General features: G+C 43.4%; 3 protein-coding genes and 1 long non-coding RNA gene across 10 annotated transcripts; 1 reads left to right on the forward strand and 3 right to left on the reverse strand.

The window, feature by feature from the left end:
* Window positions 1–4,159: 4,159 nt before the first annotated feature.
* LYZ (lysozyme) lies at window positions 4,160–14,193 on the reverse strand. Of its 2 annotated transcripts, XM_084635373.1 has the most exons (5): window positions 13,659–14,193; window positions 10,079–10,272; window positions 9,100–9,264; window positions 6,471–6,549; window positions 4,160–4,612 (listed from the first exon to the last, which is right to left on the reverse strand). In XM_084635373.1, the coding sequence occupies exons 2-5, from the start codon at window positions 10,212–10,214 to the stop codon at window positions 4,546–4,548; spliced, it is 447 nt and encodes a 148-aa protein (XP_084491499.1). In that variant the 5' UTR covers window positions 10,215–10,272; window positions 13,659–14,193; the 3' UTR covers window positions 4,160–4,545. The 2 variants fall into 2 exon arrangements, with proteins under 2 accessions (XP_084491499.1, XP_084491498.1); XM_084635372.1 differs by lacking the exon at window positions 13,659–14,193 and having other exon boundaries at window positions 10,079–11,754.
* A 15,844-nt stretch (window positions 14,194–30,037) lies between these two features.
* LOC311524360 (lysozyme C, intestinal isozyme-like) lies at window positions 30,038–38,667 on the reverse strand. The gene is made up of 5 exons (XM_084635395.1): window positions 38,091–38,667; window positions 34,535–34,640; window positions 33,978–34,081; window positions 32,858–33,022; window positions 30,038–31,776 (listed from the first exon to the last, which is right to left on the reverse strand). Exons 1-5 carry the CDS (start codon window positions 38,272–38,274, stop codon window positions 31,670–31,672), a joined length of 666 nt encoding a protein of 221 aa, XP_084491521.1. The 5' UTR covers window positions 38,275–38,667; the 3' UTR covers window positions 30,038–31,669.
* Window positions 38,668–54,699: 16,032 nt separating this feature from the next.
* On the reverse strand, window positions 54,700–119,106 carry CPSF6 (cleavage and polyadenylation specific factor 6; the record flags this gene model as incomplete). Of its 6 annotated transcripts, none has more annotated exons than XM_084616725.1 (11): window positions 118,949–119,106; window positions 96,180–96,389; window positions 89,836–89,939; window positions 88,355–88,500; window positions 86,561–86,734; window positions 78,107–78,611; window positions 76,774–76,866; window positions 75,621–75,736; window positions 75,101–75,254; window positions 68,885–69,079; window positions 54,700–59,939 (listed from the first exon to the last, which is right to left on the reverse strand). In XM_084616725.1, the coding sequence occupies exons 1-10, from the start codon at window positions 119,006–119,008 to the stop codon at window positions 68,890–68,892; spliced, it is 1,752 nt and encodes a 583-aa protein (XP_084472851.1). In that variant the 5' UTR covers window positions 119,009–119,106. The 6 variants fall into 6 exon arrangements, with proteins under 6 accessions (XP_084472851.1, XP_084472853.1, XP_084472854.1 ...); XM_084616727.1 differs by having other exon boundaries at window positions 54,701–59,939; window positions 68,885–69,076; XM_084616726.1 differs by lacking the exon at window positions 54,700–59,939 and adding an exon at window positions 68,512–68,740.
* A 2,197-nt stretch (window positions 119,107–121,303) lies between these two features.
* On the forward strand, window positions 121,304–126,193 carry LOC311532301. The gene is made up of 3 exons (XR_014714363.1): window positions 121,304–121,474; window positions 123,522–123,674; window positions 125,564–126,193. It is a non-coding gene; the product is annotated as an uncharacterized lncRNA (long non-coding RNA).
* The last annotated feature ends 17,986 nt before the right edge of the window (window positions 126,194–144,179 follow it).

A 144,179-nucleotide genomic window follows, 5' to 3' on the forward strand; every position in this document is an offset into this window, starting at 1 on the left:
CCGCTCCCTGCAGTTAAAGCAGCCGCCCCTCTCTGCCGCTCCCAGCTTTGAACGATAAACTGCAAATCCTTTGGTAGGTGGGTTAAAAGATTGTCTAGTTCACTGTGGCAGCTGTAAGTTCTGCTAGGTCTTTGAGGATGCAGTGTGCCCTAGTGGACAGAGCGCTGGACTGGGATCCAGCAGACCTACATTGTAGTGCAAGCTTTTCCACTGGGCTGCAGGGTGATCTTGGACAAGTCACGTCACCTCCACTTCGGTGTCCCCATATGCAGAACGGGAATAAAGATACCTCTCTTGTGGTCTATATGCTCTGTATAACTGCTAGGTATTATTATTCTGATCTAGTAGTATTTTGTAACTTACACTAATAACTCTCAATAATGACTGGCTTTCTACACCCTAAGACGGGGGTGGGCAAACTTTTTGGCCCAAGGGCCACATCGGGGTGCGAAACCGTATGGGGGCTGGGTAGGGAAGGCTGTGTCCCCCAAACAGCCTGGACCCCGCACCCTATCCACCCCCACCCACTTCCCGGCCCCTGACTGCCCCCCTCAGAACTCCCAACCCATCCAACCCCGCTCCTTGTCCCATGACCGCCCCCTCCCAGCACCCTCCACCCTTAACTGCCCCCCTGGGACCCCACCCCCATCGAACCCCCCCTGCTCCCTGTCCCTTGACTGCCCCGACCCCTATTCACACCCCTGCCCACTGACAGGCCCCCTGAACCTCTGCCCCATCCAACCACCCCCTGCTCCCTGTCCCCTGATTGCCCCCCCCCACGACCCCCTACCCAACCTCAACCCCCGCCACCCCCTTACCATGCCGCTCAGAGCGGCAGGAGCTCACAGCCCCGCTGCCCGGATGGAGCCAGCCACACTGCCAGCATGCTGGCATGGCTGCGGGGGTGGGGGGACAGCAGGGAAGGGGCTGCTTTCATTTCCTCATTCATCGGTCTACAGTTTGATTTAAACAGAGCATTGCAGAAGTTTGCCAAGCTTGTGTGTATTAATGTATGTGACCAGTGCCGTTTGTGCCAGTGTAATACCAGATCCAGCACTGTCTCCAATATAAATCACAGGTTTTTCTTTGATGAGGAGAGGAGGGAATCGTTCAAGCCATTTGTGAAGCCACAAGATCTTCCCTACTTTCCCATTTTCTTTTCTATCTACTATTCCAAAGACTTGGGAGTCCTAGGCCCAGATCCTATAAAGTATTAATCATAGAATCTCAGGGTTGGAAGGAACCTCAGGAGGTCATCTAGTCCAACCCCTTGCTGAAAGCAGGACCAATCCCCAATCTTTGCCCCCAGATCCCTAAATTGCCCCCTCAAGGATTGAACTCACAACCTTGGGTTTAGCCGGCCAATGCTCAAACCACTGAGCTATCCCTAAGGCACCTTACTCCCGTTGAAATCTATGGGGCTGGAGGAGGCTCTCACCAGAGGTGCAGGAGGTTGTGGCTGTCCCTCCCCATCAGACTTGGAGGGAGGCCAGGCCCCTAGCTCTGCATTTCTGGAAGGACCGGCTCAAAAAGGGATTAGCAGTCTCCATGATCCTTGTTGCCTAGGCCAGGGCCAGACAGCAAGTAGTCCAGGGCTCAGGCCCTGAAGCAGGGCAGAACAGCAAGCAGGCTAATGCCTCATGTCCTGTATCAGGGACACGGCAAACAAGCGCAAGCCTCTTGGCCTAAGGTGGGAAGGTTGCCCCTCAGAGATGGGGTTGGCAGCAAAGGATAGGGGGACCTTAGAATCATAGAATATCAGGGTTGGAAGGGACCTCAGGAGGTCATCTAGTCCAACCCCCTGCTCAAAGCAGGACCAATCCCCAACTAAATCATCCCAGCCAGGGCTTTGTCAAGCCGGACCTTGAAAACCTCTAAGGAAGGAGATTCCATCACCTCCCTAGGTAACCCATTCCAGTACTTCAGCACCCTCCTAGTGAAAAAGATTTTCCTAACATCCAACCTAAATCTCCTCCACTGCAACTTGAGACCATTACTCCTTGTTCTGTCATCTGTTACCACTGAGAACAGTCTAGATCCATCCTCTTTGGAACCCCCCTTCAGGTAGTTGAAAGCAGCTATCAAATTCCCCTTCATTCTTCTCTTCTGCAAATGAAACAATCCCAGTTCCCACAGCCTCTCCTCATAAGTCATGTGCTCCAGCCCCCTAATCATTTTTGTTGCCCTCCGCTGGACTCTTTCCAATTTTTCCACATCCTTGTACTGTGGGGCCCAAAACTGGACACAGTACTCCAGATGAGGCCTCACCAATATTGAATAGAGGGGAATGATCATGTCCCTTGATCTGCTGGCAGTGTCTCTACTTATACAGCCCAAAATGTTGTTAGCCTTCTTGGCAACAAGGGCACACTGTTGACTCATATCCAGCTTCTCGTCCACTGTAACCCCCAGGTCCTTTTCTGCTGCCTAGCCATTCGATCCCTAGGCTGTAGCAGTACATGGGATTCTTCTGTCCTAAGTGCAGGACTCTGAAACTCATCAGATTTCTTTTGGCCCAATCCTCTAATTTGTCTAGGTCCCTCTGTATCCTATCCCTACCCTCCAGTGTATCTACCTCTCCTCCCAGTTTAGTGTCATCTGCAAACTTGCTGAGGGCTCAATCCATGCCATCCTCCAGATCAGTGTTTCCCAAACTTGGGACGCTGCTTGGCCAGGGAAAGCCCCTGGCTGGCCAGGCCAGTTTGTTTACCTGCCGAGTCCGCAGGTTCGGCTGATTGCGGCTCCCACTGGCCGCGGTTCACTACTCCAGGCCAATGGGGGCTGTGGGAAGCGGCGGCTGGTATGTCCCTCGGCCCACGCCGCTTCCCGCAGCCCCCATTGGCCTGCAGCGGCGAACCGCGGCCAGTGGGAGCCGCGATCGGCCGAACCTGCGGACGCGGCAGGTAAACAAACTGGCCCGGCCCGCCAGGGGCTTTCCCTGAATAAGCGGTGTCCCAAGTTTGGGAAACACTGCTCCAGATCATTTATGAAGATACTGAACAAATCTGGCCCAAGGACCGACCCTTGGGGCACTCTGCTTGATACCGGCTGCCAACTAGACATTGAGCCATTGATTGCTACCCGTTGAGCCGACAATCTAGCCAGCTTTCTATCCACCTTATAGTCCATTCATCCAGCCCATACTTCTTTAACTTGCTGGCAAGAATACTGTGGGAGACCGTGTTAAGAGCTTTGCTAAAGTCAAGGAATAACACATCCACTGCTTTCCCCTCATCCACAAAGCCAGTTATCTCGTCATAGAAGGCAATTAGGTTAGTCAGGCATGACTTGCCCTTGGTGAATCCATGCATGACCTTGGCTTCACTCTACTCCTCCCAGTCCCAGCCCAGGGGTTCTACTACGTGGTCAGTGGGGATCCCACCACAACACGCTGACCAGAATTCTGGCAACACAATTGGACTACTGTCTGGTACCCTGGGCTCCTTCCTATGATCAGCTTGCTGTGAAGCTGCACCTCTGTCTTGGGCACACCGCTAGCTGCAATCCCAATAGTTCCTCAGTGCCCTTGTCAGCTCTCTGATTTCTCTTGCCTGGTATGCTCCAATGGAGAGCTAACTCTGCCAGTTGGTAACAGTCTCCAAAGGAGCATCTGCTAGCTGGGGTTTGCCGGAGTGCTGGAAGTACCTCTCCTCTCCCTCTGACCTGACAGTGGATGATTCGTGCTTCAATACCTTATTGAACGGGGACCAGCGTGTGTGTTTGTCATGTTGACAATGTAAGAGGACCAGTGTTCTTAACTATTAATTTCTTTGCTTTTAAGTGCTTGGGTTGTGTAAATGATGTGATGAGTGGCATCAGTGTAGTTGCTACAATCTTAACATATTTTTTAAGCCCAAATTCATGTTTTTGGAACATAATTATATATAACAGATTACAATTCCGCACCATGTTTTTAGAAACTATGATAGTCAATATAAAACATGTAGGTCTCCCTGATTATGTTCTTCTCCCACAATCTTTATCTCATAGTACCAGGCCCTGTTCTTTAAAGGTATTTAGGCTCTTATTTTCCATTGAATGAACATCAATGGAAGTTAAGAGCCTAAATATGTTTGAAGACTTGGGCCCAAGTTCATAATCTCTTATTCAGTTTCTTTTGTATATTAACCAAGAATCACAAAAATGATGCGCAAAGTAAGTAATTTTATTGAGTGTAATGAATGTGAGCTCGAAAGCAAGATGACATAATATTACTAATTAGCAGAACAAAGTAGTAGCAGGATCTCACAGGAAAAACAGATCTGGCTTATTCTAATGTGTATACATAATATAGAGCTAATAGGAGCTCTTTAAAACTGTGTAGAACACAAAATAAGTTACTGCAGCTGGTCACATGGAACGATCCACAGCAAGGAGTAAAATATTTGCATTTTACCAGTCAGTTGCCCTGCAAACCTTTCTCCTGAATTTTTTTTATTCTGAACATGATTAATTGTAAAAGGGAAGCAAGCAAAGAGAATATTTTGCTCTATGTGAAAAGCTCCTTATTTATAAGGGAACCAAGATGCGATAAACCCCATCACTTTATAGCCCACAGCCACGGATCCACAGGGAGACATCTCGTCCTTTGCAGTTCTTTCTCCATGCCACCCTGTTGAGTTAAAAATCACATTAGTTGATTATGGCCATCTCATCAATTAGTGCAAAGCCACCCAAGAAAAAACCAACCAATTACATTTTTGTATGATTAACTTTTCTGCAGAGATCCGAGCTAATATAACAAATAATTTGCTACTGGTCCAATCCCAGCAGAGCACCTGCCTAGTCTGAATGGCCCAGCTGAGTCCTGGAGCTATGCATGCCTGAATAAATCCTGAGTCTGCCAACACTTCCTAAAAGGTTGTCAAATGGTTGTCAAAAGGCCCACTTACCAGCTGCTATTCCTGCCACATAAATTTGGTGTGTTTGTGACGCTGCTCAGAGGCAACAACTCCATGGGAGCTCCAGGGCTGGAGCACCCTTGGAAAAAAATTAGCATGTGCTTAGCACCCACTGACAGCCAAGCTTCCCCCTCCCCGCCCAGCGCCTCCCGTCCGCCAGCGGCCCCGATGGATCAGCTGTTTCGTGCCGTGCAGGAGATGCTGGGAGGGAGGCGGAGGAGTGGGGACAGGGCATGCTCTGGGGGGAGGGCAGAAAGAGGCGGGAAGAGGGTGGAGCAGGGACAGGAAGAGGTGGGTGGGGTAGGCCTTGGAGAACGGGGTGGAATGGGGGTGGGGCCAAGGTGCGCCAGGAGCAGAAAGAGGCTGGGTGGGGGTGGGGGCTACAAGGAAGGGGTGGAGCGAGGGTAGGGCCTGGGGCTAAGCAGGGTTTGAGCACCCCTGGGGAAAATTGGAAGATGGCCTGTGTGAATTGCTCTCTACTGGATGGAATCAAATTTGTTCAGTGTTGTGCCATAAGCACTATCCTGCTAAATAAAATTAATGAACATTTCCTTTTATCTCCAGCTGGAGGGCACTAAACTTCTGGAGAAAGGTGATTTAAGTTCCATCCCCACTGCCATATGAAAGATCAAGTGGCCCTGTTGTGCAGCATAGATGTAATCTTGAAGTCCCTGGTGGTTCTGGATTTGTTACTTTGGTGTTTGAATTCCTGGGAACCACAGATGCTCACCAAATACATTTCTCTAAGTAGAAGAGTGTGTGTGCTTCTGATGTGGTGGACAAGCAGGGCGAACCTGGGCAGGAAGGGGTTAATTGTCTGTCCTGAAGACAGCAGCTGAAGCCGGTCCCATTTCACCTGCCAGAAGTAACAAGTCTAGAGGGAATTAAAATGGAGGAAAAAGGCTTCAGAGCCAGTCACCTAACAGAGGGATCTTGGGTCTGAGGCCGAGAGGACCTAAGGGGTGGGCTGAGCAATCCTGAGCTAGGAACTGTCAGGTCAGCCAAGTCTGCGGAGGAGGTTTAGACTGGACTTTGTGCTGTTTTATTGGTCATTAGAAAAGTCAAACCCCAGAAGTAGGTGAGTTGTGAACCTAGAGAGGGCACTTGGACTGTTGTTTAGAGCAAATGGGATAGACTGCCATTCACAGTGCCAGTGCTCTATACTGGATGAAATCCAAACTGGTCAACTCTATGTCATAGACCGTACACCTTTAATAATGAATAGAGAGTTGTTTTCAGTCCAAGTGTAGGAGTTTTTCGAGGAGGAAGATCTGAGAGCTATCTCCACTGCTGCTGTAAAGGTCCAAGTCGCCTTCATGTGTATCAGAGCTACAACTGAGATGCCTCAATGTCCATAAATATATTGTGCTGTGAATCCTTAGTATACAAGTTCTGAGTTCAAATCTGTTAATAATTAAGCATGCAAATATTAGCAACCTGCTTGTTGCTTCTATACAAGCTTGTTTATCTGAAAGAAGATTGTAGTCTCTCTCTTTTAACTAGCCTCCCCCCTAACTGTACACACAAATATGTCACTGTTATTAGTTCTTGTAAGAGTTTTAGACGTACCATGCACCCATGCCATTAGGATCCTGAACAACTCTCTTTGCACAATTTACACTCGCTGTAATGTCTGCTGCCAGTAACTCTAAAAAAGAAATACAGTGGTAAGCGGAGGAAGAAAAAAACATTTTCCTCTTCATTTTTTTAAAATCAGTCATCTTAAAATGGATGCTGAAATAATATTTTATGTATTATTGTTTATTAATCAAGTTGATTACAGTAGCATCTAAGGACCAACCAAGAACAGGACCCTGTGGTGATAGGCACTGTACAAACATAGAATCGTAGATGTTCGTGTTCTGAAGATCTTAGAATCTAAATAGAAAGATAGACCCAGGGTAGGGAAAAGGGATATAACACACAAACAGAGTAAGCAATTTTCTGGTGTCAAGCATCATGTTAGTTCCACAATTTGATCTTAGCTTTAGAATGCTGTAAGTCTGTGGGCTAGTTATAGCATAACCAACTACTGTAAGTTGTCTTGTATCTTCCTCTGGCACATGTGATAATGGTCACTGCTATTATACACTCCTGGGGGAATTCTATGTCACTGTGTGCATGCATAATTGATGTGCTATGCATATTTTTAGGGTTTTTTCCCCCAGAAAATAGCTTCTGCCAGAAAGGTGCTACAGTTCCACCTTTTACCCACCAAAGGGTGCTGTGGCGCTCCCGGCCAACTAGGGAAGAGAAAGAGCCTGCAATGCCTTCTTCACAGCGCCTGTCGGGCCAGGTCAGGAGACAGGGGACATGGGGAGACAGACATCATGGGGCTGCTGCGGGATCACAGACAGGGGCTCATAAGGGCTAGTTGGGGAGGACAAGCTGGGGGAGGGCCTGAATGGGAGTGGAAGTGCTGGGCCACAGTGGGGAGGGAGTTGCAGGGCCACATGAAGATGGGGAGGGGGTTTAGGGCTGCATGAGGATGGGGGGAGGTGGCTGGCTGAGGGGGTTCAGGGACACATGGGTACAGGGGGAGGAGGTGCAGGGACACATTGGTATGGGGCCTGGCTAAGTGGGGGTGGAGGGACACATGTGGACAGGGGCATATGTGCCTGACTGAATGGGAGAGGCTAGGGGTCAGCCAGGGTCTGCATGGGGGAAGCTCCCTAACAATCCTTCCCCACCTCCCAAAAACACCTGTTCCATACTTTTCCCACCCATACCCAACAACCTTCTAAGTTCACACCCAGGCTCCTTCCCAGCAATTACTTCCCTCTCCCTCAGATCCTCTGTTACCCCTGACTCCCCCAAGTCTTTGCACTGCTTCTGAGGGGAGCAGGAAATATGGTTCTGTACTATAGTTTAAATGAGTTATTACTCAGAGTCCTGTATTAATATGCCTAGTAAGGAATCTATTTGTCAGAAAACATTTCCTGAATCTTTTTTGTTGTCTGTATTGTTACAGACATACTTGCTGACACGTATTTCAAAATAAATTACCAAAATGATTGAAACAGATGTGATTATATTGTGTTCTTTTGACAAATAAAATATGAAGAATTTTGCAGAATTTTAAAATATTGTGTACAGAATTTTTAATTTTTGGCATAGAATTCCCCCAGGAGTAAAGAGGCTATTGGAGACATTGTATTGAACTAGAAAGACCACTGGTTAGATCCAGTATGGCAATTGCTCTGTTTCTCTCTTTGAAGTTTCTATCTGTTTCTATTAGACTTTGCTGAATTCTATTTAATGGTTTTATTTCAGAACAAATGTCTTCTAGTACTATAAAGGGATACCACACCATCTGCTTCAATATAACACACTTGTCTGAAAATTTTAAACCAACTATTACCACAAGTAGCACCTAAAAGTCACCAGAAATTGAAAGAAATGAGAGAAAAATATTGTTTGGTATTTTTTCCATCTTCTTTCCTTGGTGCCCTTGATAGCTTTTGGGTGTAATATGTCTTAGGTGAGACCATAAATTCTGTGCTAACCCTCTCCAAAAGGGTTGGTTTTACTCTTTCTGAATAGCTATTTTGCTGGTTTTGTGTATAGTCAGACAGACAGTTTTCTATGTTGTTTGTGTGGGTCTCTCACACAGCAACAGAGGAGACAAGTCCAAAAAAAAAAAGAGGGATTGTAAAAATACAAAAACTGTCAGGGGACGGGAAGGTATATTGTAGTACTTGAAACTATTTTTAATTCTTTCTTAAAATGGACTAGATTTCAAGTTGATTGTGTCTCTTTAAATTAGAAACTTTAAATGTTTTTTTTTATAATGAAGCAAGGGCAGGAACCGGCATTTGTGCTGGCCTTCTGCACAGTGGTGAACTTCATCCTCTGAGAACAAAGTTACATGTACTCAAATCAACATAACCGGTAAGTAGTAAATGCTTCTCGAAAAGGGAATTGTTTTTACTAAAGAAACATAAAACAGAAAGTCAGAAAAGAAGGAACACAATTCCTTTTTAAAAAATCCTTTGGGAATTCCCCTTTTATAGCACACATGCATCCCCACACATTGCAACCTCGCCCTTCTGTCTGTAGAATAAGGGGTTGGTTTTTTAATGTAGGGCTACTAGGAGCAAAATATGGCCTCAGTTATAACTTTGCAATGCTATAGGCTCACACAAACAGGCAGAATTTGCCCTTCATAGTGTTACCTGTAGGAACATATTGCACCTACCATGACACTGGATTTTACATGCGTTCTTGGCTCTTGGAGTCTTGCCATCATTACACCACCAGTGGCTGTTGATCTGTAAAATCCCATAGTCAGTGCTTTGGTCACCAGGGTTATAGTTCGTGGCTCCTGTGTTAAAGTTGCTCTCGTATCTTGCTGCGCACACCCCTGTGAAGGTTCCATTTAAAAAAAATAACCACACACAGACTGATGTATTTTCTCTGGTGATACAAACTCCTCATAGCTTGATACTTTACAGAAATATGAATCTAAATGCCCCTATATCACTGGTTTGTAGATGATGTAAATGATTATGTAATACAAAATACACACAGGCAGTTTTGCTTCCCATTAAATTGATCAGATTCACAATCCTTATTTAATATGAAGAGTAAGAAAAAAACATTCTACATGGAAAACTTTTGATTGTCATGTGAACACCACATGGGGCCAATATCTTTGAAGGAAACACCAGTGAGTGTTTTGGGGTGTAGAGTTGCCAACTTTCTAATTGCTGAAAATCAAACTCCTGAGCCCCTGCCACAGCCCCACCTCTTCCCCCAAAGCCCTGCCCCCACTCACTCTTCTCTCGCCCTCCCCCTATTGCTCCATGCTCTCCCCGCTCCCTGTTGCTGGATTGTCTCATCCTCCCTCCCTCACCAGCTGGGCTCCCTCTGCTCCGGGGCCTGGACAGGAGCTGCAGTCAGACTCAGAGCCTACCGCACGCACGGTTGTCTGCAGATAGAAGGCGACCCTAGTTGAGCAGGGGCTGTCAAAGGTTGATGACCCAGTACCTCCCCTCCCACTCCCACCCTCTCTGGTAAACGGACTTTTGGTCTCCAGTCAGTACATCTGACTGGACACTGCTGGGTCCCCTTTTTGACTGGACTTTCCAAAGGAAAATGGGCACCTGTCAACTTATCCCCATTCCCTCCCCGCCCCCTGAATCACATAGACATCTCCTCCAAGGCAGCAGTCTTACAATGTCCCAAGCTGTAGCCGTGGTATCCATCCAGCCCAAGCCTTTTCATTGCTCTTGCCAGCTCACACCTTTCATAGGTCTTCCCACGAGCAGCCAGGGGCAGGAGGAGAAGCCCCAGGATTAGCAAAGCCTTCATGCTGGTGGTGTAGCAAGCCCAGGCTCCTATCACTGAGACTAGAGACGATGTGTGCCTGCTAATAGTGGGGAGGAACAACAGGGAACAGCTCAAATCACGCTCCGCCCGGAAAGCAGTGGCCCTTCCCTTAGCTCTCAGCTGTCCCTCCTGCCACACTGGGCAGCTAAAGCAGCAGCCCCTCCCTGCAGCTCCCAGCTTTGAATGATAAACTGCAAATACTTTGGTAGGTGGGTTAAAAGGTTGTCTAGTTCTCTGTGGCATCTGTAAGTTCTGCTATGTCTTTGGAAATGCAGTGTGCCTAGTGGACTGGGCACTGGACTGGGATCCAACAGACCTACATTGTAGTGCAAGCTTTGCCTCTGGTCTGCCGGGTGACCTTGAACAAGTCACTTTACCTCTGCCTCAGTTTCCCCATATGCAGAAAGGGGATAATGATACCTCTCTTGTGGCCTATATGCTCTGTCTAGGTATTGCTAGGTATTCTTATGCTGAGCAAGTGCTATTTTAAACTTACACTAATAAGTCTCAGTAATGACTGGCTTTCTACACCCTAAGAGAACAGTTTATACTATATCTTTTTCTCCAGGGGTGGGAGAACACCTTTATTACAGGGATGTGTGCTAAATTAGGGCCCTGGCGCTGTCTACCAACTACTGATACCAACAGGGCCTGCTCAGCAGACCTAAATTCGCAATAGCACTTTGCAGACATTGACTTTGATGTGTAAATTTAAAAAAATTAATATGAATGTGAATTTTGTTTTTGTAAAAACTACAAGGTCAGATGCTAAGATTTCTGTTTCTGTAACACTGCAGAATGACAATAGTGACTCTGTAGTTAATGTTGTGACTGAGTTTCCCATTACAAGCCTGATTTGGGCTACTCCATCTAAAATGCCCAACCAGAGGAGTGTCAGCTTCGAAACCGGTAGGAGAGGCCTGAGGGAGAGGGAAGACTTTACTAAAAAGCTGAAATGAATTGGACACCCTAAGCGCAGAAGTTCAGAAACAAACATTCTTCTTTTGGGTGGGGGGGAGGCTGGGGAAGGAGGAGGGGTTAGTGTATATATATTTGTCCCTCTGTAGTAAAATAAAGTGAGGAGAGATCACATTAAGGTTACTGAGTACATCTGTGTGCTAGCCTGTTGGCCCAGAGTTGAATCTAGTTTGTGCTTCTTAATGATGACTTTCCAAACTTTCCAGTGTGTGAGTTTCCCTGAATTTCCTAGGTTTACGCAGGCCCGCCGATGGGGGAGCGAGGGAGTAATGGGGCAATTGCCCAGGGGCCCAGGTGGTTTAAAAGGGCCCGTGGGGGCCCCGGCCGCTGCCACCGGCAGCGCAGCAGAGGTAAGGCAGGCTTCCTGCCTGCCCTCACTCCACACTGTTCCCGGAAGTGGCTAGAATGGCTCTACGGCCCTGGAGGGGACAGGGGGTCTCCGCACACTGCCCCCCGCACCCATCACTGGGGGTGGTGTCTGTGGGAAGTGGCACACGGAGACTCCCTAGACCCCCCCGGCTAGGAGCCGCTGCCAGGGTGTGCCGGTCACTTTCAGGAGCCACCTGAGGTAAGTGCCAACCCCCTCCTGCACCCCAACCCCCTTCCCCATCCTAAAGCCTGCACTGTGCACCCCAACTCCTGCCCAGAGCCTGACCCCTCTCCCTCACCCAAACTCCCTCCCAGAGCCCACACCCTGTTCTTTATTATTATGAAAGCAAGGATGGCCCAGTGGTTAGGGCAGTGGCTTGGGGACACAGTTCCCTCTTCTGCCACAGATTTCCTCTATTGTTTGGTCTCTGTGTGTCTTCGCTCCCTACATTATGGAGGTGGCATGCAGTGCTCACATACTTTGATGGTGGGAGCCATTTAAATGCCATAGATGGACTCTATGTGCTATGGGCCTCTGTTTTTCCATAACAAATACAGCTAAAATGCTCCATTCTTGGGCCCCAGGCCTAGATTGTTACCTTACTGCACATGCAATTTATATATGTTAAGGAAAACCCCACACACCAGAACAGTACTGTATTGATTTTTATCTTAATTAGGAGAATTGTGCAAATACAGGCAGAGAAGAGAACAGCACTATGAAGAAAGCCCTTTTGGGAAATACCGAATTAGTATTTTTAACTACTTCTTAAGAAATGTGTGGTTTTCTGTTACTCAAAGAAAAACATACATTGTTTCGTTTCCTCATTCATCTGTCAACCATTAGATTTTAACAAAGCACTGCAGAAGTTTACAAAATGAGAGGTGTAAATATATATCTCTAGTCCCATTTGTGCCAGTGTAATTCCAGGTCCAGCACTGTCTCCATTAAAAATCACAGGTTCTTCCTTGATGGGGAGAGAAGCCATTTTTGGAGCCACAAGATTTTTCCTACTTTCACATTTTCTTCTCAACCTGCTATCCAAAAGACATTGGAGTCCTAGGCCCAGATGCTCAAAGGTATTTAAGTGCCTAACTCCCATTGAAATCTATGCTGGGCTGAAGGTTGCTCTCCCCAGAAGCCATCAGCACCAGTGCAGCCAGAAGCATTGCTGGTACAAGATGCTTTTCCCTTTCCTCAAGTCTCCGTCATCAGGGCCTAAGTGCATGTTCTGCACAGCAATGCTATCGAGTGCAATTTTTCCCAGGCTGGCCCAAAAGCAGAAGAGCAAGGGCCAGACTCTCAGCTGGAACAAATCCATGACTTCAATGGAGCTACACCAATTTACATCTGCTGAGGATCTGGACCAAAGTTGGAGAGTTCTTTTCCATACAATGTATGGCCAGACAGGAGAGCCCTAAACGATGTTGTTCAGGATTTCCTAACTTCAGAAAGTATAAAAAATGTCAACTGTGGCAATTTAGTGAAGATAACACCCCAACTCTGTCATTTTAAATGTTGATTTTGGGGGTATTTTTAGTATGATCTTTCAGTCTTTGTGTGTGATAGACATTTATATAGTGTTTTTCTCCAAAAAAGCCAAAGCACCAGACTAGCTATAAAACTGTGTAATCAGAGAACACTCCACCCGCCCCTGAATGCAGCTACCTCTGACACTGAAAACCTTTAAACAGTACAAAGCAGCATGACATTGAAGAATTCTGTGTCCATTGTGAGTTCTAGCTGAACATAGATAGCCAGAATGGAATCACCCCATTGGAATCTGACTCGAGTTTAAACTATGACTGCTAACTCTTCTTAGGTCTTTAGAAGCAGGGCTGTACTGCCAATATTTTAACAATGGGCTCCCTCAAAAGTGTGCCATTCCCAGGGTAAAATACTCCCCCTTACCCTCCTCGTGCCCCCAATATAAAAAAATTCAATTCTACACCCTTTCCCTCAACAAACAGCCCTAGCTGACACAACACTACCCTTTTCCTGGCCCAGTACTTCTTGCGTCACCACGTTTTCACCCAAACCACCCTCTCATAGAAGGCTCCTTGAGGTGGGTCCCTTACATGACAGCTCTTCCTCACAGAAATAGCAATGATGTCAGGTGCCTGCCTGTGGCTTCTTCAGGCAGCAGTTGTGGTAGGTTGGGGTGATGTCCCTTCTGTGTTGATCGTTGGTTGGGTATTGAGTCCCCTTTGTTTCTTAATGTTGATGGCTCTTCTCTATGTGACATGGGAGGTTAGGAGTTAGAGTGGGTTTCCAGTGGCTGTATTACCCGAGAATTGAGAGGTGTGTTATTCCAGAATTTGATTATGCTAATTACAGCCATATTATGTGTATTCAGCCACCATGAATTAATAAAACAGAACACCACATAGTAAAGGGTTAATTTGCACCAGCAGGGCTTGTGGAGAATACAGGCTCCAAGCTTACAGTTTCTATTTATCGTGATGGGAGGAGGGGAGAAAAGCATCAACAAATTATGAGACTGAAAGAAAATAAGTGGATGCAGACCTTGAGCTTGGGCGCTTTTGATATAGAAGCTTATTATGGCTAAGATTGTTAGGAATGTTTTGTTAATAAGTAGTTGTTTGAAGTTAGGAGAAGTGATGACCCACTAGGGGTCACAATGAGCTATGACTTTTGTAAAAATTAATTATAAAAAAACTAGATAATGGAGTATACTTTGGAGCAGTTCTCTGAAGCTATCCTGAGAGACTTTTTCCCAACACCATATTCTCTGGCAGGGAAGCGCCTGGCCATTGCTGATCTGCTGCTAATCACTCAATACCATCTCAGAGTTTAGGTAATTATTTGGAATGTTCTAAACCTATTGCTTATGTCTGTGTGTGCTTAAATCTAATAAATAGTAGTTTTAGGTAAGAGCCCACTTACTTATATCAATCTTTCATCAGCTGGAAGCGCTGTATTCCCATTGATTTATTCCTGACACTGCCTGGAATGAAACAGTTAAGTTACTACTGGTTTGGGTTCTGAAAACCCTGGGTAATGGATCTGGTGAGCCAGTTGCCAGGAGTGATGGAGAGGAGGGGACAATTGATACAAGTAGTTTTTGTTTGCAGTAAGGGAAGGGAATGGTGGAACAGGATCGCAAGCTGTAATTTTCCATGTTGTAGCCCATGAGTTGATTTATGGTTACATTCTGCTTCTGATTCAGGGCTCAGGCTGACAGCCTGATCGGGTAAGAAGACATGTTAGAAGGAAAGGGAACATCTGGAAAGAAAGAAAAGTTGGAAATGATCTTGGGAAATAGCTTGAATGATTTTGTACAGGAGCATGGTATTGGTCTCTGGAAGCCTGGGAGCTTCCTGTGGCTCTGTAAGCGGATGGTAGTGATGATAGTAGGTACAGAGATAGATCAGTTAATGACAGAAATAGAGGAGTTAAAGAAAGATAAAGTTGAGAAAGACAAAGAGATATCCAGCCTGAAGGCTGAATCATATACCCTTTTACCTTTCAAGGGAAACAGTTGTGTCTTGCCACAGTCCTCATGGGCTGGAACAATGCCCCTATTATTTGTCAAGATGCCCCTGTAGTCAAGATGTGGGATGGTATGCCTGAAGGAGACAGTGTGATTTCTTATGTGGATGACAACCTGGTTTTCACTCAGACCCCAAGGAAGAGAATTTGGAAGTATTGGACAGGGTGTTACAAAAGATTCAGGAAGCTGGGTTTAAAATAAATCCAAAGAAAGACCCAATCGTGGTCCCAACAAGTAGACTATTTTGGAGTGATTTTGAGATTTCCCCTGATCAACAGAATGCGGAACTGATACTTAAACTACCAATTCCCACAGATGCCACAGCTCTTAGATCCTTTCTGGGAATGGTTAATTTCTCCCGAGATGTTATTGAGGGAGTTTTAGAGAGGGCATCACGTGAAAGGTCTGGCAGGCGAGACGAACCACCCTGAGCTCCTTCACATTGATATGGAGCAACTGTTCTGCTCCGGACCATAACCCCTGCGTCATGAGGTCCCCCAGGTGAGCCCCCCATCCGGGGTGTGACGCGTCCGTCACCAGCATCCGGTCCAGTTGTGGGGCCGCAAAGGGGATGCCTTCGCAAACCGCAGGCTGGGACTGCCACCACAGCAGGGAGTCCAGCACGTCCCTTGGGGCTGTCACTACCAAGTCCAGGGGGTCCCTGCCTGGGCGGTACACCCAAGCGAGCCACGCCTGCAGAGTCCTGAGTCTCAGTCTGGCATGCCTGACCACGTGCGTGCATGCTGCCCTGTGGCCCAGCAGTCGCAGGCAGCACCTGGCTGTTGTCATTGGAAACTGGCGCAAGGAGGCCACCGGTTGCTGGTTAACCTAGAATTGGGATACCGGAAGGCTTGCTCTGGCCTGCACCGCATCCAGGACTGCCCCTATGAATTCCACTTTCTGCGTGGGTACAAGCGTGGACTTGGGGACGTTGACCAGGAGCCCCAGCTCGCGGAACAATCTCAGGGCCACCTCCACATGGCCCCGCACCTCCGCCTCGGATGGGCCCACCTGGAGCCGGGATGTGAGTCCATGCGACGGCACCGGGATCGGTGCCGGTCTCTCCGGTTTATCCTGGGGAGATGCTGGAGGCCTGGATACTGTAGTCTCCTGCACCGTCTGGCATCTGTGCAGGGACCGGGACCGCTGCATTGAGTAACTTGCCCTGGACGGAGCCCCTTGGTGCTCCTGATAGGCCCAGGGGGTCCAGAAGACCCAATGGCCTGGCGGCCCCCATTGGAGTTGCCAGCCCACCTGAGGGTCCCTGCTGTCTGGGGCCCGGTGCGAGTAACTATAGCTGCCGGAGTTGGCTCAGGACTGCAGTGACGCCGATCGCGAAGGCTACGACAGTGCCAACAATCTGTGCTGGCGGGAGAACGAGCGGCAGCAGGACCATCGGCGGGAGTCCTCTGGTGAGGGCCTTCTTGACTCCTCCCAGTGCCAGTCTCTGGGTGGTGCCGGAGACTGGCCTTCTGGGCCGCTGGCAACTGTGAGTCCGCGGAGTTGGAGCTAGACTGTGACCAACTCCAGGAGCGGTGCCGGGACGGTGTCCTCGAGCGGCACACCATTGCTGGCTTATCCCTCGATGGCACCCGAGGCATGGGGTGCTGGATGATTCTCCCCATTTGGGAGGGGGCTCGCTGCCGACAGCTCGATGAGGTCCTTTGCAGCCTCAAAGGTGCCAGGCGTGGAGGGCTGATCCGTTATGCCCTCGAGCCCATTGTCCACACTGAGCTCACTTAGGTCTGGGCTCGGTGGGGCTTGTGCTGCCGGAACCGCGGCCTTCCCGCTCTTATCGGCACTCGGGGCCTTGGGAGGCGCCGGCCTCCTGTGCAGGGAATGACAGCGCCTTCCTGTCAGCTGCGCCGGGGGCCGCCCCGGGGAGGATGAGTGGTGCCGGGGCCTAGTCTGGTGCTCTGGGGCCGACAGTTTACAGGGCTTAGCCAGTGCCGGGTCTCTCGACGGCTCTGGGACACCATGCACCGAGGAAGCCTGAGCCGGCATTGGGCGCTCCGGGTGGCAGATTATTGCTTAAAATATTTCTTTTACAAATACCCTGGCTGATTGCAGGCAAAACAGGAATTGCCCCCACATTTTCCTGTTTTTGTTCTATAGGCAGGCCAGGTTTCAATGGCTTTTATCTTTTAAGGATTATGGGGAAATTATCCCACTGTTTAGTCATTAAATCCCTGAGGTGGGGTACCTCAGTTTTCCTCCTTATACAGCAGATCAAGTTTATAATGTTTTTCCTGCTGTGTTAAGCTTTAAGTTTATTTACAGGTAATAGCTGAGAAGCATCATTACCATACGACCTTAAAGGGTTTTTCCAAAAATCATACACACTATACATTGTTACAGGGGTACTGATTATCATTAAATTTATTAAAATTATCTTGTTATCCCATGCCTTTTATTTAGACAATTTGTTTGCTGACCAGGTGTGTCCTTTATCTGCTGTTCCTTGGTGCTGCTAGTTCTTTCCTTCCTTTATCAGTTAGGTAATTTGCATTTTCACAGACGCTTCCTGCTTTTGGATTTAAAGCCATCAGCAGCTCAGAGACTCTATCTTAAAAGGGACACAATCAACTTTCACCAGAGTTTTGATTACTTTTAACTTCTGCTTCCAAAACACACAGCAATCTGAAAAAGAAAACCCAACCTATTGTGGCTCCCTTTGGAGCCCTAATAGCATTTTAATTAAGTAGCATGGTATGTTTGCATTTCTTTTGCCCCTTCTACAATATACCTTGCACATGTTCTGGGGCAAATGCACATTCCTTCCATCGTTTAACTTTTATAACATCCATATCAATTTTTACATATGGTGTAACTATTTCTTTTTTTGCTTAGAGTTTTCATGTATCTTTATCAAAGTGACAGTCTGATTACTCAGAGCCATTTTAAGACTCAGTGTTTCTAACATTGCTTCTTTTTGTTTCAGAGTAACAGCCGTGTTAGTCTGTATTCGCAAAAAGAAAAGGAGTACTTGTGGCACCTTAGAGACTAATCAATTTATTTGAGCATGAGCTTTTGAGCTGTAGCTCACGAAAGCTCATGCTCAAATAAATTAGTTAGTCTCTAAGGTGCCACAAGTACTCCTTTTCTTTTTGTTTTGTGCACCTCACCCCTGCTGTTGCTTCAGAGGGGCACTGTCTTTTTTAAATTTCGTATTTATTTATTTTTTTACTATAGCTCTCATCTGCTATTTTGTTACAAAAACAAACAAACAAAAACCAACCAAACAAACAAAAAGAATCCAATTTTTTTTTCTTCTGATTTTGACTGCCCTGCTGTAGCCACAACTTAATAACATTTTAAATTTTGTAAAGCATTGAGTTACCTTTTAAAGGTTAAATGCCAAATCCCAAAGCCAAACAACACTAATTACCTGTGTCTAGCAAAAAGGTCTGTCAGTTTTGCAACTTTGAATTAAAGAGTCAAATGGATTTTTAGTGGCATTATTTAAAACAAAAACAAAACCAGTTGGTCCTCAGAACTTTACATATTTACACACACACAGATAGATACATACACATTTTCTTTTCCTTAACATCCCTTCCACACTGCTCTGGTTTTGTTTTGTTTTTTTACATCTTACATTCCCCTTTTACATTTGAGGCAGTTAAGTTCCAATAGAACCCTCTTATGTTCTTTTAGCAAATTTGACTAAATTGTCCAGTCAAATGATTTTAATCAGATAGTTTATTTTTGCCTGGCTAATTTACAGACATTCCTTTGGAAAAGGGCCCATTTTTCTTTCAGAATGGCTGCAAAGAAACCAAGAATGCTCTTTCTCTAACACTTTTCCTTTTTAACATTTTCACAAAGTTTAGCTGCTTAATTCCTTCCAGACTCTGCAGAGTTAACCTTTTTACTCTGTTTTCTCTTTGTAATTATGCCTGGGGGTGCTGTACATAGGACCTTCTCCCCCTTTACCTGCGTCCCTCCAGCCTCTGCAGAGTTAACTTTTTCACTCTCTTTTTGCATTCTTGGAGTGCCTCTTTCACTATTTTCAGCTGGCTTTGGGTATTTGTAGCCAGCACTTTCCAATTGTCTGCTCCCTTTTCCGTTTGTGCCTTTTCCTCTTTACATGAAGACAAGTGGAGGGAAGAATCCTTACATGCCTCCCACAACAACCAAATTGCTGCTGCATCTCTTTTGGCAGCACTAGAAGGTTTGTATATGAGGATATACTGAGCCAGTCTATCCTCTAGGTCCAAAATAGTGCAGACATCGGCTAGGGCTTGTTTAGTCCAAGGACTGTGCCCAAATTTTTGAAGGATTTGTTTAAAAGGTGTAATTTCTTTAACAAAAGGTGAGGTTGGAGTTCCTTCTGACTCCATTCCTCCCTCTGGTACTGGCTTACCCTGTTTTCTTTTTAACATGGATATTTCAATCTCTTTGTCACTGCTGGTATTACTTAGCAAGTGACACAGCCTAGATTCTGAAATCATAGCTTAATCTATGCGTTTTTCCCCTGCTACCTTCCCAGAGGCCAGCAGGTCCGGTTAACCTATTTCTCCTTGCTACCTTCTCGGAGGCGAGCAGGTCTGGTTAACCTGTTCTTCCCTGCTACCTTCTCGGAGGCCAGCAGGTCCCCTTGCTACCTTCCCGGAGGCCAGCAGGTCTGGTTAACCTAATAGAAATGCCTAGCTCAATAGAGCTGGCGGTGCGCACACCAATATTTACAATAACTGAGGTTTTTTACCAATATTCCCCCTTTCGCAATTCTCCACCAAAATGTTGTACCAATAAATTAAAATCCAGCAGGATCTTATTAAAGGCAAAAAGGCAAAATACACCATTTATTGTGAATACAGAAAGAATCATAGTAAGCAGTTAGTTATAGCTATAACATTCCATTCAATCTCATATTTATTCACACATTCATTCATACAAACACACACACACACACACACAGAGGTTCTGCAAGGTTGTTATCATAGTTACCAGCCTTAGCCCTGGTCTACACTAGGACTTTAGGTCGAATTTAGCAGCGTTAAATCGATGTAAACCTGCACCCGTCCACACGATGAAGCCCTTTATTTCGACTTAAAGGGCTCTTAAAATCGATTTCCATACTCCACCCCTGACAAGTGGATTAGCGCTTAAATCGGCCTTGCCGGCTCAAATTTGGGGTACTGTAGACACAATTCGATGGTATTGGCCTCTGGGAGCTATCCCAGAGTGCTCCATTGTGACTGCTCTGGACAGCACTCTCAACTCAGATGCACTGGCCAGGTAGACAGGAAAAGAACTGTGAACTTTTGAATCTCATTTCCCGTTTGGCCAGCGTGGCAAGCTGCAGGTGACCATGCAGAGCTCATCAGCAGAGGTGACCATGATGGAGTCCCAGAATCGCAAAAGAGCTCCAGCATGGACTGAACGGGCGGTACGGAATCTGATTGCTGTATGGGGAGAGGAATCCGTGCTATCAGAAGTCCGTTCCAGTTTTCGAAATGCCAAAACCTTTGTCAAAATCTCCCAGGCCATGAAGGACAGAGGCCATAACAGGGACCCGAAGCAGTGCCGAATGAAACTGAAGGAGCTGAGGCAAGACTACCAGAAAACCAGAGAGGCGAACGGCCGCTCCGGGTCAGAGCCCCAAACATGCCGCTTCTATGATGAGCTGCATGCCATTTTAGGGGGTTCAGCCACCACTACCCCAGCCGTGTTGTTTGACTCCTTCAATGGAGATGGAGGCAACACGGAAGCAGGTTTTGGGGACGAAGAAGATGATGATGATGATTGATGAGGTTGTAGATAGCTCACAGCAAGCAAGCGGAGAAACCGGTTTTCCCGACAGCCAGGAACTGTTTCTCACCCTGGACCTGGAGCCAGTACCCCCCGAACCCACCCAAGGCTGCCTCCTGGACCCGGCAGGTGGAGAAGGGACCTCCGGTGAGTGTACCTTTTAAAATACTATACATGGTTTAAAAGCAAGCATGTGAAAGGATTAATTTGCCCTGGCATTCGCGGCTCTCCTGGATGTACTCCCAAAGCCTTTGCAAAAGGTTTCTTGTGGCAGTTCAATACAAGACAGGACACGGCTTTAGGCAAGCAAGCAGGCTGGTCTGCTGATGGGATTTTCCCTGTCAGCTTTTCCACCTCTTTTATTTCTCTCCCCCCTGCGCATCACATACCCCAACCGACCGCAAAAGGCATCAACAAAGGAAATTGTGGCGGTTCAGTGATGAGACAGAACACAGCTTTATGCAAGCAAACAGGCTGTTCTCCCCCCGCCTTCCACCTTCTCCTTTTATTATATTTCTCCCCCTAAGCATTACACACTTTTACACAAAGGAATGTATGACGTTGATTCATATACTTAGTTACCATCCTTTATCTACTACAATCCTGGTTCTCAGGCCTTGAGCCCAGGCTAAGAAAGCCTCCCACAGTTGCTGTCCAAACAATCAAGTTCTCATGGTTCATATCTAGCCCTTGTCCTTGGATAGAGCAATGTGTGCATTGCTTCTATGAAACAGTCAGGGTGTGCCCCGCCTGCTTCCAGGTGGAATAGCTAAACATTAACCCTTCAGGAAATAATATGACTTTGATTAATATTCCTATTTACTACCTCTATCTACTACAATCTTTATTCTCAGGCCTTGAGTTTCGGCCGAGGAAGCTTCCCACGGCTGCTGTCCTTATTTTGACTTCCCAGATGGTCCATGTTTTCATGGTCCATGTCCTTGGATAGAACAGAGCAATGTGCGCATTGCTCCTACACAACAGTCAGGGTGTGCCCTGACTGTTTCCAGGTGCATGAACGCTACATGAACCCTTCAGTTTCTGGGGAGGGCAGCCTTATTGCGTCCTTCATGGTAGGACACTTTACCACTCCAGGCCAGTAACACGTACTCGGGAATCATTGTACAACAAAGCATTGCAGTGTATTTTTGCTGGCGTTCAAACAACATCCGTTCTTTATCTCTCTGTGTTATCCTCAGGAGAGTGAGATATCATTCATGGTCTCCTAGTTGAAATAAGGTGCTTTTCTTCAGGGGACACTCAGAGGAGCCCATTCCTGCTGGGCTGTTTGCCTGTGGCTGAACAGAAATGTTCCCTGCTGCTAGCCACGGGGAGGGTTGAGGGGGTAGCCACGCAGTGGGGGGAGGGGGAGGCAAAATGTGACCTTGTAACGAAAGCACATATGCTATGTATGTAATGTTAACAGCAAGGGTTACCCTGAAAGAGTGTAGCCACTGTTTTATAAAATGTGTCTTTTTAAATACCACTGTCCCTTTTTTTTTCTCCACCAGCTGCATGTGTTTCAATGATCACAGGATCTTCTCCTTCCCAGAGGCTAGTGAAGATTAGAAAGAAAAAAAATGCACTCGTGATGAAACGTTCTCTGAGCTCATGCTGTCCTCCTGCACTGACAGAGCACAGACGAATGCTTGGAGGCAAATAATGTCAGAGTGCAGGAAAGCACAAAATGACCGGGAGGAGAGGTGGCGGACTGAAAAGAGTAAGTGGCGGGCTGAAGACAGGGCTGAAGCTCAAATGTGGCGGCAGCGTGATGAGAGGAGGCAGGATTCAATGCTGAGGCTGCTGGAGGACCAAACCAGTATGCTCCAGTGTATGGTTGAGCTGCAGCAAAGGCAGCTGGAGCACAGACTGCCACTACAGCCCCTGTGTAACCAACCGCCCTCCTCCCCAAGTTCCAAAGCCTCCTCACCCAGACACCCAAGAACGCGGTGGGGGGGCCACCAGCCAACCAGAGACTCCGCCACAGAGGATTTCCCCAAAAAAAGAAGGCTGGCATTCAATAAATTTTAAAGTTGTAAACTTTTAAAGTGCTATATGGCATTTTCCTTCCCTCCTCCACCACCCCTCCTGGGCTACCTTGGTAGTCATCCCCCTATTTGTGTGATGAATGAATAAAGAATGCATGAATGTGAAGCAACAATGACTTTATTGCCTCTGCAAGCGGTGATCGAAGGGAGGAGGGGAGGGTGGTTAGCTTACAGGGAAGTAGAGTGAACCAAGGGGCGGGGGGTTTCATCAAGGAGAAACAAACAGAACTTTCACACCATAGCCTGGCCAGTCATGAAACTGGTTTTCAAAGCTTCTCTGATGCGTACCATACCCTCCTGTGCTCTTCTAACCACCCTGGTGTCTGGCTGCACGTAACCAGCAGCCAGGCGATTTGCCTCAACCTCCCACCCCGCCATAAACGTCTCCTCCTTACTCTCACAGATATTGTGGAGCACACAGCAAGCAGTAATAACAGTGGGAATATTGGTTTCGCTGAGGTCTAAGCGAGTCAGTAAACTGCGCCAGCGCGCCTTTAAACATCCAAATGCACATTCTACCACCATTCTGCACTTGCTCAGCCTGTAGTTGAACAGCTCCTGACTACTGTCCAGGCTGCCTGTGTACGGCTTCATAAACCATGGCATTAAGGAGTAGGCTGGGTCCCCAAGAATACATATAGGCATTTCAATGTCCCCAACAGTTATTTTCTGGTCTGGGAATAAAGTCCCTTCCTGCAGCTTTTGAAACAGACCAGAGTTCCTGAAGATGCGAGCGTCATGTTCCTTTCCCGGCCATCCCATGTTGATGTTGGTGAAACGTCCCTGTGATCCACCAGAGCTTGCAGCACTATTGAAAAGTACCCCTGGCGGTTTATGTACTCGCCGGGTTGGTGCTCCGGTGCCAAGATAGGGATATGGGTTCTGTCTATGGCCCCACCACAGTTAGGGAATCCCATTGCAGCAAAGCCATCCACTATGACCTGCACATTTCCCAAGGTCACTACCCTTGATATCAGCAGATCTTTGATTGCGTGGGCTACTTGCATTACAGCAGCCCCAACAGTAGATTTGCCCACTCCAAATTGATTCCCAACTGACCGGTAGCTGTCTGGCGTTGCAAGCTTCCACAGGGCTATCGCCACTCGCTTCTCAACTGTGAGGGCTGCTCTCCTCTTGGTATTCATGCGCTTCAGGGCAGGGGAAAGCAAGTCACAAAGTTCCATGAAAGTGCCCTTATGCATGCGAAAGTTTTGCAGCCACTGGGAATCGTCCCAGACCTGCAACACTATGCGGTCCCACCAGTCTGTGCTTGTTTCCCGAGCCCAGAATCGGCATTCCACATGAACCTGCCCCATTAGCACCATGATGCATGCATTGGCAGGGCCCAGGCTTTCGTGAGTGATCAGGACATGGACACAGATTTCTCTGAAAGCACTGCTGCCACATTTGAGCTTCAGCCCTGTCTTCAGCCTGCCACTTACTCTCTTCAGCCCGCCACCTCTCCTTCCGGTCATTTTGTGCTTTCCTGCACTCTGACATTATTTGCCTCCACGCATTCGTCTGTGCTCTGTCAGTGCGGGAGGACAGCATGAGCTCGGAGAACATTTCATCTCGAGTGTGTTTTTTTTTCTTTCTAATCTTCACTAGCCTCTGGGAAAGAGAAGATCCTGTGATCACTGAAACACATGCAGCTGGTGGAGAAAAAAAAAGGGACAGCGGTATTTAAAAAGACACATTTTATAAAACAGTGGCTACACTCTTTCAGGGTAACCCTTGCTGTTAACATTACATACATAGTACATGTGCTTTCATTACAAGGTCACATTTTGCTTCCCCCCACCGCGTGGCTACCCCCTCTACCCTCCCCCCTCCCCGTGGCTAACAGCGGGGAACATTTCTGTTTAGCCACAGGCAAACAGCCCAGCAGGAATGGGCTCCTCTGAGTGTCCCCTGAAGAAAAGCACTCTATTTCAACCAGGTGACCATGAATGATATCTCACTCTCCTGAGGATAACACAGAGAGATAAAAAACGGATGTTGTTTGAATGCCAGTAAACATACACTGCAATGCTTTGTTGTAGAATGAAAAGGAGTACTTGTGGCACCTTAGAGACTAACCAATTTATTTGAGCATAAGCTTTCGTGAGCTACAGCTCACTTCATCGGATGCATACTGTGGAAACTGCAGCAGACTTTATATATACACACTTACAGACTTATATACAGACTTTATATATACAGGAGAGTGCTGGCAGGACAGTGGGGTGGGAGGAGGTATTGTTTCATATTCTCTGTGTATATATAAAGTCTGCTGCAGTTTCTACGGTATGCATCCGATGAAGTGAGCTGTAGCTCACGAAAGCTTATGCTCAAATAAATTGGTTAGTCTCTAAGGTGCCACAAGTACTCCTTTTCTTTTTGCGAATACAGACTAACATGGCTGTTACTCTGAAACTTGTTGTAGAATGATTCCCGAATACGTGCTACTGGCCTGGTGTGGTAAAGTGTCCTACCATGGAGGACGCAATAAGGCTGCCCTCCCCAGAAACCTTTTGCAAAGGCTTTGGGAGTACATCCAGGAGAGCCGCGAATGCCAGGGCAAATTAATCCTTTCACATGCTTGCTTTTAAACCATGTATAGTATTTTAAAAGGTACACCCACTGGAGGTCCCTTCTCTGCCTGCTGGGTGCAGGAAGCAGCCTTGGGTGGGTTCGGGGGGTACTGGCTCCAGGTCCAGGGTGAGAAACACTTCCTGGCTGTCAGGAAAACCGGTTTCTCCGCTTGCTTGCTGTGAGCTATCTACAACCTCATCATCATCATCATCATCTTCTTCGTCCCCAAAACCTGCTTCCGTGTTGCCTCCATCTCCATTGAAGGAGTCAAACAACACGGCTGGGGTAGTGGTGGCTGAACCCCCGAAAATGGCATGCAGCTCATCATAGAAGCGGCATGTTTGGGGCTCTGACCCGGAGCGGCCGTTCGCCTCTCTGGTTTTCTGGTAGGCTTGCCTCAGCTCCTTAAGTTTCACGTGGCACTGCTTCGGGTCCCTGTTATGTCCTCTGTCCTTCATGCCCTGGGAGATTTTGAAAAAGGTTTTGGCATTTCGAAAACTGGAACGGAGTTCTGATAGCACGGATTCCTCTCCCCAAACAGCGATCAGATCCCATACCTCCCGTTTGGTCCATGCTGGAGCTCTTTTGCGATTCTGGGACTCCATCATGGTCACCTCTGCTGATGAGCTCTGCATGGTCACCTGCAGCTTGCCACGCTGGCCAAACAGGAAATGAGATTCAAAAGTTCGCAGTTCTTTTCCCGTCTACCTGGCCAGTGCATCTGAGTTGAGAGTGCTGTCCACAGCGTTCACAATGGAGCACTCTGGGATAGCTCCCGGAGGCCAATACCGTCGAATTGTGTCCACACTACACCAAATTTGAGCCGGCAAGGCCGATTTAAGCACTAATCCACTTGTCAGGGGTGGAGTACGGAAATCGATTTTAAGAGCCCTTTAAGTCGAAATAAAGGGCTTCATCGTGTGGACGGGTGCAGGTTTACATCGATTTAACGCTGCTAAATTCGACCTAAAGTCCTAGTGTAGACCAGGGCATAGAGGGAAAGAAACAGTACCAAAAACCAAGAGACGTCTTAATTAGTAATACCCTGGAATTTAAACTATGGGGAATCAAACTCGTTTGTGATTTTAATTCAGAACTTCTTTAATATGATCCAACATTCTGTTAAAAGGACCAACAGTGAACTAAGAATATTATAAAGACAAGGAATCATGGATACATAAAAACTGTTAAAGTGGGTGTTGGAGAGCAAGCAACAGTGGGTCATCCAACATCAGCTGCCAGAGGAGCAGATGCTGCAGCAGATTACAGTCCAGCAGAAGCAAGAACAGCAGCAGTTGCAGATATGAGAACTGGCAGTCCAGCTCCAAGCACAACAGAAGCATCTGGTCCTACAGCTGGCAGCACTAATAAAGCCCATAGGGCATCTAATACCACAGCGCTTGGGCCAGGCAGAGACAACTTCCCTGCAGGACTATCCATAAGGCTTATGAAGGTGGGCCCTGGGAATGACCCTTAGGCCTTCCTGGTTACCTTTGAGTGGGTAGCCAATGTGGCATGCTGATCAACAGAGCACTGGGCTACCTGGATGGCCCTATACTTGACTGGCTCCATGCAAGCAGCATACCGAAGCCTGGACCCCATGGACATGCTAGCCTACGCCAGAGTGAAGGAGGTCATAGTCAACCAACTGGGAATCAACTCCAAGACATACAGACAGAAGTTTCGAAAGGAGGAGTACCCTCCCAGACCCTGGCCATGAGTGGTGACCCAACATCTATGCGACCATTGCTGGTGCTGGCTGAACCCAGAGAAAGAGATGGAGGTTCAAGTGGCAGAGATGATAATGATAGAACAATTCACCCAGATTCTCACGACCAGGGGAAGAGAGTGAGTGAAATGCCATCAGCTATTGACACTGTTGGACGTGGTGACACTCATGGAAGATTACCTGGCCCAGCACTTACATGTAAGACCTGACAACTCGAGTGCTGAGATCCAGAAACCCTGGGAGTAAGCCCCCAAATCCTGGAGGCAGCTGGGCTAGGAAAGAAGACGGGACCACTAGTCAGGCCGACTCCGAAGGAAATACCCCTGGCCAGAGGGAGGAACCTGAGCCCTGACGCATCATGAAGGAGAGTCCAAGAGCTGCAGGGAGAGGGGTATGTGCCAACTGGAGGTCCCATGACTACAGAAAAGAACCCGCCAGCAGGGACCCCGAAAGGCCCATGCTTTGAATGTGGACAAGAAGGGCATTTCAGGTGAGAGTGCCTTTTTATGGATTGTAGCTATGGACTGCAAGCCCCCAAGCTTGGAAGAGAGGTCTGGGCAATCTTCTGCTCCCAGTGAGGCTCAATGGTACCCAGGCAATGGGCCTGGTGGACTCCAGGTTCAGTCAGGCTATTATCTGGACCAGTCTCATAGAATCCCCCGACAAGGCAGGGATACCCATCTACCTCCAGTGTATCCACAGGGATGTGTGACCCTACCTGGCAACCAAGGTATGCCTCGAAGTGAAGGGCTATATGGTGACATGCCCAGTCGGCCTAGTGGACACCTTGGCCCAGTGTTTCTCAAATGCTGCCACTGTGCGGCATGCAGCAACCAGGGGCTTTTCTTGCTGCCACAGCCTCCTGGGCTGTGGAGGCGGGGCGGGGGGGAGGGAAGTGGCAAAGTAGTGGCCCCTCCCTGTTGCTTCTGGATGCATTACCTTGGTGTTGGTTACTGGGGCTGCTCACAGGGGTTAGGCCCGCTCTGGAGACATCTGGGGCACAGTGCTGGAGGAGCTAAGGAGTTCCCCACCTTCCCAGGGGTGATGGGGCTCAGGCTTTGGGCTTCAGCCCAGGGGTGGTGGGGCAGCAGGCTCTTACCACAAGACTTCAGGCTCCAGCCCTGGGCTCCAGCTGTGCAACAGCCGACCCTAGGCTCCAGCCACCCGGCTTCGGACTCCATCCCGGGCCCCATCCCCCAGCTGTGGGATGTTGGGATCTGGACACAGGGCTTCGGGTTCCAACTCCCTGCTGCCTCCCCCAGCCCCCTACCCACTCACCCCATCACCCCGAACCCCCACTGCCTCCCCCAATCCCCCACAGGCTTAATTTGTCCCCAGGCTTGCTAGGGCTGAGTAAGTCTGCTGTGAAAAGTGATATTAACAAACATACAGGTATCACTTTTCACAACAGACTTACTAGCTAGCAATAAATAAATTACAATGATTTGGATGTGTATATGTCCATATTTAGTTGGTTTTCCTAAAGCTAATCAAGTATTAGACCGCACTCTAAGGCCACCAAAAAATTTGTCCTGAGAACCCTGGTAGCCCTGGGATGGGACTGGAGGTGATTTGGGGAGATCCTGAAGTGATGGAGCAGCAAACACCATGTGGAGACCAACCCACGCCCAAAAGTGAGGAGGCTTATGGATCAAGATGAGACAAAGGAACCAGATGAGGGCCCCTCAAACCTGGCAGAGGTGCCGGTGATCCAACGTGCGACTACGGAGGCTTTGAACAAGACGGGCAATAACTGATTGATGGAAGATGGGGACTTTGTGTGGGAGCAATGGGAAGACCAGACCCTGAGCCATGCTTGGGAACAAATAGTCACCCCTGAAGGAGAAAGGAAAGGAGGCCCATGGACACCACAAGGGCCTCACTTTGAAGTCCAGAACAAGCAGCTGTACTGGATAGTGAGAGACCCCCCCCACCCCTGCAAACGCAGGAAACACTGCGTCAGCTACTTGTGCCTAAGAGATTTCTACGGGAGATACTGTGCCTGACCCACTCAGTGCTGCACTGGACACCTGGGGCACGAGAACACTACAATGGATGGCCCTCATATTTTTTTGGGTCATGCATCCACCAAGAAATGTGTGAGTTTTGTGCCTCATTCCCTGAGTGTCAACTCACAGGACTCAAAGTGGTGCTGACGGCCCACATCCTGATCCCTGCAGTGGGAGTACTGTTTGAACGGATAGGGATGGATCTGGTGGGACCCCTGGAGAAAAGTTCATCCAGGTTCTAGTACATACTGGTGATTGTAGACTACATCATCTGGTATCCTGAGGCCATCCCACTGGGTATGATGAAAGTGCCCACCATAGCAGGTGAGCTCATGAAGGTCTTTGCCAGGGTTGGGATCCCAAAAGAAATTCTGTTGGACAGGGGGTCCAATTTCTCATTCAAGCTGATAAAAGAGCTGTGTGAATTACTTAAGATCCTGGCCCACAAGATGTCTGTATACAATGTTAATACTTTAAATGTCATCTTAAGGCTTCAGAATTAACATCCCATTGAGAACAATGGAGACGTTCACACCTCTCAGAGCTATTGTTTCTGGTTGTGTGCAGATTCTGGAAGGCACCACTGAACTGATTCCCACTGTGCATACTTTTAAGGCATTTTTACTGCCATGAAAGCTAGAAAGGGGGTGGTGGTGGTTGTTTGTTTTTGTTTTTCTTAGGCATTTCTCTAATTATGGAGCAAGATCAGGATCTAGTATTTTCAACACATCCTTCCCTGTGATTTATTATGATCTGTGGTTGCCCTTTCAGTTTAGAGCAGAACAAAATGAAACAAACAAAAGATTTTCTATGAAATAATTTACCAGTTCAGAAAACCCAGTTCAGAATAATAATTTACCAGTTCAGAAAACCCAGAAATGTTTTAGTTTATCAGCATAGGATATTCTTGGAGCAGAAAGTGCATTTTACCAATGGATATTAACACAAACTTGTATCGTGTCATCAAACCAGGCTTTTAAAAAGTGTATTAGTGACATCTATTGGCATGAAAATTTTGTCATTGCATATTTGCATGTACCAGCTAGAGATATGGATACATTAATATATGATTATTCTAATGATAATCCTTGTGTAAAATTGTAATAAAAATGATCAATACTGCAAATGTTATGGGGAAAATCTGCACCCATTAGGATGGGGCTGAGCAGCGATAATAATATGGCATTTTGGCATCAGCAGCAGCATAGGAAGTTTTGAAGTAACATTTTAAGTTCCCCTCCGTAGTAAAGCTTGTAGGGTAAAGGCCCAGATATTCCCCGTCAAGCTGAAATATCCTTTTCAAACTGAAAGGTCTTGTAGTAACAGCCTATTCAGCCTATTTATACAATTTCAGAACGACTTCAAAAGTGTGTGGAATAGAACTAAAGAATTCAGAGAGATGTTGATGAATTTGACTGTGCCATTTAAGAACACTTTTTTTTAAAAAAAAGGCGAAGGCAGGGAAGGTATTCCGGGCCAGATTTTCTGGTGCATCAGAACTGAACTTGTCACAGCAGAGAAGAGGAGGGAGCCATCAGACAGCTCATTACAGACATCAGATTACAGCTCCCTGATTTCTCTTGTCTGTTGTGCCCCAACTCCAGTGGAGAGCTAACTCTGCCAGCTGGTAACAGTCTCTGAGGGAGCATCTGCTCGCTGGGGTTTGCAGGAGTGCTGGGTGTCCCTCATGAGTGGAGGACTCATGTGCTTCCATACCTTGTTAAACTGGGACCAGCGTGTGTGTTTGTGATGTGGCCAGTGTAAGAGGTCCAGTGTTCTTAACTATTCACTGCTTTGCTATTAAGTGCTTGGGTTATGTAAACCATATGATGAGTGACACGAGTGTATTTGCTTAACAACCTTAACAGATTTTTTTAAAATCCATGTGTGTGTTTTTGGAATATAATTATATATAACACATTACAATTCCCCACCATATTTTTACAAACTATGATACTCAAGAGATAAACCATGTAGGTCTCCCTAACGACATGATTCTCTCACATTCTTTCTTTCATCATGCCAGGGCCAGTTCTTCAAGGGCCCAATCTCATATTCAGTTTCTCTTGTATATTAACCAATAATCACAACAACTATGTGCAAAGTAAGTAATTGTATTGAGTGTAATGAATGTGAGCTCTCCAGCAAGATGACATAATACTACTAATTAGCACAATAAAATAGTAGCAGGATCTCAGAGGAAAAACAGATCTGACTTACCTTGATGTGTCTATATAATATATATAATCATACATCTTTTGAACTTTGTATAACACAAAATAAGTTACCATAGCTCGTTACACAGAAAGATCCACAGTCTTACCAGCAAGGAGTAAAATATTTGCATTTCACTAGTCAGTTCCCCTGCAAACCTCTCTCCTGAGTTTGTTTTCTTTTGAACATGATTAATTGTAAAAGGGAAGCAAGCAGAGGGAACGTTTTGCTCTATGTGAAAAGCTGCTTATTTGCAAGGGAACCAAGCCGGTATAAATCCCAACATTTTACAGCTTGCAGCCCTTGATCCACCAGGAGACATCTCGTCCTCTGCAGTACTTTTTCCACACCACCCTGTGTGAGTTAAAAATCATGTTAATTGATTATGGCAAGTTCATCCATTAGTGCAGAGCCCCTTCGCCCCCCAGAAAAAACAACACTTTAAATTTATGTACTTTTAACTTTTCTGCAGCGAGCCAAGCTAATATACAAGTAATTTGCTACTGGCCCAATCCTGGCACAGCGCCTGACTACTTTGCATGGCCCCACTGGGTCCTGGAGCTATGCATGCCTTATTCAATCCTGAGTCTGCCAACACTTCCTAAAAGGTTGCCACATGGTTGTCAAAGGCCCATTTAGGAGCTGCTATTCCTGCCGCAGAAGATTGGTGTATTTGTACCACTGCTCTCTACTGGATGGAATCAAATTTACTCTGTTTTGTGCCATAAGCTCTATCCTGCTAAATAGAACTAACACACATTCCCTTTTAGCTCCAGCTGGAGGAGGCTCAGATGATGTACATTCTCTCCCCACTGCTGCATCACAGAGACATAATCTTGAGGCTCTTGGTAGTTATGGATTTGTTCCCTTGGTGTTTGAACTGGGATTTGAACACCTGGGAACCTCACATGTTCAAGAAATACATTGCTCTAAGTAGTCTCCCCCTAAGTTTACACATAGACCCATACAAGTATGTCACTATTATTAGTTCTTGTAATAGTTTTAAACACACCATGCACTCATGCCATTGGAAGCGCAAACAATTCACTTTGTACAGTTTACACGTGCTGTAATGTCTGCTGCCAGTAAGGCTAAAAAAGAAATATAGTGGTAAAAACAGTGGGAGAAAAAAAAAACATTTTCCTCTTCATTTTTTTGAATCAGTCATCTTAAAACTGATACAGAAATTAGTTTTTATTATTATTATTATTATTATTATTTATTAATCAATCAACTTCATTGCTGTGGCATCTAAGGACCAACCAAGAATGGGGCCTGTGGCGTTAGGCACTGTGCAAGCACAGATGAGCAGATGGTCCTTTTTTTGAAGAGCTTCCAATACAAAAGAGAGACAGACCCATGGTGGGAGAAAGGGATATAACACACACACAGAGTGAACAATGTGACTGTGTCAAGCACATTACTTTGCACCTACCATGACACTGGATTCCACAGCCGTTCTTGGCTCTTGGAGTCTTGCCATCATTACACCACCAGTGGCTGTTGATTTGAAAAATCCCATAGTCCATGCTTCTGGAAGGTTTGTTAGAATGCGTGGCACGTGTGTTAAGGCTGCTCTCGTATCTTGCTGCGCACACCCCTGTGAAGGTTCCGTTAAAAAAAAAAAATAAATAACCACACACAGATTGATGTAGTCTATCCGCCGATAAAAACTCCTCATAGCTTGATATTTTACAGAAATATGGATCTGAACACCCCATATCACTGGTTTGTAGATGATGCAAATGATTATTTTATACAAAGTACACACAGCCAGTTGTTATTCCTTTTATACTGATGAGATTCACATCCTTATTAAATTTGATGAGTAAGAAAAACCATTCTACATTCTACCATTGATTGTCATCTGAACACTGCATGGGGCCTATATTTTTGAAGGAAACACCAGTGATTTGGGGTAAAATGCTATAGAGATAGAAACATCTTTCTAAAGAAAATATTATTAACATGCAAATCAAAACCAACAAATATTACTAAGGAAAGACATGGGGAAATGTCAACTTTTCTCTGGCAGGGAATGGCTCTGCATGTAATGAATAAAGGTTGCCTTTTGCCTTAACGCTCATAAAATGCAGTTAAGTGAGTTGGAACATTTCTTTCCCGCTGTTTCCAACAGGGGGAGGATCAATGGTGAAAGACCAACTGCAGAGAGGGCTCCAAGTGGCCATTAGCATATTAATACTGTGTTGGCCAGTCCTGCTGAAAATAGGTCTAAACCACAGCACCGGCTGAAGTTTTATCTACACTAGTGCCCTCACCTTTGTTTCCAGGGGTGGTACTGCATAAATATTAGCAATGATGGTAAACTTTAACCAAAGCACCCTTATTCTTTCCTCATTTACAGTAAGTGGATCTGAATTAGTCAGGTTAGAAAGAAGGATTCTTTGATTTGAGATATTCAGGGATGCATAAACATCATGTGTGTTTAACTCTCTGGATTGTGGCTCAGAACACAGGTAAACAAACCTTAAAAACAAACTGGTTGAATAATCATTGATTAGCAAGGATGATACGAAATTAAGAACGGCCCTCACCCTTCTCTCTCCCGTTTGAATTGGGGTTTTGAGATGCTGCTGGTGATCCTCCCACCCTGGCCTTGTGCTGTGGTCTGCATCCCAAGTCCTGTTTCCCTGCTCTGCTGCAGTGAGGATCAAAGAGCAGAGCGTGAGAAGGGTGCAGACATCAAACGTGGGATTGTACAAAGGCTATAACTAGGAATAATGCAACGGAATGGGGGGAAGGGTCTCTCAGACTGGTGTCAGAAAAGGTTCCTGACAGTGCAATCTGTTAAACTGTGGGAGGGTTTCAGGGAAGAAGTGGTATTCCCATTGCTTGGGACATTTTAAATAAGACTGAGCACAGCTGTAGGCGATACACTGCAGGGAACCAGCCTGTGCTGAGAAGGACAGACTAGATAACCTAGGAGGGTTTTCCATCTCTAATGTCTAGGATCAATTCAATGGGTAAATCACCTGCCCACCCTCTGAACCACATGGACATCTCCTCCAAGGCAGCAGACTGACTGTGTCCCAGGCTGTAGCCCTGGTACCCATCCAGCCCAAGCCTTTTCATTGCTCTTGCCAGCTCGCACCTTTTGCAGATCTTCCCACGAGCAGCCAGGGGCAGGAGGAAAAGCCCCAGGATTAGTAAAACCTTCATGCTGGCAGCGTAGCAAACCCAGGCTCCTACCACTGAGACTAAAAGGAAAGAGAGATGCTGGTGAGACTGTAATCTCCTCTCCGCCACACTTGAACTCTCTATTTCCTGAGTGATGTGGAAACAGGCCATGAGCAGCCTGGACGTTTCTCAATACTCTTGGGCTCACTGCCCAGAAGTTAAAATCGCTTAGCTATGGGGAACGGGCTAGCTCACTCACCTGGTGTTTTATTGCTAGATCCCTGCTACAATTCTGACTCAGGACCTACAGGCCAAACGTGGTTACCATTTGATGGCTGTTACAGTGGCTTATAAAGAGTTAATGATCAGAGACCAGTTCCTGTTGGTTAACTCTGACTGGCTTTTGTAATTCAGGATTAGCGTATGGAGTTCATGGAAGAACGAACAAGCAAGAGCCAATATAAATCTGCATGTTTCTAAAAATCCTGTTACCTTCAAAATGTTTTGTTTCAGCAGCTTTGCATGACAAACTACAAATACTTTGATAGCTGGGTTAAAAGATTATCTCATCATTTACTGTGGCATTTGCAAATTCTGCTATGTATTTCGATCTGCAGTGTGGTCTAGTGGACAGAGGACTGGGCTGAGATCCAGGAGATCTACAGTCTAGTTCAAACTCTGCCATTGGGCTGCAGGCAAGTTACTTCACCCCGCCTCAGTTTCCCCATACACAGAAAGGGCATATTTATACTTACCTCTTTTGTGAACTACAGATGATATGCTCTGTATAATTGTTAGGTATTACTATTCTGATCAAGAGCTATTTTGTGACTTACAATAATAAGTCTCACTAATGACTGGCTTTCTATACCCTAAAGGAACAGTTTATAATATACAATTTTTTCCAGTGGTGGGAGACCACCTTTATTACAGGGATGTGTGCTAAATTAGGGCACTAACATTCTTTACACTGATACCAACAGGGCCTGCATAGCACATCTAAAATCCCTCTAGTACTTTGGAGACTCTGATCTGTAAATTTAAAAAAAACATGCATGAATGGGAATTTTGTCTGTATACATACTACAGTCTCAGTCCCTGAGATTTCTGTTTCTGTAACACTGTAGAACGCCAGTAGCCACGCTATAGTTAATGTTGTCACTCTATTTCCATCACAAGCCTGATTTGGGCCACTCCAGCTAGTGTGCCCCACCCCAGGAATGTCAGCTTCGAAACTGATAAAATAGGCCCGAGAGGGAAGACTTTATTTAAAAAAACCTGAAATGAATTGGACATCTTAAACGCAGAAGCTCAGAAACAAACATTATTCGGGGGAGGGTGTATATATATTTGTCACTCTGAAGTAAAAAAAAATTTGGAGATCACATTTAGGTGACTGAGTACATCGTGTGCTAGCCAGAGTTGAATCTAGTTTGGGCACCTCAACTATGATTTTCCACACTTCCCAGTGTATGAATTTCCCTGAATTTCACGAGTTTATCTATTTCTTTTGGCTAGTGATAAGGTGCTTGTAGGGATTTATTGCACTGGAGTTGCTGAAATGTACCGTCAGCATTAACTTCACCTGAACATATTTTTCCCTAGAATAATCCTTTCAAATGAGGGGATTATGAATTCTGATCAGATGTTGTAACATCCCAACATCTAAAGCTAAAAACTATATTCAAATGGACTAGAGACTCCTTCACTTAGGGTTTGTTCTTTATTATTATGAAAGCAAGGATGGCCCAGTGGTTGGGGCATTGGCTTGGGGAGACGGGGTTCAATTCCCCATTCTGCCACAGATTTCCTTTGTCGTTTGGTCTCTGTGTGCTTTCGCTCCCTATCTTGTGGGGGTGGCATGCAGTGCTCACATACTTCGATGATGAGAGCCATTTAAATGCCATAGATGGATTATATGTGCTACAGTTTCCACATAAACACAGCTAAAATGCTCCATTCTTAGCCTCCAGGCCTAGATTTGTACCTTACTAAATTTATACATAATAGGAAAACAAAACCCACCCCAGAACACTACTGTATTGTTTTTCATCTTAATCAGGAGAATTGTGCAAATATGGGCAGGGAAGAGAACAACACTATGAAGAAAGCCCTGTTCGGAAATCCTAAATCGGTATTTCTAACTCCTTTTACAGTAAGAAAGAAAAACATACATTGTTTCATTTCCTCATTCATCTGTCAACAGTTTGATTTTAACAGAGCACTGTGAAGTTTGTCAAGCTGGGTGTAAAAATATATGTCTGTAGTCCCATTTGTGCCAGTGTAATATCAGGTCCAATACTGTCTTCAGTATGACAGGTTTCAGAGTAGTAGCCGTGTTAGTCTGAATCCGCAAAAAGACAAGGAGTACTTGTGGCACCTTATTCTCTAAGGTGCCACAAGTACTCCTTGTCTTCAGTATAAATCACAGGTTATTCCTGGATGGGGAGAGGACAGGATCCTTCAAGCCATTTTTGGACCAACAAGATCTTTCCTTTCACATTTTTTCTTCTACCTACTATTCTAAAGACTTGGGAGCCCTAGGCCCAGATCCTGTATGGTATTTAAGTGCTTAACTCCCATTGATAGCTATGGGGCTCTCCCCAGAGGCCATCAATACCAGTGCAACCAAAGGGATTACTGGTTCAAGATGCTTCCCCTTTCCTTAAGTCCCTGGCAGTGGGGGCTAAGCACATGTTCTGCACAGCATTGCTATGCAGTGCTATTCCTTTCCCAGGCTGGCTGAAACACTGAAGACCAAGGGCCAGATGCTGAGCTGGAACAAATCCGTGACTTCAATGGTGCTACACCAATTTACATCTGCTGATGATCTGGCCTGAAGTTGGAGAGTTCTTTTCCATACAAAGTATGGCCAGCCAGGAGAGCCCTAAACAATGTTGTTCAGGAATTCCTAACTTCATGAAGTATGAAACATGTCAACCATGGCAATTTAGTGAAGATAATACCCCAACGCTGTCATTTTAAATGTTGATTTGGGGGGTATTTATAGTCTGACCTTTGAGTCTTTGTATGTGATAGACATTTATATTGTGTTTTTCTCCAAAAAGCCAAAGCACCAGACTAGTTACAAAACTGTAATCAGAGAACATTGCATTCACTGTTGAATGCAACCTTTAAACACTGTACAGCAGCACGACAGTGAAGAATTCTGTGTTCGTTGCAAGTTCTCGCTGAACGTAGACAGCCAGAATGGAATCACCCGACTGGAATCTGACTGGAGTTTAAACCATTCTTGCTAACTCTTCTTAAGTCTTCAGAAGCAGGGCTGTGCTGCCATTTTTAACAGTGGGCTCCCTCAAAAGTGTGCCATTCCCAGGGTAAAATACTCCCCCTTACCCTCCCCATGCCCTCAAACATAAAACTTCATATCTACACCCTTTCCCCCAACAAATAATCCTCAACGACAGAAAACGCCACCACCACCCTTTTCCTGGCCCATCACCTCTTGACTCACTACGTTTTCCCCAACCCGCCATCTCATAGAAGGCTCCTTGAGGTGGTTCCCCTACCTGGCAGCTCTTCCTGACAGAAGTAGCAATGATGGCAGGTGGTTGTCCTGTGGCCTCTGATGGCAGCAATTCTGGTAGGTAGGGGTGATGTCCTGCAGCCTGGGAGTTGTCCCTTCTGTGTTGATGGTTGGTTGGGAATTGAGTCCCCTTTGTTTCTTAAAAGTAGATGGCTCTTCTCTGACATGAGGGGGAGGTGTGGGAGTGGGTCTCCGGTGGCTGTTTGGGGTCAGGAAGGGGGTATCTCCTGCCTGTGATGGGAGTCAGATTAGAGAGTGGATGTTCTTTGTGTGGTGATGGAGGGGAGTAGGGCTCCAAGCCCTTCCCATACCAGCTCTTCCTATTCGGGCGTTAGGGGGAAAGGGGAGGGTTTCTAGACGCCCATGCTGTGCAGCTGCACTACTCTGGTGTACCAGTTTACCTCCCACCCTAGCACAGTGGCCAGCAAGGATTGTGGGATGCGAGGACTTAGCAAAATGCTAGAGGATGCAGGGGGGGAATTCCCCTGAACAGCGCTCACACCAGGCATTTGGGTGTGGCTAGCACAGGATAAAGAATGGATTTTTTGGTTTGTTGCCAATTTTGAAAAATGGAAAAAAAAGTTGGTTTTGGGTCAGACAGAAAATGAAAATTTCCAGCAAATGAAAAAGTAAAACAAAATTCATTTCTGACCAAACAAAATGTTTTGTTTTGATTTTAACTCTTTTAAAATGTTCTTGAATTTTTTAGCTAAAATTAAAGGAATTTTTGAAACAAAAATGAAACATTTAAGAGTCTTTTCGATTTTTTGTTTGTTTTTATTCAAAATGAACAATTTGGTGAAATCCACACGAATTCGCAAAACACTTTGGTGTCACTGAATCCGCATTTTTCCCTGAAAAAAGTTTTGGCTGAAGAATGTCACCCAACTTCAGGTGCAGGAGCTTCCTGAGTGAGCATCATCAATCAGCTGGCTGGCTCCTAGCTTCAAAGGGGGCTAAACATTTTAACAAGCAGCTGTATCATTCTGGAGGACCAGTGAAATAAATGCCCTCCCGGGTCACTGAGTTATCTTCATTATGAGCACACCAGCAGGGATGATGTAAGGATTTTGGGAAGAATTAGTAAGATGACTATTCAGGTACACCCCATCCATCCACCCACTTATACTTTATTTATTCATTTTATGTCAGTAAAGTGTGTGTATGGGGGACAGGAGAGGATCTTTAGAGATGAACCAAGCTGTTTATTCCTTTCTACCCTAGCAATTACTGTACATCAATTTATAGTCTCCAGGTTATTTGTGCAATTAGAAGGCCTAAAGACTCACTTTTTATTTTAAACAAAAGCCAAAATTCTCCCTCCTGGACCTGCAAAGCCACCTGCTTTTAACAAAGGGCTCCCACAAGCCCCTGCAGATCCCCTCCTGCTCATCACAACTGCATTGTAGAAGTTATCAAGAGGGAAACAGGAGCTTCGGGCAGGAGAAAACTGGAGGGATAGGCAGCTGGGTGCTTTTTGCAGCTTGGGCAGTAACACGTTGGAAATGTGGGGTAAGGAAATAGGCTGGAGGTTTCTATTAAAATGATCCTCATTAAAATAATTTACAATGTTAATGCTTCAAACGTCATCTTAAGGCTTCAGAATTAACGTAATATTAAGAACAATGGAGCTGTTCACACCCCTCTGAGCTACTGTTTCTGGTTGTGTGCAGATTCCGGAAGGCACCACTGAATTGATTCCCACTGTGCATACTTTTAAGGTATTTTTACTGCTGTGAAAGCTGGAAAGGGGGTGGTTGTTGGTTGTTTTCTGAAAGGTCAGGATTTTGACGCATGGTTCTGCAGCAAGGTGTGGATTAGAAATAATAAATATGGTTATAGCCGAGCAGACAAAAAAGCATAAATGACCCCTGAGAAAACAGACTAATCTCCACCTGTCACCTTGAGTTTTCTGTAGAGTTGTACCAAATATCGAACTCAAAAATTAATAATACCCGAAACATCTTTTTTTCAAGCTAAACTGAAGCTTCTGTATACATGAAACGTGTTAATGTCAAAGTTGAGCATGTGAATTTCTTGAAGTGTTTGCTAGCAACAAACATTTCAAGGCACTTTTTCTTTTCCTTAAGTGGATTGTTTGGCAATAGTTAGATGGTATTTCTTCAGCTACCCTTTGATCAGAGCCATTTCAATTCACATTTCTCTGGAAGGAGAGTGCATTTCATTTCTCTCTCTCTCTGAAATAGTCAGAAAATAATTAGTGCCTATTAGTCTCCCATGTTTTGAGATTCTAGATTGTAATTTCATGGCCTGGGAGCAGCTTTTTCCTCCCCAGCAGTTGAGAGTCTAAAGAAGCCTCATATTATAGGCATAGTCACTCTCCGTATGGCCCTGAGGCTACTGCTCTGTAGAATTTTCATACTACTTCTACTACTATTGGTGACTCACACTGATCACTGTGTCCCCTGGGGGGGGAGAGGGGAGAGAGAGACGACCTCCTGAAAAGGTCTCTCTTGATCAGATGTGGCATGAGAAACAGTCCTCATAACATGAAGAAAGTGAAGAGCAGCAAGGACAATTCTGCATTCCCAAAAGAAGAATGTGCCTCTGTCTGAGCACTATCACCAAAGGACCATAGCCAGAAGGCTTGGCCTAGGGGGCTACAGGATAAATGCCTCAGTATTGGCTCCCTTCCAGCGTGGCCATTCCACATCCAAACCTCAGAATGTGGCTGCCCACAGACATAGGTGTAATTTACCAAACATAATAGGAAGACCAAGCATCTGGGAGGCTCTCCGAACCAGAAGGTGGGGCTGGTGGTGCACGTAAAAGATGCTGCTTTCTTTCAGACTGGGAAAGAAGGATTCTTCTGACACGTTAATTCATCTACACATAAACAAGCTCCTCCCTCCCCCATGGCTATCATGATAGACCGGCGCACACCGATGAGGAGTGGCAGCCAAACATTAGTACCCGTGAAAAGACTACAGGTGGACACTACGCCATGCTCCAGGACAAAAGCTGCATTAGTGCAAGTAAGGCTATTGCTCTGATGGCCCAACAGGAGCAGCAGCATCACACCAACATGCTGCTGCAGCTGTGGTTCCATTCCCCCCTATTATTTTCACTGATACCGGAGTCTGCCGCACAGAGCATTTACTGTGAAGTTACTGCTCTTTGCTCTGGCTTGCCTAGTCTAAATAACATCATGCTCACCCCACCTCCCTGTTGCTTCGTGCCAAAAATGTTGCCACTCAGCTACCGGGTGATCTCATTTATTGACTAAAAGAAGGATGTGAGAAAGATCAATTCATCTCACAATGGCCACATGAACCAGCTGTCACACCATTAAGCATCTCTATGGGAGCTAACCCAGTTTGGTCAGCTTTGTGGAGGCCGGTCAGCCCCAGGGGGAACTGCAGCAGCATTCAGTAGAATGGCTTAATGTGCATGTGCAATTTCAGAATAACCACAGTAGCAGATAAAATCTGTTGCATAAGCTGAGTGGTAGGTAAATTCCTCAGCCACCCCGGATCCACAGACTATCCTTGAACCATGGGGTCAAGGTGGTGCATTACAGCAGGTTTGTCCATAGACCCTGTTTTGCAGACTCCGGGACAATCCCAGCTTCTCTGGCAATGGAGGGATCCTCCAGCAGCAGAACTGATGCAGTTCAACTGCATGGGAAGGAAGAGGATTTGAGAGGTGCACTTCATGCCCAGCGCAAAGCCCTGCTCTGCAGGGATAGGACCACAGCATCCACTGATGTGCATCACAGGATCCTCCCCACAACAGGGACAAGGAGAATATAAAGGCGGGGAGGCTCTTCCAGCCATTGAGCTGCAGTAACTGCCACTGAGTAGCAGAGAGGGGAGAATTTCTCCCCACAATTGCCTGTGCATGGCCTGGCTATTTAAGACTTCGGTTAAAAAGTGCACCGCTTCTCCTTCTAGTTCCTTATGCTCAGCTGTGAGCGAAGGGGGGTTCACGCATGCTTCAGTGCACGGAACAGTCATTTCTCCAAACCTTTGCAAAATAAGTATTAAATTCAGTGGTGGCAGATGACAGAACAAGGAGCAATGGTCTCAAGTTGCAGTGGGGGAGGTCTAGGTTGGATATTAGGAAACACTATTTCACTAGGAGGGTGGTGAAGCACTGGAATGGGTTACCTAGGGAGGTGGTGGAATCTCCTTCCTTAGAGGTTTTTAAGGCCCGGCTTGAAAATGCCCTGGCTGGGATGATTTAGTTGGGGATTGGTCCTGCTTTGAGCAGGGGGTTGGACTAGATGACCTCCTGAGGTCTCTTCCAACCGAGATTCTTTGGTTCTATGCAATTCAGGGAAGCTCAGCTTCTCCTTTGGCCCCACAGTAAAGTGATCACGTTCCTCCCCTTCTACCATCAGCACGCTACCTTAGACAGAAAAGCCAGGTCACAGCCGTATTATCGCATTGCTGTGGGATGAGGGCATCGGGAGAAGATTGGTGAGAGAGACTCAATTTTTTTTTTTTAAACTACTCAAAAAACTTTGATAATTAAGAGATACAATGCATGAAATGGATGTATTGGTAGGTTTGAATGCTACCGCCAGCATGAAAGCTCCTCGTAAAAGCTACTGAAATGTAGTATTTGAACCACACCTTGTTCAGTGCGGACTGGGATTAAAAATGGCAAGATCACATGAAAAATGACAGACCGCTCAGCAATAAGTGTCAGGAACTGATGGAGATACTAGCATTGGGCTGATGAAAAGAGAGAGGAAAAAAAGGACTCTGTAGAGAAACAAGGCCTTAATTAAACGGAACTTCTGCACAATGAGACTGAAAAGTGCTGCTGGCCGGTGCACGTTGCAGCAGGATGTGATTCTGTAACCGCTACGGACCAGACTGTGTCTCATATGCACAGCTCCATGGTGGGAGGTGGGACAGAGCAGCACTGCATCAGGGAGAATAGCAGGTGGTGCTTGGGCCTCTCGGGTTGCCAGCCCTCCAGGAAAGTCCTAGAGTCTCCAGGAATTAAAGATTAAACTTGAATTAAAGACAAAATCGTGATGAAACCTCCAGGAATTCATCCAACCAAAGTTGGCAATCCTATTGGCCTCCCTGGCATGGAGGGGGAATATATGCCCCACTCCACAGGCAGGATTAGCATACTCTTGCTGCAGCTGGGCAGATTAGTTTATCAGCAGGCAGGGGGAAGGGCAGGAGAAAACAGGCCAATGGACTTGAGCCCCTTTTGGGCTGCTGCACATGATCTCCCACCCTTGTACAGCAGTTAGGCACTCTCCAGCCCCTAGCAGCTGATTTAGAAAAACTCTAAGATCTGCAAATAGTTTGAGTGAAATCATCCATCTACATTTACTTGTAAAAAACCAAGGCCCTCAGCCCCCCAGGCTTGATTTTAATGATCCAGTAGGCCTTTCTGTGTATAAAGCAAATATGAGGTACTGTGACAGACCCAGACCAGTGGGGTCAGGAGTCTGGTCGAAGGCAGATATACTGGCCACCGGATGAATAGTTTTCTGATCCCTGAGTGACCAAGCAGGGGCTGCACTAGAGCAATCAGGCACCTGCTAGAATCAATTATGGCAGGCAGACTAAGTAGGACACCTGGTTTAAAAAGGACCTCCCATCAGTTAGGTGGGGCATAATGCAAGGAATAAGAAGGCGTGCTGCTGGAGGATTGAGGATTACAAGCATGATCAGGCCTCAGGAGGAAGATCCTGCGGTGAGGATAAAGAAGGTGCTGGGGGGAGGCCAGGGGGAAAGTAGCCCAGGGAGTTGGAGTTGTAGCTGTCACGCAGCTGATACAGAAGATGTAGACAACTGCTATCCACAGGGCCCTGGGCTGGAACCCGGTGTAGAGGGCGGGCCAGGGTTCTCCCCATGCCCCCAACTCCTGATCGACACAAGAGCGGTTGACCAGGTCTGTGAGCAACACCAGAAGGGAAGGTCTAATTTGGAAAGGGATCTGGCCTGTCCCCGACCCACTAGGTTGGACAACAGAGACTGTGGAGATTGTTCTCCATTTCCCCCATACTGGCCGGTGATGAGGTTAGCTGAGTGAACAGCAGGTTTGAGCCTGTAGCAGAAGCAGCCAAACTGAGGGCTGCCGTGAACATCTGAGGTGAGCAAACCTGCCAAAAAGCGCAGGACCCACCAATGCAGAGGAAGAACTTTGTCACAGGTACAAACTGGCAAGTGGCTTGGTATTTTGTGTTTGATTTAAAGGCATAGTGTAAATAATATGCCCAATGACTCCCGGGGAGAGCAGTAGAGATACATGGAACAAGAAGCACACAGGTCTCCGTTATACAGTGCAGTTAAACCGTGTTCAGCAGCAATTCAGCTGCTCAGTTACTGATACTAGGCATCACAATGGGCAATTCTCCTGGACAAGGCTAGTCTGTTCGGTGTACAAGTAGGAACGTGTGGGTGGCTCTGTTCATTTGTTGTCCAGTACGCTCTTTGTTTGCTGTGACCCAGCGTAATCATGAAACACACAACTCCTACCCTGAGACAGGGACTGTAGTGGCGAAAGAAGGATAATTTTAAAGCTCTGTACTCTTAAAGGGAATTTTGAATATGAAAGACTTATTTCTAGGGAAAAGTAAATATTAAGAGGTCAGTCATGCACTAGGATGATACAATCCAGAGAGGGATGGTGAACTACAGATTGATTATTAAAAGCTACTGCATCGTGTTGTTTGACTGAATGCTTGTTTGTGTCATAGCATTACCCTTAAGAGCTAGAACAATAGTTTCTTGCTCTGGCAGTCCTCTTTGTGTTTAGGAGCTCCCTGTAACAGAGATGCAGACAGAGGCTGAAAAGTTCTACACCTAAGAAGGCAATATCAACCCTAACCCTACACTTGTTGGGTTCTGACGTTCAGGAGTTGGCCTATCATTTTGTTGTATCTTCGCTTATAAATAGGAAAACTGAAGACAGTGGGTTTCAGAATTATTTTTACATTAACTTAAGTGTACTTGCTTAATGAGAGGTAATTGGAGTTGGTTTTTCTTAAATAAAGGAGGAAGATTTTAATTCATTTGTGTGTGGGGGATTATGAATAATTTCCCAGATGTTGGTCTTGCATGATGAGCTCCATGTGGGTAGACCCCAGCATAGCTCACTGCAGGATCAGGGCCACAGAAAGAGAACCAATCGGAACAGGTGCAGAGCCCTCTCAAAGCAAGGCTTATGCACAGTTAGAGATACCACAAGTATGGCTCCGGTACTGAACTTCAGGCTGCCAGCTTTTCTGATAGGCTGTGATACACTTCAGCAGATTATTACTTAGGGATGGGAGGGCTTTTTGTTTTGGTGCCATGCCAATGGTCTCTCTTTAAATAAAGCGATTTTAACTAAGCCTTGCCTGGCTCTTCAATGAGGTATCAGAGCTGCTCACAAATACTAAGCCAAACTTGTTAATATTATGACCATAAATGCTGAATTAAAACAACAACCTGGCTGTAATTAAGTTTTATTTCCAGATTCATTTGGAATAAAAAGCATAATTAGTTTTTCAAGTAACTTCATTAAATGGGGCCAGTAGTTAAAAAGTAGGGGCTCATATTGGGGATCAGTCATACACAATATGATTTTCTCTGGTCTCCAAAATACAGTACAATTACTGCCAATCCATGGAAGCAATGCTTCCAGCTCCAGAAGGAGAAGACAGAACTTTGTTCATAGAGAAAATTGGTGTAGATGGGAGATTCCATTTATTTTAATGCCAGTAATAAGACATTCTTTCATGCAAGAATAAGCACTTCCAAGCACTTTTAAAAACATTAGTTCACATGTTATTTCCAAAAGTTTATTCTAAGACACTAAGTTGGCTGTTTTGTCTTGATCACCCTTTTCTGTTACCCATTCGTTTCAAAAGCATGTACTGTAGAGGTAGCTGTCAACTCCTGTGTTGTAAAGATTCCAGGAAGACCAATTCACAAAGGTGAGACTGCAGTTTTAATCACGTACAGGCACCAATTAGCCTTTTGAGGTGGGAGTCTGAGACTTGTACAGCTTGACCCATAAATGGTCCCTGTTTTATCCCCCTTTCTGCAGGGTGAAGAGCTGTAACACATCCAGGTAAAGCCACACATTTCAGTGAAGCACAATCTGAAATTTGTAAAAGGTGATGGTGGCTACTTCTGTTTCTGTCACTAGTGAGCAGATGGTAAACCAAAAAAGGGGATGCCTCAGTGTTCTAAGCATCAGGTTTGAAACATATAGACTCTCAAACCACAAGTATGTATCCCTAGAGGGCCAACTCTTTCAAACTGTCTCCTCTACACACGTCTACTGATCCCATGTCATCTTCTGTAAAAGTGTTTGCCACAGTAGCCTTAGCCAAAAACTTCATTTCCTGCTGTCTATGCAGTTCTGTACCTTGGAAAGCATAATTCAGGGGCAAAGTGATGCTTGTTTGTATCTAGTTTGCACATCATTTCAGCATGAAAGATACTATAAACATACTCTGAAACATTATGCAGATAAACCTGAATGAACCTAGTGCTCAAAAGGTGACAGCTGCTTTTTACAAGGTAGGCTAAGAAATAAGAACTTTGTATGCTTTATAAAGGCATGAAAAGGTTTTACTCTTGTTTTGGGTTTTCGAAGGTGAGTGGGAAGGAGAGAGAAGAGGAGGTGACGGTCAGGTTGACTTCTTAAAACTGGGATAGATCAGGAGTACCAAGGCCATGCCTCCACTACAGCAGTAGTTACAGTTAAAGCACTGCAGCTATGCCACTGTAGAGCCTTAGAGTAGGTGCTCCCTACAATGAGAAATGGGATTGTTCCATTGCTGTGGTAATCCACATCCCCAAGTCACAGTAGCTAGGTCAATGGAAGAATTCTTTTGTCGACCTAGCGGTATCTAAGTCGGCTTAACTACAGCGCTCAGGGCAGTCAATTTCTCACACCTCTTAGCATGGTAGCTATGTCAACCTAATTTTTAAGTATAGAACAGGTCCAAGCCTGGTTTTTGCTGGAGTAGCTCTTGGGACTTTACAGATGAGTGTCAAATGTGTAACACTGACAACATTTCTCCAAAACACTGACTAAAGTCTGACAGGTGTTAACAATTTCAAAAAGTCCAATTAAAAATCCCTTCCCTCTCGGTGCTCAACTTTGTCTCTTCTGAAGCCACATTTTCACTCGTCTCATCAATATAATGGCTTTTAAAGCAGAAAAGACTTGAATTTAATTGCAAAAATGCAGGTTTAAAAAAAATCATATAGGTCTCCTTTCTATGTAATAAAACCCCCAAGAAAAATAAGGGGAGTGCATGAGAGGAAAAGTGGGCACAAGTTCAGTGCTCCCCCTCTGCAACTCAGTGATCTTAATTCTATAAAAGCAAGTATCATTGTGGTGCAGAGCTATTTATTGTTCTTTAAAAGCAAACTATTTTAGCCACTAGATGGCAGCAGGAGGCTGTTATTTTAAAATAGTCAGAAAGTAGGGGAATATTTGGACTGCATTTTTTTTGTTCTGAATATTATTAGGGGATTATCTTTGTTACAAAAGTGACCTGGTGCTTAGCGTGGCAGAACTACTGCTGAACAAAGTTTTTGGAACTGGTGCTTCACGTGGTTTGACCTTGTGTACAGTTGCTGCTGAATAGTCCTCAGCATAGGTTCAGCTACACCCACTGTTAACATCCATCATTCACAATGGGTCACTCTCTGTAAAGTAGACAAACCCTCCTGATGGGGAGCTTCTCTCTTCCAAGTTTCCCCAACTGGAGTGTCCCTTTGAACAGATGCAGAAGTGCAAGACGTGCAATGAATGCAGTCTGAAGGGAAGCAGTAAGGAATGTAGTGTTTTCCTGTGACTTATTCAGCAGTGATGAACAGAACCAGCAAATAAAACGGCAGCAAGTTCCCATCAATGGGTGAAGGGAAGAACTACATTTGGAAACCATCTGCAACTACTCTTTAGCTTTACTCCAACAGCAGCAGAAAGCTTCTGTAAGTATATTGGGAAAAATGTCTTTGGATAGATTCTGGAGGTCTGGGTCTGCTCAACCTTTGCTGCACCAATATAAACGCACCCGGATTAACACCTGCTTAATGGAGCTGTTTTTCTAATCGGGCACACACCAGGCTGTGTATAAGGAGGTGGTAGGGGGGATTTTTATGGCTCAGTATCTGCTGCAACTCAACCTGATCGAAAGAGAACTCTATTCTTTCCTCCTCAGCCCTCCACTCTTCCTCCTTCAACCATCCTCCTCATCTCTCAGGTTTACATTCTGTACCTTCTCTGACAACTCCTCACTACCACTCCAGGCTGTCATTAAATCATGATACTTCTCCCCATTTTGGACATCTGACTTTTCCTTTCCATCCCGACAGTTAAAACTTGTTCCCAACCTGATCTCCCACCTCAGGCACTCTTACCAACCCTCTGTTGCCATTCTGATACCTTTATCACCAAAACCATCCCTCCAAGCTGTCCAAGTGTCTGACAAAATTATCTTCCCCCAGTGCTTATTGTTCTGTGTCTGTTTCCCACACTGTTACTACTCCTTGGCAGACTGTCCCAGTAGCTGATTCTTGTACAGCACAGAACACGATTTCTAAAATAAATAAATAAATATAAAAATAAAAAACCACCAATTCCCTAGCTATGTTTTCAGGTAACTTCTATGTAGCCAAAATATATGTGAGAAATAAAATAAACAATTTATCATGCCTTAGAAAATGTAAGACCCACCTACTTTATTAATACCAAAGTTTGGATAGACTATTAAGAGAAAGGTATTTGCAAAGCCAAGCTGATTAAAAAAAAAAAAAATCATCTATGAAAGGCCAAAAGGGGACCATTGTGATAGTCCAGTGTGCCTTCTTGCATAACACAGGCCATTGGACTTTCTTATATAAGTCCTGCATCAAGCCCAATAATTGTTCTTGTGCTAAAGCATCTCTCTAAAAAAAACAAACCAAACATTTAATCTTGATTAAAACATTTCCAAAGTGGTCTGCCAGAAACCACATCTTCATTTACCCTGCAAGAAACAAACTGAATTGTCAGCTTTGTACAGACCCCACATGAGTTGTGCGCTCTAGAAACGGCTGGATTCATTTTGTCAGAGCAGGGCTCCTGATGAGTGTCCATGCACTCATCCTTTTAAATCATTTCAACCAGAGATCAATCCAATTTGAGGGTCCTTGATTAATTTTCCACTTTTTTTCTTCCCTTTTGCAGGCTGAGGCCTTGGCCCTCTGCACATTTTCCCTGCGTCCTGTGGGGTGGATAAGGCCAAACTGCAATACTGCTTCAAACACCACGTGTTCCCTTCTGATAGCAACAGCCCTGAGAGGCTCTGTGGGAAGGTGGACAGAGGAACACAAGTACTCTTTCCCCCTCCTCCCCACCTCCACGGAACAGCTGGGAGCCTGAGGGACACCACCTAGAAAAAAATTAAGCCTCACATGCATCAAAGGGTGCAGGTAAGGGAACTTCTGATAAAATCTAGGGCCTGCTTCTATTTAGTGGGTTTTGAAGCTCCCTCTGACTTCCCTGCACTGCTCTTCCAGTGACAAGTGAGGCAGGAGGAGAGCTGCTCTGGAAGAGGGAGTTCAAAGTGGTTTCACTGAAGCTGACAGAGGTCATCAGGAGGAGGAGAGATGATTTTGCCTCTGCAAACAGGCTGCCAGAGGTTTTGTGGGGGGCCACTACTCTATATTTGTGTTAGAAAACAGAGTGACAGGTCATCTCCACAAGAGCATATAAATTGCTATATTGGTAAATGGTTCATCTATTCCAGCATCCTGTCTTCAAAAGTAGCCAGCTTCCAACAGCCATTGCTGCTAAAAGAACTACTAAAGCAGGGTAAGGGAGTGTTCTCACTTTCAAAGGAAGTAGGGTCCCATCATCCCTCTTGAAGCCCTCCTTTTCTGCACCGAGTCCCCTTTTTTTCTAGAAAAGTGAATAAAGGCTTAGATAGGTACATAAAGGGTTAAACAACGTGGGTTAAAAAAAAATACACCTTGCCGTTTGTGTGAAGTGAACATTCTGTTAGCAGTTGTGGGAAGGCCTTGTAGAACGGGGTGGGCAAACTGCAGCCCGGGGAGGCTGCATCCGGCCCTTCATATGTTTTAATCGAGCCCTCAAGCTCCTGCTGGTAAGCAGGGTCCAGGGCTTGCCCTGCTCCAGCACTCCAGCTCAGGAGCGGGGTCTTGCCCCTGCTCTGTACATGCCGTGGCGCCATGTGGCTCCCAGAAGCAATGGCATGTCCCCCTTCTGGCTCCTATGCGTAGGGGCAACCAGGGGGCTCTGCACCCTGTCCCAAGTGCCACCCCCGCAGCTCCCATCAGCCTGGAACCGTGGCCAATGGGAGCCGCAGGGGCGGCACCTGCAGACAGGACACTACGCAGAGCCACTGCATAGGAGCTGGAGGAGGAACATGCCGCTGCTTCTGGGAGCTGCTTAAGGTAAGCGCTGCCTGGAGCCTGCAGCCCTGACCCTCCTCATGCACCCCTATCCCCTGCCCCAGCCCTAATCCCCCCTCCTACCCTCAAACCCTTAGGTCCCAGCCCAGAGCACCCTCCTGCACCCCAACCCCACCCCAGAGCCTATAACCCAAGCCAGAGCCCTCACCCCCTCCTGAACCCCAACCCCCAATTTCTTGAGCATTCATGGCCTGCCACACAATTTCCATACCCAGATGTGGGTTTGCCCACCCCTGTTGTAGAATGTGGCTTAATTGTAAAAACTGGACTTGGAAGATAAGAGAAAAAGCCTTGCAGAAAGGGAGCCTAGTTGTAAATCTTGTCTACTCCAGGCCGAAGAAAAGGGTCCAGCCTTAAACTTCCCCAAACTGATTCTTAGCTATTGGTAATGACAATGCTTTTTTGTTAAAAGGTATAGAAGTGTACACTCTGAAAGAGTTCATTACTAGTGCCTGCTTCACCAAGCTGGAGCCAGCCAACATGGGTTTGAACACCCCTGGGTCTAATCCTCTTGTAAGTAGCGATCAAATACTTATCAATGTTTGTTACTTTATGGATATAGTAACTGTTTATTAATTGAGCTTTTAGACATGTTTAGCACAACTGTATACCATTCAGCCTTTAGATTAAATAAAGGAATGTATGGTTAAATTGGTACCATGATATCCTAGTAATAATTCCAACTCTGAGATTCAGCACAGAAATGTAAAAGTTAAATTTCTTCATGTCCAGCAAAGCTTTAATTAATCAGAAAACAAGAAGCTCTCTCTCAATTCTGCTTTTGCCTGAAAGGCCCTCAATTCCCTCTGGAACAGCTTTTTAAGGGGAGCAGTGGGGGCAAAAACCTAACTGGCTTCAAGACTGAGCTTGATAAATTTATGAAGCAGATGGTATGATGAGACTGTCTACTATGGTATATAGCCAATCTGCGACTGCAAGCAGCAGTATCTCCAATGGCCGCTGATGGAACACTAGATGGAGAAGGCTCTGAGTTACTAAAGAATTCTTTCCCAGGTGTCTATCTGGTGAGTCTTGCCCACATGCCCAGGGTCCAAATGATTGTTTATATCTGGGGTCGGGAAGGAATTTTGCCCCAGGTCAGTTTAATAGAGACCCTGGGTTTGTTTTGGGTTTTTTTTGCCTTCCTCAGCAGCATGGGGATAGGTCACTTGCAGATTTAAACTAGTGTAAATGGTGGATTCTCTGTAACTTGAAGTCTTTAAATCATGATTTGAGGACTTCAGTAACTCAATCAGAGGTTAGGGGTCTATTACATGAGTGGGCGGGTGAGGTTCTGTGGCCTGCAACGTGCAGAAAGTCAGACTAAATGATCAAGATGGTCCTATCTGACCTCATAGTCTGAGTAATTCCACCATGTGGCAGCATCAGAGAAATATCTGCATTTTAGTTACAGAAGCCAAGTGGGTGGCAATCCAGAGCTGCTGACGATATTATTCTGCCTTTAACTGTGAAATTAACAGATTCTGAACTACATTAGTTATAGGGGTCAAGCCTGAAGTTTTAATCTTACAGCAGCCATGCAACAGCTGCCTTCTGTCCCATGCCAAACCTTAAAGCCCTGTCTGCGCACCATTGAAAAAAGACCCAAGAAAACTACTGGGCTCCTCCCTTCCCTGTTTAAAGTATTATTTGGAATCTCTCTTTGTCCAGTTCATCCTTTGTTGTTAATCAGTACTATCAATTCCTGATTGCAAATGTGATTATACAGCAATTCATGCTCACAATGTTGCTGTGTGAACTTCATTCCACAGTACTCTATGCATGACAATGCTGATGGTTAAATATGCATGGTTTAAACCAGGGGTGTCAAAACTTATTCTGTGGTGAGGGCCATTTACCCTTTTGGTTGGATTCCATAGATTAGAGAAATAAATTGGGTGAGGTAGCATCTTTTATTGGACCAACTTCTATTGGTGAGAGACAGACAAGCTTTTGAGCCACACACAGCTCTTCTTCACAGACCCAGAAATAAAATGTCTCAGCCAGCCACATTGCGGAGGCACACATTTTTAGTACTGCCTCAGGGAAAACCCCCTCTCATTGGCTGCTTTCCCCACTTGCCTTCTACCTAGGAAAGAGTAGCCAAATCAGGACAGCTGCAGACGTAGCGCTGCTCTCCATCTCCACAGGAGCTCACATCAAGCTCATGGCAGGAGGGAGCAAAAAGAGCCCAGCAACTCAGGGCAGCTGCTCCACTTCCTCCTCCTCTGCTCTTGTGAGCAATGGGAGGGATGTGTTCTTTCCCTGCTTCCCCCTCCCTCTGCAACACTGGTCTGAGAAGGGGGAGAGACCTGCTGCAGCCCCCTTACCCACTCCAAAAATAGACCAGAGAGGGAAGAACCCCAGAAGCTGCATAGACAAGGCTGGGACCAGGGGCAGAACTGATGGCAGGGTTGGGGGACAGGATTGGTTTAAATGGGAGAGAATTAACTGTTGGGCAGGAGGATAGGAAATGTGGGGTGAAGAGACCCTCCCTCACACAGCACTGGAAGCAGCTCTCTTCCCCAAGGCTGAGCTGCTTAGAGCAGCAGGAAGAGACAAGAGGAAGTGAGAGGCAATTGCTCTTCTGGGCCTGGTGCTGCATAGCTCAACAGTGGCAACAAGTGGGGAAGGAATCTCCTGTTTGAGATGTGGTGAGAGCTCAGTTGACTGTGACCAGTCAGGTGCAATCTTGCTCCTCCCAGGCTCTGGCCCTTTTGAAGTGTAGCACCTGCAGGATGGATGCCTTAGAGGAGGAGGGAGCTGCAGACGGGAGGAAAAGATCTTCTGGGCCTTATGTTTGATACTTCTGGTTTAAACTAATTGTTTCTCTAGATGCAGGTTAGGAGGAGAAACATCCTCCTTGAACTGTTTGCCTCCCATTGGATTCTCTTATATAAATCAGACAGAAGTAGCACAAGCCTACTCCTAGCAGAGCTAGCTTGAATGTTTCAATTTGGCTTTTGCGACCAGATGACCCATTATACTTGGACCTCTGCAGTCAGAAGAGTTATGTTCATTCATTTCATTATGACCTATGTGGAGCTGTAAGCATGAATAAAGTTAAGTAACTCATGTGTTTCTGAATGTTTCTTTCCTGTACATGGCATCACAGTATTGCCAACCTCAGGCATTCAATCAGAACAAAACAAAAAAAAAACCTTGGAGCTCATTTTATTTGCCTTCTGAGCCTTTGGGGTACATTCAGGTCACATTTTTAACCTTTTCTCTGCAACCATGAGAGCTGGAATTTTTGTTTTTTCTAAACGAAAGCTGAGATTCTCACATATGATTGCAGGAGAGGGGGTTTTAAGAAAAAAAACCAGGTATCATGAGACTAAACATAAAATCATGAAAGTTGGCAATGCTGCAAAGTGCAACTTTACGAGTGCTATATTAATTGAACCATGTCAAACACCACTTTCAGAGCAACCACTGCAAGCAAAAGACTCAATCTCAATTTTAATAACAGCTTTACTGTCCAACAGCAAAAACTATACACAGGGAACATCAATTCTTCCCCTTTCAATCTTTCCTGGGTTGACAAACTGGTAAACAGATCCTCAGCATTACAAAGGACAGGGTTTAGTTTGTTTAGAGTATGCCAGGTAGCAGAGATTTTTGCTCCAAACTACAGTATATGGCACACACAATTTTTGCTTTTGAATAATGTACGCTAATTTAAGGAAGAAAATGAACACACTGACAAAGATTTGCATAGCTTGCTTTGAAGTTCTCCTTTCTTCATCATCTGAAACGCAGTGAACCACAGGTTTTTTAAATGGTGAGAAAATGGGTGCTTTCCAGTATTAGAAATTACCAATATCAAATTGTCCTACTTAAGCTAATGAATGTTTCTCTCACTTTTCTTCTTCCAAAGTTGAGCAGAAAAGTGTTTGCTATTTTAAAAATAAGATGACAAAATTAAAAGGGCAACTGTTGGCCAAGCAATAAAAATATTTCTAGACAAGAATTTCGTCAATTTCCACACACAATATTACTGTTTATATTTGTCTGAATCTCTCAGCTGGATAGAATCTGACATGCAGAATGCTGTAAGAATGTTAGACGAAATAAAAATGACAAAGGGGTTTTTTTTTTTTTTAATAAAATTGAATTTTATTTCTTCATTACAAGGTAAACTAGCATTGCAGTTTAAGACCAACAAAAAGGTTGGACAGCAAATTGCTAAATAGTCTTCTAAAGGCTGGAAGAAAGGTAATTAAAAAAGAAAACCAGTGAAAAGTGAAAATTAATGCAAAATTCTAAGCATAACATGAAAAAGGAATGAGTTTTAAAGTTAATTTAGAATCCTAGGTGCCTTAATTGAAAATGTATTCAGAAATGCACCTTACCTTGCTGAGAAATCTAGGACTCCAGAAACTCAATACCTTATGACACTCTTTGGCCTGCTGGTATTAGGAAGCTGTTACTATTCATAAAAACCCTCTTTGAGTCAGGCATTCATACAGATACTAGATCAGTTTACAATTTGCAATGTAATAATTCTGCATTTCTATTAATACAAAAATTTCCAAGGTCACACTTTAAAATTATGTCTTGAACAATTGCACCTTTGAGTAGAATGGAGATCAGGGAGAACAACAGTACAGGAAGACCATATAAGGCTGAAGGAGTCATCAGTGCTAGTTACCCTTTGTAAATTTCCCAAAAAGGAATTTATTCTCCTTTCAAACACTACCTATTTTTTTTCAAGACATCAATAATAGTAAGCAAACTGAATTTGACATCACTTGTATTCAGAATGCATACCCCTTATTTTCTCAGCTTTATAGGATGTCATGGGAATGTATATATTTAATAACAACATGTGGCAACAACATGAACAGTTCAAAATCTTCTTTACACAAAATACACTAAACAAGGGGCTGTGGTGTCAACAAGCTCTATTAATTGGTTATATTACAATTCTATTAATGATGAATTCTATACATTTAAGATTATTCTATTTTACCATCATGTTTGGTTGGGAAATTTCAAATTAAATTTCTCCTTATTTCAATGAGATAAACTATAAATTTGACTACCTTCAGGTTAGCACCTGTAACAAAACTAGTTATGTTTCAGAAGATGGATAGAAAAACTTTAAAACATAGTTGGATCTACACCAGAACACAAATATCCACACTTAATAACTCGGGGTAAAGAAAGGACTCAAACCTCCAAATCTCAACTGGCCTCAAAGGTTCAAAACCTAGAGGGGCCCTTTATCATGTCTGATCCGATACAGGAAAAATCCTGAGAGAACATATGACCATGGATATTTCCATAAAAAAACAAACTTAGCTTTCGTTCAGCCTCTAAGCAGAGCCTAAAATGATCTGGATCTAAGATGACCCTTTAGACCATCCCTATTTTTTTTAAAAAAAAGAGCATTTTATCAATATTGTAAACATTATAGCATCTTTAATATGGAACTTTTCACCAGGAGTTATCCCACTGTAAAAAACAACCCCCTAAATTGTAGGAGATTAAAGGTTCTGAATAATGCACATTCAATCTTGCCTTGTATGCTAAAATCATTTTACTACACTAAAAGACATATAATATCACCTACTACCTGAATAATTTTGATCATCCTAAAAATTAATGCTGTTTCTTTCCAAAGTCAAAAGACACGTATTATAAGGAATGCTGCCTGCTACAGGAAAATCTGTATATTCTGATCACTATTTTTCTTCTATGAGAATATGAAGTTTTTATTTCTGAATTTCAGTGCAAAGGAATTTAGGGTCTTAAGTCTTTCAAATGTAAATGAAATATTAAACATACATTTTTTTAAATAATGCTATATGACACAGTGTACCTTAACTAGCATAAAGCCAGGGTTTTAAGGCCATAACCTAGTTTACACAAAACAGTGATAAAAAATTTATGCAAGGGGCCTAAGATTCCACAAATAAAAATAGCATTAAAAAAAGTCAGTACATTGTACATTGACAGAAATATGAGTAAGGAAAGGAAAAAAGAAATAAGGTATTTCTAAAAAGAATGCCATGTATTTTTACTAGAAACACAAATGACAAATATACACATTTAAATTAACCACATGCAGCTAGGGAAAACATTTACAAGGACTTGGGTATGCAACTAAGCATAATGAGATTGAAAAAAAATACAGCATTAAAAAAACCTACAAACCTCAATACGCTCAACAAAGAAACTAAAGCAGAATATCCACGCATAATCAACTTAAAGCCTAAATTTAATAATGTATCTTTTGTCTTACACATACAAATGCAATAGCCATTTGAGAGCCGAATTATACGTAATTTAAAAAAAAAATTGACAAATGCCTGTCTTGTGTAATACAATCTGAATTTAGGTTGTTGGCACATTAAAGAACAGAAAGGGAATGAGAACAAAAGGTGCATGTTTCCCCAATATATTCCACTGTTTTTCGGTCTGTAAAAACACCTTTTTCGAAAGCAGACTAACTTTCTTAGCTAACCTGACTATAATCTTATTTTTGTTGCTTTAAAAAAAAAATCCATTATTTCAGGTAACTGTTTAATCCTTTGGACAAGAGCCATATGATGTTAATTTAAAACGTTACTTATGAATGCCCACATACAAAATAGGAAGTACTTCCTAACAGACTATTTTGTCCTTTCACAAACAGAAGCAGATTAAATACAATTGGATACCAAAGAATGCTTCAATAGCAATCAACGCATCATCCAGGTGCAACATCACCTGCTGGTAAACTAACAAACTGACAACTCCTGAGAGAGCACAGAACATTTTCAGTACTGCTTAATAAACTGACGCATGATACAAATTCCATTGCAGATCTAATTACACACATGAAACGTAAAAGGGGACATATTCCTTTTTGGTGTCTGTAAGGGTTTTTGGATTATTTTTATATACACATGATCTTTTCACTTTAAACCAAAACAGATTTTACAAAAGTAAACCCACAATGAAAAGATAATCCATCTAATCACAAGACACATCAGAGCACTATCTAACCACTCAAACTATATACATATTGAGACTAGATAGAAATTAGGGGCCTCATCTATTAGGACCTTACCAACAAGCCAGACAGATTTCTATTAAAAGTTTAACTCTTATATTGGATATTTTGGTATCTCCATTGCTATCAATGGATGTCTCTACAGAAGGATGAGAAACCGAAAGAAATGATACCTAATGTGGAAAGAGTAACAGTATCATTCATCAGTTTCAAATAACTAAATTGAGCAAATCTTGGTTCCTGCTTATTTTAATTTTAGTCATGAAATTAAAAAATACTTCTTTTCTGGGTTTAAGCTTTCTAGCCATGTGGATACATTACTTACCTGCTGCCCCTTCGGTATTAGCTATTTCCCATGTAATAGGTATATGCAGGTTATTTCTTTCCTTAAATGTATTACAAGTAACAGTAAACAATGTTTGTCAACAAAGCTAAGAAATTACATCAAAACTAGTTAAAACCACCACCTATTCACAAAAACAGGGAAAAGTCATGTGACTTGTTTGATACAATGTTCACTATACAACGTTTTAAAAGTCAGTTTTCATTTTTAAACAGGGTTAAACATCTGAAATTCAAAAGCAAGTAGTTGGACAAACACCAATAATCCCATGCATGAGAACCTGAGGTACAGAATTTAAGCAATAAAAACGTGCAGAGGCATGTGGGCAAGTCCAATAGTATCAGCCTAGCTGCAGCAAATCTAGGGTGATGGTAGATGACAAAAATTAAATTAAGAGTCTCAGTGTTATGTAAAGCTTTTGCAGTCGCACAGGATAGAGGCCCCAGTTCAATAAAGCACGTAAGCATGTGTTTTCCTGAACAGGATCTTAATACTTAACATAAAATTAAGTTATAAAACAAACCAATGATTTGTTTTAAAGATTACCTTTTGAAGCCACTGAGGTTTTGAAACTTAGCTTAAAACATTAAAACATGCCCTGCAAGCTATCTGTATAAGAAGAAGTGGAAAACTTCTCAGACTAATCTATTAAAGGGACTCAAAGTATATTTTAAAGAATGAACATCCACACCAGTCTGGAAAAGCAAACTGTAAATTTGCTCAGTGTTATACACACTTCCTATTGTTCTAATTTATATCCTTCATAAAATTTAGAACAAATTCTAGTCATTTGAAATTTGCTTTAATTCTTTAGTTCAAGCTCTGATATTAAAATGTTTGAATTCCAACTTCCAATAAATTGTTTTTAGACAAGTTTGCAAAACCTCATGACTAAATCTATTTCACTTTTTGTTAAGGCAGTAAAGCATTCCCCACTAGTGCACATGGGATGTACAAGCGTACCTTCCCCCCTTTACACAGATATGTGGATAAACCCCAGTGTTAAGAAAATACCAAGCCCACTGGAATCCATATTATCTGAAAAAATGGAAACATCATGACTGGTTTCATCGGTCACATTTTTCTAATATACAGCTATGTACAGATTGCCTATGGCGTTGGAAAAACCTAAACAAACACAAACACAAAACCGTAAACAACTGCAGCTGTATTTCAAAAAGGCCAGCATTTTCCCAACATTAACAGTTTAAATGAAACTAATGTAAACTGTAGCATCTTAGTCCAGCTGCATGTTGTAGGAGACAGTTTTCAGTTTACTACAATCATCAACCTAGGATTTCCTCTCCCCAAAACAATGACAGACTATGTCAATCAAACTGCAGTTTTTACAATTTTACATGCCTTTCAGCAAATTCACAGGCCATCTATGTAAAAACTGCTAGAAAAGCAAATTATTAAAGCCTTTGTGTAATCACCTATTTGTATATCAAAATCAAGTGTGAAAGAGTGGCATTAGTATTTTTAAGTCACTGAACGCAAGATCAGGTTGATGCATATGCAAAAACTCTATTGCAATGCTTTTTAAAGACAGTATAAATGTTTTCATAGAATCATTATCTTTAAATATTGCTGAACACAAGACTTTCCCTGAGGTGTAAACATCAAATAACTTGAACAGCTTTACACATCAGCCCCATTAAAGAGTTTATTACAACACTACATCTACTGTAATCAAAGTGGTGCTGTATACAGACATTATCATATGAACATTTTTAACAAGAACAAACTACTATAAAAACAAGGATTTACTTGACTTTTTTCCAATTGCTTGCACATTATAATTGCCAAATGTATATAACCAGTAATAAAGTTGCAAAAGCTAGAAGTTTTAAATCACACAGGTTTCCCTCAAATAAAACAGTTAAGCAACATAAAAAAGTAAAATAGCTACTGGTTACCATGTATGCAGATTTGCTTTATTCAGATCTATTCCTGTTCATTTTATCCATGAATCCTTACAGGCTCAGTTCAATCACAAGAAGCAAACCGCTGGATAAGCATCTTTCCATGAAGAATGTTTCTTGTCTTTGCAAGGTGTTCCTCTTCCTTCAGCTGTAATGTGTCAAAATTTGTGATGTAGATTTTGCTAGTCCCCATAATACACAGAAAAATGTTGGCTTAACTATACATACACAAGTCGTGCACCTACTTCACCATAATGTAATCTAACACAAATAAAAGATATTGAAGCAGTAGCTACTTGTTTGGCTGAGAATTCTCAAAGTGTACAGTAATTGTTCTAGAACATCTATTTTTAATAAATATTAATAGTTGTACAAGAAAGGTGAAAAAAATGCAATTTAACTAAAATACCAAACCATAAGAAACAAATAGCTACTGTTCCGGTGAATGATGGAAACATTTATATAGAACATATCCTGAAGTATTCATACTGCAAGAGTCAGAAAGTACTTGGATGATGCTGCCAAAACCAGATTTGTTCTTTACATTTTTACCCACCCATTTACAGCAATTCTAAACTAGCTCTTTCACAATTAAATACTACACTAAATGTTTAATGAAGTGGGTGTTTTACAGATTAGTAATATATTTAACAGTGCACAATATTTTCTGCAATTTATCAGCTTGATGCCAATGTTACAAAATTTGGAAACTAAAATTAATAGGGGCTCCGGATTTTTTTTTTTAAAAAAGTACTGTCACAAAATTACAAAAACCCACTTTGTTTAAAAAAAAATACAATACAGATGAGAATTCAGGTTTCCCCACACAAAAACAAAACAAAAAACAAAACACCCTATGTCCTAGTTAGATTAAATTATTTCAGCAATCAATTTATCTAATAAAGGAACCAGAACAACCATTTAAATATAATTGTAGCGTTCACATAATACTTGGATGGTATAATTCCATTCACTGATGCTTCATTTAAAATTCCATTACAAAACAACTAGATAACTGTACGTTATCAGTAGGTCACAATTTCCACATTCAACAACTTCATGAGAATTTAAATCAAGTTGCTTAAAAGAACCCAACACATTAATCGGTCATTTAAAAAAACCCAGACATTTAGAGAAGCAATTTCATGAACACACACCAATGCACAGCTGTCATAAGGATTCTTGTACTACTAAAATGGTTCAAGATAATTAGGAGACAAACTTGTGTTGGATGGATAATAATTAATTAGTTGTCCTTCCTTCCCCCACAATGACTGGTAGTGTTTAATTTTTAAAAACAAAAACAAGTTATTATCTATACGCTACAGTCTGCATATAGCAGAATCACTGAAATTTGAACTAGTGCCTGGAAGACCTTTTCAAATCCATGAACTTTGCTATCAAGTGACAAATGTATTGACTAGTGACTTCCTTTGGGGATTCTCTCCTCCAAAAGAGATCAGATCCCCACAGCTGCTTTTAAAACTTGATTTTTCAATAGCAAAAATAGTACTAAGGTGTCACGTGCATGCAAAACAAACATTTGCAATTGAAAGCCAAGTTATTAATGCAAACAAGGGATCTCAATGTTTCAGAGGAGCAAATAAATAAATGACAGCTGCGAGACTGCATGTCAGAATTTGCTGCTCTTGCAGTACAATGCTATGTAGGAATAGTGGATCTTTCACAGCACCGCTACAGTGACAGTTAACAGATCCAAAAGCATAAATTTGATTTACAATACTAGCATAAAAAGTTTGAGCCCAATGGGAGAGTTTGCTAGATTTTCTAGAGTTCATAAAGAATCACAGGTACTTTTGAAGAACCTGTACCGGATCACCACTTTTTTATTTAGGGCTCTATGCAGATTTTAAGAGACTGTCAAGATTATACTGAAGCTAAATTACAAATTATGAAACATAAAACACTAAAATTCCCAAAACAGTTATAAATTCTCGTTCAAAAAAAAAAACAACAAAAAAAAACTGTCAACATATTCTGGCTAATTAGCAAACTTAGATTTAATACTTCCTACAGTAGGAAATAAATCTGTATGCATTAACATTTCAACGTTCTACTTAGTAGAATAATGAAGTACAAAACAGCTTATAAATAGGGTAAAATGCAAAAGGTTACATATTGAAATTTCTTTTTTGTTGACACCTTTTGGCAATACCACTTCTTTCCTTGTCTAAGAACTGCTTATTTCCATACCATAAAGAGCTTTCCAGTGTTCCTGTTAATAAAAACTGATTTTTTCCCCTAACATTTTAAATATCTTAATCTCAAGAACTTTGCTCACCTCTTAAGGTATTATATATATATTTATTTAAATTGCCAGTGTGGGGCTTTTTTTGTTTTTCATATACAAAATAAGATATCTTCATTTTCTAATATACATTTTTTTAACGTGGATCAACAGGTCCTTTTTTTTTTTATTTTTTTTTTTTGTGGAGCTTGCAGTAGCAGCTTGAAATATATACATATATTTTTAAAAACTTCTGCATGTCCACATAAGTATTTTAACAGCTATGAAATGAAAGTCTGAGAACTTCTATCATTATATTTAAAAGGTTTTATGTGCATATGCCCTTTAAATAAATGCAATACCCTAAACAAATGTATCCATTTCAAGGAACAATTACAGTCTATCACAGTATATTCACATTTGGGGCGGGGGAGGGCTGTGTGTGTAAAATACAGATTTATTCCACATACGAATAGTTCCTAACGTGTTCATGTACTGCAATAAAATTCTCCTTTTATCTTATTTTATACACAAACAAAAAAAAAAGTAATTACACAAAGGTCAAATCTTACAAAAATTCAGTTTCAAGGCTGAAATTCATTCCCCAACTCAACCCAGTGTCCATAATATTAAATACCTCCCAAAAGTGAGGTTATATTTTCCAGTAACACTTACATGCGACAGGGTGAGCAGAGAACAGTTTCAACCATGACTCTAAATTCATTTGCTCTTCTGTATTTAAGCCAGAAGAAATTCTATTAATTCAGTTCTGTTTATCATTAGTGTAAATGCTATTATTCTTTCACTACCCTTTTACATATGCTTCTTCACCTATTACTACTGTACTTACCTTACACCTTTGCTCAACCTTAATGTATACTTTAAGGTTAACACCAAAACCACCCCCACCCTACAAAAATAACTATTATGAAAGGAAAATATATTCCCAAACTCCAGTTTCATGTCACTATAAACCTTTTCTATTATCCCAGCTTGTCTGTTCTTTGAAAGTAACTGGTAACTTAGTTCATGAATGTGTTCAGCAGAGAGATTTGCATTTTCTAACAAATTTGCCTAACAAATTAGATTTTTAATGTTGCAGTGTTTTACCTACAATAAAACAGACTACTAAAAATATGACATCAATATATTGAAAGATATACCCTTTTACAGAATACAGAAAATTTTCATAAGGTTTCATTAAAAAATAAAATGCAATTTCTCTCTTTGGAAAGAAGAAACTAGGTTTTAGTTTACAAATTAAAAAGCTGTTAGGCAAGTATCTTTCACATTCAGGTATGAGGAAGACACAGAAAGGCAGAGCAAACTGCCACAGAGAAACATAAAAAGGGAAATATATGTTGGATTTTTTAAACAAACAATTTAGTTCTCAAACCACAGTAAGCAAAAGGAAAAAACCTAACCCAATTTATTCATTCATTGAACAATACTGAATCCAGCCAACCCTTTCACAGTTTTCAAATGTAAAGCAGCCACCTTAAAGATACATTTCTTGTGGAACTGCTTCACAATGCAAATTTCAGTCATAGATATTGACTGTACAACTGAGTGAAAAAGAGAGAATGCAAGGTGTAGGGAAGATGGAAATATAATGAATTCCAGGCCCATTAGTAGTCAACATAAGATTGGCAGGAAAATTACAGTAATGTGTGCAGACAAAAAAAAGATATCAGATACCAATAGGATTAAGAAACAGTATACAAAATTATACATTTGAAAACAGTTAGAAGGCAAGATTTTAGTTTTGCTTTTTAAAAAAAAAAAAAAAAATCGAACATGGATTTTATCAGAGCATCCCCGAAGGAGATGATGAAAGTGCAGAAATTCTGCAAAGGCACTGTAAACTTTTAAACGATAGAGGCAGTCGCAAATACAAAATAAATTTTATACAGCAAAAAGGCAGAGCATACCACTGAGGTACAGCTGCTCTTTTACACTCTCTCCTCCAGAATGAGTTTCATGAATTCAACCAAACGTACAAAAAGTATGATACCTCTTATGAGAAATGCTAGCTCCACAAAAAAGGGCCTATTGATGTTCATAGAATAACAAAAAAAGAGAAAGACATAATATTGCACATTCTATAGCTGTTGCCATCTTTTTCAGTTTCCAAATTAACATCATGTTTCCCCAAGTACAATATTTTTTAAAATAAGAGTCTAGGTGTATCTGAGAAAAATGGTAGCAATATCTCCAAGATTAACTATCACTGAAACAATGCCAAAAAGCTTAGTACAGTTAGGCACTGAACAGTACTACTGTATTGTCTGAGAGATGCTAATAGATATTAGCTTTAATTAAAGAACAATCAATATGCAAAATAAAACATATTTCCATTAATTGCAAGTTCTCAAAAACAGGCTCATTTATCTGACATTTAACAAGTGAAGTGGTTGTCAGTCTTATGAGCATTCAACTTTATTTTCCATGGAAAACAGGAATCTACCTTTAACAATGTATTATCAAGTACAATATTCTTCTACAAACACAGAAAGGACAAGTTTGTGATTTTTTTTTTTTTTTTAATATAAGCGACACTAATACTCAAGATCAGCGGTTCTCAAACTGTGGGTCAGGACCCCAAAGTGGGTCGCAACCCCTTTTTAATGGGTCGCCAGGGCTGGCATTAGACTTGCTGGGGCCCAAGACCGAAGCCCAAGCCCCATCACCCAGGGCCAAAGCCAAAGCCCAAGGGCTTCAGCCCTGGGTGATGGGGCTCACGTTACAGGCCCCCGCCTGGGGCTAAAACCTTTGGGCGTTGGCCTCCCTGCCTGTGGCGGTAGACTCAGGCTTTGGTCCCCCTCCTGGGTCATGCAGTAACTTTTGTTGTCAGAAGGGGGCCGCGGTACGATGAAGTTTGAGAACCCCTGCTCAAGATTATTTTACCACAGATGGACACAAATACTTTATTTTTGGACTGTATACTCCAGAAGTACACTAGAAGGCTTAAGGATTTTGCTTACAGTGGTATGAGAACAGGAAGAGAAATAAGTTATGAAAAATGGAGCACAAAGTCTACATACATATTGAATATTACAATGTTCGTGTACTTTTCTCTTTGCAGTTCATTCCAAATTCAGTTTAATTGTGCAAAAAAAAATTATACAATTAGAAAACAGCTGTCCCAATAACAAAAACATAAAATGAAATAATGTGTAACATTCAGAAGTTATTAAAATCCAGACAGTGAGATTAAGATGGGACAGTAATAGCTGAAATACATAATTGAACCACCAGTTAAACTAAAACCTTTCTAAAAATCAGGGGCTAATGTTGATGAAGTTACATTACTTTTCTGTTTGTACATGTTCATTTTGGTGTTACTCCTCCTCTAAATTGGATTCCTCTGATTATTAACACATAGGTTCTTGATTTTCTAGAATATTACTTTACATCAGAAAGTTGTACTTTTTTTTTTTAAAATCAACCACCGTTCTGCACTTTTACATTAATAATTATACCACTACTCTAGCAAAAGTTACAGACTTCAGGAAAACATTCAAATTAAATAACTATTTGCCAAGATTACACTGGCAATGCACATAAGGACCAACTGCCCAACTGAAAGCGTATAAGTCAACTCAACAACTTAGTTTTTGATCACTAAATGTACAAACAGAAGTGTGAAAATTTGATATGGTACATTTGAGGTTTTTGTCAATAAAATTTTATAAAACATTTATTAAATTATTCAAATTTAATCCAGCTATATGAATGCAAGTAGATACAAATGACAAAATGAGTAATAAAAAACTGATTAATGTTTCACAGCATACAAAACTTTACAATGAACTTTTAAAACCCTTCTAAGATGAGCATGTTTAACATTTTTGTTAAAATATGCAAGTAGGGTATCACAGCACTACTAAATTTACATGGGAATAAAGAGAGGAAAACCACTGTCATTCATATCTTTTAGGCACAGAAACTCGCATTATCTGGTAAAACACTGGCATAAAGGGTGAAAAAATGTTCCTCTCAGTATTTCTATTATTTTAGAAGTGACTGGAAACCTTTGGTTACTGTTCATAAACAAATCTAATGTAACACCCCCCCTCCCCCCAGAAGTATGAAAACATATATCCTGGTGAAAATGAAACACACACCAGAAGATTACTGAAATTAAGTACTGTATAAAAACTACAAAAAGTTTATTGGCCTGGCCTTCTTTAATAGGACAATAACAAGACAAACTGTTTACAAGTTATCTTTTAAAATACCAACTTCTCATTTGCATGTATTCACTAAATCTGTCCTTTAAATAAAGTTATTGCAGTCTATTTTCCTCTTCATTAAGGGGAATTTATCTACTCAACTCCTCTTAATCCTAAAGGAAGTCCTGGTGCACAACACACAAATTTAAAGGGAGGTTGCATATGTAAAAATCCCATGTGTACTGAGTTGAATAAAACAATAATTCAGATAATCTCACACAGCATGCTTAAAATGTGTGAGCATATAAATAAATAAAACAAAACAGTGTTATGGTAAATACTAAATGCAACCATGTTTCCTCAGACACTTTGTGGGAGAAAATATATCTATACTTCGTATAGAAGTTCCACCATACAGACACCTCGTCTGAATACATGAAAATATAAAGCTTCAATAATCAAGTGCATCCAAAGTAACTTCCCACCTTAATTTTAATTTATGGAACTTCAAATTAACAGTATTTAATGACATTTATTCATCTTCTCCTGAAGAAGTGAAAGCCTTGGAAAAGCAACCATCATTCAGCTCAACTGGGTTACCTCCTATACAATACTATCTACATGTAGTACTTAAATACAGCAGAACCTCAGAGTTAGGAACACCAGAGTTACAAACTGACCAGTTAACCTCACACTTTATTTGGAAACGGAAGTACCAGAGACAGCAGCAGAGGCCACAAAAAAAAAAAAAAGAAGCAGCAGCAAATACAGTACAATATTGTGTTAAACGAAAACTACTAAAAAAATAAAGGGAAAGCAGCTTTTTTTTCTGCATAGTAAAGTTTCAAAACTGTATTAACTCAATGTTCAGTTGTAAATTACTGGAAGAACCACTACAATGTTTTGTTCAGAGTTACGAACAACCTCCATTCCCAAGGTGTTCGTAACTCTGAGGTTCTACTATACATTTAAAAACAAATTAGTGGTAACTATGGAAAATCCACTTTAATGAAAGAAACCACATTCAATCATGTAAATCTGAGACTTTTTGTTCTGACATTTTATGCTTAGGAAGCACGTGAATAATTTTTCTACAATTCCAGGAATGTTTGTACTAAAATAGCACACAGTACAAAGTAAAACACTGGCCACTGTCACTTAAGCAATTAAGGTATATGACTGCCAACTTCACTTCAGCTGCCTCTTTTCAGCCTCTTTTACGCCTTTGATTCCCCTTCCATAGGCCATTACTATATGGATCAGCTACTAAGGAATGCATGAACCAAGGACAATACATATTGTCCCAATATTAAGTGGGATCAGATGTTCTAAGGTCAGACTTCTGTCCCTACTGCATAGAAATGCTACAAGCCATGCCAAGAAAAACTGACATTCACTTTAAGTGGCTGATAGAACGCCTTTTACTTAAGGCGTTCTAAGATTTTCATGATTCTCAAAATAGTTTTGCTCCAACTATATTAATGTCTTTTGAATGAATTTCTATGACTAAATGCCACATTAAAACGTCATTTCTCAAATTTGTAAGGTAAATGTAAAAATAAAGTATTGTCAGGAGACATTTCTTCTGCGTGTGACTTTTAACACAGTATATTAAAGAACTGTTCTAAATACGCAAGGATAGGAAAAGATTACGACTTCCAAATGACAGAGACAGAGAGGTTTTGGTTTCAATTGTCAAAATCAAGCAATTTCAATTCAAGATCCTCAAACTGTGTATATAACTAAGTTACATATGCAATGACTATTTACACTGACATTTTTTCAGTGGCTAGCCAGAGTTCAAGTGTCTACCCAAAGTGCTACTCTACAGCTAATTACATGGTTGGTGGTGGGTTGTTTTTTTTTTTAAAAATAAAGTTTAATCCATAAAAAGGACTGTGTTTATCTGAAACATTTAGTGAGTGTAAAATAACCAAAAAAACCACCCATTCCCGGTGTTGTACATTTGTTCACCAATCTTTAGATTATAGGCAGAAATTCTATCACCAATTTTGCAGCACAGAAAACTGAAAGGGGACACCACCTGAATTTAGTTCACGGACCAGGAAATATTAAGAGGTCACATTTTATAACAAAGCCCTATATCCTCTTTCAGTCCTTACTAGAGCAAAACCTTCATTGCAACCAACAGAAAATTCACCTGTGTAAAAACTTAGCTTATTCTCTAGGACTTAGGCCTTCTGATTTTATATATGCAAGTACTGCCTACAATGAAATAATCGCATTTTAAACATTTCTAAAATCTTTAAATGACATTGCAAAATGTGATTAAGAGTTGTGGGTATTCTAATCTTCAGAGTTTAGATAAGCAAAGAACATACTCATTTTGATTAGTCTGATTTACTACTGCTTTTTCAGTAACATATTTAATCCTCCCATCCATAAAAACTGAGAAGATAAACACCACGCCACAGAAATTACATATTCATGCAATTAGCAAAAGAAAAAACCAACATCAAGTCAAGATAGTTACCTGTCATTACTTACCAAAGTTCTCTTCAGATTCTACAAGAAGGAAAGGATTCAATACATACTGCTGGACCATACTTAAGTGTACACATTTACTGTATAAATAATCCCAAGGCCAAAGTAGTTACTGTTAATTCAAGTAACCATCAACCCTACACAACATAAAACTGAAATGCCCACCTTCTCTAACGATGGCGATACTCTCGTTCTCTGTCACGTTCTCGATCACGATCTCTGTCACGATCACGATGTCTCTCTCGTTCACGGCTTCTTTCCCGGTAATAGTCATCATGGCGATCTCTGCTCCGGGACTTGTGACGCCTGCTTTTTTCTCTTGACCTGCTGTGGTCCCTCTCTCTTGACCGTTCACGTCTTCTAAAAGAAATTACTTCATTAATTTTTACTCAAAATACACACACAACACCAGAAAATTAAGATGTATTAAGCTCTGCCTGTTTAATAAAATGAAAATGCTCAAACAAGAATGTTGAGAACAAAACAAAACGACATGTTTGTTTTGATACAGAGATGCATGTGCGTATACTGCACAGAGGGGGTGAATCTCTTTATTTCAAGCAGCCACCAAATACTTAATAATGCAGACTTGGTATTCAGAGAATATTGAATATGTACCCTGCTCCCACTCTTCCAAATTAACCCATTTCTTCTTCACTTTTCAGGATTCCAGCAGCAGACCCAGCACAATATTATCTATTTCCTGGTCTTACCATTTGAAAAGATACGCTAGTACTGGGGACTGAAAGGAGAAAGGAAGAGGTAGAGAAAACTGAGGAGACGATGACAAGACAGCTGCTCATGGGAATGCATCCAACCTAAAATGGCTGCTGCAACTGTGGCAGCCATTTTAGGTATTGAAAGTTTGTGGGGACAGTGGTATTGAATTTGACTATGAATATCAGTACTGTATCTGGACTGACTACAAACTGAATATCTGTCCAAACTCCATATGGAGTTAATTCTAGAAGAAATATGAATATCTCCGGTTAGTATTGAGTGAAGCCTGATGGACTTCAATCATAGAATCATAGACTTTAAAGGTCAGAAGGGACCATTACGATTGTCCAGTCTGATCCCCTGCACAACGCAGGCCCCAGAATCTCACCCACCCACTCCTGTAACAAACCCCTAACCTATATCTGAGCTACTGAAGTCCTCAAATCATGGTTTAAAGACCATGGTGCAGAGAATCCTCCAACAAGTGACCTATGCCCCACGCTGCAGAGAAAGGCCAAAAACCCCAGGGCCTCTGCCAGTCTGCCCCGGAGGAAAAATTCCTTCCTGACCCCAAATATAGCGATCAGTTAAACCCTGAGCATATGGGCAAGACTAACCAGCCAGACACCCAGGAAAGAATTCTCTGTAGTAACTCAGATCCCACCCCATCTAACATCCCATCACAGGCCATTGGGCCTATTTACCATGAATAGTTAAAGATCAATTAATTGCCAAAATTATGTTATCCCATCATACCATCTCCTCCATAAACTTATCGAGTTTAATCTTGAAGCCAGATATGTCTTTTGCCCCCACTGCTTCCCTTAGAAGGCTGTTCCAGAACTTTACTCCTCTGATGGTTAGAAACCTTCGTCTAATTTCAAGTCTAAACTTCTTGACGGCCAGTTTATATCCATTTGTTCTTGTGTCCACATTGGTACTGAGCTTAAATAACTCTTCTCCCTCTCTGGTATTTATCCCTCTGATATATTTATAGAGAGCAATCGTATCTCCTCTCAGCCTTCTCTTGGTTAGGCTAAACAAGCCAAGCTCTTTGAGTCTCCTTTCATAAGACAGATTTTTCCATTCCTCGGATCATCCTAGTAGTCCTTCTCTGTACCTGTTTCAGTTTGAATTCATCTTTCTTAAACATGGGAGACCAGAACTGCACACAGTATTCCAGGTGAGATCTCACCAGTGCCTTGTATAACGGTACTAACACCTCCTTATCTCTACTGGAAATACCTCTTCTGATGCATCCCAAGACCGCATTAGCTTTTTTCACGGCAGTATCACATTGGTGGCTCATAGTCATCCTGGGATCAACTAATACTCCGAGGTCCATCTCCTCCTCTGTTACTTCCAAGTGATGCGTCCCCAGTTTAACACAAAAATTCTTGTTATTAATCCCTAAATCCATGACCTTGCACTTTTCACTATTAAATTCCATCCTATTCCTATTACTCCAGTTTACAAGGTCATCCAGATCTTCCTGTATGATATCCCAGTCCTTCTCTGTACTAGCAATACCTCCCAGCTTTGTGTCATCCACAAACTTTATTAGCACATTCCCTCTTTTTGTGCCAAGGTCAGTAATAAAAAGATTAAATAAGATTGGTCCCAAAACCGATCCCTAAGGAACTCCACTAGTAACCTCCTTCCAACCTGACAGTTCACCTTTCAGTGTGACCCAGTGTAGTCTCTCCTTTAACCAGTTCCTTATCCACCTTTCAATTTTCATACTGATCCCCATCTTTTCCAATTTCCGTAATAATTCTCCATGTGGAACCGTATCGAATGCCTTACTGAAATCGAGGTAAATTAGATCCACTGCGTTTCCTTTGTCTAAAAAATCTGTTACTTTCTCAAAGAAGGAGATCAGGTTGGTTTGGCACGATCTACCTTTTGTAAAACCATGTTGTATTTTGTCCCATTTACCATTGATCTCAATGTCCTTAACTTTCTCCTTCATATTTTTTTTCCAAGACCTTGCATACTACATATGTCAAACTAACAGGCCTGTAGTTACCCGGATCACTTTTTTTTCCCCCCGCTTTCTTAAAAATAGGAACTATGTTAGCAATTCTCCAATCGTATGGTACAACCCCTGAGTTTACAGATTCATTAAAAATTTTTGCTAATGGGCTTGCAATTTTATGTGCCAGTTCCTTCAATATTCTTGGATGAAGATTATCTGCCCTCTCCCCCGCCCCGAGTTAGTCCCATTAAGCTGTTCAAGCTTGGCTTCTACCTCGGATGTGGTAATATCTACCTCCATAGCCTCCTTCCCATTTGTTGTCCTACATTATCCCTAAGCTCCTAACTAAAGATGGAGGAAAAGTATTTGTTTAGATATTGGGCCATGCCTAGATTATCCTTAACCTCCACTCCATTCTCAGTGTTTAGCGGTCCCACTTCTTTCTTTGTTTTCTTCTTATTTATATGGCTATAGAACCTTTTACTATTGGTTTTAGTTCCCTTTGCAAGATCCAACTCTACATGGATTTTGGCCTCTCTCACTTCTGACCTCAATAAGGCAGCTTTCCTTGCTGATCCCTCCCATCTTCTGCTCCTTGTAGGCTTTCTGCTTTTTCTTAATCACCTCTCTGAGATGCTTGCTCATCCAACTTGGTCTACAACTCCTGCCTATGAATTTTTTCCCCTTTCTTGGGATGCAGGTTTCTGATAGTTTCTGCAACTTTGACTTGAAGTAATTCCAGGCCTCCTCCGCCTTTAGATCCACAAGTTCTTCAGTCCAATCCACTTCCCTAACTAATTTTCTTAATTTTTTAAAAAAGTTAGCTCTTTTGAAATCAAAAACCCTCGTCACAGATCTATTTTCGTTTATCCTTCTATTTAGTTTGAACTGAATTAGCTCATGATCGCTCCAACCAAGGTTCTCCCCTACAACCATTTCTTCTAGGAGGTCCTCACTACTCACCAAAACCAAATCTAAAATGGCATCTCACCTTGTTGGTTCAGCAACTACTTGGTGAAGGAATCCAACAGCTATCGCATCCAGGAAAATCTGAGCCCTATTATTATTACTAGCACTTGTCCTCCAGTCTATATCTGGGAAGCTAAAGTCTCCCATGATCACACAATTCCCATTAGCATTTACTTCATTAAAAAGGGCTCTATCCAAATTAGATCCCGGAGGTCTATAGCACATCCCAAGCACTATCCCAGGGGAGACTCTAATAGTTTTCTTCCCAAATGTAATTTTTGCCCAGACGGACTCTGTCTTATCCATTCCATCGCTTATTTCTTTACATTCAACCTCATCATTGATATACAATGCTACTCCACCACCTTTGCCTTTATTTCGGTCTTTCGTAAACAGCACATACCCCTCAATACCTGTAGTCCAGTCATGACTGCTATTCCACCATGTTTCTGTTATCCCTATAATATCTGGTTTCAATTCCTGCACCATTAGCTCTAGTTCCTCCATTTTGTTACCTAGGCTCCTCGCATTGGTGTACAAACATCTTAATTTTTGCTGTTTGGCCTCGCTCACATTCTTTACCCGATTAGGCACAGACATTCTTCTGCCAGTATCACCTATTAGACTGGTATGTATACTACCCTTCCTCCTTATGTCCATTCTCCTACCACGGCTGTATCCTCTCTTACTTCGTTTTCTTCCCTCTCAATGTTAAAATCCAGCACGGAGATTACCTGGACATCTCCCAACCATCTCCCCCAAATTCCTAGTTTAAAGCTCTCTTGATAAGTTGTGCCATCCTCCATCCTAGAAGTCTATTTCCCTCCTTACTCAGGTGAAGTCCATCCCGAGAGAACAGTCCTCTATCCATAAATGCCTCCTAGTGGCCATACATCCCAAAGCCCTCCTTATAGCACCACTTCCTGAGCCATCTGTTGAGCATCATAATCTTGTCACATCTTTGTTGCCCTTCTCTAGGAACAGGCAGAATCCCACTGAAGAGCACCTGAGCCTCGATTTCCTTAAGTTTCTTTCCCAGCCTGGCATAGTCTCCCTTGATATGATCCAGCGAGAATCTAGCCGTATCATTTGTTCCCACAAGAAGGACAACAGTGGATTCTTTCCCGCTCCCGTTAGGATCCTCTTCAGCCTCAGGTCAACATCCCGTATCTTAGCACCCAGCAGACAGCACACTCTTCTGTTCTCTGGATCAGCTCTTGTTACAAGCCTGTCTAGTTTTCTCAGTAACGAGTCCCCAATCACGTAGACCTGCCTTTTCCTGGCGATGGTGAGATTCTCCAATCTATCCCCTGTTCCCTCTGGCTGCAAGTCCTCTCGATTCCTATCGTCCCTTGCAATCTTCTGCAACCCACCCCGTATCCTGGGGTTCATATTTGATGTTATCTCCATTGACTATTGCCCTCTTCCTATAGGACTAGTTGCTCTTCTCTTCTTCCTTGCCCTCTCACATTCAGTGACCACCTGCTGTGCCCCTTCTTCATTTTCCAACTCCACAAACCTGTTCCTGAGCTCGGTTTCTCCTTCACTAGCCCATCTTTTCCTCTGCCTGGTTCTCTTAGTCACATGGTTCCACTGTCCACTTTCCTCACCCAGCAGTCTCCACTCACAGTTCTTTGGTCCTGCTTCCATCTGCAAGTCTGAGCTTTTCCCTTCAGCCGCCTCATGTCTTTGCTCCATCATCCGCTCAAACCCCCTTCTAAACTCAACCAGAGTTTCCTCCTGCATCTCCAATCCTCTGATCTTTTCTTCCCATCAGCTCTATCAGGCGGCACTTCATGCAGACGAAATTCTTTTCAGGTACCCCCTCCAGGATCACGTACATCCGCAGCTTCTACATCAAGTCATCTTCATTGTGTCCTCCACTGCTTGGGTCATTACCACTGCTGCCTCTGTATCTGTCATAGCCGTCTCACCTAAGTCCTGTTAGTCTGGGGGAAACAAGCCAAACCAAACCACCACCACGCACAGCAAAACAAACCCTCAACGAGCACCAAAACACTGCCAGACCACCACACACTTCCTTCACTAGCCTGTCTGTTCCTTTGCCTGGCTCTCTTAGTCTTCTCCACAAACTCCCCTTACAAACTCCCACTCAAAGGCCTCTGTTTACAGTTCTGTTTGCTAGCTCCTGTGCCATTGCAATTGACTGCCTCTCTCCCTCATGTCTTCTCTTAGTAGCCTCAACACAATTATAATAACAGAAGAACATTATCCAATTTTCTTGGCATTTAAAATTCATAATTATCTAGACAAGAATACAGATAACTATCATAAAAATGAAAACTGATTTCGTATAATTTATAAGAAGAGTAATTTTAATAACTACATTCATAGTCATGATATATCAATCTGCTCATAAGTTTGTAATTAATTTTGTTTTGATGTTTACATGCTATTATTGCAGCATGTAAAGAAATATAATTCTAATTAAAATTAGATTTAAAATGAGGCTGCAGAGGTCAGTTTGGGGAGGAAAGATGGCCTTGTGTTTAGGACAATTGACTGGGTTTCAGGAGATCTAGGACCAATTTCTAGCTCTCCCACAGACTTCCTGTGTGACTTTACGCAAGTCACTTAATTACTCTGTGCCTCAGTTCCCCATCTGTAAAATGAGGATAAAATACCTTTCTCCTATCCTTTATAGGTCTTGTTTATTTAGAGTGCAGCTAGTGAATGAAACAGGAAAGCTTTACCTTGATCCAGAACCATAAGACTTGGACTCAATTCCATGAAGGCAATCCTGCAGAGAGCTAATAAGTACTTTACAACGATCATCAGCAGATACTTTGGATTGTTTAATTAAGGAAATAGCAGTTACTAAGGTCTCTATAGCACTTCCATAGTCCCCTGAAAAGAAGAAAGTAAATTTGATGTTAGTGGATTAAAGAGATTAAAATGTAATAAAAATCTCTCTGTAAAACTATTATCCTTTGACAGCTGGTCTTCTCTGCAACAGCTATTGAAGCCACTTCTGTGGACCAGCTATTAAAAACATGGTATATATTTGTACCCAGCAAGTGTCCATATAAATCTAATTTGAGCACAGTTCAAGTCAGTCACAAGAAATATCTACAATCAGGACGGCACTCTGATGTTTTTAAAAAAGAAAGAAAGAAAAAGTAGTGGATTCACATCTCCAAGATTTCCCTGGGGAAATTATATAAAATTGCTTTTAGTGGGATGGAACAGGAGGGACACTAAAGATTTACTGACCAGCACTGGCATCTGACACAGCTCTTGAAATGGCACTGCTTGAGATGGCCCTATTTCTATTCATGATTTCTTCAAACTCTGCTTCACTTAAAGGTGTTCTTGCAGCATCCATTTCTCTGCAATTAATAAAACTAAAGTTTAAAAAAGTAACCCAAAGCTTGTGAAGATAGCATTGCAGTTATCAACAACTCAAGTCTGCAACTTTAAGCAAAGTGACAAACAGGACAGAAAGCAGGTTTTTGGTTTTTTTGTTTGTTTTTGTTTTAAAAAAAGTTTTGTGGTACAAAACTTGCAGGCAAAAAAAGTACAATACCATTAAAACATCTGCTGTGTAAACGTGCTTAAATTATCTTTGATCATCCTTTTATACTGAAGATTTAGAAGCAGTTATATTGTGCTTTCCATCTTCAAAATGCTTTACAAAATTTTAACTAATCTTCACAACATCCCTATAACACCAGCAGGTATTATCCCTATTGTATAGATGGGGAAACTGAGGCAGGGGACTCCGGTGATTTGCCCACAGTCAGAGATGGAATTTATATCAAAAATGGGATTAGAACTTATAAATTCCTGGCTCCCAGTCCCCTGCTCTAACTATCACATCAGGACTTTAAGTTATGCAGCAGATGAAGTAAATATGGTCTAGCACTATTAATGCTCCACCTCCTGAATAACATTTCAAAGATTTTATTTCTGCTTTAATTTCCAATATTTTTCTGGTCAAGTTCAAGGGTGCTCCAATTTACTGTTTTAACAAGAAATTTTAAGGAGAAAGTGTCAAGCTTACACTTAGGGTAGTAAAAGGGAATTCTAGTATTCTCGCTGAATGCTGTAAATAATATTTTATTGATCACATGTATTTGGTTTCCATAGAAATGGAAATTAACCTATACAAAATGGGGATAAAAAATTTCCCATCCAATTCTGCAGTGTTCTATCAGCCAGTCTCTGTTATACAGAGTATCTGTAGGATGATGTTAATGAGACTGTTAAACTGGCTCACTGCTGGATAATATTTCTAAAATAGTGTTAGTTATTCTGGTAGAAAGAAAATGCAGAATGATAAGCAATGCTATCCTCTTAAGAGCAAGAAGTGGAACAAGATCCTATAGCCAGTTTAGCATAAGAGGAAATGTCTAAAAATTCATACCTCCCTGCGTTTTGAGTATTATTTTTCGTATGCCTCCAATACAATGGAATATGTAATTGTTCTCTTATGGACATGTTATTTCCAGTGAAACGCCTATGATATATAATTAATGACAATTTAAATAGTTATGGATTGTAATTTTGAAATTATTATAATGAAAATATTGGACAGCAAGTGCAGTGGTTCTGTCCTGTTCTCCCACCCTTTTCCTCCCCCATCCTTCTACAAACTGTGGACAACCTCAATCTTGGATACCAGAAAAGACCTGGTGTTTATTATGATTATATATAAAGGTAATTATATCAAATGCTCTAAATTTCCATACAATTTCTATATGAACATTACATTTATAAATAATTGATTTTTACTTTTGAATTCCATAATGGGAAGAACCAGAACCAATGTCCAAACAGAAACAGAAAAAAAAAATATTAAAAGGACAGAATACGCATGTCTTCCTCACACTGGAAGCATGACCAATATAACTCATAAGATCTACATGTAAATACAATAAAACTTCATTTTGTACGGTGCCTTTCTTACATACTGTCCCCAAATGCTTTACAGAGTTTAACACAAGTACAATGAATAAACAAACAACAGTGGAGGTATAAAGAAACTAAGGGGTATTGGCAAAGGAGAAGAGATATTTCAGATAAGATTTGAGAATCATGAAGGCTATTCCAGATAGCAGGAGTTGAAAAGAAGGATTTGCACCACCTATAGCAAGATTGGTACTAGATAAACAGGTGGAGGTGGAGGATCCATGGAGGATTTTTGTGACAAGGATACTGATCCTGACAAGAATGGGGACCAGTGGCACTGCATGAAGATGAGGGCGATACAGTTATGGTTCTTTGTACTATACTGTTCTTACAAATACTGCACTATATAAATGTTAAGAAAAAGGACAGCAGCATTTTGCACAGCATGGAGTCTGCAGAGCTGGGTGGGACTTGGAAAGGCCATGAGAAGACAGTTGCCAAATAGTCAGAGTAAAAGAAGATGAAGGTGAAGATTTCTAGAGGCAGAGCTGCGGCAAAAGCATAAATAAACCACTGCAGAGGTAATGCCAGATAGAAATAGAAAATGTTGGAGGTCAATAATGACACCAAAATTACAAAAAGTGAAGGTAGACAGAGGTCTGAGTTAAAGAGGGGAAAAAGACGACGAGATGGACACTGCATCTGAGGATGCTTCCACACCTAGAAAAACACTGACAGATGTTTTAGTGAAGAAAGTGGAAAAGAAGCTACTGAAAAGCCAAAAAGAATCTGATGTCTCCTACATGGAATAAATGTGCTACGAAGTACACTACACTAAAAGCACTCACCTGCCAGGTGGACCATAGTCACCCCTGTCATAAGGTGGAGGTCGGCCATATGGATCTGTTGGTGGTGGACCACGACTGTCTGAAGTAGGTATGCCACTATTGGCTGGTGGGGGGAAGAAAGCTGGATTCACGTGTGGAGCAGGTGGGGGAGCACCTGGAGGTGGCCCAGGAAGATGTGGAGGAGGAGCAAGTGTCAGGGGAGGCCCAAGTGGACCAGGTGGACGAGGGGGAAAAGGACCGGGAGGCGGAGGTGGACCCTGCTGTGGTGGTGGTGGACCTGGAGGGGGGCCATAGCCTGGAACTGGAGGTGGAGGGCCAGGAGGAAGTGGACCCAGTGGAGGCTGACCAAAGGGTTGTCCAGGAAACAGAACTGGTGGTGGTGGACGGTCACCACGATTAGGAGGCCCAGCTAATGGAGGAGGAAGAACTTGACCAGGAGGTGGAGGACCTGGTGGGCCGGGGGGACCTGGAGGACCTAGAGGTGGACGTGGTGGAGTTTGTCCAGCTGAAAGAAAAATGGGAAAATAAAGTTATTTCCATAATTAGATCATTTTAACTAAATTTTTGCAAGTCTCACTGAACAATTTTGATGTGCATGAGACATTATGCATTCCCAACTTTGGAAAAAGCAAACCATCATTTGATAAAGTTCAAACAAGTACTTGACTTTGAGATGTGTTGCTCATGTCCACTCCATGTTAGGTGTGCATGTGCCGCATACACCATTGCTGGAGATTTTTCCCTCAGTGGTATCCGGTGGGCTCATTCAAACGCCCTCAAAAGTCACGAGCTTGTGTGTCGGTATCAGGGGTGCCACCAAGCACATCCCTCTGAGTTCCGTCTTGCAGGTTAACTCCAACAGAGGGATAAGGGGGTGGATCATGGAATGGATATGAGCAACACATCCTGAACAACAGTTACGAAAGGTTAGTAACCATTTTTTTCTTTTAGTGCTCGCTCATGTCCATTTCATGTTAGATGACTCACAAACAGTACCCAAGGAGGTGGGCTCGGAGTTCACGGACATACTGACTGCAACACTGCTGTTCCAAAACTATCATCACCTCAGGCCCGTTGGGTGATGGTGTAGTGGGATACAAAGGTATGCATCGACAAGCAGGTTGCATCTCTGCAGATGTCCTGGATTGGGACCTGCACGAGAAATACTACTTACAAAGCCTTGGCTCTTGTGGAGTGAGCGGTTAAGGTGGCCAGAGCAAGCCCAAATACAGGTGGTTATACAGGATGAGATCCTCTGAGCTGACACAGGAAGCTCTCTCATCCTTTCCACTATTGCAATAGAGTTGTGTAGACTTGTAAAAGGGTTTAGTCCCCTCATCATAAAAAGTGAGGACACATCTAATATCCAACAAGTGAAGCTGCCATTCCTCAGAGTTCTTGTGAAGTTTCGGGAAGATGACCGGTAGGAAAATGGCTTGGTTGTTATGGAATTGTGACACTACCTTTGGTAGGAAGGTTGGATGGGAGCGCAGTTGGACCTTGTCCTTAAAGAACACCGCATAAGGCAGTTCCAATGTAAAAGGCCTTGATTTCAGAGATCCCTCTCGCCAAGGTGATTGCCATCAGGAAGGCGACCTTCCAAGAGAGAAGTAGCAGGGGGCATGATGCTAAAAGAGCAAAAGGGGGGGAGGGGGGGAGAGAAAAACTGAGTCTTGACAGAACCAGGTTTAAGTCCCAGGGGGATGGAGGGGGGTGGTTCAGGGCTGAGGCTAGAGCCTCTCCAGCCCCTGGATAAACAGTACTGTCATTTTGTGAGAGAACGATGAACGATGATGTTCACTGGAGGGTGGAAGGCTGAGATGGCTGCTAAGTTCACCCTGATAGACGCGAGGGCCAGGTCCTGCTCCATTATGTGGAACAAACAGTCCAAGACAGATTGGAGGGAAGATCGAGATGGAGAGAGCACACCCTGAGAAGCCCAAATGGAGACGCGCATCCATTTGGCCAGGTTGGTAGCCCTGGTGAAAGGCTTTCTACTATCCAGCAAGATCTGCCGGACCTGTTCCAAGCAAGCCTGTTCTTCTGGGTTCAGCCATGCAGCATTCATGCAGTTCGGTGCAGGCAGGTGAGGTATGGATGAAGCAACCATCCGTGGTTTTCTGAAATTAGGTCCAGATGGAGTGGGAGTGGAGTTGCTACCAACAGATCCAGGAGCATGCCAAACCAGTGCTGATGTGACCACACCAGACTATCAGAATAACACTCACCTTGTCCCGTTTGATTTTTAGGAGGACCTTGTGAACCATGGGGATCGGAGGAAAGGCATAAAGTAGATCTGGCCACAGGATATGGAAAAAGCAAATGTACTCAGTGCTTTTTTGCCTTTGTCTTCAAGAACAAGGTCAGCTCCCAGACTACTGCACCGGGCAGCACAGCATGGGGAGGAGGTGACCAGGCCTCTGTGGAGAAAGAAGTGGTTCGGGATTATTTAGAAAAGCTGGATGTGCACAAGTCCATGGGGCCGGACGCGCTGCATCCGAGAGTGCTAAAGGAGTTGGTGGATGTGATTGCAGAGCCATTGGTCATTCTCTTGAAAACTCATGGCAATCCGGGGAAGTCCCGGACGACTGGAAAAAGACTAATGTAGTGCCCATCTTTAAAAAAGGGAAGGAGGAGGATCCTGGGAACTACAGGCCAGTCAGCCTCACCTCAGTCCCTGGAAAAATCAAGGAGCAGGTCCTCAAGGAATCAATTCTGAAGCACTTAGAGGAGAGGAAAGTGATCAGGAACAGTCAGCATGGATTCACCAAGGCAAGTCACGCCTGACTAATCTAATTGCCTTCTATGACGAGATAACTGGTTCTGTGGATGAAGGGAAAGCAGTGGACGTGTTGTTCCTTGACTTTAGCAAAGCTTTGGCTTTGACACAGTCTCCCACAGTATTCTTGCCAGCAAGTTAAAGAAGTATGACCTGGATGAATGGACTATAAGGTGGGTAGAAAATTGGCTAGATTGTCGGGCTCAACGGGTAGTGATCAATGGCTCTATGTCTAGTTGGCAGCCAGTATCAAGCGGAGTGCCCCAAGGGTCGGTCCTGGGGCCGGTTTTGTTCAATATCTTCATTAATGATCTGGAGGATGGTGTGGATTGCACCCTCAGCAAGTTTGCAGACGACACTAAACTGGGAGGAGGGGTAGATACGATGGAGGGTAGGGATAGGATACAGAGGGACCTAGACAAATTGGAGGACTGGGCCAAAAGAAATCTGATGAGGTTCAACAAGGACAAGTGCAGAGTCCTGCACTTAGGAAGGAAGAATCCCAGGCACCGCTACAGACTAGGGACTGAATGGCTAGGCAGCAGTTCTGCAGAAAAGGACCTAGGGGTTACAGTGGACGAGAAGCTGGATATGAGTCAACAGTGTGCCCTTGTAGGCAAGAAGGCCAATGGCATTTTGGGATGTATAAGTAGGGGCATAGCCAGCAGATCGAGGGACGTGATCATTCCCCTCTATTCGACATTGGTGAGGTCTCATCTGGAGTACTGTGTCCAGTTTTGGGCCCCACACTACAAGAAGGATGTGGAGAAATTGGAGAGAGTCCAGCAGAGGGCAACAAAAATTATTAGGGGACTGGAACACATGACTTACGAGGAGAGGCTGAGGGAACTGGGATTGTTTAGTCTACAGAAGAGAAGAATGAAGGGAGATTGGATAGCTGCTTTCAACTACCTGAAAGGTGGTTCCAAAGAGGATGGATCTAGACTATTCTCAGTGGTAGCGGATGACAGAACAAGTAGTAATGGTCTCAAGTTGCAGTGGGGGAGATTTAGGTTGGATATTAGGAAAAACTTTTTCACTAGGAGGGTGGTGAAACACTGGAATGTGTTACCTAGGGAGGTGGTGGAATCTCCTTCCTTAAAAGTTTTTAAGGTCAGGCTTGACAAAGCCCTGGCTGGGATGATTTAATTGGGGATCGGTCCTGCTTTGAGCAAGGGGTTGGACTGGATGACCTCCTGAGGTCCCTTCCAACCCTTACATTCTATGAAAGTGTCGGAGAGGTATCCTGGGGCTGTGCCTGGGCAGGGAACAAAACTGATGGCACTTCCTGTTCTACCTGGTAGTGAACAGGTCCACCTAGGGAGCTCCCATCTTTGGAAGATTAACCTGATGATCTCTAGGTGAAGGGATCACTTGTGAGAGAAAAAGGATCTGCTGAAGGGATCCGCCAGTACATTCCAGGCTCCAGGGAGATGCGACACCTAGAGATGAATAGAGTGCTTTGTGCAGAAGTCCCACAAACAGATGGCCTCCTGACACAGGGCCGAAGATCAGGCCCCTCCCTGTTTACTGATACAGAACGTGGCTGCAGTACTATCTGTCAGGACTTGCAGCAGCTCATCTGAGATCTGTGGAAGGAATACTTGGCATGCTAAGCATACCGCCCTGATGTTTATATGCAGGGAGAGTTCTTCTTGGGACCAGAGGCCCTGAGTTCTCAGGTTGTTGTGGTGGGCTCTCTACCCTAGGTCTGACACATCCAAGACTAAAGCTACCGACTATTGAGGAGTAACAAAGGGAACCCCCATCATTACCCATTTCCACCAGTCCAGGGAGGCGAGGACCACGAGAGGGACTGTGAGCACTGAGTCCAAGTGGTGTCTGCTCGGGCAGCATACTGATGTTAGCCACATACGAAGGGATCTGAGGTGCAGCCTCGCGTGCTGGACCAAGTGTACATGCAGCCATGCGTCCCAATAGCTTGAGGCAAGCCTGAGCAGTCATGATTGGGTGGACCATGACACTGGGTATCAGGTCTGATATGGTCTGGAATCAGGTTTGGGCAGGAAGCCCCTGGCTTGGGTTGAGTCGAGAACTGCCTCAATAAATTCTATTCTCGGAACCAGGACAAAAGTTGACTTCTGTTCATTTATCAGCAGGCCCGGTGGCTCAGACCAAACTGATGCTGTTCTGTAAGTGAGCCTGCAACCTTGATTAGCCAGTTGTTGAGGTTCGGGTAGACCTGGAGGCCTCGCCATCTGAAGAAGGCTGCTACTACCGCCATACACTTCTTGAAAACCCGGAGGGCAATTATTAGTGGTGTTGACCCACTATAAACCTAATAAATCTTCTGTGAACATGGAAGATAGAAATGTGAAAGTATATGTTCTTTAAGTCAAGGGCAATGTACCAACCATATGGATCCAGGGAGAGAATGATGGAGGCCAGGGAAACCATGCATAACCTCAGTTTCTTGAGATATCTGTTGAGGCGATGCAGGTCCAAGATGGGCCAGAAGTCCACTTTGGCCTTTGGCATTAGGCAATACCAGGAGTAAAACCCCTTCCCTCTCAAGTCTTGTGAAACCTCCTTCACAACCCCCATTCGCAGGATGGACTGTACGTCCTAGATGAGGAGTTGCTCATGTACTCAGCACCCAGGAGTCCAATGTTATGTATGACCATGCTAGGCTGAAGAGGGACAGAGGTCCAAAAACAATAAAGGGGAAGCAGATCTGAAATGGTGACTGATACAGCGCCCTCGGGCACACCTTTAAAAGGCTTGGTTGGGCCCTCCGGAGTACCTCTGAAAACCCAAGTGAGAGGCTGAAGATGGACTGGAGTTTTTCACCTCTCCCTTTTCTTTGAAAGGTCTCTTGTCTTGGAGGCACTGAGAACTGATGTGGCTGCTGGGGCCTGAAGTGCTCCTTGGAAGCTGGAAGCTGACAGAAAGCAAAGGCCTAAGGATCACAGGGTGGCCCTTGAGTCCTTCAGGCGATGAAGTCTCGTGTCAGACAACTCCCAGAAAAGAGAAGCTTTTGAATGGGAGGTCTTGAATAGACTGTTAGACCTCATGAGGAAGCCTGGAGGACTGGAGTCAAGAACCATGTCTGATAGTGACAAGCAGAGGCCATTGTCCTGGCTGCAGAGTCGGCAGCATCCAGAGCCACCTGGAGAGAGGTCCTGGCCATGTTCCTAACCTCCTCCATGAGAGCAGTGAACTCCTGCCTTGAATCTTGGGGCACGGATTCCTTAAATTTAGCCAAGGAGTCCCATAGATTATAAATGTATCTCCCCAGCAAAGCTTGCTGATTGGAGATATGTAGTTAAAGGTTACCCGTCAAATAAATCTTTCTTCCCAAAAGGTTCAGTCTCTTAGCATCTTTTTGTTTGGGGGTTGCACTTGACTGGCTTTGTCTGTCCCTCTCATTTGCTGCAGACACCACCAGGGACCAGGAGTCTAGTGCAAATACAAGTATCTGAACCCCCAATACTTGAGGTGGGGGGCAGAGAAGGAGTTTGCAACAGGACCTTGACCAGTCCCATCACCAATTCATTGATGGGTAAGGCCACCTTTAAGGGAGCTGCTGCAGCCAGGATACCAATAAGGTTGTGTGATGTCTCTTTGAGCTGCTCAGTTTCAAGACCCAGGTTTGCAGCTACCCACTTCAGAAGGTCCTGATGGGTCCTGAAATCATCATGCGGAAGCAGGCTATGGGGTCCCATGACAACCTTGTCTGGGGAGGAGGCGGCGGCTTGCACCGGAGGATGGGCTCCTTCCTCTTCCTCAACTACATCTGGAGCCATTTCCTGAATGTCGGTACTGAAGTCGGGGTCCGGTGCCAAGTGGGAAGGAGCAGCAGCCCGTCTCTCAGAAACCACCGAAGAGCAATGGGACGGAGGAGCTGGTACCAACGGAAACCCCCAGGGGTTCCAGTAAGGCCACTGCATAGGCCAGTGACCTGCTGGCCAGGTGCAAACAGGGGGACCAGCACCAAAGTCCGGTGGCACATAGGCTAGGTACCGGTGACTGGCTTTAGGTTGGACGTACGGCTCCTCTTTAGACTCAGAGGAGGAGTCTTCTCTCAGAGACCCTGGTGGAGCAGTACTCGCTTCTGCCTCCATGTGGTGCCAGAATTCTGGGGACCAGCAGTGGACCGAAAGTTATCGGGATGACGAGATTAGGGACAGTTTACCCCTAGAAGGTGCTGGGCAGCAGCCTGATGCTCCTTGTTCTCTCCTGCTTCTGGTCACCAGAGCTGATAGGTATCCCCCTAGAGTTCGAGGGACTGGGAGCGAAAGTAAGTCCCTAGCCACTTGGAACCCCTCCTGGGACAATGGAACAGTCAGATCACTGGTACTACGGTGGCTTCTGGGTGTCAGGTCCTGCACTGGACTCAACGCTCTAGGCAGAGTTGACAGTGCCACCACGGGCCCAGGAGTGGAAGAGTGGCCCAGCACAGATCTCACTGTGCTACCTTCTCCCTGCTTGTATTTGTTCTGCACTGGCGAGTGCCCTCTGTCGGAGAGTTGCTTTTAGTCCTTCTTCCTCAGAACTGGAGATGATGAATGCCCCTGGGAAGAGCTCGGGGGAGGGTTTTGCACCAACGCCGAAGTGCATAGCGCCAAAGTGGAGCAGCTCTGCTCCGAGGTTAGTCTGAAAGTGGCTTCCATGAGGATAGCCTAATGTCTCTGTCTTTTTAGCGCAGAGTAGTCCTGACAAATCTGGCAACTGTCTTTCACATGAGTCTCCCCCAAGCACTTCAAGCAGTTGGAGTACAGGTCACTCACAGGCATAGGTTAGCCACAGGAGGCACAAGGCTTGAAGCCTGGGGCATGCCCAGCCCTTGGGGCAAAGGAGGCCATCGATGACAGGAACTATCTATTTAGGCGATGTACACTAACACTAATTACAAAAACTATATATACACACACTGAATTATCATAACTAAGAAAGAAGTTAGAGTCCAAAAATCACAGGGAAGGCGGCCTTGCTGGAGCAAGAGGAGTCGTTCCAGCAACCGTCACAAGTGGTAAGAAGGGACAGAGGGTGCGTGGCAGCAGTGCCCCTTATACTGGCATATAAGCGGGCAGCTACAGAGGGCACTAGGGCCGGCCCTATAGGATATCACTGAGGGTAAAATCTCTGGCAATGGTGCATGCAATGTGCACACACCTAACACGGAAAGCACATGAGCAAGCACTCGAAGAACACCACAGCTACACTGTGCTGCTAATACAATCGCTCTGCTGCTGCTTGAGTGTTGCTTTGCAATTATTGCTCTCACTCAAACTAGGCTAACCGGACATCTTGAACTCAACGTATCAGCGAAGACAAGCCTGCTCAGAGTGGTGAGCCAGTGTAACTATTGTTTTAAAATATACATTGTGATACTAAACAAAATTATCACTTTAATGATTTTTGTTATAATATTGTTATCAAGTTTGTTTATACTCATGCTCCCACTTCTGATATCAAAGGGGCGTTTTCAGGCTCCAGAGAAGTTGGATTTCCTTATGCTGAACACTGACACAGAGCTCCCATAGAATCCTACATTCCGGTGACATAGTAAAGACATATTGTAAACAAGTCCAATTCCCTGGGTCTCCGTAATTCCCAAAACAAATTAGAAAGTGTGCTATATTAATATTTGGCTATATTAAAAACTGAAAGTGGTGAGCTCAGAAATTAAACATCGGTTTTAGTGTCTTTACCTGGGAAAGGAGGTGGTGGTCCTCCTGGTCCTGCAGGTCCAGGAAATCTGTCCCCACCTGGTATGCCACCTGGAAAACGGCCTCGTCCTCTGTTATTTGGTGGAAACGCTGCACGTGAGCCACCTCCTGGAGGACCGGCTTTACCTTCTCCAGACATCTGGCCTGATTGTGTAGCTGCAATGGGGAAGCAAAAGTATATCATTCCATAACATTAAGATTTGGGGTTCCCCCCCCCCCAATTCGTGACAGAGCGAGTTCATTTTTGTTTTGTTTTTTTGAGGTGAGGGGGTAGCATTGCTGTGTGCTCTTCAATAGTTACTGCAGCAATGCTGAGTACTAACCCTTCGTATTTATGTAGAACTTGTCATGCACCATTCTCAAAGTGCTTTATAAAGCATCCTTCTCCCTATTTTAAGGGCTAGGGAAACAGAGTCATGGAGAAGTTAAGTGATTAGTCCAAATTCTTTCAGCAAATCAGTAGAAGGAGTTGGCAACTGTATTTCAATCTCTTAACCATCTGTCCCATGCTCAGGCCACTAAACCAAAGATTCCTAAATGTGGTCTGCAGACAACTAGAGGTCCACAGACAAAGAAGTGGATGATCACATGGTGCTATTCTTATGTCTAGCTGCTTCTACAACAGATATCTACACTCTCCATTAAACAGATAAAAAGGGAAGGGGAGGGGGTGAGAGTGAGAGAGAGAGCGAGCGCCTGGAAGCCTGGAAACATGGAGGCGCCTGCCGAACTAACTCTTTTAGGGACTCGCTGCTACATAATAAAGGAGAAGAGAAAACAGAAGCCATTCTCTGGGCCAGAGCCACAAGTGAATTTGAGCTGTCAGCCACCAATGAAAGGCATGTCCAGACCAGAAGACCAGGGAGTGAATCATACCTGTTTTTATTCTGCCTCTATGCTTGGTTCCTTTTTCCCTTTCTTCCTGCATGTGGAGAAGGGAACCAAGCATAGAATCTGAATAAAAAGTACAATACAAAAAAGTTCATTCATATTTTTACTCACATCAGAAGTTCATTGATAATTTTTTATAATTTCGTTACATGTAAAAATGTGTTTGCCATTGTGCAGTTTTTATTTCTTGATAATTTCCGTCCTTTCAAAAGGAGTGAAGTGGATATAATGTGTCAAATCCTGGCCCCTGCTCTGGTTGCATTACATTGGTCCACCAGAACAAAGCCCCAGCAAAGCTCACTTATTCAAGAATTCCCCTGGTGTGATCAGACTGGCATAGCCAGCCGCACATCAAACCTTCTTTCCCTTCCATTTTCCATCATAGGGAGTTCAGCTGAGGAAAGGGGTTTGGCTAGAACAAAGAAGTATTTCATGCTATGGAAGAGACCCTTGGGTTCACTGCATTCAGAAGCCAGTTATAGTAGCCCTCAGACAGCTCAAAGCTATGCCATGGCCCAACTGCTGTGCGAAGGACAGAGCAGTGACATCCATCTCATTCCAGGTCCTGCAACAAGCAGAGCTCAGTCAGATATCAGAATCTAGTCCATTTTGTCTTCAAATGTCCAAGTTGTTAATGTATTCATTTTGTTCAATATGGTTGTATGAATGTTTTCACGCACATAGTATTTTTTGAAGAACTATAGGGAAAAGATCCATAAAGGTATTAGCCCCAGACATCTTTTGACAAGTTTCTCTAACCGTAAACATTTCATAACTATTTGGAGCCATACACATTATCATGGGCTGACTGCCCACTGCAATACCTTTCCTGAAATGGACCTTTGTTTTTTAAAGTTACGATGCAACTAAGAAGAGAAAACTTACTTTTCCTTGACTGCATTTCAAACTGACTCAGGAACTGCTTATTGCATGGAGTTACAACAGGATTTTGCCCATGCAGTTCTCTTTTAGGCAAGAGATCCATCAACTTTTTGGAGGATGCTTCAGATCCCACACCTACAAGGGCAAACCTAAAAAGAAGGGGGGAAGCTGCATCAACTTCTTGCACCAGAAAAATCTGATGGCCTTCCAGAGAAAGGATAAATACAGGAAAAGCAAAAGAACATTTGACAAAAAACCTCCCCACAAACTTGGTTAATTCAGTCTTAAAGATACTTAAAAAAATCATAACGCAAACTCTAAAGATATGAGAAAAGAATGATAAAATGTAAATATGAACATGAGAATTACAATTTTCTCACCATTCAATTTGAAATGCCCATTTAGCTGGCATGTCCACAAAATTATAACCCTTTACTTCAATTTCCAATTTTTGAACACATTTCTAGTAACTAAAAAGCCTCATTGAGGAAAGAATCACTGCAAAGATAAACTTAAATGGATTAAGGAAAGTTGTCTCTCTCATAGAGACTTTCAAAGCAGCTCAAAGGTAAAGAATGAATATTTCCTCCTCTACAAATTAGGATTTCTCAAGGAAACTTATTTTAGGCTTTAGATAACTAAACTAGACTATAACAAGCTAATTCAAATTTAGTCAAGCTTAAAAGGATTTTTTTTTTTTAAAAAAAAAAAAATCCATATTTTACCGAAGGATGTGATCTTCCACCATTGAGCTGTATTTGATAAAACTGGCATAAGGCAACTGATTCTTCTTTTCTATTATAAATGAATCAAAACTGCATTCTGAATGTTGGTTGGTTGGGTTTCTTTTGTGAGAAATAAACTAACCAATATATACACACACACACCCACACACCCACCCCTCCCGCACGGGGTGGGGTTAATCTGGCACTCATGAAGACCTTAAATCAAATATAGTTTAAATCACAATTGAAATAGTCCGTTTGTCCATATCACAAAATTCACACAATTGACAATTTATAGTAAACAAAAAACCATTTACTGGATTCTGAGAGGTGTTATTAGTAGGGACTGAGAGGCACTGGCAGAGCTATGCAAAATAAAAATGGAGAAATAAAAGGCTAACAAATCAAGTTTTGAAAAAGGGATTTGACAAAAGGCAGAATAAGAAGGCATTCACACTGATGAGAGGTTAAAAAAATTAAGAGTAAACCGTCTGAAATTTAGGAAAATGAATGTATAAGGAATGTCAATATCGCAATCCTATTCAGGGAGAAGTGAAACCTATAGTATTGTCTTTATAGCTTATTTCTGTGATTGAATTAGTAGTCCATGTGAAATAATAGGGTACAAAACCCTTGCTAGAAGTTAGCTGTCCAACAAAAGTAAACATCTCATTGCTAGCTGTGGAAAACACGGACCACTCACCCTCACTGTAGCAGATCAATGACCAACAGCAGAAAACGTGGATTACAAATTCTTACCCCTTTGACTGGCCATTAGCACGGTTTTCAAAAAATTTTATCTCCAAAATATCATTTACTCCCAGTGAATGCACTGCTTCAGTTAAGTCTTCATCTGTTGTCCACTGCAAAATATTTTTATATTCAAATGTCAAAACACATTAAGATGCCAATTTTCACTATGAATACAGCAGTCTAATCCTGTATGTTTGTACTATTGCTTTTTACTTTATTGTAAAAATGATCCAGTACATCTCACTGGATGTTTTCTGTGGTGGTTTGTAGCAAGTATTTTAAGTGACACTTTACAGTTACTTCTCAAAAAGATCATTACTAAAATATATGAACAGACAAATGATGTGTAATACAACACATATGGCACTAACAGCACCTGACATGATGTATTACTACCCTTACTACATAATGCACGATCTTAAAGAAAGCTATGTTTGAAGAAGTTTTGTTTTTATGAAAAACAAAAGCATACTTTCAAGGCTGCAAGGCTTAATCTGACCAATTTCAGTAGTCACTTTTGTTTGTTTGATACCTCAAGGATTGCAATTTTTTCCTATTTAAAACAGATTACTACTCAGTTTCTATTAGCCCAAAATCCTACATCTCTGAACAAGGTCAAATTTCGAGACCATTTCAATAGTGTGCTTTACTTTCAGATGTGTTAGCACGCTTGTACCCCTTATCCATGGCGCTCTACACTAGTGCCAAAACTGGCCCAAGTGAAATTTAATTTACTAAAATCCCAAACCATGAACTGCTGGTTTTTTTAAGCTTTAGACAGCAAGATTCTTAGTAGTATTGTTTTACTTACTGATGGCAGAGGAAAAAAACAGAAAAAGAGTAAAAAAAAGCAGAGTTTATCAGCCACTTCAGTGGCCCATGGATACGTGACATCCATCAACATCTGACTGTGCTATAAGCAAACGTCTAAGTCGAACATTATCCATTTCTGAAGTTAAACACTTTCACCCTGATCATAAGTATGTACTGGTACTAAAGGAGCTGGCGTAAGAAGAAAACCTTTAACTCCAGAACCCCCCTAAATTTCAGGGGAGAGGGGAAACTGGGTGTGCAAGTTTTAAAATTCCCTATATACCATTCCCCCCACCCATACCAGCTTGAGTATACATTGCTGAATCTCATGTCACTTAAAAAAGTGAAATTTGACAATCCTTAAGAAGGTAAACACAAAATTTTGTAGACAGTTCTGTTTAAGATGCCACGTCAGTAGTAACGATACAGATTTAAAAGTTACATATGGACTTTCAAAACATTCAGCATTGGCCAATTGGCCATTGACTTCAATGGAAGCACTGTGTTTTGAAAATCCAATCTCTAGAAATAAGTTTTTAAATGAAGTGTTTGATAAATCAGTATCTCCTTTACTTTACTTACCTGGAAAGTGCCTGAAATCAGGATACTGCAACACTTAACGACATCAAACACTTAAAGTATGAAGCATTTTCCTGCATGTTTGGTACTAGTATAGGTTTTAGCAGAGGAAGCAACCATGAACTCAGAATTTTGCATGGAAGGGGGTGAGAAAATGGTTTTCAGATTAACTGTCACAGTAAAGGCTAATTAGTTCAGCTACTGATTTAGCATTTTACACATTTTTATTTTTAAAAAGCATACTGAAGGTCAACAATATGTATTTCCCCGGTTGTATTTTGGTTCCTAGATCTGCAGTACCTGAAAATACTCTTAAAACAGAGGCTTGGAACAGTTTTGCCTGGGAAGTCACTGCAAGTCACAGTCTTTGAGGATTAATTCTCAAAGAAACCTCGAAGAACATTACAGTTCTCTTTTAAAAGTAAAAGCTTCAACAACGGATTATTCAAAATAGATCAGTTTATAGGCATAAGGCACTAGGATAGTAATAAATTTATTCTGTTACTTCTCTTCGGAGTTTCCCCAAAGCCCTAATAGGGTGGCAAACTTACCATGCTTTCCCAGAAAGCTTCCCCTTTCACCTTTAATTTATTCTACAAGACACAACTGAACGTTTATATTGTAAATATCCTCCATTTTAATGAACATCTCAAAACTATATTCTTCCCCCAAGATTTTCACTAAAATGCTCAGAAAACCTGCTTCTCTGTTTGCTGATGGAAGTAGGACTGAGGAATTCTATGGGGAGACTGGGTGAGGAAAGTGGTCAGTGGAAGCATGTGACTAAAAGGAAGAGGAAAAGACGGGCTAGTGAAGGAGAAACAGACCTCAAGAACAGGTTTACAGAGCTGGAAAATAAAGGGGCTCAGCAGGTAGTCACTGAAGAAGAGAAGAGAGGTTAGTCCTATACAAAAGGGGAAGAGTCAATGGAGACTACACCAAATATGAGCCCCAGAAGGATACAGGATGGGTTGAAGAGGATTACAAGGGAGAATAGGAATGGAAAGAACTTGCAGCCAGAGGGAACAGGGAATAGACTAGAGAATAGCACCGTCACCAGGAAAAGGCAGGTCTATGTGATCGGGGACTCGTTACTGAGAAGAATAGATAGGCCTGTAACAAGAGCTGATCCAGAGAACACAAGGGTATGCTGTCTTCCAGGTGCTAAAATACGGGATGTAGACCTGAGGTTTAAAAGGATCCTAAAAGGGAGCAGGAAAGAATCCCCTAATTATCCTTCATGTGGGAACAAATGATACAGCTAGATCTTGCTGGAAAGTATTAAGGGAGACTATGTTATGCTGGGGAAGACGCTTAAGGAAATCGAGGCTCAGGTGATCTTCAGTAGGATTCTGTCTGTTCCTAGAGAAGGGCAACAAAAGGTATGACAAGATTATGATGCTCAACAGATGGCTCAGGCAGTGGTGCTATAAGGAGGACTTTGGGGATGTATGGCCACTAGGAGGACAGTTCTCTCGGGATGGACTTCATCTGAGTAGGGAAGGAAATAGACTTCTAGGATGGAGGATGGCACAACTTATCAAGAGAGCTTTAAACTAGGAATTTGGGGGAGATGTCCAGGTAATCTCCACGCTGGATTTTAGCATTGAGAGGGAAGAAAACTAAGTAAGAAAGGATACAGCCGTGGTAGGAGAATGGACATAAGGAGGAAGGGTAGTATACATACCAGTCTAATAGGTGATACTGGCAGAAGAATGTCTGTGCCTAATCGGGTAAAGAATGTGAGCGAGGCCAAACAGCAAAAATTAAGATGTTTGTACACCAATGCGAGGAGCCTAGGTAACAAAATGGAGGAACTAGAGCTAATGGTGCAGGAATTGAAACCAGATATTATAGGGATAACAGAAACATGGTGGAATAGCAGTCATGACTGGACTACAGGTATTGAGGGGTATGTGCTGTTTAGGAAAGACCAAAATAAAGGCAAAGGTGGTGGAGTAGCATTGTATATCAATGATGAGGTTGAATGTAAAGAAATAAGAAGCGATGGAATGGATAAGACAGAGTCCGTCTGGGCAAAAATTACATTTGGGAAGAAAACTATTAGAGTCTCCCCTGGGATAGTGCTTGGGGTGTGCTATAGACCTCCGGGATCTAATTTGGATAGAGCCCTTTTCAATGAAGTAAATGCTAATGGGAATTGTGTGATCATGGGAGACTTTAGCTTCCCAGATATAGACTGGAGGACAAGAGCTAGTAATGATAATAGGGCTCAGATTTTCCTGGATGCGATAGCTGATGGATTCCTTCATCAAGTATTTGCTGAACTGACTAGAGGGGATGCCATTTTAGATTTGGTTTTGGTGAGTAGTGAGGACCTCCTAGAAGAAATGGTTGTAGGGGATAATCTTGGTTCAAGTGGTCATGAGCTAATTCAGTTCAAACTGAACGGAAGGATTAAAACAAAAATAAATCTGCGACTAGGGTTTCTGATTTCAAAAGGGCTGAATTTCAGAAATTAAGGAATTAGTTAGGGAAGTGGATTGGACTGAAGAATTTATGGATCTAAAGGCAGAGAAGGCCTGGGATTACTTTAAATCAAAGCTGCAGAAGCAATCAGAATTCTGCATCCCAAGAAAGGGGAAAAAAAAAATCATAGGCAGGAGTTGTAGACCAAGCTGGATGAACAAGCATCTCAGAGAGCTGATTAAGAAAAAGCAGAAAGCATACAGGGAGTGGAAGATGGGAGGGATCATCAAGGAAAGCTACCTTATTGAGGTCAGAACAAGTAGGGATAAAGTCAGACAGGCTAAAAGTCAAGTAGAGTTGGACCTTGCAAAGGGAATTAGAACCAATAGTAAAAAGGTTCTATAGCCATATAAATAAGAAGAAAACGAAGAAAGAAGAAGTGGGACTGCTAAACACTGAGGATGGAGTGGAGGTCAAGGATAATCTAGGCATGGCCCAATATCTAAACAAATACTTTGCCTCAGTCTTTAATAAGGCTAAAGAGGATCTTAGGGATAATGGTAGCATGACAAATGGGAATGAGGATATGAGAGGTAGATATTTCCATATCGGAGGTAGAAGAGAAACTCGAACAGCTTAATAGGACTAAACTGCGTGCGCGCAGGGGGGCTGGGGTGGAGCAGGCAAATCTTCATCCAAGAATATTAAAGGAATTGGCACATGAAATTGCAAACCCATTAGCAAGAATTTTTCATGAATCTGTAAACTCAGGGGTTGTACCGTATGATTGGAGAATTGCTAACATAGTTCCTATTTTTAAGAAAGGAAAAAAAAATGTGATCCAGGTAACTACAGGCCTGTTAGTTTGACATATGTAGTATGCAAGGTCTTGGAAAAAATTTTGAAGGAGAAAATAGTTAAGGACATTGAGGTCAATGGTAAATGGGACAAAATACAACATGGTTTTACAAAAAGGTAGATCGTGCCAAACCAACCTGATCTCCTTCTTTGAGAAAGTAACAGATTTTTTAGACAAAGGAAACACAGTGGATCTAATTTATCTCGATTTCAGTAAGGCGTTTGATACCGTGCCACATGGGGAATTATTAGTTATATTGGAAAAGATGGGGATCACTTGTGAAAATTGAAAGGTGGATAAGGAATTGGTTAACAGGGAGACTACAGCGGGTCCTACTGGAAGGTGAACTGTCAGGCTGGAGGGAGGTTACCAGTGGAGTTCCTCAGGGATCAGTTTTGGGATCAATCTTAACTAATCTTTTTATTACTGAACTCAGCACAAAAAGTGGGAGTGCTAATAAAGTTTGTGGATGATACAAAGCTGGGAAGTATTGCCAATTTAGAGAAGGACCGGGATATCATACAGGAATGTGACATTGTGACATGTGCCAATGTGACATTGCTGTGAAAAAAGCTAATGTGGTCTTGGGATGTGTCAGGCGAGGTATTTCCAGTAGAGATAAGGAGGTTTTAGTACCGTTATACAAGGCACTGGTGAGACCTCACCTGGAATACTGTGTGCAGTTCCGGTCTCCCATGTTTAAGAAGGATGAATTAAAACTGAAACAGGTACAAAGAAGGGCTACTAGGATGATCCGAGGAATGGAAAACTTGTCTTATGAAAGGAGACTCAAGGAGCTTGGCTTGTTTAGCCTAACTAAAAGAAGGTTGAGGGGAGATATGATTGCTCTCTATAAATATATCAGAGGGATAAATACCGGCGAGGGAGAGTAATTATTTAAGCTCAGTACCAATGTGGACACAAGAACAAACGGATATAAACTGGTCATTGGGAAGTTTAGACTTGAAATTAGATGAAGGTTTCTAACCATCGGAGGAGTGAAGTTTTGGAATAGCCTTCCAAGGGAAGCAGTGGGGGCAAAAGATCTATCTGGCTTTAAGATTAAACTTGATAAGTTTATGGAGGAGATGGTACAATGGGATAACAGGATTTTGGTAATTAATTGATCCTTAAATATTCATGGTAAATAGGCCTCATGGCTGTGTTGGGATGTTAGATGGGGTGGGATCTGAGTTACTACAGAAAATTCTTTCCTGGGTATCTGGCTGGTGAATCTTGCCCATATGCTCAGGGTTTAGCTGATTGCCATATTTGGGGTCGGGAAGGAATTGTCCTCTAGGGCCTCTTCCAATTTTTCTGTTTTTCACCTTCCTCTGTGGCATGGGTCACTTGCTGGAGGATCCTCTGCTCCTTGAAGTCTTTAAACCATGATTTGAGGACTTCATTAGCTCAGACGTAGGTGAGAGATTTTTGGCAGGAGTGGGTGGGTGAGATTCTGTGGCCTGGGTTGTGCAGGAGGTCGGACTAGATGATCATAATGGTCCCTTCTGACCTTAGTATCTATGAATCTATAAATTATTTTTCTTGTATTATGTGCCAAAAAGTTAAATATTTTAGTAAAATTCTGTCAACTACAATAAGTTTATTTGATCAGTGTAAGATTGCCCATAATAAAAAAGCATGTGTGTAGCTGAATTCCAACACTTACCCAAGTAAGATTTCCAATGTACAACGCAATTCTCTTTCCAGTATATGTATAGACAACATTTGGTGCTGCTCCTTTACCTACGTCATCTCCAACTGATGGTGGGAGAGAGTCCATATAATCACGGTCCTCTGGGGCATCGCCATTATTTGCAGATGGAGAGATGACGTCATCATACAAATCTATCTGATCATGTCCACCATATTCAGCTTCCTAAAACACAAAAAAATATGCTGTAGATTACATATTACCTAAAATACTTTTAATATTTATTCAAAACAAATACTGCTCTAAAATGTCCCAGAGAATTATCACACGAGGTAAGACACACACATTTGAACCTGAAGTGCAACAGTATATCCCCTCCCTTGTGAAACAGTTTACATCCCAATTTGATCTACATTCGAATGTATATAAATCTGAATGTTACGACTTCTGCTTTCTACTTTAAAAAAAATTCCACCAAACAGACAGAAAACTAACAAAAAGCCTATAGTTACTGCTTAATCCTACAATGATTTTGTTCTACTGATAGAGACAAACAAGAGAACACAAATCTTATTCTGAGAATGTTGCTGACATTAATGATGCTGGTAAGCAAAATAGCAGCATGTTAACGTCAGGTCTTATGCAAAAACAAAAGTAAATATTTTCCTATATTAAAAGGAACAGGTATGGAAAGTGGTTTGAGCTTTTACAGGAGTCCTGGCAATGAACACAACACGCAGCTAAATTTTTCAGAGATTGGATCTTAAACTTGATCCCTGATTCTCGAATACAGGGTCAGGAAGGGAGAACTTCATACTCTAATGATCCTACTTAATATAAAAGAGAAACGCTGTCTGTTTCCAAAGACAGCTATATCCCACTTTCTGGTATCACCATGTCATCACAATAGGAGTTGAAATGGGAAATGAGTAAGAGAAGCAAAACCAAATCCATTTTTAATTGCGTTATCAGTCCACTTTAAGTTTAGACATTTTAACATTAAAATGGGCAATATACTCTTCTTTGCAATTAGCGAGCATATATTAAAAAAAATTCCTAGCTATAGCTCTAGTAATAAATTTATGAAAAGATTTAACCCAGAGTATTTTATCTAAATTGAAGACTCCTCTTGATGCAGCCATTTACATTTTTTAATCTCCATTTACAGTCGTATAAACGGACAACTTGGCAAATGAAGTTAGCATCTGACTTACTGGTCCCTCACCTGCAAAATCAGAGTGACAACACACTGGCATTACCTGTGCTACAATTATTATTATTTTAAAAGGGACTAGACCACTGCCTTAGGGCCCTGCCATAACAAACTCCCCTCATACCCTCGCATAACACGTCCGTTCCCCTTAAACCACTCCCCATGATGCTTTCCCCCACTTCAGGATTCTAGACCACAGGGCAGGAAAAGCTGGTTACATACACTTCATAAGAGGAGAGTGTTTCCAGATGTTCTCAAAAAGAAAAGGAGTATTTGTGGCACCTTAGAGACTCACAAATTTATTTAAGCATAAGCTTTCGTGAGCTACAGCTCACTTCATCTGATGCATGCAGTGAAAAATACAGTAGGGGGATTTCATATACACAGAGAACATGAAACAATGGGTGTTACCATACACACTGTAACGAGAGTGATCAGGTAAGGCGAGCTATTACCAACAGGAGGGAAAAAAAACAAAAAACCTTTTGTAGCAATAATCAAGGTGGGCCATTTCCAGCAGTTGACAAGAACGTGTAAGGAACAGTAGAGGGGAAAAACAAACATGGGGAAATAGTTTTACTTTGTGTAATGACATATCCACTCCCAGTCTTTATTCAAGACTAATTTAATGGTGTCCAGTTTGCAAATTAATTCCAATTCAGCAGTCTCTCGTTGGAGTCTGTTTTTGAAGTCTTTTTGTTGTAATATTGCCACTTTTAGGTCTGTAATTGAGTGACCAGAGAAATTGAAGTGTTCTCCGACTGGTTTTTGAATGTTATAATTCTTCACGTCTGATTTGTGTTTTTACGTAAAGACTGTCCGGTTTGGCCAATGTACATGGCATTGCTGGCACATGATGGCATTGATAGATGTGATCACATTGGTAGATGTGCAGGTGAATGAGCCTCTGTGTGGCTGATAGTGTGGCCCTATGATTGTGTCCCCTGAATAGATATGTGGACACAGTTGACAACGGGCTTTGTTGCAAGGATAGATTCCTGGGTTAGTGGTTTTGTTGTGTGGTTGCTGGTGAGTATTTGCTTCAGGTTACGGGGCTGTCTGTAAGCAAGGACTGGCCTGTCTCCCAAGATCTGTGAGAGTGATGGGTCGTCCTTCAGGATAGGTCGTAGATCCTTGATGATGCGTTGGAGAGGTTTCAGTTGGGGGCTGAAGGTGATGGCTAGTGGCGTTCTGTTATTCTCTTTGTTGGGCCTGTCATGTAGTAGGTGACTTCTGGGTACTCTTCTGGCTCTATCAATCTGTTTCTTCACTTCAGCAGGTGGGTATTGCAGTTGTAAGAACGCTTGATAGAGATCTTGTAGGTGTTTGTCTCTGTCTGAGGGGTTGGAGCAAATGCAGTTGAACTGTAGAGCTTAGCTGTAGACAATGGATCGTGTGGTGTGGTCTGGATGAAAGCTAAAGGAATGTACATAAGTATAGCAGTCCATAGGTTTCCGGTATGGGGTGGCGTTTGTGTGACCATCGCTTATTAGCACTGTAGTGTCCAGGAAGTGGATCTCTTGTGTGGACTGGTCCAAGCTGAGGTTGATGGTGGGATGGAAATTGTTGACATCATGGTGGAATTCCTCAAGGGCTTTTTTTCCATGGGTCCAGATGATGAAGATGTCATCAATATAGCGCAAGTAAAGTATGGGCATTAGGGGACAAGAGCTGAGGAAGCATTGTTCTAAGTCAGCCATAAAAATGTTGGCATACTGTGGGGCCACGCGGGTACCCATAGCAGTGCCGCTGATTTGAAGGTATACATTGTCCCCAAATGTGAAATATAGTTATGGGTGAGGACAAAGTCACAAAGTTCAGCCACCAGGTTTGCCGTGACATTATCGGGAATACTGTTCCTGATGGCTTGTAGTCCATCTTTGTGTGGAATGTTGGTGTAGAGGGCTTCTACATCCACAGTGGCCAGGATGGTGTTTTCAGGAAGATCACCGACGGATTCTAGTTTCCTCAGGAAGTCAGTGGTGTCTCCAAGATAGCTAGGAGTGCTGGTAGGTTGGCCCTGAGGAGGGAGCCTACGTAGCCAGACAATCCTGCTGTCAAGGTGCCAATGCCTGAGATGATGGGGCATCCAGGATTTCCAGGTTTATGGAAACTCCAGGTGTTCTGTAAAGGAGTCAGTTGCACAACTACTAAAAATACCAAGTTATAACACCCATATTCTCCCTTGTGAAATCAACCTCCAAAATTCTCTTGGCAAAACAAATCTCCATCTACCCGAAGTTCTGTATTTTACAACAAGATCCCCCCCACATAAACCCCTTTCTACTATGTAAAATTCTGTTGTATCTTAACTTTTGTTTTTAAATATTTACTTCACCCACATATTGAGTCAGTAAATATATGAAGGCTGCATGCACCACCACAGTATTAACGGTCTTACAAATTCTAAAAGTCAAAAAGAGTCTGTTTCTTTCCCTCCTGATTGCTATTTTAAATTGCAGGAAAGCTAAATCAAAGTGGTGAATTTTGCACTTTGTTCTGAAAATTGGGTTCAAGATCATTTTAAATTCCTGCAGAAACAAGTTTCACATTTCTAGGCCAGCAGCTTTCAGTTCTGTCACCTGCATTTATAAGCCTTCACATGTTTTAGTAGTTCCACAGTTCCTGAGGAATGCAGCTGACATGGAAGTTTATAATTACTGAGAAGCAGCTTTTAAACCAGCTCATGCCAATGTCATGAGAGGCTTTGAGGATCAGTACTGTAACCCCAAGTTTGACTCGGTTCACTGGGTAGCCGGTGAAATGAGCAGAACATTGGGGTGATACGCTGTAAGCAATCTATGTTATTAAGTAGGTAAGCTGTTTCACTTTTAACTAATTGGACAATGTGGTACAATCGGAGAGTCAAGAGTTTTAGGCCAGAAAGGACCTCCTGTACTTAATATGCCACGTACGCTACCCAGCACCTGCACACTAAACACAACTGAAATTAGACCAAAATATTATAACCCACTGGAAACTAGATTATGTGTCACAGGCAGAGAACAGGAGGTACCAACATGCATCAGTGCTCCACAATCACGTACAATGTGTTGCAAGAATAAATGCAGAAAGTCATTAACGCATGGATCATTGTGGCCTAGTCCAAAACTGAGACCAGGGGGTGCAGTCTCCTGGCCAGCTTCAGGTAGAAGAGCTCTTTTCCAGCAGCCATATTTATTGGGCATCAAGTAACAATGAAGATTCCAGCTGGCCCCACCCCAGGGAGGGTGTTAATGTGGTTCTGAGTTCTTTGAAGCATTATCTTCTCTCCACCAGCATCACCCTGTATTGCTCACATTTAGTATCAGTCATCTGCTCTTCGCTGACACTAGTGGTATGTCTACACAGCAAAAGCTGCGCGCTGACAAACATACCTGAGCTAGTGATGTGTATGGACTAGCCTACCCAAGCTAGCTTAAATCCAGCTAGTGTGGGTAACATTAGCGATGAAGCAACATGAGCTTCTGAATGGGCTAACAAGCCAAGTACAAACCCAGGATCCATGCCAGGCTTGTACTACATGTACTGAAGCCCAGAGTGCACTACCTTCACTGCTATATTACCTGTGCTAGCTAGATTCAAGCTAGATCTAGTAGGCTGGTCTTTGCACAATTTTTGCTATGCAGATATACCCTAAAACAGCTAAGGGATGGTACTCTTTGTATCTGACATAATGGTGTTGTCCATGTATTACTGGCATATGAATCTGTGTGTTGTCTCAAGATCTTCCCCAGGAAAAAAAGATTACTTATCTGTACAGGTGAGTCGCATCATTTAACTTACGCAAATTCAAATATACACACTTGGCGCAAAAAAAAAAAAAGAGAGAAAAATAAAAACAAGATACCTGGAAATAGTGCGGGCAATTCTGCCCACCATTCCACTCAATAAGTGTATGCCCTGGAGTGAGCGTGAGATGGGAGACATGAATCTGCTGTTCCCTCAGTCGGTCTCAGTTTCCACGTGCCTCTCAGTGTGAGCATCTCGCCACGCCGACTGTGATTCTAGTGTTTAAAGACACGTATTTTTCATATAACATGGCTCCTAAACGCAAGCCAACTACTTCATCTGGTGCTCAACCGAAGAAACAGCGATCCGTTCCAAGGCTGGAGGAAAAACTTGCTGTGTTGGACTTATTGAGAGACGGTATGTCAGTCTCCAATGTGGTGCGTAAATATGGCTGCAACAAATCTAGCATCTGTGCTATCAAGATTTGAGAGAGAGAGAAATTCGTCAACCGTGGCATCCAATAACTGCTACGGTGACGAGCCAGGTGCATGATAAGACTTAAGTTTAATGCCTTTTTAGTCTTCACTAATGGCTGGAAGACATGAACTGTAAATGTGTGCCTATCGATGGCAACATGTTACAAGAAAAGGCTCTTAGCCTCTACGCGCTGTTCAAACCTCCAGCAGAAGAGGGACAGCCTTCTGATGAGAAGGAATTCAAAGCCAGCCAAGGCTGGCTTAACAGTTTTAGGAACCGCTTCAACCTCAAAAACGTGCAGACTACTGGTGAAGCTGCATCTGCCAATGAAAAGGCAGCAAAAGCGTACACTGAACAACTAAAGAAAATCAAAAAAGAAAAGGGCTATCTTCCAGAACAAGTTTTTAATGCTGACGAGACTGGGCTCTTCTGGAAAAAAATGCCCAACCGCACTTACATTTCAAAGTCAGAAAGACAAGCCCCTGGCTTCAAAGCAGCTAAATACTGTGTGACTGTGTTGTTTTGTGGCAATGCAGCTGGACATTTAATAAATCCAGGCTTGCTCTACAGGGCTGCAAATCCCCGTGCCCTAAAAGGCAAGAAAAAAAATCTCCTGCCTGTGTTCTGGCAATCAAATAAAAAGGCTTGGGTGACGGCAGTATTATTTCTGGATTGGTTCCACAAGTGTTTCATTCCGGAGGTCAAGTGGTACCTCGAAGAGAAAGGACTTGACTTTAAAGTGTTGCTGATCATAGATAATGCTCCTGGTCACCTTGCGGCACTCCACTTTGCGCATAACGACACTGAAGACGTCTTTCTCCCCCACCAATACCACCTCCATCCTCCAACCTCTCGACCAAGGCGTGATTCGCTGTTTCAAGGCCACGTACATGAGGCTTACATTCTCATGGATATGTAGCGCTATAGATGCTGATCCCAATCTTAATGGGATGGAGTGCTGGAAGTCCTTTAATATAAGTGATGCAATTGGCAATGTTGAACAGGCAATGTATGCAATCAAGCCTGAAATAGTCAATGCATGTTGGTGAAACCTATGGAAAGAATGTGTGAATGATTTTAAGGGTTTCCCAACCAGTGACAAAGAAGTGAAATGCATTGTTCAGGTGGCCAGGCAAGTGGGTGGTGATGGCTTCGTCGACATCCTTGAGGAAGAAATTGAATAATTGAGAGCCATAGAGAAACATGGACTAACGAAAGTTAGAGGAACTGATAAAATCGCCTACAGAAGACGAAGATGACGACAACGAACAGGAAGAGCCAGCAAGTTGGAATCTTTATAAATTTGCTGAAGTATTCCAGGCAGCGAAACACTTCAATGATTTAATTTCTGAATATCATCCCTCCGTGGAATGAAGCCTCAAAATCACATGTAGTATTACGGACTATTTGAGACTGTATCAAGAAAGGTTTGAGCCGCTCAAGAGACAACAGCAACAGTTGCTGATCACCACGTTTTTCAAGGAAAAACGACCAGCAGCAGATGAGCCTACGCAATCAACTTCTCGAGCTGAACCAGAGCCAACCACTTCGTCTACGACTCCCGCTCCGTTACCCAAGCTCTCCGTCACCTCCGTCTCCTGGATCGACATCAAGCCCTGACGACCCCCTGTAATTACCCCTGTAATTAAAAATACAGTACTGTAAAATTATATTTTGCATATGTACTTATTTATACTGTACATTACTGTATACATATTACTGTACTGGGTCGTATACACAAAACCATGTACAGTATACTGTACTTTATGGGCAATTAAGAGATTTTCAAGGGTCATTTTGACTATACGCCATTGTTGCCTTATGCACTGACTTTAGAACCTAATCCCCGCATAAGATGCGACTCCACTATATTGTAACTGATGTTCTTTGAGATGTGGTTGCACATACATATTCCACAGAGGAGAGTGCACCCAATATGTCAGAGCCAGAGAATTTTCTGTAGCTGTACCTGTCAAGGAGACACACACACTGCACATCTTCATGGCTCCTCTCAAGGCTATATAAGGGAAATGGTGCCCCAATCCCCTAGAGTTCCTTTGCACCAGAATATGGTGACTCAGGATTCCGGTGCAGAGTGGTTACAAGATGGGTAAGTAACCATTTTTTCCTTCTTTGAGTGAATGCACGTGTGTTCCACTCAGATAACTCTCAGCAGTACCATTAGGAGGTGCGGCGCAGAGTCTATTTAAATAGGAACTGCAATACTGTTTTCCCAAAATTTGCTTTAGATCTTGAAGCAGTCATGATGGCATAAGGAATGAAGGTATGCACAGAGGACCAAGTAGCAGCCCTACAAATGTCTAGCATGGGGACATCCCATAGAAAAGCTAATGAAGTTGCTTGAGTTGAATGGGCTGACTGTCGTTGTGGAGGAGAGGTGTGAGCTATAGAACTGAGAAGGGCTCAGATGAATTCTATTTTCTATGTTAGGATTAATCTGGATTTTCCTTTTTTTCCAGGCTGAGTCCCACATAGTCAAAGAGACAAAACGATAAACAATGTGGTGGAGAACCTGATACTCAGATCTCCCTCACACTAACAGTTGCCTAGGTAAGGGAAAACGTGCATTCCTGTTCTCAAGTAGTCCACCACCACTACAATGAACTTGGTGCACATATGTGGCACTGACAGGCCAAACGGAAGTACTGTGTATTGATAGTGTTGGCCTGCTACTACAGATCCCAGAAACTTCCCATTACTTGGCACTATCATCGCATGGAAGAACAAGGAAAGCAAACCAGTAACTGTGATCTAGGATTGATGCCAGGGAAACCACGTACACGATGAACTTTTTGAGATTTCAAAAGTACAATATGGGTCTCAAACTTTTCTTCAACTTGAGGATCAGAAAATATCATAAGTAAAACTTCTTTCCCCAGTGTTGATGGGGAACTTCTTGTATGGCCCTTAAAGTGAACAGAGTCTGAACTTTTTGAAAAAATGAGGAGTACTTTTGTTGATACAGACTAACACGGCTACCACTCTAAAACCTGCATTTTTTGAAGAAGCAGTAACTCGTGAGATGAGTCCCTGAAAAGGGTAGGTGGGTGGAGAGGAAATAGATAGAATATCCCAATTTTGTAGTGTTTAGGATCCAGTTGGCTCTCATTATGGCTTCCCAGCACTGAGAAAATGGGACAATCTTTCCCTAAATGAGGGGGTGAGATGAGAGGAAGATCGCTGACAATTGCATCGCTGTCCTCAAATGGGCTGCTTCCACACAGCTGACTGAGGATAAGCTGGCTGACTCAAAGTGAAGTTGAAGGACCTCTGTCTCTGATGTTTGTGCTTCCCTCTCAAAAAATCATGTTGCCTTGGTGGATATCAAGACTGCATATAAAAATTGACAGGGATATTACTGTTGAGGGTCTATACTGACAAAAAGGGTAGCACAAGAGTCTTTAAATGAAAGTAGTTTCATTGTCAGTTCTTGTTTTCAGGCAACACCAAATCAAACAGAAGGTTCTCTATAGTTTGTTGGATGTCCAAAGCTATGTAACCAGGGGAGTCTCATTGTTATTGCAGAAGGCATCACCCTAGAACAGTGGTTCCCAAACTTTAACAACCTGTGAACCCCTTTCACTAAAATGTCAAGTCTCGCAAATCCCCTCTTAAAAATATTTTCTCCTTTACCCGAGTATAAATAAGCATGTCACAAAAATAAATTTTATATTTCCAAGATCACTGCTCTTATTATTATTAATCATTACAGTATTTTTATTACATTATGAAAACGGCAACACTCTTCCAAGATCTCAATTTCGTAGCTTGTATCAGTTTGAATAAGCCTGTTGTAAGACAAGGCTCCTATGTTTCATCAAGGAGTATCAGATGTGAAACAGCATGAAGGTATTTAAGAAACCAACCCAAAGAGTTCCTCCTGCACAAGCATTCAGGTCTTGAGCAGTCCAGGCAAACAACTCATGTTACAACAAAGCTTAAACTTGTTCTTCATCATAATTTTAAAAACAATAGTAGCTGCCTATTTAATTTTAAAAACAGCAAAAAATATCCATCTCCCTTTCCATTTTTTTTATAAGGAGTCTTGAAGTTTAAATCTCCTTAGTGTGATAGATATGCTTGTTTTGATCTGCTTAGCTCTTGGAAGTCTAGGAGCTCCGGGCTGCTGGCCCCAGGGTGTCCGGGGTTCCTAGGGACATCTCTATCTACCATTAGGGAATTTTCCCACCCAAGAATCCCCTGTAACATTTTGCGAACCCCAGTTTGGGAATCACTGCCCTAGAACAAGGGCCCATGATGTCAGGAGCAGGCTGGGTGAGGTCTTGTCCTCCCTTGCATCCTTTGGTAGTTTGCCAGTAAACCTGGCCATTAACTCCTATTTACAAAGTCATATCCAGCTAACAGTGCCTGTTAGTTCGCTATACGCATCTGGAGAGAAGAGGTATAGTACATTTCACTCTCAAACTAATCAAATCTCTTGGGCTCTTTTTCTTTGGGAGCTGATTTAAATCTCCTGACATGCTCTCTCATTGGCAGCCATAATTATAAGAGAGTTTAGGGAATAAAAGCACTTGAACCAACTTATTGGAATATGATGTTTATTTGTACACTTAGGAGCTAAGGAGGCTAGCATGTACCATAAAGCATTTTCCAGTTCTAGAAGATCGTCATTAAATGGGAGGGCATCCCTCCCCAAAGGGGTCATCTCAAGGAAGTCCAAAAGCCTGTGAGTGTTCAATTGTACTAGATCAACTTGCATGACTAAAAGAATCCTCAAAAGGGACTTGGTGATGTAAGACTTAAAATCTTCTGGAACGAGAGAAGAGGAGTCCAGAATCATTGAATCATCAAGTGAGAAGGAAGACAGGCCAACAGGAGCTGATGGATCCTCCTGAGGTAAAACCCATTCTTCCTGCATTGATTCCTCCTGCAGCACTAGCTGCTCAGTGTCCAGCTTTCAACCAAAGTGGCTCTGGAAGCTGCTTTGCTTATGGTATGGCAATGTTCCTTTCAACTGGGCCAGTGATTGAGACCTGGGGGATAGGGATACATGTTCCAAAAATGCTAATGCAGGAAAGCATAAGGCATGGGAAGCCAGTAGGTACCGGTCCACAATGCTTTCTTTGCTGTATAACCAATCCCACTCCTGGTACTGGCGCTCTCCTTTTGGGGGCAGACTAAAACATTTTCTAGACAAACTGTGCCTAGAATGGGATGGCAAAGTGCTGGAGGACTTCGAAAAAACGGTTACCTACCTTTTCTAACTGTTTGCTGCCTCATAAGCTTGTGGGGTCATTGGTATCAATAATGTTGGCACCAAAACATAATCCATTGGTATTAGACTCAATGGCTGTTCCATGAACAGGAGTGGAGTTGATGGTACAGCACCAACATCTTCTCCCCAGTACTATGCAGGGAGGCAGGTCAATGGCCAACCCTACCTTGAGTACCTGAACAGTCCCAGTTATGTTCCATGTCCTTTGAAGAAGAACAGTCTTTTTTCAACTTCAAGTAGCTCCAGCCTATCTCCTTTCAGGGAAGCTCTGGAGAGCAAGACCAACCCTCTTTCTTCATGGAAAGAAATCTGAATCCAGAGATCACTGCAGCCTCAGTAGCAAACTGCAGGCAGGTGGCAGGGTGTGTGGTCGAGGGCTCGGAGGCTGAGAAAGCACTCATCGCCTGCTCCATGAGTAATCTGAGTTGCAGATCTCTGGAAATCTGCATTCTTTTCTTGAAATAATGCCAGATACTGCTTTTCTTAATGTGTCTCTTGCTGAGACACAAAAGACAACCCATGCGGAGGTCTCCATCAGGACAGACAACCCACACAACAGGCAGTGCTAAAGGCCCAGTGAGCACTGCATGCCACCAGTCCCTAGAATCAAAGACTAATTACTAAAATAACAAATAAAAGAAAAGAAAAAGAAAAGAAAAGAAACAACTATTGGATAGTAACCACTAAAGCTTGTCTCTCTCACAAACAGAAGATGGTTCAATATTATGTCACTCACCTTGTCTCTCTATTTACAGAAAAGGTAGAGCTAAACTCACTGACTACACAGAAGAAGAATCATGCAGCAAACTGCCCCAGGAGCTCAGACCACTGGGAGCAAGAAGGAACTGAGGGGGTTGGGGCAGCAACAACTTATACAGCTTCAGGAGGGACCATGAAGATGTGCCATCCCTATGGGTACTGCTGCAGAAAACTCTGGGCTCCAGTACACTGGGACCACACACACCTGTGCAATCAATCAAAGAAGAACTCTGCATGTTAAACAGGGTGAAAGAAGAATTAAGTCTCCTGGAACTCCAGAAGAGATGGTCCTAGAGGTGACAGCTGTTGTTCACCTAAGCACTTTGGTCTTGGAACTGAAATTAATTAGAGTAGTCTCAGTGCATTCCCATTCACCCCTAAAACATCTCTAAGGCATGACTGCTGTATTTCATGACAGACAGGATGATAAAGCCAATCAGATGCTGCAACTCTATATCACATTTTTCCTTTCCTCATCAAAAATCTAAAATGTCAAATTAAAATTTTAACATTTTCTTGCCCCAATAGTCAACAAATCAAACACAATGTTGCCCCCTTAAATCAGTTTTGTGGAAAACATTTCAGCCCACCAAACCAGTAGCAACAGAGATATGAAATTCCATCCTTCTCCCTTCAACTCAATTATATGTTAATTTCACATAATAACTGGGACTTTTTAGATATTAAATAAAATAATCTAAGAAATGCTTGACAAAATCTAGGAATTTTTCCTGCTTTACCATTTTTAACATACCATCCCCTCTCCATTTTTTCCAAACAAAACAGCTTTTTCTCTCCCCACTTATTTTCCAGAGTAGGACTTTACCACCACATTCACTTGACTGAACAGAGAAGGAAGAAATAAGGGCAAAAACAAGAATGAGCTGGACAGGCAAAGAAAAATCTGTTCTCCTGTGTAGACGTGGCAGAGTGGTTTAGCCTCCATGCAGGACAACAAGCAAGACATTATTTCATTTAATATTTTCTAAACCTGCCATTTCACATGCCCTTGCTCAATGTGTCTCATTTTAGTACTCAAGGCTGCAAGTTACTTTATGCAGACAGACCCCTATGCCCATCCAGAATTACAAGGACTTTGTTATGGATCCACATGGAAGAGCCGGCTGGATGACAGTCTTTACAGATTTTTTTGAATTACCACTGGCCAATTACAGTAGGTTGTATGAAGAGCTATGGGATTTACTATTTTTGTGCACATTTGTTACCCATAGTCATACATCAAGTTAACAGAAAAATGCATAATAGAAAAATCATTCACACAAATAAGTGACACCCCCCCATAAGAAAATGTGCTGCAGTTTTTTCGGGGGGGGCGGGGGGGAAGAGAACAGAGGCAAATGTCTATGTTTCCACAATTGTTTTTGTTTCTTCTAACTCATCCTGCTGTGTATACAAACTATTGATGCACACACAGTGTTGTGGAAAAGATTTGCAGGTCCTAAAAGATCACAAATAGAAAGATCTGTGTAGTCCTTTACAACCAATACAGTGTCATCAACCTTTTTTCAGGGGAGGGAATGAATCCTCAGATGTTAAAGCTTCTGAAATAGCTTCACGTACTAGCGTACCTATACTCAAGCGCTTTAACAAAAGAAAAGGCCTTCTGATGCTACTAAAATACAGTAGTCGATGACTCCCTCCTCAAGGAGAACCATCCAAGATGGTGGACAAGATTTTGTGGATCCTGCACAACTTGTAGGTTCTTGCAGTTTACATCACACATCCAACTGTTTCAGCTCACAGTATACAATGGAGAATATTACATTACAAAATTGAGAAAGTGGCCAAAAACAATGTACAAGTGGAATAACTAAGAAAAATCCACATGTAGCTAAGAGCTTATGTGATTATCATCTTGTTTGTATTATGGTAGCATCTACTCTAGATGGCCCAACAGGGACTGAGGCCCCATTGTGATAGGTGCTATACATACACTCAGTAACAGGCAGTCTGTGCCCAAGACCCCTTACAAGCAAGGGCAAAACCTTAATAACATGGTGAATTGCCCTCCAAATTCAAAGAAATTATTTTCCAATAAGCCATACTTGATTTACACAGCCTTATCTTAATATTAAAGCAAACATCTTTACCTGTAAACCAATCTAAATCCTTAAAAAGTGTACAGAATTTACCACATTCTTTTTCTCTATTTCAGTTTCCACTGTACTCTCTGGAGGAAGTCCAAAAAGTTGCAGCAAGTTGTTAGGCAAAGCTATGGTGTGCTGTCACGTGATAGACAGCCGATTTCGGAAGAGAGTAGGGTGTTTTTTCTTTTAAAAAAGTTCATGTTCCCATGGACTACATAACTACAAGGGGCCTGGGATTATGTAAATACCAGCTGGCTCAACACCTACTTCATAACACTATAGTAGTCTCTTGTACGGTTAGCATAAGTTGGCTACCCTGTCTAATTACTTTTATTATTCAACTGTGTGTATGTCTCAAAACTATTTCTTGTTTTCAAGTTTATCTTCTAATTACTTCTCTAAAAGACTAGAGTCATCAGTATATTTTCAGACACAAAATGCAAAAAAGGTACATATGCCACCAGGCTCTGCTGTAGAAAAAACTGTGATAGTGACCTGCTGCATCCACCAACCCAGACACTGCAGAATCAAGGTCAAAGAGAAAATGAGAACACAGACTACTGAGGTTTTCTCCCCTTTCCTTTCCCCTTAGCAGTTCCTCCAATTTGAGGCACTAAAGAACACAAAGACAATCTCACGCTCTCCAACTTACCTGGAAATCTCATCTCTACAATAGGAAGGACCATAACTTCCTCTCCTAAAGATGAAGCTCAGCTTCCTGCTTTAATTTCATAATTCAGCTTTTGGAAAAATGTCAGCTGAATAAGAACAACAATGAATTTAACCTACTGAGAGCATAAAGGAACTTCTATGTGCCCACCATAGTCATAACTTAGCAATAAAATCTTAAACAATGTTCACACCAACAGCAAAGTTTACCAGATATGTTAGTTGGCATTGTAAAACATCTTTTATTTAGTAAATATGCAACTCTGATTAGATTTTTAGTGCCCAATTGTCTCTCAACCACAGTTGTCCCCTGTTTTATAGGTACTCTCACTCCCAAATAGCCCAACACATTGCACCACAGAAAATTCTTCAAGATAGGTTTTAGGGTGTAAAAGAACTCTCAAAAGGAATCATACTGGCAGAAACAAGGTGAAGAAATGCAGTAAAGAATGTCAGAAAGTATAAATGAGTTTTCCAAAACTGCCAGGAAAGAGTCTGAATTGAGCACCCTGAAGGCAAAATGATGGCACTCTAGTAAGGCTACCCAAAGCTTTTTAGAGAAGATTTTATCAAAAAGGTTGATGATAATAACAGCATTGTCCATGTACAGCAAAATCTCAGCGTTACAAACACCTTGGAAATGGAGGTGGTTCGTAAATGTTCATAACTCTGAACAAAATGTTATGGCTCTTCTTTCAAAAAGTTCACACCTGAACACTGACTTAGTACAGCTTTGAAACTTTACTCTGCAGAAGAAAAATGTTACTTTTAACCATCAATTTAATGAAACAAACACAAAAACAGTTTCCTTACTTTCTCAAATCTTTTTTTAAACCTTTTTTGCAGGAAAAAACATTACAACAGTTCTTACTAACAGTGCAGGTCTCTCTCCATGGCCAGTTTTAACATCAAGAGAACGGAGCGAACCACAAGTTTGCAGGAACGCAGAAGGTCAGACAAGGTTGACTATAAGTAAGACAGTAACAAAATTCGCAAGAAGAAAAAGGAGTACTTGTGGCACCTTAGAGACTGACAAATTTATTTGAGCATAAGCTTTCGTGAGCTACAGCTCACTTCATTGGACGCATTCAGTCATTGTCAAAATTGTGAGCTGTAACTGTGTTGCAGAAACTGTAATTTGTAATACTCACTGCAACTTTTAGTGCCCCTCCTCCATCATGATGGAGGGGCGGCCAGGGCAAGTTTTAGTGACTAGCATTGAGACCTTGGTTGGCAACCAAGAAAAATCTGGGTAAGTACCGACGCAACCTAGTGCATGAGATGGGGCTATGGTGGTGCATGAGGAAGACAACCTCAAGGACTTTGCCTTCTTCAGCAGCACAACTGTGCTGAGGAACCAATTTGGGGAGGCCCCAGTAAGGGGGCTAGGTGGGAGCTGAGACTTAAGCCTCCCAAAGATCTTGATGCCCTGGCAGTGCCAGCCCCCTCACAGGGCTTCTAAGGGTCTCCAAGTTGGGGCCAGCTCAGGGCACAGAGGCTCAGGCCCCACACACAACCTGGACTGAAAGCTTCGGGAGGAGGGGGTATCCAACCTATGTTGGAGATTAAAAGACTCTACAAACAACTCTGTCCTAATGGCACCCTTACCTTCTAATCCTACAGCACGCTACTTTGAGGACATCTCTATAAACACCTACATCTGCTCATCATGACAGAGAAGCAGTAAGGCGAAATTTGAGTGATGTTGCAACCTTGTGCAACAGGTGGCAAAGCCACTCATTCAAAAGTGGCTGGAGCTTGTGTGTGGGTGTACACCCAGGACTGGACTCCTTGTGGGGGTATTCAGATGGGAGGTCTTTATTCTTCATTCTTCTTGTTTGTTTTATTATGGTACTTGAACTGAAAGCATCAAAACCGCAACTTAAACTGTGGCCACAACTTCTGAACAACAAAAATTCACAACTTTTTTAGAGCCTTTATTAAGTGAATGCATGCTTCTTGTGGATTACTTTTGTTTTTTAATTTAGAGGTGAAGGCTTTAATAAACCTTCTTGAAGAAATCCATTTTCAAGAGAAACTTGAAGGTGGATGGAGTCAGGCATAGAGGATGACATTTAAGAAGACGCGCTGAGTTGAACAAAATGACATGTGCAGGCAGTTTTGGCCGAACGGAGAGAAGAGCAGAAAGACTGATGGGAACTAGACCACAGCCTATCATACTGAGCAATATTATCTTCATTGTTTCCTTGTTGTCCCCCACAATTGGTCTGTTTCCATCTGCTGTCTCGTCTTATATTTAGACTTTAAGCAATTTGGTGGCAGCAACAGTCTTTTCCTTCTGGGTTTGAAGAGTGCCTGGCATTATGGGGTCCTCATAGGCATGATGATGATAGAAAAATCATAAAAACTATATTGGGAAGGGCCTTACATGCAAGGGCAGGGAGTTTGAGTACTATGCATATATAGCAAAGGTAAGCTAATAAAGGGATTTGAGAGAAACTGGAAATAATTCCATCAGCAGGTGGAACTGATGAGTGAGTTCCACTAGAATGGAAGGGGGCAAAGTAAAAGTTAAAGGGCCTTATCTTATGTGGGTTAGGTTGAGATAAACCCTGCTACCTTTTGTTAAAACTACAAACTGCCTTGTCTTCAATAGAATTTTGCCTCAGTTACCATGTGTTGGCCAACAAGAGTTAAGAATACGTCTTTTTCCCTAGTGAAGATGCACTCAAGGGGGCTCTCTCAATCTGGACAAGGATTTTGGCAGTTGTACTGTAGTGTATATGTAGAATGGAAGCAGCCTAGGGTAGAAGAGGAGACTTGACAACCAGCATTGGGAGGAGCAGCATGGAATCCTGAAGCTGAGGACAAGGGAAAGTGATAGTGGCTCACCATAACAGAAGTCTTAAAAGACCTATTTTGGAATGTCTCTGATACAAATGAGAGGTATGTAATGAAATTACTTATATCCAAGTTGAGTTGCCCTTTACTTAATGGATTTGCAAACCCTTTCAGGATTTCTCGGTTCCCCATCCTAAACTAGTGGCTCCTGTAGCATCGGGGTGATGTAAACCAACGGCAGCAGCAGCATAGCACTTTATATAACAGCAAGCTGTTCCCTTTGCAGTTGGCTCCTGTGTAAAATGCTTGCTACAGAGGAGAACTGACTAATGCTAACAACTTTGAGGCTGCAATGGATTTTCCAGTCATCACCCTGATCTTGTACAATTTTTGGGTCAAAGACCATTTCATACAAATTTCTACTGCACCTAGCACAATGAGGTCACAATCCCAATTAGGACAACCTAGGCACTATTGTAGTAGAAGTAAGAAGGATAATCAGAAGTACTTCACATCTGGAAGAACTGAAATGGAAAAGTGAATAAGATGGTGATCAGTATTTTCCTTGGCAGCTTTCCATTTTAAAGTATTACTGTTCTACTACCACTGCCCACCTTATAAGAAAAGCAGTCTGAAAAGTAATAAAAATAAGCAAAGTCTGAGGAAGTGAAATGAGCATTGTGACAAGGTCAAAAACTGCAAACAAGAATGTAATGAGATGAACAAAGCCCAAAAAAATGGGGATTAGAGAAAATTACACAAAGACAACGATTGAAAGGCATAGTGTTCTGGAGTGTGTTTATACTAAGTAGTCAATATAAGACAAGTTAACTAAACTTTGTTGGGGAGAACCTCCTTATTATCTCAATTTCATCTACTTACCAGATCTTTAACAGGATCATCAATTGGCTATAGGAGTTGTGCACTGTGGGTGGGACCTTCTTTGTCAGCTTTGAGTTAGCAACCTGAACCCCACTACATCTCTGAAATTTACTAAGCACATGAGCCATTGCACAGCAATGGCTTGTGTGCATTTTTGAAGCAAAGAGAAAAGCAGACAACCTGGGCCACGTGGCAACTTGCCAGAAGCCTGAGAGCCACATCTAATTAGTCACAACAGAAATTTTCAGCATTACAACCACATTAAAAAAAAAAAACACCACAGCCTTTACAGAGAAGGTTGTTTTGTTTTTTAATACTTTTCATTTGGCAGGATTTGTTTATAGCTAGTGTCTATTTGTGCACTGTTGACTCAATTGGATGCTAAGAAAGAAAGGTAGGACGTAATTAAGTATGTAACCTTTTCCTAACAGGAGAGGATATGTACTATCCAGAAAAAACAGAATAAAATCAAACGGGATTCTAGACATTTGCCACTTTATTGGGATCAGAGGCACACAGTGGAAACTGCTCGATAAGTTTTGTCTGCTTTCTATGAAGTTCTTCACTGAAATGTTATATATGTCACAAACTTCAAGTGCTTTTCTAGAGACATTTGGAAACACCATCACCAAGGGTAAAACCACTGGGAAAATAGCTTTTTTTCTTCCTTGCTGTAAAATAATCTGCCAGAGAAAGAAAGATGACAGTCAAAACTAATGCCTAGCCTACCCTTAAAAGTTTTGTTAGCATAGCTACATCAGTGGTGGGCGGGAGGGGAGTCCCACATTTCAAGTATGCTGGCAAAAGGCCTACTGTAGAAGCAGTTATACCAACAAAAAAGTCCTTTTGCTGTTATAGCTTATTTTGTTTGGGGAACTGGACTAAGCAGTCTCAGCAAAAGAACTCTTGCTGGTATGAGCTGTATCTTCACTAGGAAGGTTTGCTGATATAGCTATACTGGCAAACTCTTTTTACTATAGACAAAGTCTAACAAAAGTGGTATGGCAAACTGATATCTAAACAAGAAGCTTGAACAAATATTCTTTGGTGCCATTGTCCTGACAACCAAAATGATTTTAGAGAATGCCCAGCACTGGGTAGCCCCGGATCACAATGCCATATCGCAAGAGACAGCATATTCTCAGTCATCTTCTCTTTGGCAGCCATGTTTGCAACAATGGCTTCAAGAAGGAAGTAGGTATCTGCACCATATTTGTAGCCACAGTGTTCCCATTTTGAGGGCTTCTCTACACACACACTTGCACTGGTTTCATTAAATTGACTTAGTTAACTAAGTGCAAATACTGCGTGGACACTTTTTTTGGCGTAGGAGTATTTCAGCTTAGTTTAAACCAGTTCCAAACCAACTTAAACTACACCAAAGAAAGCACTCTTATGCTGGAATTGGAGTGTTTCTACAAAAGTTTGCACCAATTGCATTATATCAGTTTAAATTCACACCTTATGTTATATCTGTACAACTTTTCCATGTAGACAAGGCCTAAGAGAACAAACCAGTCCTCTCCATTGCCTGCTTACTTTATGGTATGTCACTATGTAACATGCAGTCTCACCAAAATGATTAACTGATTAATTTAAAAAAAATCGCAAATGTCTAAATGTTTAAATAAACATTTGTGATAATCACTCTTCTGTTCCTTTTCTATCCACCACCCAAATAAAACAGAACTTTTTCCCAAACACAACCACCTATCTCCCTCTCATCCCATCATCCCCCATTTTATTTATTTCCCTCTCTGACACACACCAACCTCCCCCTGCTAAAAAAGATGTGCTCAAATGCCAACTGCAGAGCATTAGTAGCTCTGCAGGACTGGAAGTGTCTGCAGGAGGGTGGCCGCTTTATTTAATTTCTCACGCTCTGGGGCAGAAACAATGCAATCTGGGGTATGATGACCTAGGACAATGCCAGAGCCCATTTGACGTAAATACAGATGGTAACTAGGTTACAGCAAACCTGATAAGAACAGGACATTAATTTTGGTAAGGGCAAGTAGACTTTTTGAGATGAATGAAAAAGGAGAAAAAGAGTAAATAGCAAAAATCAACTGGCTGTAAAACAGGAAAAAAGTAGATGTGTTTCCACAAAGCTCTATCATTAGGAGGCAAAAGGAGTATATATTTTAACAACCCTACATGTCTCAGGACTGGTCCAACTCTCACCTTCTGGAGACTCACTGGACAAATTTTGCTCAGTTCAAGTCTCTCTCCTAATATTTATTTATTAATTTTTGCAGTGTGCAAGAAAATGCAGTGCATATTTTTGTTTCCTTCTCTCTGGATGATAAATTTGCCACATTTTAGTCTCTCCTACTAGGAGGCCTTGGATAAGGCAAGAAATTGTGCTTGCTTTATGGTTTCTTTATCCATCTGTAGATTAAGGATTTTCATGCATATGCTACAGTATCTCTATCCCCTCTTTGGTGCTGGTGGGAATCGTGTGTTTTACAGACTTCCAAGGGATAAGGAGGTTTCCAACATGGAGATGGCAGAGATTGTGCTATGTGTTACAGTCTCTCTGGGGATGGGTTGTTACTGTGTGTGTGTGTGTGTCCGTCCATCCGTCCCTCTCTCTCTCTGGGGATATGGAGATGGGAGTTGTTGCTAAGTAGATATTACAGTCTCTCTCAGGTTATGAGTTGGTCGGGGTGTTCCTGTCTGTTACAGCCTCTCTCTTTATTGAGATGGGGGGTATTGTGCTGTGTGTTACAGTTGCTCTCTCTACAGGGATTGTTACTATATGTATGTGTTACAGTTCCTCTCTCAATAACCCAGAGGGCTGGTGCTCTGTGTTTTATAACACTCTACACTCGCAGGGGTTCCCAAACTTGGTTTGCGGTTTGTTCAGGGTAAGCCCCTGGCGGGCCATGAGACGCTTTGTTTACCTGAGCGTCTGCAGGTACGGCCGCTCGCAGCCCCCAGCAGCCGCGGTTCGCTGTTCTCGGTCAATGGGAGCTGCGGGAAACAGTTGCCTGGTCCGGGGCTGCTCCCACAGCTCCCATTGGCCGGGAACAGCAAACCGCGGCCACTGGGGGCTTCCAGCAGCCGTACCTGCAGACGCTCAGGTAAACAAAGCGTCTTGTGGCCCGCCAGGGGCTTACCCCGAACAAGCCAAGAACCAAGTTTGGGAATCCCTGCTCTACAGGAATATGGGGGCATTGCTCTCTGTCTGTTATGCTTGTGTTAAAACTGCTCTTTCTGGGGATATCCAGAGGCCAGGGGAGGGTGCGTATGTGTGTGTGTGTTAGTTGCAGTTGCTCTCTCTCTCGATACAGAAGGTATTGCTGTGTTTATGTGTGTGTTACAACCTCTCTCTATGGGGATAAGAGCAGACATTTGCTCTGTATCTGTGTTACAGTTGCTCTTTCCATGGGGATAAAGGAGTTGGGTACTGCTCTAGAGCAGGGGTTCTCAAACTTCATTGCACCATGACCCCCTTCTGACAACAAAAAAAAACTACACTAAACACACGGGGGGGGGGGGGGGGGCGGGGGATGAAGTCTGAGCCATCCAAGCCCCACCACCCCAGGCAGGGGGGCCAAAGCCCGAGCCCCACCACCCCGGTTGCTGTGTGTGGGTTAGTGTCTCGGGGGGATATAGAGATGAGGGAGGGGATTTGTTGCTGGGTGTATAATACAGTCTCTTTCTCTCTTTAGGAATATGGAACAGTTGCTGTGTGTGCGCTACAGTCGGGGGGGGGGAGAGAGGAGATGAAGCATTGTTGCTGGTGTTGCTGGTGCACTACAGTCCCTCAGAGTTGTGGGGTTGCTAGTGGGTGCGTTACAGTCTCTCAGGGGAGGCGGAGATGGTGGGGGTGGGGGTTGCTGCCGGGCGCCTTACGGTCTCTTGGGGGAGGCGGAGATGGGGGGGGGTTGCTGCCAGGCACCTTACGGTCTCTCGGGGGAGACGGAGATGGGGGGGGGGGGTTGCTGCCGGGCGCGTTACGGTCTCTCGGGGGAGACGGAGATGGGGGGGGGGGGTTGCTGCCGGGCGCGTTACGGTCTCTCGGGGGAGACGGAGATGGGGGGGGTTGCTGCCGGGCGCGTTACGGTCTCTCGGGGGAGACGGAGATGGGGGGGGGGGGTTGCTGCCGGGCGCGTTACGGTTTCTCGGGGGAGACGGAGATGGGGGGGGTTGCTGCCGGGCGCGTTACGGTCTCTCGGGGGAGACGGAGATGGGGGGGGTTGCTGCCGGGCGCGTTACGGTCTCTCGGGGGAGACGGAGATGGGGGGGGGGTTGCTGCCGGGCGCGTTACGGTCTCTCGGGGGAGACGGAGATGGGGGGGGTTGCTGCCGGGCGCGTTACGGTCTCTCGGGGGAGACGGAGATGGGGGGGGGGGGTTGCTGCCGGGCGCGTTACGGTCTCTCGGGGGAGACGGAGATGGGGGGGGGGGTTGCTGCCGGGCGCGTTACGGTTTCTCGGGGGAGACGGAGATGGGGGGGGGGGTTGCTGCCGGGCGCGTTACGGTTTCTCGGGGGAGACGGAGATGGGGGGGGGGTTGCTGCCAGGCGCGTTACGGTCTCTCCCCTGCGCACGCCCCCATAAGGCGGAGAGGGGCGGCGCCATGAGGGAGCGAGTCGGCTGGCTGCCGGTGGCAGATGTCCGGTGCAGGCCGCTCTCGCTCTCCGAGCTGAGGCCCGTTACCCCCTTCAGAGTTAGCGGCGCGACCTCCCCTCCCCCCCACGCGGCCCCCTGCTGCCGGGCCCCGCGCATGCGGCCTGCGCTAGCGGCCTAGCGTTCCGCGGGAAACCCACGGCCGGGCGCCTACACCAACAATGGCGGCGGCGGCGGAGGCTGCGCCGCCTCCTCCTCCCCGTCGCGCGGCCCTGCCGGCGGCGCAGGGATCGGTCCCGCCCGCGCGTACCTGGTTAAACTCCTCGCCCACATCGGCGTAGATGTCTATGTGGTCCACACCGTCCGCCATGATCCCGCCCGCTCCTCGGGCCGCCGTCGCCGCCTCCACCGCCCGCCGCGCCCGGGTCTAGAGCCGCCGCCGGGGAGGGGGAGCCAACGTCACTTCCGGAAGGAGACAAGGACCTTCCGGTTACTGCAGCCGCTATTGCTGCTGCCCCCACAGGATGCGCCTGAGCCCGCCCCAAGCTAGGGGGGAGGGGGTGTCACGCAGGCCGGCTGGGGAGTTTCTCTCAGCGATACCCGCGGTCCTTGCAGCCTCTCCCGACGCGGGTTGGAGGTTTGCTCTCTGACCAGGCTCCCCCACTCTTGGGGGCGGCATTGGGGACCCACCATTGTAACCAGAATTCTGCGTCATACTGCAGTGCTCGCAGGCCCCAGCCTGGCGCCCCATTGGGGTGAGGGGCTTCCCAGACTGCAAGTCAGGGGCAGATCCTGCCCCAAAGGGCTTTGAATCTCAGGTCCTAATTCTGTAACTAGTTGGGCGCAGGCAGGACCCAGTGTCTGCAAGGAGCCCTGGGCATTAGGGTGGGCCCATGTGGATTCGCAAAAAGAAAAGGAGTACTTGTGGCACCTTAGAGACTAACAAATTTATTTGAGCATAAGCTAATGGTGCTTACAGTCAAACAAATGGGCGGGGGGGGGGGAGGAGTATGCAAGCAGATGAGAGAGCAAATGAACCAAATGCGATAGACATTAGTCTCATTGATAACTCCCATTGTTTCATGTTCTCTATGTATATAAATCTCCTCACTGTATTTTCCACTGAATGCATCCGATGAAGTGAGCTGTAGCTCACAAAAGCTTATGCTCAAATAAATTTGTTAGTCTCTAAGGTGCCACAAGTACTCCTTTTCTTTATGCGAATACAGACTAACACGGCTGCTATCCTGAAACCTGGCATTGCTTAGTGTGTTACTGGATGGTGCTCAGATACTATGGTGATGAGGCCTGGTACAAGAACCTCCATGTGACGGAATAAAATTGCCCATGATCAGCATTCTAAAATCATAAGCATGGCCATCATGCATCAGACCAGTGATCCAGGTGCTTCAAAGGAATGCAAAGAACAGGGCAATTTTGAGAGATGCATCCCGTCGCCAGTCATCCAGTCCCAGCTTCTGGCAGTTGGAAATTCAGGGACACCTGGAGCATGGGATTTGCCTCGCCGACTATCTTGGCTAAGCCATTGATGGACCTATCCTCTAGGAATTTAACTAATTCTTTTTTGAACCCAGTTACACTTTTGGCCTTCACAAGATCTCCAGCAATGAGTTCCACATTGTGTGAAGTACTTCCTTATGTTTGTTTTAAATCTGATGCTTATTAATTTCATAGGGTGACCCCTAGTTCTTATGTGAAGGGCTAAATAACACTTCCCTGTTCTCCATACCATCACCAAAGTGGTCTCTTTTCTAAGCTAAATAGTCCCAGTCTTTTTAATGTCTCCTTGTATGAAAACTGTTCCATACCCCTCATAATTTTTGCTGCCCTTCTCAGTACCTTTTCCCATTCTAACATAGCATACGTCAGATACAAAAAAATCATGAGTTTGTGTTAAATAACATAAGATTTAAAAAAAATACATTTTGGCCCAGATCCTCACAGGCACTTAGGTGCCTAAATCCAATGATTTCAGAAGGAACTAGGTGCCTAAATACCTTAGAGGATCTGGGCCTTTGTACTTCTGTCTTCTGGTTTTTGAGGCATTAGGATTCCCGGTATTGCCAGCTCTCATGATTTTATTATCAGTCTTGCTTAGTTAAAGCCCTATGTTCCTGGAGACAAGTGTGATTATGCAAGACTCAACTTCAATTAAAAAACAAGTTTCTAGCCCTTGTGATTACAAAGAAAAGCATGAAAGTGTGACAAGTGAACAATAAAGGCTCAAAAAACAGAAGGCAAATAAAAAGAACACACAATTTATTATTTATTTGTTTAAAATTTATTATTACATTTAAAAAATCGCATGATTTTTAAGACAATTTCATAATTTGGAGGGCCAGACTCACAATTCTTAGATGTTTGTGACTGACAATACTAGATTCACATTTTCAAGACTTTCTCTGCAATCATGAGAATGAAAAACTTTAAAAAAGCTTAAAAAAAAAAAAAAGCTGAGAGTTAACAGCAAGTATCCAGGAGCTGGGGCTTTATGAAAAACACCACATGTTATGCTGTGTTCCCTCTAAGCTGCGCGCTGGGGCAGCTGCCCAGGAATGTTTTGTAGTGCCCTGCAGTTGATTAACAGAGCCGCCCACATCCAGCCACAGCATGTGTTCAGGTGCCCCTCCCTCACCACTGCTTCACGTTGCTCTTGCCCTCTGCCTTGGAGTCCCTGCTGCTCCTAGAACCCTCCTGCAGAGAGGGGAGTGCTGATGTCAGGGTGTCCCCCCCACCCCTGTACTCCAGCAAGGGAGATGGGATAGCCCAGCTCTGGAGGACTTCGAGCAGGAGAGGGTCTGAGTCTGAACGCTGGGTGAGTGAGTGCTTTACCTTAAAGAGACAGCGCACGGTCTCTCAGAGACTTCCCAAGCACACACAATCTCTCTCTCTCTCTCTCTCACACACACACAGTCTTTCACACTCACCTCCCAACACATACTTCTGGTGGTGGTGTTTGTTGTTAGTACTTCTTTGTAGTTTTTGCAATGCACATATATTCTCTGTAATTTTATTCTTTCAAAGTATGTTATTTTAGTTTTTTGACTGGTCTGTGCATTTCATAATTTTTATTTCTCTCTTACACTTAAATTTAACTCTTTGAATAGTGAGCTCTAAAATGCGTAATCTGTCCTGGCTGGAGTAATTTTCCCTATGGTAACTTTTAAAAAATATACACTTACAGCCTTTTCTGTAAGGCTAGGCAAGCCCACATAACTGTATCCAACAGCACCATTTTTATATGCACATAAAGACTCATACCACTGAAACTCTGTGGACCATCTTAACTTGACCTCCTCAGCAGCTTCTCCTTGGCTCCCTCTATTTTGGTGATGTGTGTTGCACACTGGTGTGACTGAGTAGGCCTTTTCCCTCTTCCGCTATGCTTCTTTCACACACAAAACTTGTAAAGTTAGTTCTACTGTTCCCATGATTTTCCTGGAGGATCATACAACATATGTCTCCTTGTGACAGACTCCTCCACACTTGTTTCTTATCATGCCCCTTTTTTTAATAGCGTGGGACTCATGAGCACGTCTTCCTACATTGTTTCCCCAGATAAGACCATGCCCTATAGGCATTTGTTACCCCAACAGGGGGATTGCTGCCTCTTTTTCAAATAATTTACTGCAGATGTCTTTATTCCACAGCACACACCAATGAGATCATGTGCCTCATTAATAGCATGTGTGTGATACAACCAAATATACCAATTTTTTGCAACCATCTTTTGTTACTACATCCATTTTTAAAGAAATTAATATGAAGCTCAGAAACTGGTTTATTACAAATAATACTTAATGCTCATGTCGCTCTTCATAAATTGATAATGCTGCACACATATTGACTAATTCCTTGAAGGTTTCTTACAGGGATTGGTTCCTAGGTTAGTGTTTCTGTGGTGTGGTGTGTAGTTGATGGTGAGTATCCGCTTCAGGTTGAGGGGCTTTCTGTAAGCAAGGATTGACCTACCTCCCAAGGCCAGTGAGAGTGGGGGATTGTTTTCCAGGATAGGTTGTAGATCATTGATGATGTGCTGGAGAAGTTTTAGCTGGGGGCTGTACGTGATGGCCAGTGGTGTTCTGTTATTTTCCTTTTTGAGGCCTGTCCTGTAGTAGGTGACTTCTGAGTACCTGTCTTGCTCTGTCAATCTCTTTCCTCACTTCTCCAGGATCCCTGCCTGCTGTGGTTCTGTGTGGCTCCCAGAAGCAGTGGCATGTCCCCCTCTGGCTCCTACACGTAGGGGTAGCCAGAGGGCTCTCTGCACACTGCCCCGGCCCAAATGCCGGCTCTGCAGCTCCCATTGGCTGGGAACCACAGCCAATGGGAGCTACGGGGGTGGCACCTGTGAACGGGGCAGTGCGCAGAGCTGTCTGGCCATGCCTCCACATAGCAGCCAGAGAGGGGACATTCTGTTGCTTCCGGGAGCTGCTTGACATAAGTGCCACCTGGAGCCTGCATCCCTGACCCCCTCCTGTGCCCCAACCACCTGCCCCAGCCCTGATCCCCCTCCTGCACTCCGAACCCGTCAACCCCAGCCTGGAACCTCCTCCTGCACCCTAAATCCCTCATCCCCAGCCCCACATCAGAGCCCGCACCCCCAGCCGGAGCTCTCCTGCTACTATGAATCAACCTCGCATTTCCTCTCATCTTCCTATGTAATCTCTAGTATCTACTCTTTCTCTTCCTCATCTAACGCTTCTGCCAACTCTGCTTGGCCATCATGAACCGAGCAGCATAGTTTCCGCCGCCAACTCTGCTCTCCCACTCTTGCTGCGCTACCGACCTTCTCCATGTTGTCTGTCCTGAGCTCCCGCCTCCGTGAAAGCTACAGAAGACAACCATTCCCTACTGTTTTTCAGCTATCGTGAACAGAGCAGCACCTCTTCCGCTGCCACTCTGCTCTCCTACGTTTCGCGCCCTTTTTCCAGGATTACCCATGCAGGCACCATAGCCATGAAGCCTGCTCAGATCTCCGCATTCGAAAATCTCAACATTGGTTCTCCACTTGTAAGGTAACTCCCTTCTCTTCATGTGCCAATACATATCTATGCCTGTATCTGTTATTTTCACTCCATGCATCTGAAGAAGTGGGTTTTTGACCCATATAAGCTTATGCCCAAATAAATCTGTTAGTCTTTAAGGTGCCACCAGACTCCACGTTGTTTTTGTGGATACAGACTAACATGGCTACCCCTCTGATGCTCTGTTCAAAATTATAATATTGGCACTGTCTAGCTACTCAAAACAGATGACTGCAGAACTATCCCTGAGGAGATTTTATTTAAGTAGAAATGTTATATTGATAGTATGGTCTTTACTATACATTATTATATCATTTTGTTCAGTTTTTATTTATAACTAAGGGAATCTGTGACTCAGGGGATAAGTAATGGGTTCCAGAGCCCTTCACCTCCAGATCTACAGTTCTAATCAAGGCTAGATTGGCAAGGGCTATAAATTGTTACCATCTGATGTCTGTTTGGTCACCTATGTTACTAGAGTTGGTGATTTCGGTCAGTTTTCTAGCAGATGGATGTCTGCCTCACAGTTGGCAACTGTGAGCAAAGAGGTCAAGGATTACATGAGCGGTGGCTGTCCCCTAGATAGATGAGGCACCTTAATTTAAGGCTCAGAGGGGTAGCCGTGTTAGTCTATATCCACAAAAACAACAAGGAGTCCGGTGGCACCTTAAAGACTAACAGATGAAGAAGTGGGTTTTTTACCCACGAAAGCTTATGCCCAAGTAAATCTGTTAGTCTTTCAGGTGCCACCGGACTCCTCATTGTTTTAATTTAAGGCTCTGTCAGGGGACTGAAGTCTGAACCTGGCAACACCACCCAGTGGCAGGAGACAATGACCAGGGGTAGGGGAACCCAGGCCCTCCCTGTTCCACTGGGTTCTGACCCTGGGCCATGTGAGTAATATTTTAACTGTGCTGCCAGATTGGTGGCTCCCCGCATGCCGGCTCCCTGGGCCATTTCCTACCCTGGTTTCAGATCCTCCACTGGCGCCACTGGACTGCATTTGGATTCCCCCTGGAGTTCATGCTCTGGAGGATTTTCCTCTATCAGTCACAGCCTATCAGTCCTGGCCCTCAGACCTGTAGCAGCTGGGCAGTGGGACCTGGTCCCAGCCGTGTGGAGCCCTGGCAGTTTCTCTGCAGAAGCTTGCAGCACACAACTGCTCCACTTCGCTGTCCACCTTCTCTGAACTGAGCTGCTCCCTTTTGAGCTCAGCCTCCAATGTGAGCATGCCCAGCAGGGGTGACTCGGCAGGGCCTTCTGGACCCAGAGCTGCTCATTAACCCGTAGTTCACCAGTGTGGGTCTCGTGCACCCCATCACAGGCTGCCAATATGATGCTTTTCATGGCCACTGCATTCACATTTTTTAAAAGATTCCTCTTATTGACTAATCTTTGTCGTTCTTTGGACTGCATGACAGGCATTGTCCAGGCTACCTACACATGACTCAGTACATTTTGTCTGAAACTAAATGCTTGGCTGGATTTAATTGTATGTGTAATGCAGAAAGGTCCTTAGCTGGAACATGAGATCGAGGAGAATGGATTTGGTAACACTGCTGGATTGTTTTATGCTGGTATTACACTAGATGGCACTATCATTTAAGCAAAATGAACCAAACCATTTGAATTGTGCATTAAAGCTTGATGCAGCAAATACTTAATTCTGTGATTAGTTCAGAAGTCATTGGGACTCTTTGTATGACTAAAGACCCTTCACAATGTTTACAGGATTAGGCATCTGGCAAACATCCAGATTATGTCCACATTTTAACCTTGAAAATTTGGATTTTTCAGATCAAACTGTTTTCTTAGGAAAATGTATGAAAACATGTATTTGCATATAAGCTTTTCAGCCTTCTTGCATTTCTCCCCTTCAGAAACTGTCCATCCCTTTTCAAATTTCACCGGAAAATATGTGTATCTCTGTGATGGGGTAGGACTCACCATGCTAGTGCCTCCTGCTGAACATCTTGCAGATTAGCTCCACAGGTCAGTACACTGACTCCCAATGGTGTCTCACCCACCATCACTTCTGCTCCTGGACCCAAGAACTGCGGCATCCAAGAACTGCGGCATCCTCTTCAGGACACAACCTTCCATCTGTGCCCACACTATGCGCTCCCCACTTCTAGGGGACAGTACTGCAGTCCACTGGGCCAGCCACTTTCTCAAAGGTGAGGGAGGGCGGGGCCCAGGCCCTTCCACTACCCCAGGTCCTGGCCTAGAGACCTATAGATGGCAGCCACATGCTGCATCCCCTCCAACCTCTCAGTCTACTTCCCTGGGCCATTCCCCCGCCACCCCAGCATCTTCTTTGCCCTTATCTCATGGCCTCAGCATGCCAGTCTTAGCAGCCAGCCAGAAGCTCGCTCTCACTTCCCTGATCCTGCCCAGCACTGCTCTGTCCAGGGTGCTAACTTTCTTCCTCCTGCAAGGTGGCCAGTTCTCCCTCCTCAAGCTCCAGGGAACAACTGCACCTACTTTGGGCATGGAACTAGCTATCCACACTGCCATAGTAATGAGTAATCATTATAAGGAATAATCAAATGCTTATTAATGTTTTAAAAGCAAATGTTTGTACTTATACAGTTTGTAAGGGCTGTTGGACATCTGTATACTTGGATACTCTGTGAGGTGTGTTGAACCAAGTGTGTCGTGTAAGAAATGTTTAAGGTACAAACATATACACATATGTATATTATAATCCTGACCAAAGCCCATCTCACCAACCACCAACTAAGTATAAAGGCCTCCTTATGTCACCCATAGGTTATCAAAGCACAACTCTACACCCTACGCCTCTGTCATGATCCTAGGCCTAACATTCCCAGGTCCACTATAAGGGACTAAAAACAATTGAAAAATAAAATCTGTCCATCAGTCGTATGAGGGTATGTGCAGAGTAAGGGACATATGGGGCAGAATGTGTGGATGGGAAAGTAAGGTGGCCACATAACAGTGTTTAGCCCACTGGGCCACCTTCAGTCCATGCATTATGCTTTTCCTCGACAGGTAAACATCCTCCCCATAAAAAGACAAAAAGCAGGGGAATGGAATAGGAAGAGAGCCTGAGACATAAGCGCTTGTGTCAGAGACCTGGTATGAGGCAGAACTTGCTCACAGAATCTGGCAAAAACAGGGCTGATATTGCAGAAATACACATTCCTAAGAAGTGCTAGGCACAGATTATTCATGCAAACACATCCTGATATCAAGTGATACCAGAACATCCTGATATCAAGGATGGCACAAAAGCATTCCCCTAGAATAACAGGAACACATTGACCCCTCCTAAAAGATAAGGTCAGGATGACAGTACATAATAGAGATGTTTTGATTGAACCAACATGTACAAGGTGATGGGTGATAACTAGCCATGTCAGGGGGTAGTAACTAACTATGTCAGAGGCAGTACTAATTTGTTTGTATCAGGGTATAAAGATGTAACTCAGAGGGAGTATCTTGGTCCAGCCGACGGGGGAATGGAAAGTCCCGCCATTCACTGAGATCCGTCCATTGTCATGGGCATACACGTTTTAGTATCCTCGTAAAGTCTGCCAGGTGCTATTACTGTGCTTTGTCAACAATAAACCTGGCCTGGTGCCTTCGTACCTTAACGAATCTTGTGGTCATGAGGTGGTGCACTCGAGGTCTGCTGTGTGGCTGCCTGCGCAAAGCTGGGGCAGGACACAGGGAGAACGCACACACGCAGCCGAACACCTAACATTCTTTCTTCTGCTTATTCGTGCCATACATGTGCTTATATATCTTCTGTGTATTCTCATTTCTGTCTCTCTCTCATTTCTAACTCACTTTTCTATAACTTTTATACTTCCATAACTGTGATTATTTAGTGTAAATAAAGAGTAGGCAACTATATACTGTACCTGTACAATCAAAGGTGTCCATACACTTATCAGTGCAGAAGGAACTTTTAGTAATGTTATACACAGCAACTACCATAAATCCCCTGTGCATTTAGAGGAAAACAGACACCAACCACCACATTTATCTATTCTATTGTATTTTGTAAAAATCTGTGTATTGTGTCCATTTTCTAAGGTCTGAGACAGTTACAAATCTATTTAAAAAAAATAGTTAAAATTATCACAAACACTTCAGTTAAAAAGCATAAAGCACATTGTATGGAGTTCCAATAGCTAATATGTATCACAGGATTGATGATAAACTACAACGTCTTTTACCCAATATCTAGCTGACTAAAATCAAAGGCAGACTGAAACCCATATCATCAGATGGCTATATTACGACCTATAGTTAAGGCTGCGAGTTTGTCACGGAGGTCACAGATTCTGTGACTTTCTGGGACCTCTGTGACTTCTACAGCGGCCCTTCGGCTGGCCCGGGGGTTGCCTGAGCAGGCAGCCCCTGGGCCAGCCACACTGGCCGCTGCTGGGGCAGTCTTGTGCCACTGTCCCCCTTCCCCCAAGCAGCAGCAGCAGTTTGGGTGTAGGGCTCAAGGCTGGGGGTTGGGGCATGGGAGGGGGTGAGGGTTCTGGGCGGCACTTACCTCGGGGGGGGGGTTCCCCAGAAGTGGCGACATCCCTCAGCTCCTAGGTGGAGGCGTGGCCAGGGGGCTTTGTGCGTTGCCTCTGTCTGCAGGCACCACCCCGGTTCCCAGCCAATGGGAGCTGCGAGGCGGTGCTCAAGGTGGAGGCATGCTGCCTAGCCACGCCTCCACCTATGAGCAGAGGGAGTGGGATGTCACCACTTCCAGGGAGGTGTGGAGCCAGGTAGGTAGCCAGGAGGTGTGCCAGCCCCGTCAACCCCCCCTCCCCAGTAGCAGCAGCAGAGGTCCCGGGCCGCCCACCCCTCATCACCCATGGTGCCCCCAGGCCTCCCCTGCCCAGCACCTGCAGCACCCCTGGGCCACCTCTGCCCCCAGATTTAGTCAGGGGTATATAGTACAAGTCATGGACAGGTCACAGGCCATGAATTTTTGTTTACTGCCCGTGACCTGTCCATGACTTTTACTAAAAATACCCATGACTAAAATGTATTCTTACTTATAATACATTAAATGAGTTGAGGGTCTCATTCTAGTTCTTATTGGAGAGGTGTCCCAATTACAAAACTATCACCATTATTGACACTAATTGGTATCCTCAACAGACAGATCAAGGAGAACATAAAGACTGAACAACACACTCACCTCTAGGTCAGGGTTGAGAAGTATTGCCAACCTCAAGCTTTCAAAAATCTTGAATCAGACCTGACATTTATTTGCCTTCTGGATTTTGAGTCCTTAGGATTCACATTTTCAGGCTTTTTTCTATAACCATGAGGGCCAGAAACTTACTTTATTTTAAATGAAAGCTGAGAGTGTCACATAATCTCATGACTCCAGTAGCTGGGGCTTTACATTAGGGGCAATGTGAGACAGCTCTTATTGTTATGCTGTAGTCTGAAGTCCTGTGGCCTGAATTCTCAGTTACACTAACGTTGCTTTATACTAGTGCTTTGGCTCCTTTATACTGACAGTGTAAAGGTGTAAGTGAGAATCAGGCCCATATATCTCTAGGATTGGCCAACCTGCATCTTTCACAGTTGGACATTACTTGTTTTACAATTCATAGGGTGAGATTCTGTGCTGCATAACTTAGGGAGCCCTGGGGACCTGTCTAAGTTACTGCAGTCTCCCTGGGCAGCAATTCCCAGAACCGCTGCAGCCCCATTCTTAACACCCCCCCGCTGCACCCACCTCCAGCCCCACCCCCAAAGTGCCCTCTGCTGAGGCTTGCAAAGGGGTCATCAGAAGGCAGCTTTGCATCTGTCTTTCACAATGTGTGCACCAGAGGAATCCTTTTAATTATGGAGCTTTCAGGGCCCTTTTATGCTGCTTTTGCCCTTTTAAACAGCATCAAGAGGCCAGAGATAAGAGTGAGGCTCTCACCTTGAGCCTTATGAACCAAATCCTGGCGTCTTTACTCATTCCTTATTCTGTCAAAACTCCCATTGATTTCAGTGAGAGTTTTGTGTGAGCAAGTATTTCTGGATTTAGCCTCCCCATATTAACACATTAAAAGCTAGATATAAAAAGCAATCACAGAGTTGAGTCCCAAAGAGCAGCAGCAGAATAAAACATACTATTTGTCCTAACAAAAAGGACTTGCATTCCATAAGAACATAAGAACGGCCATACTGGGTCAGACCAAAGGTCCATCCAGCCCAGTATCCTGTCTACCACATTGGCCAATGCCAGGTACCCCAGAGGGAGTGAACCTAACAGGTAATGATCAAGTGATCTCTCTCCTGCCATCCATCTCCACCCTCTGACAAACAGAGGCTAGGAACACCATTCCTTACCCATCCTGGCTAATAGCCATTAATGGACTTAACATCCATGAATTTATCTAGTTCTCTTTTGAATCCTGTTATAGTCCTAGCCTTCACAACCTCCTCAGGCAAGGAGTTCCACAGGTTGTGCACTATGTGAAGAAGAACTTCCTTTTATTTGTGTTAAACCTGCTGCCCATTAATTTCATTTGGTGGCCCCTAGTTCTTATATTATGGGAACAAGTAAATATCTTTTCCTTATTCACTTTCTCCACACCACTCATGATTTTTATAGAGTCATAGAATCATAGAATATCAGGGTTGGAAGGGACCTCAGCAGGTCATCTCGTCCAACCCCCTGCTCAAAGCAGGACCAATCCCCAACTAAATCATCCCAGCCAGGGCTTTTTCAAGCCTGACCTTAAAAATATCTAAGGAAGGAGATTCCACCACCTCCCTAGGTAACGCATTCCAGTGTTTCACCACCCTCCTAGTGGAAAAGTTTTTCCTAATATCCAACCTAAACCTCCCCCACTGCAACTTGAGACCATTACTCCTTGTTCTGTCATCAGCTACCACTGAGAACAGTCTAGATCCATCCTCTATGGAATCCCCTTTCAGGTAGTTGAAAGCAGCTATCAAATCCCCCCTCATTCTTCTCTTCCGCAGACTAAACAATCCCAGTTCCCTCAGCCTCTCCTCATAAGTCATGTGTTCCAGTCCCCGAATCATTTTTGTTGTCCTCCACTGGCTCTTTCCAATTTTTCCACATCCTTCTTGTAGTGTGGGGCCCAAAACTGGACACAGTACTCCAGATGAGGCCTCACCAATGTTGAATAGAGGGGAACAATCACGTCTCTCGATCTGCTGGCAATGACCCTACTTATACATCCCAAAATGCCATTGGCCTTCTTGGCAACAAGGGCACACTGTTGACTCATATCCAGCTTCTCGTCCACTGTAACCCCCAGGTCCTTTTCTGCAGAACTGCTGCCGAGCCATTCGGTCTCTAGTCTATAGCGGTGCATTGGATTCTTCCGACCTAAGTGCAGGACTCTGCACTTGTCCTTGTTGAACCTCATCAGATTTCTTTTGGCCCAATCCTCTAATTTGTCTAGGTCCCTCTGTATCCTATCCCTACCCTCCAGCATATCTACCTCTCCTCCCAGTTTAGTGTCATCTGCAAACTTGCTGAGACTGCAATCCACACCATCCTCCAGATCATTTATGAAGATATTGAACAAAACCGGCCCGAGGACCGACCCTTGGTGCACTCCACTTGATACTGGCTGCCAACTAGACATGGAGCCATTGATCACTACCTGTTGAGCCCGACAATCTAGCCAACTTTCTATCCACCTTATAGTCCATTCATCCAGCCCATACTTCTTTAACTTGCTGGCAAGAATACTGTGGGAGACCATGTCAAAAGCTTTGCTAAAGTCAAGGAATAACACGTCCACCGCTTTCCCCTCATCCACAGAGCCAGTTATCTCATCATAGAAGGCAATTAGATTAGTCAGGCATGACTTTCCCTTGGTGAATCCATGCTGACTGTTCCTGATCACTTTCCTCTCCTCTAAGTGCTTCAGAATTGATTCCTTGAGGACCTGCTCCATGATTTTTCCAGGGACTGAGGTGAGGCTGGCTGGCCTGTAGTTCCCAGGATCCTCCTTCTTCCCTTTTTTAAAGATGGGCACTACATTAAGCCTTTTTCCAGTCATCCAGGACTTCCCCGGATCGCCATGAGTTTTCAAAGATAATGGCCAATGGCTCTGCAATCACATCCGCCAACTCCTTTAGCACTCTCTGATGCAGCGCATCCGGCCCCATGGACTTGTGCTCGTCCAGCTTTTCTAAATAGTCCCGAACCACTTCTTTCTCCACAGAGGGCTGGTCACCTCCTCCCCATGCTGTGCGGCCCAGTGCAGCCATCTGGGAGCTGACCTTGTTCGTGAAGACAGAGGCAAAAAAAGCATTGAGTACATTAGCTTTTTCCACATCCTCTGTCACTAGGTTGCCTCCCTCATTCAGTAAGGGGGGGCCCACGCTTTCCTTGACTTTCTTCTTGTTGCTAACATACCTGAAGAAACCCTTCTTTTTACTTTTAACATCTCTTGCTAGCTGCAACTCCAGGTGTGATTTGACCTTCCTGATTTCACTCCTGCATCCCCGAGCAATATTTTTATACTCTTCCCTGGTCATTTGTCCAATCTTCCACTTCTTGTAAGCTTCTTTTTTGTGTTCAAGATCAGCAAGGATTTCACTGTTAAGCCAAGCTGGTTGCCTGCCATATTTATTATTCTTTCTACACATCGGGATGGTTTGTCCCTGTAACCTCAATAAGGATTCTTTAAAATACAGCCAGCTCTCCTGGACTCCATTCCCCCTCATGTTATTCTCCCAGGGGATCCTGCCCATCAGTTCCCAGAGGGAGTCAAAGTCTGCTTTTATGAAGTCCAGGTCCATATTCTGCTGCTCTCCTTTCTTCCCTGTGTCAGGATCCTGAACTCGACCATCTCATGGTCACTGCCTCCCAGGTTCCCATCTACTTTTGCTTCCCCTACTAATTCTTCCCGGTTTGTGAGCAGCAGGTCAAGAAGAGCTCTGCCCCTAGTTGGTTCCTCCAGCACTTGCACCAGGAAATTGTCCCCTACCCTTTCCAAAAACTTCCTGGAAATTGTCTGTGCACTGCTATATTGCTCTCCCAGCAGATATCAGGGTGATTTTATATACCTCTATCATATCCCCCCTTAGTCTCCTCTTTTCCAAGCTGAAAAGTCCTAGCCTCTTTAATCTCTCCTCATATGGGACCCATTCCAAACCCCTAATCATTTTAGTTGCCCTTCTCTGAACCTTTTCTAATACCAGTATATCTTTTTTGAGATGAGGAGACCACATCTGTACGCAGTATTCAAGATGAGGGCGTACCATGGATTTATAGAAGGGCAATAAGATATTCTCCATCTTATTCTCTCTCCTTTTTTAAATGATTACTAACATCCTGTTCTTCACAGTCTGCTTTGGTCTTAACTATCTTGAGCAGTTTAGTATCATCTGCAAACTTTGCCACCACACTTATTTACCCCTTTCTCCAGATCTTTTATGAATATTCCATGAGGATTTGATTTTCTATCCAAGGCCAGAACTAAACACATTACTCTTCTTTGCACTAATCTGTGTATCATTCTGTCTACAGTCAAAGCCAAGACACAGCAAAAAAACGGAATAATAAAATACTCATATACAAAACTAGGTTTATCTGTTATGTTAATTTGGCAAAGCCACAGCATGCGCTTTCCATTAGTTTTGGAGTTTGGGATGAAATGCTTAGCATGTTCACATGTATGCTGTATACTCTAGATGGGGTGAAAAGCTCTGTCCAAAGTTTTAAGCTGTATTCGTTTTTATCTCATGACACCTTCTATTACATGCCGTTAATAGCCATTAGGATTTAGATAAAAGTTTACTCTCATGAATAGGAGAAGTGTTGCAGGTGGGGAGCAAAATGATGCCAACTAGATGTTATGTCCAAGAGCTATCTTGCTGGTACAGGTCAAGCATGAAACTGCACCAATGCTGTGAGTTGCACACTGCTGCTCCTTTGTAGGTTCTGAGCCAAAACTCATTGAAGTCAATGGAAAGAAATCCCACTGATTTCAATGCGCATTGGATCATGTCCCAATGGAGCAGTGTGCTGCCTTTCCTATCACGTGCTGCAGGTATCAGCACACACTTCAGGTGACCGTACACCTCCTAAGCAGACTGCATTGCCTTGAGGCTGTGGCGTGCAGACCATCCTGGTAGCCAGTCCCCCTCCCCAGTGATGAATAGAACATTAATTTGAAATCCTGCCCAGATGCTGTGGAGGGTGGGGGAAGATACAGCTCCCTAAACCCCATTCTCTCACTAGTGTATTCACTCAGCACCTAATTCCTCCACATATTTCCTTTTTGATCACGTATTCAGAAGTAAATTAATTAATACAGTGAGCGATGAATGTTGAAAGGGTCCTCAGCACAGCCTCTAAAATCACATGCATGATTGAAAACATTTTGGCATAGCCATGGCAGTGTTTCAGCACCTGGAAAAATGTAAGCCTGGGAAACTGGGGGCAATTATAGCAGCAGCTGCTGAAAACAGAAGCCAAGAGTTTAATATAGCCCTTTTTTTTCCCTGCAGAAACTAAAAAATTGTACCTGTGGGAAATAATGTAATTTTCTCAGTTTGAATGGAACATGAAACTCCAACCTTTAATAAATATCTGTACTAAATATACATATATTTTTCTACTCAGCAAAATTCATACAATTAACACACCTCACTAGGTAAATTTATTGGTATATTATAAACAGTTTAAGTCAAAATAACAGCTCTACATTCAAGGCTTTTGTAATTCTGTATCAATTAAATCTAGAGAAGCACAGAGTGACTTATAAAAGTATTAACCCTGAGTAAAGACCCAGGAAAACTTAAGTTCAAATCCATCTTTTATTTTATTAACCTGTTGACCAACATCTCCCAGGGCTAGTCTACAAGGGGTAGGTTTACCAATTATACTGGTATATTTAAATTTATATAGTTATACCAGTATAACTCCCCATAGGCACTTTTATTCAGAGTGATTGAGGGAGGGGTAGTTTAAACAGCTCCGAAGTAACATAAGATAAACCAACGATCATGTACTAAGAGTGTCAACATGGAGTTATAATGGTATAACTATCTCAGTTTAAAGAAAAGGAGGACTTGTGGCACCTTAGAGACTAACAAATTTATTTGAGCATAAGCTTTCGTGAGCTACAGCTCACTTCATTGGATGATGAAGCTTATACTCAAATAAATTTGTTAGTCTCTAAGGTGCCACAAGTACTCCTTTTCCTTTTGTTGATACAGACTAACACGGCTGCTACTCTGAAACCTATCTCAGTTTAAATTCACATCTTAGCCTATAGCTGTGTAGACAAACCCTTGATTGCAATATAAAGCTTATTTTTAGGACAGTCATCCTCCATTCTTTGCACATTGCAACTTTCATTAATTTCATTTCAAGCTTGGGGTGTGCAATTAAATCAGTATAAGGCCCTTAAGAAGACAAGTATAAAACTTCCTTTCCTCACAGTGTAAACTCCAAACTTAATCATTTATGTGATATTATTTTTATCATTCTCACCCTCCCATCCCGCAACCATGGTAACATTTAATCATATAACAGAATCATAGAATGATATCACAAATTCAGATGGCCAATACAATGCAAAGAAAAAAGTCTTGAATTCTTTGTTGACCCATGGAGTTGCTAACAATTCACTTTAGTAATGTACCAAAAATAATATATCAACCTCTTTCTATGAAAGAATGAGATACAGCCTTAATATTTTTAAGTTTCCCTTCAGAGCAGAATCTGGAAAAGATAAAATCTGAGGACACTTTCACTTATATTTTTTCTGCTTAGTGGGAATGTGGCTAATTGTTCCAGTTTTGTCTATAGTCCAATTTTAAGTGCTATAATTCACAAAATAACAAACAAAAGAAACCAGTACTTCTATTATTTGTAAAAAGAAAAGGAGGACTTGTGGCACCTTAGAGACTAACAAATTTATTTGAGCATAAGCTTTCGTGAGCTACAGCTCACTTCGTCGGATGCTCACGAAAGGTTATGCTCAAATAAATTTGTTAGTCTCTAAGGTGCCACAAGTCCTCCTTTTCTTTTGGCAAATAGAGACTAACACGGCTGCTACTCTGAAACCTGTCTATTATTTGTGTAGTTCACCTAATAGTTTTGTTTATTTTCTGATTATACGATATATAATTGTATTGTTTTCCTCTTCTTATCTGCTCTGATACTGAAACCAGACAAAATATTTTAATCTAAAAAAAGGATATGGTTAGCTATACATCCAACAGAAACTGAGTAATAAGAGTTCCCATGTTCTAGAGACATCCAGGTAGTAACTCAAGAACTCAGAAATTTCAAACCGAATTTGAGTACAAATATTGTATAGTTTATTTTATAATCAGCAAATAAACTAAATAAATGAAAGGCAAAACCAAAATACATGCCTTCCGAACTCTTCAAACACAGAATGACATCATCTATCTACAATGGCACATGTGCTTCTGTAACACATCTGTGGCCACAAAGGACTTCATTGTTATATAACAAAACAGAACTCTGGTCCTTCTGCTCCAAGAGCTTGATCTTGCAAGGTGCTGTGTACCCTCAACTCTCAACTCAGTTGGCTGCATTCTGGTGGAAAGGGTTGGCCTTCTCTTCAGTGATATCAGGATTTACAATATCCCACTCTGTGATTCAGCAACCAAAGAGCACATACCAAGAGGAGGCATAGATTAGAGCAAGACTGAGAGTCAGGTGACTTTCAGGGTAATTTTTGCTGGCAGCCCTGTAGAAAACGTAATGAAAGCAACGTAATTGACAGTCTATGGAAAGACCCTGAGGATATTGTGTGTGCCTCCAGGCAGAAATTGAGTTAAGTGCAGTAGAGTACATGCGGATGAGATGGTCAAAATCGTGTATCCCTGATTATTTCTTTTTCCACTACAAGCTTTTTTTTGAAAGGCAGCTGCTAAAACAATTTTGGGGACTTTCATTGCTAATCACATTATGACCATATAGTGACTGAGATGACTACAGAAGAGTCACAGGATGCATCAACCCTATCCCAATATTAAATCCCATCCCTGTGGAGGAGAGCTATATAGGTGAAACACAGGTGCGGTACAGGTTTGTTTCTAAGTGATTTGGAACACAAATTGGATTTTAATTTATTACTTAATTCCTAGCCCCAAACTTCTTATTAGCATATTAAAACCATGAGTGCAGCTAGGTATAGGCATTTTCTGTGTAATTAATTTTGTACTGATTTTTATAAAGAAATAGTCCATAAGAAGTACAAAAGAAGATGACTTACAGCTTGTATATATGCCTGATTATTGTACACTTCATGGGATCTCCAGCAGAATTATGCAATTTTACAACTCATCAAAGCTGCATAAATACAAGACAATATGATACTACATAAACATAGCACATCAGTGTGCGAGTGTCAACAGGGTGACTGGCCCCTTTAAGAGGGAGTGAGGTTCAGTGCACCTGACTGATCACCCGCTGCCCACTAGGGCTTAAGGGAAGGTACCTGGGCCTTATGAAGGGGGAGACAGGTGCAGCTGGTTGGCAGATGCCTACAAACACTGCAGGGTCTAGGAAGGCTTCTATGGGGCACTGAGTCAGCAGGGGGAAGGCACCAGCAGAGAAGGCCTGTGGAGAAGGCCAAATTCCAGGCAAGAAGTGTTGGGAGAGCAGGAAGACAGACCCTCAGTGAGGAAGGGCTGGGTCCAGATTGGAACTGGAGCAGAAGAGTCACTAGTGTTAGAACTAACAAATTTATTTGAGCATAAGCTTTCGTGAGCTACAGCTCACTTCATCGGATGCATCTGATGAAGTGTGCTGTAGCTCACGAAAGCTTATGCTCAAATAAATTTGTTAGTCTCTAAGGTGCCACAAGTCCTTCTTTTCTTTTTGCGGATACAGACTAACACGGCTGTTACTCTGAAACCTAGTGTTAGAACTCTGACCGTCAGGTGAGAAGCTGGGCCCATCTGAAACTGGGATGAAGACTTTGGAAATTTGAGTTGGTTTTTTTTCAAGACTTTGTGCAGGGCTAAATAAACTGGACCCCAGAAGGGGCAATATTTTGAATATCTGGCCTGGGTGAACTTCTGGAGGGGCCCTGGGTGAAGGGGAAACAGAGGTAGGCCTCAACAGAGCGATCCTTGGCCAGCAGATGGTGCTACAGGACAGGCATGCCCTTTGACAGGGGTTACAATAATAAAAGAGGAGGAAGGGAATACATAAGGAAGGGACTAGACAGGGAGGGGGTTAAGTGAAATGGAGGTCTGGCATTCTTCTAACAGTCTCAAGGTGTTGTGTTTTTTTTCCTCTCCAAACATACAGTACCTGGAAACAGTATCCAAACGTCAGATAACTGATCTCTAGAGTGAGAAGCTATTCTTTCATTGGCTGCTGGTTCAGACAGGTCTGAATGCCACTGCGCTACTCTGGGCATAAGCCTACTCCTTCATCTTTGTAAAACGGACTTGGTGATCGTTGCAGCCCTCAAGAACCAAAGTCTTTGTGGAGGAGTTAAACCCAGTTTACCAGGTAAGTATCCTAGGATATAATTTTCAGCAGAGGTTTGGCTGCTGACATCAAGTGCAATTTTAACTGTCATCTCTCTCTTTTTCACAGCTGCCTGATCATTAGACAGTTCCATAGCATATGCAGGTGTCCCACTGTCTGTAGTACAATACCGGCAAACCGAGGAAAAGGCCTTCATCTTGTGCAACCTTTATGGCATCCAGTATATTTTGAATAAAATCTCTTGTTGTATGTAGCATAGCCAGAGAGCAACAGAAGCGTTTGTAACATTGTGTAATATGCTCTGCCATGGGAATACTTTTAAGGGCTGTGATAAATCCCCTTCCCAGGCTTTCACAAAGTACTCTAGTCTAACAGAGTTTTTCTTTATTAATAAGCATACATAGTGGACAGGGGAGTTTATGAAGCATTTATAAAGTTCCCAGTAGTTTGAGGCCTCTGACTGTCCTAGTAAGTCTGGGACAAACTGATATGTTAGTAAATGTCTTAGTTGTAGGTAATGCCATGCTGCTGAGGGGGGCAGGTTGGAGCACTGCTGTAGCATAAAAGGGACAAAGCTCTCACCACTGACTAATTAGGAGACCCGTATGCTGCCCTTGCTCAGCAAATTCTTCAAAATTATAGGTTTGTTCCCAATGTGGAAGTCCGGGTTGCCCCACGTAGGCACCTCTGCAGGAAGGAGAGGATGAAGCTGGTACCTCTTAGCTAGGACTGTCCACACCCTTTGTGCGGCCACCACTGTAAGCACCTTCTTGTTCTCAACTGAAGAACAAGAAGAGCCAAGCAGAGCCCACTGTGGTAGGCACTGTCCAAACACAGACAAAACCCACAGGGGGAATCGGGTGTTTAGTACACATTCAACTTTCACCCAGGTGGGGAGGTAGTAGCATGCTGGAAACAGTTTGACAACTGTGCTGTGATAAAAGCACAACAGTAATTTTGTAGGTCTGGGAACCTAAATCCTTCCCTGGCCCATCGGGAGGTGTGTGTTTTGTTTTGTTTGCTTTCAAATAATAGTTGTGGCTGTTGACCAGGACTACCTGGGAAGGCTCCAGTATGGAGGAATATATAGAGGTCAGCTACCTAGCCTTAGAACATAGAGAAGCTTAGGCAGAATATTCATTTTGTGTTCACCCTTCCCTTAACTGCTCTAGTGGGGCACCTCACAATCAGCCACTGAAGAGAACTGAATTACATGTCACAAAAGCTAATAAAGGCTATACTAGGAGCAGAAGAGAACCCAGAAAAGAAAGTTATCACAGTCACTGGATAGGTTCATATCTGCAAGTAGGGCAGACATAACAACTGATCTCAAGGGAAGTGAATTTGACAATGCAGAACAAATACTCAAACATTCAGAGAACTCTCTGTAGTTTTTACTGTACTTTCTCGGTCCTGTGCTGATTGTAGCAAACAGCCAACTCTTCTCCCTCCTTCCCAGTTTCTTGACTTCAGCTTCACTCCACACTTGCCCCTCTTCTGCCCTCCCCTTCACCCCCCTTCCCTTTTCTTTCCATGTAGGTTATCCCCTCCTACCTAAACCCACCCCAATAGATAAATAAAATCCTGGCACTAATGGCATGATTTCATCATATTGTTCACTCTGCTTGTATTTCTACTCCTGTGATGTCTTGTCTATTTAGATTATAAACTCTTCAGGGCAGGGATAGTCTACTACTCTGTTTGTAAAGTGTCTAGCACACTGGGGCCCCGTTCTTGGCTGGCCCTTTAGACTCTACTGTCTGTAATAAACATCATTAATAATAAAGTTTTCTGCAGGCTAGTTAAAAAGACTTTCTGCTTCTTGCGGCTTTTGGAATGGATGCACATCCTCACCGATCTGGACATGGAACCAAGCTGGAAACATAATGAAATATTTGAGCCCTGGTTGCTTGGCAAGTTCTCTATCCCTGCTAAAGGCTCTCTCTTCTACCACATCTTTTGCTAAACACCGAAAAATTCTCATTACATAGCGTTCCCCCAACAGCATTTTAAATCGTGAGCTAGCTGCATTATTTCTGCTCTTAAGAATGACTCAGAAACTTGACAATCAATGCATGAGGTTTGGCATTTGGGGCTTGAGCCATGGATTTACGTGCTTTTTCTAGCAGAAACTCAAAACTCTCCTTAATTGATCACTCTCATTATAGTGTGTATGGCAACACCCATTTTTTCATGTTCTCTGTATCTATCTATCTATCTTCCTACTGTATATTCCACTGCATGCATCCAATGAAGTGGGTTTTAGCCCACGAAAGCTTATGCTCAAATAAATTTGTTAGTCTCTAAGGTGCCACAAGTACTCCTCGTTCTCAAAACCATCTGGTAGTCTAAGCCCTTCTCAGGAGCTGGGGGACAAATTATAGGATTTTGCCTTGCTCTGCTCCTTCAGGTACCCCTTCAATTCTCAGATTATGATGACAAGACCTCCCCTTGAGGTCTGCCCATTTAGATTTTACAGAAGATGTCTTTAAGGCTTCTCTGCACCTAGGCAGAGAGCCTTGTACCTGATCCTCCATTACTTATATCTTGCTTCAGCCATCCTGTTGGTGATTGCAGAGAGGAATCAATTGACATAAGAGTGGATTGCACAGTGGCCATTATGGTCTTGATTTCTAAAGTGTTTGCAGCAACTCTTTTCAGCAGGGCCATCATAGACTCAGTTCCCTCGATGTCAGCCGTATCATTCAGGAGCTTGGGAGGTGCCTGTTCTCATCTTTCAGCCGCTTGGAGAGCCTGCAGTGGTCAAATAGCTACTTACTGGCATGTAAAAGGTTTTGTGGTACCTGATTCTTTGTTTGGGGAGGGTGCAGGAATCAAGAGGCAGCTTAGGATGGAAGTGGCTATCAGCAAATGGCTCTGGAGCTCAAGGGATCTGTTCCTCCATACCACACAGTGCTCCTGGGGGCCTCAGGGAATACCATTTTTAATATCTGAGTGCATCACTTCTTATAGATTTAATATACTTATTTTTTCTTCTTCATCAAGCTGCTTATTACCACACTGCTTCATTTCCATATCTAACCACATATGTTGGGCTAGTGATTATACAGGGTCACGGTCATTCCTGACGTAACTCCATCTGCTTTAATTCCAAACAAAGAGGTTGGCTATCATCATACATCATAACCACCATTAAAGGCAGACCTAAAAGAGGAACAGAAACCAAAACCAAGGAGGACACTGACTTTGTTTCTTGAGGACCTCCAGAATGCCACTGACAGTGCTCCTGGGTAAACAGAACCAACATATGCCCTCTGAGAGAGAAAAGCATTAGGACTAGAAATCAAACCCTCTGGGTGTCAAACTCACCTCAGTGATTGAGCAGGCAACTGCAGAAGGAACTGCTCTGAAAAAAAAGAAGTGGATATGTATGAACAGAAAACCAAGGTTCAGAGAGTGACTATTGACGGATGTCCCAAAATTGGCAAAATAATGTCCTCATCTGGCAGAAGAGTTCGGGTAGTTTATCCTGACCTCCATCTGAGACATGTCCGATTGGTAGTGTTATCTTGTTTGATGTTATATTTTATCTGTATTTCATTAAAAAGGAAAAACCAGTAGCCACTAGTGGATATCGTTCAAATCAATGGAACATATAGTTGTCACCTCAACAAGTGACATTGATATAATCCTTTGTAATCCAACCTAGGTCACGTTATAATCTAAACCAGAACAAACCCCACCTTTTTCAACTTCCAAAATAAATAAATAAAATTAAGCACCCTGCCGGGGTCTCATTATCTATCCATGTTGACATCCACCTCAGAGTCCAAGAGGTCTGGAAGTCTCTACTACTTTATGCATCCTACTCTCAGATTTCCAAAAGGAAGAAAATACTCAAAATTGTTCAGCCTCATCCCCACTTTCAGATTTTTTTTCTACTAAAAATCTATCATCATAAAGGATACCATGTACTCTTCAGAGCTATGACTAGTCAGTTCCAGGATGATCAGACACAAAGGGAGAGATCACAAGCAAAAGGTGGGGAGAACATTTTTATCTTGTTCTGCTTTTGGAAATTAAAAGAAAGTCATGGTGAAGAAAAGGGATGGAATTTTCTAACAAGAAACAAACAATACTACTTAGCTCTTACATAACTTTTTGTTGAAAGAACTCACATATATATAGTAATGGCTGTGTAATATCAAGCAAGAGTACAAAAATACCCATTTTGGGTTAAGAAGTAGATCAAATAAACTTGGGCAGTCCTAAATGTTGCTGGAACTTAATAAGACTGCCCAAGGCTATGTTCATTACACATCTAGTTTTCTGATGGCTTTAACCATTTGTCTTTTTTAATAGCTTTCACTTCCATATTGCTGAAAGGAAAGTCCTAATTTAAAGGGAGCTGCATTCCTGGAAGAGCTGGAAATGAGCTTTATAGATAAAAAATGTATTCACTGTGTGTGGTGTGGGGAAGAATGTTGCATGCTTGTAGTTTTCTGAATACGACTATGTGAACGAGCCACGCAATATTAGAGTTCACAGGAAATTTTAGATATTAACGTTACTATTATAATTCTAGGTTTCAGAGTAGCAGCCGTGTTAGTCTGTATCAGTAAAAAGAAAAGGAGTACTTGTGGCACCTTAGAGACTAACAAATTTATTAGAGCATAAGCTTTCGTGATGAAGTGAGCTGTAGCTCACGAAAGCTTATCCTCTAATAAATTTGTTAGTCTCTAAGGTGCCACAAGTACTCCTTTTCTTATTATAATTCTTTTATTTCAGTAGTACTTATATTAAAGGTCACATAGTTTATACAGCATGTGACAAGATGGCTGATGTTAGTCTGGTGAGTCCTGCACTTTTCTTGGCAGGGAGCTAAGATGCCACCCATTGCCCCTGTTCTTGGGGCATCTATGGCCCCGCTAGTGGCCCAGGAAGGTGGTAAAGGAGGGAAGCAGGGGAGGGGCCTGGGTTTGCTCCTCACTCTGAGCCCCAGCCCCTCTCAACCCCTTCAGGTTCTTACCCTCTTCCTCCTTGGGTGGGGTACCTGCAGTCCTTAAATGCTGGAGAGGGGAGTCTCCCTCCCCTACTGGGGCAGGGTCCCCCTTACTTCAGTGCTTTGATTTTCCAAGTCTCACAGCACACCTCCAAACTCCAGTCCTCTCTCCTTCCTCCTCCTTCTCCTTTGTCTGCCTGAAGCATGGGGTTTTATTAGGTTCCTAACAGGGCCTTAATTGACTGCAGGTGCTCCAATTAACCTGCAGCCACCTTCCCTAGTCTACAGGGAACCACACCTTAATTAGCCTTGAGCTTATATATTTCCCCTCTAGCACTGTCCCACAGCTCCCTGGCCCGCCTGTATCACAAGAGTTAATATATTATTAGATGATAATAAGCATGTTATAGACATGAGTACTGTGGTACAGATGGTCGTAAGCACATCAGTAGAATACAAACAACCAATTGATTGGCTGGATTCTAACAGTATAAGTATTGATTAACCACTATTAAAATATTTATTAATCCTGTAAATTAAGGAAGCATTTATATATAATTTATGAAGAGTTATGTTGTTGCTGATGAGTGTATGGCTAGGAATTCCCCCTGGAGGGATGCAAAGGACTCACCAGAGAACAAAGGCATTCTTTAGATCTAAATAGGGCAGAGTCCCTGTTCTTCCTTAGTCAGCTGGTCAAATGTCCCACCTCAGTGTAACACAGGCCATTTACCTAGATTGACCTCCTGCACATTGCAAGCCACAGAACATCATCCACCTACTCCTGTAATAGACCCATAACCTCTGACTGAGATACTGAAGTCCTCAAATCATGATTTAAAGACTTTGAGTTACAGAGAATGCACCATCTACACTAGTTTAAACCTGTACGTGACCCTGCCCCATGCAGCAGAAAAAGGGGGAAAAAAAACAAACAACCCAGGCCAGTTTGACCTGGGAAAATTCCTTCCCAACCCCAAATATGGAGGTCAGTTGGACTCTGAGCATTTTGGCAAGACCCAGCAGCCAGGCACATGGGAAAGAATTCTCAGTTGTAACTTAGAGCCCTCCCCAT

Source organism: Lepidochelys olivacea (assembly GCF_965140295.1).
Source record: "Lepidochelys olivacea isolate rLepOli2 genome assembly, chromosome: 1".
Lineage (NCBI taxonomy): Eukaryota > Metazoa > Chordata > Testudines > Cheloniidae > Lepidochelys > Lepidochelys olivacea.

What these genes read in the sequence shown, in the direction of transcription:
- LYZ (XM_084635372.1), bottom strand. Translation starts at nt 10,475, where the DNA reads ATGCCACAGAGAACTAGACAACCTTTTAACCCACCTACCAAAGTATTT. An exon ending in CGGCTACAGCTTGGGACATT is followed by an intron (nt 9,265 to 10,078) that starts GTAAGACTGCTG and finishes GAACCTTCACAG; the next exon opens with GGGTGTGCGCAGCAAGATAC. An exon ending in ATGTAAAATCCAGTGTCATG is followed by an intron (nt 6,550 to 9,099) that starts GTAGGTGCAATA and finishes TTTCTTTTTTAG; the next exon opens with AGTTACTGGCAGCAGACATT.
- LOC311524360 (XM_084635395.1), bottom strand. Translation starts at nt 38,274, where the DNA reads ATGTCAGAGAAGAGCCATCTACTTTTAAGAAACAAAGGGGACTCAATT. An exon ending in CGTGGGAAGATCTGCAAAAG is followed by an intron (nt 34,082 to 34,534) that starts GTGCGAGCTGGC and finishes TCCTCACTGCAG; the next exon opens with CAGAGCAGGGAAACAGGACT. An exon ending in CTGTGGAATCCAGTGTCATG is followed by an intron (nt 31,777 to 32,857) that starts GTAGGTGCAAAG and finishes TAACTCACACAG; the next exon opens with GGTGGTGTGGAAAAAGTACT.